General features: G+C 33.5%; 5 protein-coding genes across 6 annotated transcripts; 2 read left to right on the forward strand and 3 right to left on the reverse strand.

Moving 5' to 3' along the window:
- Positions 1–1108: 1108 nt before the first annotated feature.
- Positions 1109–61295, reverse strand: LOC132719668 (synaptojanin-1-like; the record flags this gene model as incomplete). The annotated part of the gene is given in 21 exon segments (XM_060703478.1): positions 1109–1238; positions 1999–2216; positions 2650–2742; positions 3041–3212; positions 6511–6589; positions 8747–8947; positions 16211–16295; positions 16840–16999; positions 25964–26122; positions 28442–28471; positions 43106–43298; positions 43917–44057; positions 45960–46062; positions 48040–48228; positions 53063–53219; positions 54301–54456; positions 55559–55640; positions 57716–57885; positions 58146–58388; positions 59973–60198; positions 60988–61295. Coding segments are annotated over 21 exon segments (3295 nt in total), but the record flags the coding sequence as incomplete, so codon positions are not given.
- Positions 61296–66742: 5447 nt separating this feature from the next.
- On the forward strand, positions 66743–78852 carry LOC132719669 (GPI mannosyltransferase 2-like). The gene is made up of 6 exons (XM_060703479.1): positions 66743–66892; positions 69193–70082; positions 73142–73325; positions 74616–74637; positions 75069–75148; positions 78043–78852. Exons 1-6 carry the CDS (start codon positions 66803–66805, stop codon positions 78334–78336), a joined length of 1560 nt encoding a protein of 519 aa, XP_060559462.1. The 5' UTR covers positions 66743–66802; the 3' UTR covers positions 78337–78852.
- A 22114-nt stretch (positions 78853–100966) lies between these two features.
- LOC132719672 (uncharacterized) lies at positions 100967–104384 on the reverse strand. Its single transcript, XM_060703482.1, has 2 exons — positions 104296–104384; positions 100967–103506 (listed from the first exon to the last, which is right to left on the reverse strand). The coding sequence occupies exon 2, from the start codon at positions 103503–103505 to the stop codon at positions 102918–102920; it is 588 nt and encodes a 195-aa protein (XP_060559465.1). The 5' UTR covers position 103506; positions 104296–104384; the 3' UTR covers positions 100967–102917.
- A 7024-nt stretch (positions 104385–111408) lies between these two features.
- Positions 111409–118192, reverse strand: LOC132719673 (uncharacterized). 2 transcript variants are annotated; one of them, XM_060703483.1, is made up of 4 exons: positions 118068–118192; positions 115130–116951; positions 113095–113262; positions 111409–112059 (listed from the first exon to the last, which is right to left on the reverse strand). In XM_060703483.1, the coding sequence occupies exons 1-4, from the start codon at positions 118092–118094 to the stop codon at positions 111956–111958; spliced, it is 2121 nt and encodes a 706-aa protein (XP_060559466.1). In that variant the 5' UTR covers positions 118095–118192; the 3' UTR covers positions 111409–111955. The 2 variants fall into 2 exon arrangements, with proteins under 2 accessions (XP_060559466.1, XP_060559467.1); XM_060703484.1 differs by having other exon boundaries at positions 117965–118102.
- A 7014-nt stretch (positions 118193–125206) lies between these two features.
- Positions 125207–135392, forward strand: LOC132719675 (methylthioribulose-1-phosphate dehydratase-like). The gene is made up of 8 exons (XM_060703485.1): positions 125207–125339; positions 128221–128315; positions 129010–129058; positions 131008–131128; positions 131933–132055; positions 133333–133406; positions 134119–134225; positions 135138–135392. Exons 1-8 carry the CDS (start codon positions 125307–125309, stop codon positions 135238–135240), a joined length of 705 nt encoding a protein of 234 aa, XP_060559468.1. The 5' UTR covers positions 125207–125306; the 3' UTR covers positions 135241–135392.
- The last annotated feature ends 5786 nt before the right edge of the window (positions 135393–141178 follow it).

Consider the following 141178-nt stretch of genomic DNA (forward strand, 5'->3'; position numbering starts at 1 on the left):
CAATAACTCTGTAATTCCTTTAGATAGAGTTATGGTTCTTGTGCGCTGTACTTCCTCTTATTGTGCTTGACCAATGTATGAAATTGTTTTGAAATCCAATTAGTACTTTTCAAGTTTTGATCCGGACAAGGAAAAGTAACAAAGGGCAATAACTCTGTAATTAGTTAAGATGGAGTTATGGTTCTTGTGCACTGCACTTCCTTTCAATGTGCTTGATCATTGTATGAAGTTGTATTGAATTCCAACTTGTGGTTTTCAAGTTATGCTCCGGACAAGGAAAATGTAACGGACGTCTGGACCGACCGACCGACCGCCCGACCAACCGACCGACCACCGGGTGACTCCTATATACCTCCCCAAACTTCGTTTTTGGGGGTATAATGACATCAAAGAGAAAATACAGTTACCTATTGTTCCACAAAAGTATCCAATGTAAGCTTGGATGGATGGACAGACAGACAAACAGACAGACAATAGAGAAGTGATCCCTATATGTCGCCACTGGTCCATAAAGGCCACAGAAATTGAAATCTGAAATTTCACCCCAAGTAATTGTTCCAAACCTATATCAAAGGGTATAAATATCTCAAAAAAATATTTCCAGTATGGCCATGTAAAATAACCTCAGTCAAGTGCCTTTTAAGTTTGTAACAAACATATACGATTGTGATAAGATCAGTTTTGCAGTCCAGTAAAAATGAATGACATTTTTCCATATTTTTCACTGCCTTAAAAATAAATCTTGCAATCTGGGTATAATAGAAGTGGAGGGCATCTATGTGAAATATAAGTATAATTTGGGATGTGACAGAACATCCATAGTAGTGAAAGGTAGGTAATTTTTTAACAGTTGCCATGGATACCACTGCTACAGATATCAATCATCTTTATACACAAATACAACCAGAATTGAATGACCCGGATCACTGGCAATTTCTTTTGTTATTTTCTTTGATGATAATAGAGAACCATTGACTCTTCCATTAAAATGGAATGAGGACTGTTCTGTTTACTTCTAGATGTACCCCTCCTCCTTGTTCTATTGTGCTAGCTTCCCCTAAATAGGAAGCCTGTTCATATAATATTTTTCTTCAATACTCATGCTTACTTGGTGGTTTGGATTGAGCTCCTGGTGCTCCTGCTGATGGTCTTGGAGGCCCTCCTGGGGGTCGCTGAGGGGGTGGGGGCTTAGCTGGAGGGCCTGGTCTCTGTGGAGGCCCAGGCTTATTTACAGATTGCTATAGGAAAAAAATAACAAACTAATATTTTACACAAATTTACAGTAAATATGATTTTGGAATAATAAAATTTAACAACTTTGGTTAATCTATTATACTAATTTACATAAAAGATTTCTTTAATTTGAACATACAATAAACTTTACTTTTAGACTTTTACTAAAATACTTTGGAATTTTGTAAAAATATGTGAAAATTATTCAAACCAGACAAAATTTTTTTGTTGTTTCAGAAAAAAGTAGTTTTATTAAACTCTTTCTCAAATGTTGTTTTTATGGTTTTTACATGAATACATCAAATTATTTCGCCTCCATGGTCGAGGGGTTAAAGTTGATGACTTCTAATCCAGTTACCTCTCTGGCGTGGGTTCGATCCCCGAGAGATGCTTTGGTAGTTTAGCGCGGAGGAAGGTAGTTTAGTACTAGTGTAACTCTCCAGGAACGATGGTTAGGAAACTACCTGCCTATATGACTGAAATACTGTTAGGAAAAGGCGTAAAATGAAACCAACAAACAAACATTTATATCCATAAGTGGTTATCATTCTAGTCATTCCACCAGTAATATACAGCAATATAAATAGCAACTTTCAAGCAATTACTGATAGATGAAATACTTTACATTCCCATATGTAAGAAATGTTTTAATACACATATGTCTTGGCATATGTGTTCAAAACCACAGACCATGTTTTGGCCTTTGAATTTTATAATATGAACTCAAATTTAAACATGCATTCTAAAAATAGCAAGAATAATTACCTCTGGTGCAGCTCCTCTTACTTTTGAAACTTGTTCAGGGACAATAAGCGTGTCTGCAATATTTTGTTGTTGTGGAGGAGTGGTCTCCCTTGGCCTGGCAGCAGGTGGTGGTGGCCTTGATCGACTGGCTGGTTGCGGACGTGGTGGGGGAACACCGGCCTTCTCTAAACTTGTGTTTGAGCCAGATAACATCATGGCTTCTGCAGGACTTGGTGTTCCTGTGAAGGTAACTTTAAATTTAGAACATTTCTAATATTTTCATGAAAATTGAAAAATGAATCTGGAGGCGTGCTGCTTTAAAAAGTCTTCTATCGGATGGTAATCTGATGAAGTCTGAGGTCTGTTAGTCAAATGAGTTTTAAGTTGTTGAGCAGAAAAATCTTTTTAGGTTCAATGCCACTGTGACTTTGAGTTCAAGGCTATTGTGACCTTGAGTTCAAGGCAATAATGACCTTGAGTTCATGACTATTTTGACCTAGAGTTCAAGGCTATTGTGACCGTGAGTTCAAGTCTATTGTGACTCAAAAAGCAATAGGGGGTAATTATCCAGTGAAGATTGAAGACCATGTTTCAATCGGTTGTCTATTCATTGGGTAGAAAGTTGTTTGTACAGTGTAAAATGTCTATACCTAAAAAAAGAATGATCACTACCTGAATGCGGAGAACTGCTAGCGGACCGGGATGGGTGTAGGGGTTCTGGTAATGGTTCTTGGTCTTCTTCACCATCATCGTCATCATCATCACCTGTATTTAATATTTCTATTTATATATTTGACATTCAAAACATATTGTACAATTTTTAATGAGATACTAAATATAAAAGCTCTTACACAATAACTTTTCCATATTTACTAGAAACAAACAAATTCATGGACCCTCTATATATTTTCCACAAACATTTGTGAATTAAGAGGCCGACGAAAATGGCAGGCTTTACACATTGCACTTACCAATATAGCTATGAGGAAATTCTTCATAATAAAGCTTAATATAAAACATGTCTAAATTTATGACCAGAGCTAGCACAGAAATTTGTTCATACCTTCACTATCATAACAATCGATGTCGGCAATTTCAAAATCCTCGCCAAGTAAACTATTAGTTGTGGTGTTAAAGAGAGGCTCTGTCTGCAGGGACGATGCCCTAAGTTCAAGCAGGTTTATTTCTTTCCAGTTGGCTGTCTTTAAACGTACACTGATTTTCTTTCCAGCTATCTAAAAATATCACAATGAAAAATGTAAGACTTTATTACCTTAAATCCATGCCCTCTGATCATGCTCTAAATAGGTCAATATTCAGTCAATATTGTCTTTGAAATTTTACCCCTTCAAAAAACATGAATGGTTTGATCCAAGATGAATTAAGCCCACCCCCCCCCCCCCCACCCCCATTGTCAAGCTTACTAGCATCAGCATAAGAATAGTGTGTGTAACTATTTAATGTAGAACACTTACAGCTGAAAAAGAATGAAGAATGATCACAATGTTTTTGAACCGGACTTAATATGGTAATTTTAAAAACAAGATAGCATTAGAGAAAAATGCTATGCCACCGCATTAATACAACACTAAATAGTAGTGTAGGAACAGATTTTTTTTTGTTTCTATACAATTGAAGATTGTCATAATGCATAGATCCCTGACCTATCTATTATCAGATTAGTGGTTAAATCTTTAATTTTATTCCAATAAAAGATCAGAGTAGGAATATATCAATGCACTTGAGTCTAGTGAATTTGGTTGTGAAAGTCATATTTCACACAGCCTAAATTTCATGACCACATCAAAGGACAACACAGTAAGACACTTTGTCAAAATCTAGGTCAGCTGATATCAAAGTTCACTTCACATCTTAATCTGTGCACATGGTTCAAATTTCAAAGGACAAGAAAGTAGGTCACATCATCAAAATCTAGGTCACCAGATATCAAAGTTCAATTTTACAACTAAAACTGTGCACATGGTCTAAATTTCATTGCTGTACATCAAAGGACAAGAAAGTAGGTCACTGTCCCCTTGGGCAAGGCAAAACTTTGACCCAAGGATTTAATTCAAAACAATCTTGATACAGGTCCACCAAACAACATTTCAAGTCAAATATCCAAGCTGTAGCTTTCTCCCATTCAGAAAATATTTGTTTTATTTTCTGTTTTTACTATGTGTACATAATGAGAATCACTGCCCCCGGGCAGGGCCAATTTTGACACCAGGGGAAAATTTAAACAACTTTGGTAGAGGACCTATAGATTATATTATATAGCAAACATCAAAGCTCTATGCCTTGTACCTTCAGACAAAAATATTTTATTTTTTTTACTATATGTACATAATGAAAATCAATGACCCCGGGGCGAAACCAATTTTGACCCCAGGGCTATAATTTGAACAATCTTGGTAGAGTTTCATTTCGCAATGTTTCATGCAAAATATCTTAACTCTAGCCTTTGTAAATTTAGAGAGGATGATGTTTTAAGTTTTTAATATACACATAAAGGGAAAATCTCTGGCCCCCGGGGCAGGGCTAATTTTGACACTAGAGGCAAAATTTGAACAAATTTGGTAGAGTACCTATAGATGATATCATTTAACAAATGTTAAAGCTCTTAGCCTTGTACCTTCAGACAATAAGATTTTTTTTGATTTTTTACTATATATATGTATATATTGAAAATCAATGACCCCCGGGGCGGGGGCAATTTTGACCCCAGGGCTTTAATTTGAAAAATCTTGCTAGAGGTTCACTACACAATGTTTCATGCAAAATATTTAACCTCTAGCATTTGTCAATTGCTAAACGATCTTTTTAAAAGTTCTTACTATATGTTTTTACTATAAACATATAAGGAAAACCAATGACCCCCGGGGTGGGGCCGATTTTGACCCCAGGGCTATAATTTGAACAATTTAGGCTTTTTGGGTCTTTAGAAGGTATTTTAAGTTTTTACTATATGTACATATATTGAAAATCAATGACCCCCGGGGCGGGGGCAATTTTAACCCCAGGGCTATAATTTGAACAATCTTGCTAGAGGTTCACTACACAATGTTTCATGCAAAATATCTAACCTCTAGCATTTGTCAATTGCTAAAAGATTTTTTTAAAGTTTTTACTATATGTTTTTACTATATACATATAAGGAAAACCAATGACCCCCGGGGTGGGGCCGATTTTGACCCCAGGGCTATAATTTGAACAATCTAGGCCTTTTAGGTCTTTAGAAGGTATTTTAAGTTTGTACTATATGTACATATAGTGAAAATCAATGACCCCTGTGGCGGGGCCGATTTTGGCCCCAGGGGCTATAACTTGAACAATCTTGGTAGAGGTCTACCAGACAATGCCTTGTGCAAAATATCTAAGCTCTAGGCCTTTTGGGTCTTTACAAGAAGGTATTTTAAGTTTTTACAATATGTACATATAGCGAAAATCAATGACCCCCGGGGGGCGGGGCCGATTTTGACCAAAGGGCTATAATTTGAACAATCTAGGCCTTTTAGGTCTTTAGAAGGTATTTTAAGTTTGTACTATATGTACATATAGTGAAAATCAATGACCCCTGTGGCGGGGCCGATTTTGGCCCCAGGGGCAATAACTTGAACAATCTTGGTAGAGGTCTACCAGACAATGCCTTGTGCAAAATATCTAAGCTCTAGGCCTTTTGGGTCTTTACAAGAAGGTATTTTAAGTTTTTACAATATGTACATATAGCGAAAATCAATGACCCCCGGGGGCGGGGCCGATTTTGACCAAAGGGCTATAATTTGAACAATCTTGGTAGAGGTCTACCAGACAATGCCTTATTCAAAATATCTAAGCTCAAGGCCTTTTGGGTCTTTACAAGAAGATTTTTTAAATTTATTCTTATAATTGCTTTTGGTTGCCATGGCAACCAGATTTCTGCATGAAATGATTTTCTTTGAACAACTTTGGAAGCCCTTCACCCAAGGATCAATCCTGCCAAGTTTGGTTGAAATTGGACTAGTGTTTTTTTACAAGAAGATTTTTTAAGTTCACTATATAATCTATATAACAAACACACAAACAAACACACAGGTGAATCGCTATATGCCACCGCATCGCAGATGCTGCGGTGGCATAATAAACCCTTTAAAAATATGAAAATAATTATTCTTAGATCAAATTTCTATACCTTTTTTAAAACAAGAGCTTTCCACATGACAGTGTGCTCTACTATTCTATGTGCTTAATATAATAAGTTCAAAAAGGGGTCATAATTCCGTTAAAATCCATGTCAGAGTTATGGACCTTGGTCAGTGACCTCCAATTATGCTCTCAAGTAAGCCCCATTCCCTCTGTAGTTTTTGAGATACCAACTTGCACCTAAAAACTTAACCAAAATGTGACACAGATGGCTAGGTGAGCAAAATATCTTTCTTATTCATCAAACAGTCAAGCTAAAAATAAAAAAAATATATTTCCTACACAATTGTTTGATATTTTACACATGTAATGATTTTTATGATACATCTTGACATCTTACAAATTGCTAACCTCTAATTTATCCTGTTGTACAGCTTCTAAAACCATTTGACCATTCTTAAATATTAACCACATGTCCTCATCAACAAATCTGAAGAAAAAAACAACTCAATTTTATAACAATGACAGGCAGCTAAAAAGCTTCACAATGCTAGTTGAAAATTATCAAAGAAACCCATACCACAGGTATAGTCAGGTTAGTTGGCAAATCATTTTGTAAGAAGCTTCACTCTTTTTTGTTATTTTTTTTTAATACAAATTGCTTCTGGTAAAAATAAAAGATCTCTTTCCTAAGGATAAAGTCAAGCCAATGTGCACAATATTCTGGGCAGTCTGACCAAACTGTATAAATTTTGCTGTAATTAAGATAACTTATTCATGCCTGGGAAATCTTATATTAACTTTCTAAACAAGAGGGTCATGATGGCCCTGAAATCGCTCTTCTGAATATAAAAACTCTCCATGACAAAGAACAAGTAATATTGTAAAGTATAAAACAAGAGGGTCACGATGGCCCTGAAATCGCTCACCTGAAAATAAAAACTCTCCATGACAAGGACCAAGTAATATTGTAAAAGAATAAAACTAGAAATGTGTCCATAGGACACGGATGCCCCCACACGCCACTGTTCTGTCAATCTTATGACTCTAGGTCAAATATTTTTTGGACTACATGTGCCACAAGTTGAAAACTAAAAATCAACAAAAGGCCATAATTCTGTTAAATTTGGTCGCAGCAAAAATTCCTTACTTTAAAACCATCTACACATTAAGGTTGTTCATCCCTGGAAGTTTAAGCAAAATCTGCCATTTGGTTTAAGAGGAGTTGCATTCACAAAATTTCTACATAGTATATAGTGAAAAAATCAACAAAGGGCCATAATTCTGTAAAATTTGGTCACAGCGAAAATTCCTTCCTTTACTACCATCTACACCTTAAGATTGTTCATCCCTGTAAGTTTAAGCAAAATCTGCCACCCGGTTTAAGAGGAGTTGCGTTCACAAAATTTCTACATAGTATATAGTGAAAAAATCAACAAAGGGCCATAATTCTGTAAAATTTGGTCGCATCAAAAATTCCTTCCTTTACTACCATCTACACCTTAAGGTTGTTCATCCCTGTAAGTTTAAGCAAAATTTGCCATCCTGTTTAAGAGGAGTTGCGGTCACAAAATTTCTACATAGTATATAGTGAAAAAATCAACAAAGGGCCATAATTCTGTTAAATTTGGTAGCAGCAAAAATTCCTTCCTTTACTACCATCTACACATTAAGGTTGTTCATCCCTGTAAGTTTAAGCAAAATCTGTCATCTGGTTTAAGAGTAGTTGCGTTCACAAAATTTCTATATAGTATCTAGTAAAAAAATCAACAAAGGGCCATAATTCTCTTAAATTTGGTCACAGCAAAAATTCCTTCCTTTACTACCATCTACATATTAAGGTTGTTCATCCCTGTAAGTTTAAGCAAAATCTGCCATCCGGTTAAAGAGGAGTTGCGTTCACAAGATTTCGGGACGTACGGACGGACGGACTGACGGACGGACAAGTGCAACGCTATATGCACCCACATTGTGGGGGCATAAAAATGCAGATGCAAAATTTAACTCTTAAACTGATTTCACAAAGTCTATATTTGTATCTGAAATAGTGTGTGTGTAAAAACATAACTTGTTGCTATTTCTAAGGGAAACTAACAGTTCAAAAAGATGTGTACATATAAGAAAAATCAATGACCCCCCTGGGATATGGACAATTTTGACCCCAGGGCTTTTATTTGAACAAACTTGTTAGCACACACTATAAAATATTTAATATTAAATATCTAAGCTCTAGCTCTTCGGGTTTTTTCAAAGAAGACTTTTGTTTTTACAATATACATATAAGGAAAATCAATGACCCTTTGGGCTGGCCAATTTTGTCCCCAGGGCTTTATTTGAATAAACTTAATAGACACTCATTAGAAAATGTTTCGTGCTAAATATCTTAAATTCTAGCTCTTTGGGTTTTAAGAGAAGTTTTTTGTTCTGCATGGAATTAAATTCTTTCAAAGGTGACCACCAAAGAAACATTTCTTTGAAGTTTGGATGAAATCGGCTTTGTGGTTTATAAGGAGATGTCGTTTAAAGTAAATGTTTACGGATGGACTACTTATGGATGCCGGACTGACACCGGTCGAATTGTGATCGCAAAAGCTCACCTTGTCATTTTCTGACAGGTGAGCTAAAAATGAAAAAAGTAACTATTAACCTCACTAAGATTATTTCTCCAAATTCTGAGAAAGTCCCCACTATTTCATCCACCAGGTCATCATCAAATTCACCATTTTCAGAGGATATAATAACTGTAGCATCTTGTGGTCCCTGTACAGATAAAACCTCCTCAAACACCTGGTCTCTTTCTCTCTCCTTAACAGACATCACCTGTACATCAAACAGTCCCATAACTGGCCTGAAATGATGATAATAGCTTAATAATATATCTGAAATAACTGGCCTGAAATAATGATAATAGCTTAATGGTAGATCTGAAATAACTGGCCTGAAATGATAATAATAGCTTAATGGTAGATCTGAAATAACTGGCCTGAAATGATAATAATAGCTTAATGATATATCTGAAATAACTGGCCTGAAATAATGATAATAGCTTAATGGTAGATCTGAAATAACTGGCCTGAAATGATGATAATAGCTTAATGATATATCTGAAATAACTGGCCTGAAATGATAATAATAGCTTAATGATATATCTGAAATAACTGGCCTGAAATGATAATAATAGCTTAATGATATATCTGAAATAACTGGCCTGAAATGATAATAATAGCTTAATGGTAGATCTGAAATAACTTATACATGTGTATATATGTTAGCATGAAATATCGAATATCTTATTTCATATAGCAATCCTTTTGATTTTTGATATGATGATAACAAATTCATAAATAGGCGAATGAAGAAATATACTGTTTTGACAAAATGGCAAATTTGGACAGCTTGAATTTAAAGCATTCTACAGTATAATTTAAGGTAGCTCGCTACTTTCTGACCGAAATATGACAACATCTCAGATCTTGATGATTTTAGGTATGCAAACATATAAATATGTGAGCTTTACTTCTGCAGTATTATTTTATAAATAAACAGCGTTACTCTGACGTCAAAGCGCCCTCTATCGGTGGCGGTGAAATTGCGTCTTTTTTATCAATAAACCGGTCTGTTCTTATCAATTTTCATCCGATTTCCTTCATTTTAATATCATAATGTTCAGTAAATGTATGTCTTTGTAATGATGTCTTTCTTTAACATTTACTTAATAGTCTGAGATTTTACGTCATTTTTCTCTACTTTCTGACGTCCATATTTGATGCAAATATCGCGCGATATCGCATTAAAGATTGTGTAATAAAAAAAATTCAACACGGTGAATTTTGCTATAATTTTCCGAGCGTGTAGTGAGATAGTGACGGAAAAATATTTATGCAATAAAAATATAGGGTCAACGCGTAAGATATTTTGCTATAACTGTTTTAAAATAAAATAAGGGCGAGTGAAACGTTATGATTTTGGTGATGTTAATAGTTGTTGGAGTTCAAAGAATAATACCAAATAACAATTTTCTTACGTCAAACATTACGATAGTAAGTATAAACAACACAGGGACTTGATGAAATGTATATTTTTTAAATTGTTGATTATTTTCTCATTGAAAGCATGCGCTAGATGAGCACATTTACAATGCTTTATCCGACAATTCCTTTTTAAATACTTTTCTAATTTGCACGACACAGTCTCATACATCTTTTAATTCTAATTTTATAATGTGATGTTGTTAAAGTGTTATATTATTATATGAATTAACTAGTTTTAGCGCAAAAAATAAGATTCACATATTGCTGTATGAATGTAGTAAGAATACAAGAAGCGCCGCAATGCGACGAAAACCAGGTTTTCAACGACCAAGTTTTGATGTGACAGCAAACAATAGGTCAAAGTGCACTGAAGTTATTGAGTAGATACTAAAAATTCTATTGTAAGCAAATTACCTTGACCTTGCTCCCAGATATCTAAGTAGCAATCCAAAGCTGCCACTCAGCAAGTTCGGTGTCAAAAGGTCAAAGCAAACTCAAGTTATAACATGAAAACTAAATGCATTAACCTTGATCACAGACACCTGGGTAGCAATCCCAAGCTGCCTCTTGATATAAGCTACCCATTCATCAAGTTTGGTGTCAATAGGCCAAAGCAAACTCAAGTTATTGAGCAGAAACTGAATTTCTATTTTAAGTAACAGTGACCTTGACCTTGATCACAGACACCTGGGTAGCAATCCAAGCTGCCTCTTAATATAACCTATCCATACACCAAGTTTGGTGTCATTAGGCCAAAGCAATCTCAAGTTATTGTGCGGAAAACTGAATTTCTATTTTTAGTAACAGTGACCTTGACCTAGATCACAGACACCTGGGCAGCAATCCCAAGCTGCCTCTAGATACAACCTATCCATACACCCAAGTTTGGTGTAAATAGGCCAAAGCAAACTCAAGTTATTGAGCGGAAACTGAATTTCTATTTTTAGTAACAGTGACCTTGATCACAGACACCTGGGTAGCAATCCCAAGCTGCCTCTTAATATAAGCTATCCATACACCAAGTTTGGTGTCATTAGGCCAAAGCAAACTCAAGTTACTAAGCGGAAACTGAATTTCTATTTTTAGTTACAGTGACCTTGACCTTGATCACAGACACCTGGGTAGCAATCCCAAGCTGCCTCTTGATATAAGCTACCTACACACCAAGTTTGGTGTCAATAGGCCAAAGCAAACTAAAGTTATTCAGCGGAAACCAAAAGTTGACGCCGGCCCGCCTGCCGGCCCGCCTGCCGGCCCACCCGCAGACTTCGGCATTACAATAACCCGGTGTTCGTTGAAAACCTGGTTAATAAGGTCGCTTAGCTTATACCCGTAGAATGTTTATTTTACGTTACATTCAGCATAAAATCACATAAAGGCAGACGAGCCTCGGTGTCAAAACACATCGTAAAAATACAATTCAAATAGATATGCATACAAATGTGCCGAAATAAGTGATAAATAAAATTCAGAAATAATATTCAAATATGTTAAAGGGACTGAGGTATTTTGACATGATGGAACTGAAAATATTTTTTCCAGATAAATGTACCATTTGATGTAGGTTTACACCACAAATCTTTGTGCAAAATTTCAGAGCATTCGCGCACTTCGTTTTTCCAGAATAATTATTCAAAATGACTAGAAATGTGTCATCATGCCACGGATGCCCCCGCATGCAGCCAAAATTTCAGATGGTGCATTAATAATTTTTTTCATTTTAAGTTCAAAGCCCTTAAAACTTTTCAATGTTAACACAAACCATTTCCATACAATGTTCAAGGCACTGAAATTATTCAGTCTTAACCTTTTAGAAATAGCATATTGTATATTTGTAGCCAAAAAAATGGCTAAAAGAATGAGTACTGAAACTGAAAGTTCAAAATTTTTCCAACATTCAGGAAAGATAAGTTTGTCTAAAATCATTGAACCACGACCAAATTCAAACTTAAACTGCTTATTCCTAAGATGTATCTATATTATTTTCAAAGTGAAAGGGACATAACTCTGCCAAAAAATCATCAAACCATGACCAAATTCCAACTTGACCTGCCCATTCCTTTGACATATCCATACGTCAAATTAAAGTTGAATATGTAACACTGTTGGGTAGATAATGAACAGAAACTGTAAATTTCATATTACTTTCAAAGTGAAAGGGGGCATTACTCTGCCAAAAATCATTGAACCATGACCAAATTCGAACTTGGCCTGGGCATTCCAAAAACATATCCATATGTCAAATTTGAGTTGAATGTGTTGTACCATTGGGGAGATAATAAACGGAAACTTAAAATTTCATATTACTTTCAAAGTGAAAGGGGCATAACTCTGCCAAAAATCATTGAACCATGACCAAATTTGAACTTGACCTGCGCATTCCTTTGATGCATCCATATGTCACGTTTGAGTTGAATGTGTACACGTACCTTGAGGGAGATAATGAACGGAAACTGAAAATTTCATATTATTTTCAAAGTAAAAGGGGCATAACTCTGCCAAAACTCATCGAACCATGACCAAATTCGATCTTGACCTGTATTTTCTCATGACATATCCATATGTCAAATTTGAGTTGAATGTGTCCAACCGTTCTAAAGATAATGAACGGAAACTTATAATGACAGAATGACAGAAGGACGGAAGGATGGAAGGACGGAAGGACGGAATGACGGAACAGGGTAACACTTTATGCCCCGGCCATTACATGGCGGGGGCATAAAAAGTGTTTAAACGCTTTTCATCCAAATCAGGCTAACAAAAGCATAAAAATACGATTTTCAATTTATTTCAAAGTATATTTCTTAACTATCTTTGCATATATTTCTGTTTAAAGTGCCCAGCTCATTTATGTAAGAAATTCAAATGTTATGTGTTTAGCTTTTCAATCTCAGTGGAGTCCCTTTAAGAATATTTAAAAACAAACTGTACAAGAAACAAAAACCTTTATTTTGTTTTTATTTTTGCTTACCATTTCTAAGTCTGTGCAATACATAGATTATATAATTTTATTTCATGCTTTCCAGTGTTTTATTGTAATATATCAGATGATTATATTCTGATAAACCACTAGTGAAATTTATAAAATATAATTTTCACTGTAGCCGGACTATATCTGAATGATGAAAAGAAAATCAAAACTGAATGGAATAACAGGCAAAAATAAATGCCGTCATGCGTAAATTTTGCTTCTTTCGGAAAAGAAAGTCGATGTCACCATACATTATGCTAAAAATGTAACAAAATTAGAGAAATTTAACAGAACTTTATTTCAAATTTGTTGATGTGACGTCATGATGTGATGACGTCACGAAGGAGAATGTGCGACGTTACGCGGCAAAATCAGTAAAAATTACTTAAAATTACTTAAAACGCATGAAATAAAAAGAAAATTTATTTGTTTTACATATAAGATTGAAATATATTTCATTCGTGAACACCAGCTATTATATTTTCACTCGTGGCTACGCCACTCGTGAAAATATTGCATCTGGTGTTCACTCAGTGAAATTATATTTCAATCTTACATGCAAAACAAACAAATATCCTCTATATAATCTAATTAAAATGTCATGATAATTAGAAAATGAGCACTTATGTGACAAACTATAAACTATTTTTGAAGCAAAATCATACTGAATAAAAAAATATATAAGCATATTCGCAACTGCAGACTCGAATGTGAAACACCTAATATAACCATTACTCAACTCGGATTCATTACCGCTTTTTCATTACTGTACAGTATAACATAGCGGCCCTCAAAGTATTATTTATTTCTAAAGAGTTCCACTACATTTTACCTCTGTAGAGCAACCACTCTAGGCAACAAAGGGCATTTCTATGTAAAGGTTATACTGTATATTTTAATTAAATACAAAATATTATTATTAAATAACTTGTGCAACTTTTGTTACCACTGAATACGAATAATGTATTATGTTGACGTTATCTTGTTCATTTTTTAATACAATACAGTTTGCTTTAAAACAAAAATAAAAAAACAAGAAAAAAAACAACCTCACAACACGTGATTATGATGTTAGCAATAAAATGGACTTCTCCCTTATTAACGGAGATCATAATCAGGTTTTTTTTACTTTGAATATTCTTCTGTTGATACGTTGTAATCGGTAAAGTGATCTTACGCTGAATTCGGAAGGCATGGATTCGAGACACGATTGCGTATTGTACTAATAGATTATCCTTTAGAATTGTTTACTGTGTATGAAATGTTTCAAGGTCCACCTCGGACTGCTGTCATTCATTTCCAAAGAGAAGTTGATACTGTGAGAAACACTGGTTTCGTTAAATTCCCTCCGCTTAAATTGAAATACTGTTGAAAGCGGCGTTAAACCCAATATTAAAAAAAAGAAGATATAAAACATAAAATGCATAGTTCATTATTTTCATAGGCTCTACATAGCACTGCATTATGTGCAGACAAAAAACGAGCTTCTCCCACAACCATATTCTCAAAAATTGAGGGTCCTACATGGTCCTCAATACAAGGGAATCTGTATTTGATATGCAAAATTGTCCGCTTCTGAACATACAAAATAAATCAACGGAACTTTCGCCTTTAATCGAGAAATGATCGCGGCTTCAGGTCGCCTCAAAGATGCGCTAGTAAACGCATACTGCGAGTCAGCTAGTTTAAAATAAATAAGAACATCTGTAATCATGTGAAATACGTGAGAAATTAAAGCCATAGCATGAGAGCGTGATTCCTGCTTTAAATCTGAGTCTCACGCTTACTCTTAGTGCAGGGTATTTAGCTGCGAGAGAAAATAGAATACCTGATGGCTGTTAATAAATAAATTTTTATACATGTAGATATTTTTGAATTAAATGTCTGCTAGATTTTATAATATAATTAAGACTACCTACGTACAAATCGTTGCTACTTCCAGTTGATCATATATTTTTGAAACGTAAATTTGATTTATTTCCTACCACAGACATAGATGTTATCTATGTCTCTGTTCCTACTAACTGATATATACAATTCAAAATTGTTACATATGATAACATGGAAGTTTGTGTAGTACCGAGATACACATAACATGATGACATTGCGACTGCACCAGCCTTTTCATTCTTTTTTTCTGACATTCTTTGCAAAATTTATATTTTTATAATTTCCACTTAGGTGGCCCTTTAATTATATCTTTCAATATTCTGAATTGTCTTTCAGTCCTCGAGGTATTTATATCCATTCGTTGCAGTTTTTCAGCGATTGATACCAACTTTTGCAGACAGTTATACCCTGATTTGTTGTACATGTATATAATTGAAGATATTCATCGAAATGCAGGCATCTGACAGGACTTTTAAAAGAACATTTTTACGGAACATGTCTACAAACTATTGTTGTTGATGGTTTTCACACATTTTTATTCCTGTCAGTATGTTATTTATCGAAAAAGTCGTGAAAATTTCCTTGAGAAAAATATTTGACGTCACCAAAAACATTACGTTTTACTCACCCTTTATTTTATATTCAAATAGTAATAGCAAAATATCTTTCGCGTTGACCCTATATTTTTATTGCATAAATATTTTCTTTTATGACTTCACTACATGTTAAAAAAATTAAAGCAAAATTCACTGTGTTGATTTTTTATTATTTCACAATCTTTATTGCGATATCGCGCGATATTTGCATCAAATATGGACGTCAGAACGTGAGGGAAAATAACGTAGAATCGCAGAGTATTAAGCAAATGTTCAAGAAAGACATCGTTACAAAGACATACATTTACTGAACATTATAAAATTAAAATGAAGGAAATTAGATGAAAATTGATAATAACAGACATGTTTATTGATAAAAAAGACGCAATTTCGCCGCCACCGATAGAGGGCGCTTTGACGTCATAGTAACGCTGTTTATTTATAAAATAATGCTGCAGAAGTAAAGCTTACATATCTACATGTCTGTATACCAGAAATCATCAAGAACTGAGATATTGTCAAATTTCGGTCGGAAAGTAGCGAGCTACCTTAAAGCCTTGTACACAGTATATAAGTCAACTTCAACAACGAATGTTGTCTTTTCAGTTTTGAAATATGATTACCTATGATCAGATGTTTTTAGCTCTGATCTTGTGTATAGCAATAATTTTGGCCAAGCTTCCAGGTCTTCATCCATAGCCTCTTCATCTGAAATGTAAACATACCTAATAATTCTATCAAGTCAGATCCTGTGACATACACCTTATTGTTTTAAACCCTTTCCGTACTAAATTTCTTAAAATGGACACGCCCATCTTTAAATCTGGACATATTTGTTCATTATTTTCAAGGGAAAATTTGAAAATATTTACTAACTGATTGGTGAATTTTGCAGACCATGATCAGTTGGCACGTCCTTGCTGATGAGAGAACTAACAGGGAAGTTGGTATTCAGTGTGAAAATAAAACTTGACCATGATATTTAATAAAAATAGTGACCAAACCTTGATTTTAGTATTTAATGAGAGGACAAATCTTGATTCCAGTATTTAATGAAAGAACAAACCTGGATTTTGGTACTTAATGAGAGAACAAACCTGAATTTTGGAACTTAATGACAGAACTAATCTGGATTTTGTTACTTAATGAGAGAACAAACCTGGATTTTGGTACATAATGAGAAAACAAACCTGGATTTTGGTAAATAATGAGGATACAAACATGTATGTTGGTATTTAATAATGGAACAAACCTGGATTTTGGTGTTTTATGAATGGATTATGTTTCCACAGAACCCTGTCTGTCCAAGCTGGTGTTCGACTTTTATCACTGGTATCGTAGTCGTCACAAAACTGGTCATACTTGTAAGTGGGAGCAAAATTTGTGAGAGCTTCTTTAAAACCTTGGAACGTCTACAAAATATACAAGCATTTATTAGTTGATACAGTATTTGCTTATATGTCATGTGTGATCTTTGCAAATATGTCATCTGTGGTCTCTGCAAACAAAGAAAAATTTTCATAATACTATTCCAACATCCCAAATCATGTACCCCTCTCACTTACTGTATTAAACAACAACAGTGATCACTGATCACATGTGTCACCTCATGATAGCTAAAACAGCTGTAAACACTTTCCGAACTAGCAGACGACAGGCTATTCTTAGCAGTAGTTTTTCGAGTGACGATAACCTGTTGTATAACTCACTGCATAAAATCGTATGTAAAATGGTCTTTTGTATGTTTGTATGTTTTGGGTTTTACGTCACATCGACACAGTATAGGTCATATCGCGATGTTCCAGCTTAACAGGTGGAGGAAGACCTGAGGTGCCCCTCCGTGCATTATTTCAGGCACGAACGGGCACCTGAGTAGAACCACCGACGTTCCGTAAGCTAGCTTGATAGCTTCCTCACATAAAAGAATCCAAAGTCCCTGTAGGATTTCGAACCCACAGCAGTGAGGGGCAAGTGGTTTGAAGTCAACGACCTTAACCACTCGGCCACGGACGCCCGTAAAATGGTCTGACTAATGGTTAAGATTTAACAGTAAATGTGTCAAAAGATGTGTTGAAGTATATACTGTGATGAAGCTTAGATCAAAAGCATTCCATTTCCAGCTTAATTTGTATTGTTTTAGCATAGGAGATATCAATTTTACTTGAAGATAAGAGAAACAACTCATATCTTTTCACTTGATATACCTTGGTTATTTACGTAGTTAATATTAAAAGTGTTTATGACTTAGTGGTCAAATTTTTGTAATCGTAGAAACTTGACATCAGAGTTGATGCCAACATTTATAATTATACAACACATGCTTTTCAATCAGTGCTGTGCAGTTTTTAAACAGTCCACTTGGGTGCATCAGTTGTATGTTAGCAAAAAAAAACAAAAACTGCTGCACTATAATAATAAAATTTTTCACAGCTTGATGACCGTTTTCCACATTTTAAAGATATGGGTAGAAATGACTCATTTTTACAGCCTTAACATTAAGTAAAAACTGAACTGATAAACTTGTTCTTGAACCTCTGACAAAACACTTGCTGAATCGTTAAGTACATATACCAAGAAAGAAAAACGGAAAATATTAGTTGACTAATCTAATTTCATTTCTTCAAACAACACTAGACATATTGTCCTTCCTACAGAAAACAGTTTCAGCGGTTACGTACTTTAAATAATTCAAAAACAATTACATAAATTCTTTTAGTTGGTCATTTTTTTCCAGTGTCAAGATGTTTTCCAAGTATTTCTCTTTATTGTTACATGTCGTGGCTGATATGTATGGTATATAAATTGGAATAAACACTTTTTATGTAAACATAACGAGGAAGATATCACATCACATGGGTATCATTGTTTTATACAAGAGCCACCGCCGAGCGGGGGCAACGCTCGTCTTTTCACTTTCTCTAAAAGCAAACAAAGAAATGTTTGAACAAAATCTTTAACGTTTCCTTTTTATAAAATTAATCGGTCTGTATTTTCACATTAGTTGTGTCTATATATTTTAAATAGAAACACGCAATTCTATAAATAGAAAATTCTATAAATAGAAACATGCAATTCTATAAATAAAAACAAGCAATTCTATAAATAGAAAGTTCTATAAATAGATACACGTGGTGGAGTCACGTGGTGACAGTGGTGGAGTCATGTGATGAAGTCACGTGGTGGAGTCACATGGTGGTGTCACGTGGTGGTGGTGACATGTGGTAGTCATGTGGTGGAGTCACGTGGTGGTGTCACGTGGTGGAGTCACGTGGTGGTGTCATGTGGTGGTGTCACCTGGTGGTGGTGACACGTGTTGTTGTTGTTGTTGTTGATAATGATATTATATATATACACAGACACACACCAATAAATATATATGGTTATTTAATGCACAAATCTGAGAATTCAGTAATTTAAACTTCAAGGTCAAGGTCATTAAACAGCCCAAGTGTTTGATAAACCACAACGTCTTGTCCTTAAGTATGTTCTGTTATAATATGAAGTTGATCCCTTCAATAATAGCAAAGTTACAGCCAGTTACAGACAAAACAATGAAATTTCGATAATTTGAACTTCAAAGTCAAGGTCATTAATGAGTGAAGGTCAAGGTCTGTCTGGTTATCTTTAGGGTTATCCTTGAACATTATTATGTTCAAGTTTGAAGACAATCCATTCAATAATAACAAAGTTACAGCCAATAATAGCCAAACTAGAAATGTGTCCATAGGACACTGATGCCCCCCCACGCCACTGTTCTGTCAATCTTATGACTCTAGGTCAAATATTTTTTGGACTACATGTGCCACAAGTTGAAAACTAAAAATCAACAAAGGACCATAATTCTGTTAAATTTGTTCGCAGCAAAAATTCCTTCCTTTACTACCATCTACACATTAAGGTTGTTCATCTCTGGAAGTTTAAGCAAAATCTGCCATCCGGTTTAAGAGGAGTTGCGTTCACAAAATTTCTAATAGTATATAATGAAAAAATCAAAAAAGGGCCATAATTCTGTTAAATTTGGTTGCAGCAAAATTCCTTTCTTTACTTCCATCTACACATTAAGGTTGTTCATCCCTGGAAGTTTAAGCAAAATCTACCATCCGGTTTAAGAAGAGTTGCATTCACAAAATTTCTACATAGTATATAGTGAAAAAATCAACAAAGGGCCATAATTCTGTAAAATTCGGTCGAAGCGAAAATTCCTTCCTTTACTACCATCTACACCTGAAGGTTGTTCATTCCTGTAAGTTTAAGCAAAATCTGCCATCCGGTTTAAGAGGAGTTGCGTTCACAAAATTTCTACATAGTATCTAGTGAAAAAATCAACAAATATAATTCTGTTAAATTTGGTCGCAGCAAAAATTCCTTCCTTTACTACCATCTACACATTAAGGTTGTTCATCCCTGTAAGTTTAAGCAAAATCTGCCATCCGGTTTAAGAGGAGTTGCGTTCACAAGATTTCGGGACGTACGGACTGACGGACGGACGGACGGACTGACATACGGACGGACAAGTGCAACGCTATATGCTCCCACATTGTGGGGGCATAAAAAATGAAAATTTCAATAATTTGACCTTCAAAGTCAAGGTCATTTATGAGTGAAGGTCAAGGTCTGTCTGGTTATTTTTAAGGGATATCCTTGAAGATTATTATGTTCAAGTTTGAAGACAATCCATTCAAAAATAACAAAGTTACAGCCAATAACACCATGAACAAGCAAAATTTGGACTTTTAACCTTGAAGGTCAAGGTTATTTATGGATAAGGGTCAAGGTTAGTGGGGTCTTGTCCCAAGGGTTGTTGTGGCCAAGTATGAAGACAATACACCAAGAAATAAAGAAGTTATGATCCAGGTACAAGTTTGCGGACGGCAAAGCCGCCGCGACTATAGCAATATCTCTACTTTTTTTTTTCAAAAGTCTTCAAAAGTCGAGCTAAAAATGGACACTCCAAACAAGAGTATATAATTAAGAGACAATATTTTAGAGAAGTGGATGAGTGCGTAAGTCGCTTGATTAGTTGTTGAAATCCCATCCTACTTTCTATAAAATTAAGGGAAAAATTAAGAAAATTTCCTAGAAATTACATCATGAAACATAATGTAAGCAGCATACTTCAAGATCCATACTTATTTTCATAACAATTAGGAAAATATATTTCTAAAGTAAAATATTGTGAAGTGTACAAAAGGAAGTAAATAACACACTGCATGCGGCACTTACAATCCACGTCAACTACCAAATACAGAAGTCAAACTCAGGCAAAAAAGCCCCAACTGCATAAGTAAGGCAGTAGATATATGGTGATATTTCATTATGTCAATATTTTGCGTTGTTATTTTACATGTACTCTATAAAGTCATTGTAATAGTTTATATTAATAAGTGAAAGTCTTGGTTTTTTATTAAGATATATGCTCTTACATTAGTCATTGTAATAGTTTATGATAATAAGTGAAAGTCTGGGTTTTTATTTCCTGAGATAAAACCCATATCACTTGGTGTATATCACTCATGGCATTGTGAATGAAGCTTTGTCGAACTTTTTTGTGGCCAACATATTATTTTACGATTCCTTTAAAGTCCTAAATATGCATTGTTTATTTTGTTCTTTAAATCATATTTCTTAATTCCAAGACATTAACTGCGCTAAAATAATAAACAATTTTCAACGCAATGATGAATAAATTAAATTTGTAGATGCTGGATTTGCAAATTATAAAAGACAACCCTTACAGGCTTGTTTACTATACCTATGCAACTTCCTTAGAAAAAAGTTATCGATTCAAAAAAATTAATATACCCCTGAAAAAAAAAACCAACATGTTTCACATGTAAAATTGTCTCTAAAATTCAGGTTGATTCTTATGTCTCACTATTATAATATAGTATACACAGGTATAGTAATAAATCAAAAAGTAAAATCTAAAATATTCAAGGTAGGATATAATGAAAACAAGACCGTTTAAAACAATACGGTAAACTGTCTACAAGCTTTAAAAATGGCGGTAAAGGTAGGAAGTTCACTTAAATATTTTCAATTTCTGTTTATTTTGTAGAGCTTTCTACATTTGTGGCAATTATGATTATGGATTATTCAACTGAACATGAGGCAGTGAAATATCCAGAATAAGCATGGTAAATTGACTGAAAAACATTCTTACACAATAATTACCAAGTGTTACCATGTATTTTTTCATTTTTCGTTTAATATTTTGATATACATTTTACAGTTTTGCTACTTTTCTTTATTCCATAATTGTATGAAATGAACTGAATGAGATAAATGTTCATATATAAGTCTTTTTTTCGTCAGAATGTAATATCATTATTTTGATATTCGCGTAAAAAAGGTATTGCACGTAGCTTTGTCAAACTTTTTTGTGGCCAACATATTATTTTATGATTCCTTAATAGTCCTAAAAATGCATTGTTTATTTTGTTCTTTTAATCATATTTCTTAATCATATCCATATGTCCAAAAATAAGTTGAATGTGTACAGTTTTTGGGGAAACAATGAATGGAAACTGAAAATTTCTTACTTTTTCAAAGTTCAAGAGGGATTAAATTCATCAAACCATGACCAAATTCAACAAGCAATTATCATAGTATTGCAAGCAATCCATAAGTCCCCTACCGGTAAGAGCCCAAGCAACATTCTGAAGGGCCATTGGCCATTCACTTAGGTTCCTATTTTAAGTAAATTTGTTGAAAAAGTTCTTTAAAAGTGATCACAGGAAACAGTTTTTATGTACAGACAGATGGACTGAAGGACACTCTAAAGTTATTTTTTAAACATCCCTGTTATCAAAATATAACATTTTTAAAATCCTATCATGATTGAAGAAGTTGGAGTAAAAATTACCAATTTCTCAAAAAAAAAGTCTAAGTTCAAAAGGGGCATAATTCTCCCTAATAGTCTTACTAGAGTATTGAACACTCACAAATGTTGAGTGACAATAAGAAACATTTATATGAAGTTTGAAGTAGATACATTCAGAAAAAGAAGTTATTAAAAAAAATTTTTAATGAAAATTTTAAGTTCAAGGGAGGTAATTCTGATAATTTTTGTGCTAGAGTTGTAAACCTTGTCACATATGATGTGGTTGATGACAAGCAACTTATATTTAAAGTTTGAAGAAAATACCTTAAGAAATAAAGAACTTATAGTGAAAAAACTTAAAAACTAGAATCAGAAATCTTGAAATTCAGTCTATTTGTTGCCATAGCAACCAGAATTTTCAACATAGGATGTAAAAAAAGGATGTGCATAATTTCCATACTGCCATTTACCAGTATGTCAAGTTTCATAAACATATTTTCAGTACTTTTTGTGTTATCATGTACAGACAGACGGACTGAAGGACACTCTAAAGTTATTTTTTAAACATCCCTGTTATCAAAATATAACATTTTTAAAATCCTATCATGATTGAAGAAGTTGGAGTAAAAATTACCAATTTCTCAAAAAAAAGTCTAAGTTCAAAAGGGGCATAATTCTCCCTAATAGTCTTGCTAGAGTATTGAACACTCACAAATGTTGAGTGACAATAAGAAACATTTATATGAAGTTTGAAGTAGATACATTCAGAAAAAGAAGTTATTAAAAAAAAATTTTAATGAAAATTTTAAGTTCAAGGGAGGTAATTCTGATAATTTTTGTGCTAGAGTTGTAAACCTTGTCACATATGATGTGGTTGATGACAAGCAACTTATATTTAAAGTTTGAAGAAAATACCTTAAGAAATAAAGAACTTATAGTGAAAAAACTTAAAAACTTGAATCAGAAATCTTGAAATTCAGTCTATTTGTTGCCATAGCAACCAGAATTTTCAACATAGGATGTAAAAAAAGGATGTGCATAATTTCCATACTGCCATTTACCAGTATGTCAAGTTTCATAAACATATTTTCAGTACTTTTTGTGTTATCACTGGATCCAGGTTATGTGTAAAATTTGCCGTATTTTCAGTCTATTTGTTGCCATAGCAACCAGAATTTTCAACATAGGAAGAAAAGAAAAAGACGTGCATAATCTCCATACTGTCATCTATCCATATATCAAGTTTCATAAAAATATTTTCAGTACTTTTTGCGTTATCGCGGGATCCAGATTATGTGTAAAATTTGCCATATTTTCAGTCTATTTGTTGCCATAGCAACCAGAATTTTCAACATAGGAAGAAAAGAAAAAGACGTGCATAATCTCCATACTGCCATCTATCCATATATCAAGTTTCATTAAAATATTTTCAGTACTTTTTGCATTATCGCGGGATCCAGTTTTGTGGACGGACGGACTGACGGACGGACAGACGGACTTTTTTTTTTAAGCTTAAGGGGACATATCTCCGCCAAAATTATCAAACCATGACCAAATTTGAACTTGAATCTTTGCATTCCTTTGACGTATCCATATGTCAAATTTGAGTTGAATGAGTACTACTTATGGGGAGATAATGAATGGAAACTGAAAGTTTGATCAAGGGGCACAACTCTTGTCAAAAATACTCGGACCATGACCAAATTCTTATTTGACCTTCATTTTTCTATGATATATGGATGTCAAATTTGAGTCCAATGTGTGCAATCATTACCAAGATAATGAACGGAAACTGAACATGACTGAATTACAGAACAGGGTAACACTATATGCCCCAGCCATTTTATGGCGGGGACATAAAAATCATTAAAGGGCCATAATTCTGACAAAAATTATTGAACTGGAAAATGCCTACAATAATGCTCAACTAGACTTGATACTTATCATTCCTATTAAATTTGGATGAAATTGCACCAGTAGTTTCTAAAAAGTACCCTGGACGAGTTTTAAGATGGACAGACAGACGACAGAGAAGTGATCCCTATATGTCTCCACTACTCTGTAGAGGCCACATATAAACAGGCATTAGAGTATGGTGCAACTGCATGGTAAAGGGTTCCATTGAAAGTATATGCAATCCAGAACAACAAAATATTGTTAAAAATACATGCAGACATACATGTTTAACATTACTGACATTTAACAAGATGACTTATACCCAGCTAAAATCTTCATACTAACACTGATCATCCTCAATCTAAATAATGGATTTGCCCAACTTTGAATTTGGACCAGTCTATATACTGGCTTAAGGGATATCAATATCAAAATACAAAATTTGCTACACAGACAACACAGAGGATTTTCGGTGCAGGTTGGCCTGGCTCTATAATGATGGCAAAGACTTGAAAATTTAAGTTCCAGTACTGCGTATATAAGTTCAGGGTTAAAAGCTTTCATCATACAGAATAGAGATTTTCAATTCACTTGACAACAGCTTCAAAAAGCCAATGTAATTGCTTTATAAAATTATGTATAAATAATAATAATAACCTTCAGTCATGTTAATTTGTATTCAAGTCCTTATTTCATGTTAATTTGTATTCAAGTCCTTATTTCATGTTTATTGGAATTTCAGTCCTTAAATATCATGTTAATTGGTATTCAAGTCCTTATTTCGTGATAATTGGTATTTAAGTCCTTAAATTTCATGTTAATTGGTATTCCAGTCTTAATTTCGTGATAATTGGTATTTAAGTCCTTAAATTTCATGTTAATTGGTATCTAAGCCCTAATTTAATGATAATTGGTATGTTAGTCCTAATTTCATGATAACTGGTATTTAAGTCCTTAAATTTCATGATAATTGGTATTAAAATAATAAAGTCACAGCAATAACACGTATAATATCATTTTTTATTTTTCCAACGTTTCGGCAAATGTATGCCTTTTTCAAGGTAAATAAATAATAATAATATCAACGGACGTGACGTCGTAATTTTACAATTAACGTCACGCCCACTTTAGCGGAAAAACGAACAAATACGAACAATTCCAATTCATGATAAAAGAGATAAGTGCACCAAACAAAGCATCAAAATATAAAAACGACACAATAGATATCGGATTAATAAATACGAATATTTCCTATAGGGTTTAATTATAAAAAATGATAATAGGAAAAAACGAATATCTATGTGGCGTAATTCTAGCATTTGTAGCGTGGATTGATATTTTATGAATTATTTAATTGAGTATAACAACTTTGTGTTCATTCCTTCTGGAAAATGAGTTTTTAGCTTATGAATCCAAAATGTTTCTTTGCACAATTGTAATTGAAGGCATAAAATTGTATCTTTTTTTTTTTTTTTTTTTTTTTTTTATGATAATTGGTATTTAAGTCCTAATTTCATGTTTATTGGTATTTCCGTCCTTAAAATTTCATGTTACTTGGTATTTAAGTCCTTAAATTTCATGATAATTGGTATTTAAGCCCTAATTTCATGATAATTGGTATTCAAGTCCTAATTTCACAGACTGAAAATACACTTACATTATTTTCCTGTCTCTGTATATTCAGTTGATCCATGGCTTGAAGAGCTCCCCAATTCTCATTCTTGATCAGCTCCTTAACCTCGTCATTAGGCAGGTCAATCCTATAGTTGAAATCTCCGCACCAAAATACATAGTCATGTGACTGTAAGACACGCCCCTGAAATATCAATATTCATGTTTTGAGTCATTAACAAGCATAATGATTTACAAATGATTACTTTTACAACTTATTAACATTCTATCATTCTATGTAAATGACATTAAAGCATTTAATGCCTTCAATTACCAACAAATTTACATAATTTTGAGCATAGTTTTTAAGTGATATTTTACCTGTATTATTGTCAAAATTTTTAAACTGTAAGAATATGGTACAATGAATTTACTCACATATTATAATATATACTTCTAATACTTTATCTAATTTAGTGTATAGATTATTTCTTTAATATTACACATTCAATAAACACATTATTTATTCTTTTCTTTTTTATTTTTTTTTTTTGGGGGGGGGGGGGGGGGTTTGCGATGAATTCTGGTATATATCTAATAATCATAGGTCATAAGTTAGAATAATTCTGGAACAGTGAAAAAGGTTCAATTGATAAGGATGGTGTTTGACATGGTGCACAGATGTGCAATAATAAAAGCTGAAAGAAATCATATAAAACTTGGCACAATGCTCACTTAATGGAAAATGCTGTGAAGCAAGCCTTTGGTGAACTTCATAACAAATTCAGGGACAAGTTCAATGTTACCCATTCTGAAATAACCCAATTGTAAGAGTTCTTTTATCATATAGAATTTTAAAGCACTATCAAACTCCTTCTAACTAAAATTCCTGTATAATATATAGGAATAGGATGTATACTAAAACAGTGAATAGAAGACTAAGATTGATTGACAGATAAATGTATTTTTCTGGGCTAATTATCATCATGGAATACCTGAAATTTTTGAGGCACAGACAGGTTCCATTTATATATGGAAGATTAAGAGTGGACACGGCAAAAAAAACCTATTGACAGATGCAAGACTACATAGATGGGAGAATGCATCTTTTTATAGATCAGGGAATGCTTGGAAAATTCTTCTTTTTATAAATGGGAAAATGTTGGAAGAGAAGGCACCTATCTACAGATCGGAGAATGTTGGATGAGATTGCATCTTATTATAAAGGGGATAATGATAGGAGAATGAATCTTATTAGAGATGGGAGAATGTTAGGACAATTCATCTATTTATAGAAATAAATCTATTTATAGAGACTGAACGGAAAATGCATTTATTTTTAAGATTGGACTGATAGAGGAATGCATCTATTTATAGATGGGAGAATGCATCCATTTTTAAGTAGGGGAATGATGAGGGAATGCATCTATTTACAGATTGGAGAATGTTGGGAGAGTTTGCATCTTATAACAGATTAAAGAATGGTGGGAGAAATGCATCTATTTATAGATGGGAAAATATTGAGGGACAATGTATCTTTTTAAAGAATTAGATGGGAATGCATCTATTTATAAGTGGAATAATGATGGAGGAATGATCTTTTTTATAGATGGGAAAGGGTTTGGAGAATGCATCTTTTAAAGAATTACATGGGAATATATCTTTTTATAAGTGGTTGAGTAATGGGGGAATACATCACTTTTCTAGATGGGAAAGGGTTTGGAGAATGTATCTTTTTATGGATTGTAGGATATTGGGAAGATGCATCTATTTATTGATAGAAGAAAGTTCGGAAATGCATGTTTTTATAGATGATAGGACGTAAATGCATATGTACACCTGGAAATATGTTAAGCACACCCTGCATTTTGCCTCAATTTTGACATGACCTGTGACAACTGAAATTTTAAATTTCATTTGGGCAATGGTACGAACCACCTGTAGTCAACCTGCAACGTACAACTGGAAACATTAGCTCTGACTTTCCAAGAATGGCAAAATTTACGTCAAAATCACATTAGACATCTTACTGGTAGTATGAGGAGAAGGGTTGAGGGTATCATTCGGGCACATGGCGGTTACATACCTTATTTAAAATTTGGCTGTATGATGTCATTTAAGTTTACGTAATCGACAATATTAACCAAAAATATCCGCCAGTAAATGTTTTGTAAAGGCTCCAACAAACACTTAAATTTTTGGTAAAATATTTGCTTATGCTTCAATAATTTGGTTAAGACTAAACACAACTCATAAATTTACTTGTTTATGATTGCTAAATTGGTATCGCTACTTATAAAATTACTATTTCTTAGCTCAAATTAGTCGACATCTCATTGCAGTACTTTCAATCAACACCAATTTTAAATTTCCGGGGTGTGCTTAACTTATTTCCTGGTTTTATAGATGTATGAATGATGCGGGAATGTATATTTTCATACATGGTAGGATGTTGGGGAAAATGCATCTATCTAGAGATGGGAGAATGGTTATCTGAATAGAAATAGGGGCAGAGTATTATTACTTTATCCTCTTGAGATATTTTTGGGCCAGGCTGAAAAGGCAATACAGTATCTTAACAAAAATTGACCTTTATAATAATAATCAATGATACTAAAAATTCGGAAACACAAAGCAATTATTTTACTGACATGAGTTTCATTCTACATGAAAATTAAATGTGACACCACTAAATCTTCCTCAACCCCAATCCTGAATCTGTGACTATCCATTTTTTTTATCACAATTAAATTTTCATTTTTTTTTAATATGTATTGAGCCATCAGAGGTCATCACACTGCACATTGCCTCTTGAATTTAGTCTCTCAAAAAATAAAACATAATTACACCTTTCATCATAAAATTGAACCAATCTTTTTAGTAAAATAATAAGTTTAGACATACAAAACCTTATACACCAGTAAATTGTAACGCCCAAATTGTAAAAACTCTGCTTATTGTCCCAGCACTCTCAGAGCTATATACATATCCTTGCTATTTCTCCCCACCCCCACCCCCATTTTCAAGCCTCTGCACTGTCCTCATGGTTGATGTGCACAGGTCATGGATACAATTAAATATTGCAATTTGACAACATTATATCAATTACTGATGCAAAATTTTCACAAAATATCTTTAGAAGTTCATTGCCTTTTCCTTACGAGCAGATTTTTCATTTAATGTATGGTCATGTTCCAGACAAAAATCCTTGGCTGAGAATTATCAATTATTGTAAGTCCCTAAGTTATATCCCTATGATTACGTGACCCGCAGCTCATTTTCTATTTTATCCCTATTCCTGCAAATATAATACATAATTAGGTATCTTGATGGTATATCTTAATAAATTAAATGTGTTTTCAAACATTTAGGTGTACTTTCCCAAAAAAAAGAAGAATTTAACAAAAAAATTTAAAGTATAATATCTAGTCCTGTGATTTGGTTTACAAATATATATGGGAATCCGCTGAGTTTTTCTGAAAACCCGGTCTTTTTTTAAAGACTTTTGTACCATTTGATAAATTTTTTGCAGAAAATTCTTTTTTCAAGAAAATTATTTCTATTGTGTAAAATGATCATAAAAAAGAAAAGGGTTTAATTTAAATAAGCTTTTTAATCTTACCTCACTAAGAGCAACACAAAATCACCATTTTCTATCTAATTGTGAGTATATTTCTTTATCAAATTTAACATTTCGAGTATATTTCTTTATTATATTTTACACATCTTTTTATTTTAAACATGCCCATTGATAAATTTTAGAAATTCGAATTGTGTGTTTTAGGCTTTTGGACCTAGTTTTCAGTAGTTCCTTTAAACTTGTTAACCTAAAGACATCATCTAACTTAACCATGCTGAATAAGGTAAACAACTTGTAATAAAACAGCTTAGAACAATAAAACTTAAGAACAAAAATAAACATTCAAAATACACGACAGTCAAACCTGGCAATATCAAACTACTTTTGAGATATTATACAACTGTTATTATGTACTTAGTGCAAATCAAAGCAAAATTCAATGTATGAGTTGACAAATTCGGCATGCAAAGTAACCTTGAGATCAAACTATTTTTTTGAATTTTCAGAATTATATAATTGAATTGAATAACCTATGCAAAATTAACAAAAAGCTTTGAATAAATTTAAATAATTTTAAAAGATGGCCATTTCAAAAGGTTTGACTGTAATGAACACAATCAGGACTTAAATTAAACAATAACTATCAATGAAAAACATTTATGCATATTCATGATGTCACAATAACACAAAAATCTATAATGCATATAATTATTACATATAAAAACTACACAATATTCAACATACTCGACACACTTCCTGAATGGGCAGATGTAAATATTTATATATAAGATTAGTGTACATTTTGAAAATGTCTAGAAACAACTATAAAAATATGATTTGAGTTTTTACATTAGTGTTGAACAATGACAACCTACCAAATAATATCAATTATTTAATTTTACCCATGAAATATGGTGCTATATCAGTCAAATATATTTCATATTTGTAAAAAATAAATATGAAATATAAATATGAAAGTGGGCGGAGTCAAAACTCATATTCATTGTAAGGGACTTCTTTCGCGATTTTGTTTACAAAATCTGGTAAATAAATAAATAAATCAAAGCACAGAAGGCGCTGAATTTGTTTGGGTCTCAAAATGTCAGAAAGGTGAAGGTTGTGAGATTATAAACCAATTTGTTTTTGTATAGTGCCACCAATGCTTTCCAGTGTTTTAACTGTAGTAATTTGGCTATAAGACTATTCAATGTCTATTTGACTTAAAAAATGAAAAAAAATGAGTTGCCTCAATTCGGTTTTATAACTCCAGACCTCTCGATACATAAGCGAGCGTACAAACCACTCCGCCACGGTGAAGTTATATGTTAACGGTCTGAAGAAAACCATATTTTTCTAAATTAGGGTTTGTAACTCTTATAATTTCGACGCTAAACCTGTTGTTAAACACAGATGTAAATAATCATGGAGCTTACTGTAAGCATGTATATCTATAAAGAATGAAACAATATTAGAAATCTTCGACCATTCGGGAACTACTTTGCTTGAAAATTAATGCGCCTGTCATTTGACAATCTTTACGCATTGATTTCCCCTGAATTTTTCGGCGTTAGTGTACATATAAAGGGAAGCAACCGCTTCAAAAAAGTGGACTACTTTAGGCATTTGCAATTAACAGCATTAGGCTCTGAAATTTCGCTACCATTATTTGTTTGGTCTGACGACCCAAACAAATAAAAACAACTTTTTGTTGAATTTTGTTTTGAAAACTATCTAGAATGATGATGAAAATGGTCTAACTAAGAAAATAAATCCAACACCAATATCTTTAATTCAGTCATTAACACTGTACAGACGTTTAAAGAGATGTTTACATGACGTCACAATGTAGCGCCAAACATTGCGTGCAAAAAACAAGACGCATAAGACGCATCTATAAATAATAAAATATATTGTGGGGCCCATGATGTCATCACAAAGACGAGAAATGATAAATTTTGATCAACTATCTTATACAGTCCGAATCCAGCCCTATTAGAAAATATGGCATGCAAGCTGTCAGTCACAGAAATTATATCATAATTACTTGGTTCTACATTAAAGTACAGGTTTAATTCAATCAATTACCGGTCATTGAAGATACCTGGGGTGTAATTGTACACTGTCAACATTTAGAAATTCTGTTTTATCTGTGTAATTAATATTCATGGCTCTTCGTAAGATTTGCGGGTGTCTTGGTTGAAATTGTTGGAGTTTACGACATTCCGTTGATTAAATACCCCTTCCGGGAATCGGTAAAACTTATCATGCAGGCTATAAATATTATTTCATAAATTGTCTATTGTTATTTTTGCTATATATATGTAGGAAGATTTATTTTAGAAACAGCGACATGGTCTTTGAGTAATTTAGATTTGGCTCATTATATTTTTATCGAGGAATGGCAGAACAGCGACCTTCCAGTTTCCAAGGATTCCTGCAGAGTTTTCCTGCAATTCCAGCATCGTATGATATAAAGCTCGAGCGCGCCCTTGATCGACCTCTTGCACGCTTAAAAATCGTTTAGGTTAAACCACGCTATTTGAATTAGAAATTTCAGACTTATTTTTGTTGATTCTTGACTGCCTGTGTAACCGGATACAAACGAAAGTGAAAGTAAGGATGGCGTTCGATGTTTGGATTCACCAGTTGGAAGTTCCATGGTTCAGTTAAGTTGTTTCTTGTTCATTTTTATTTTTGTTTTAGAAGATGCTGACGGACGCTAAAGTTGGCCGATGACCTTCATATTTTCTTAGAAGTTTTGATCTCAATTAGGGACTATTTTTTTGTGTGATGCGGCTGACCAATCAGAATCCAAGGCGTGAATGACGTTTGTTATTGTTTACATTTTGCACATGTTATATTTTTCTTTATGAAGATAGAGAGAAGAATGTACATGCAGAAAGGAACGAGTTGGATAAGAAGCCATTTTAGTCAAGAAATCTTTTACAGTTTGACAGTTCAGTTGATGTTCATGCTTAAAAATTTGATAAAACTTCATAAGCTGTATTAGAAGAGATATTTTTCATCTACATATATATTAGGGTTTTTGGAATGGAAATCATTCATGAGTTATGCTCATGTCTCAGTCCTTCCTGTAATTTATAAGTCAACTTGAAGAATGTTATATTTGATACTGAAATCAAGAAGAGATTTATGCTTGTGTTCCTGCTTAAAGTTGCTTTTAATGTGTGAGCAGTGGTATATAAGTGTCTCACTTATCTCACTCTCACTGTGTATGTCTCTGCATGGCTTTTAGTGTAAGAGCAGTGGTATATGAGCTTATATATCTCATCTCACTCTCTTTTGCATGTGCTTATGTTTGAGCAGTGATATATGAGTAATTTACTCATCACACTCTCATGTCTGCGCAGTTTAGATGAGTTATGCTTATCTATGTGTTTATATATATTTTATCCAGTAAACATGTAATGATGACCTAGATCTTGACCAACATATATGAAGCTGATGTCTATAAGAAGTCACAGATTACAGACATAAATGATTTATGAAATTTATATGTACACATTTTTTTTTGAAGATATTTTTCAATTATATTGTTGAAACTTAACATGATATGGCTTTTACTTCATCCCTCATGTCTCTCATTTATCATATTTAGGTTATTAGGGTATTGGGGTCTGGCTCCTTAAGCTTGATTGCTTAAGACGCCTTGCATGGACTAGGATTCGAACCATATTTGAAGTTATTTCTTAGTTCCGGCCCCACTGGACCCTGACAATATTACTGTGCCCTGTAGAATTGCAGTTGCGTAGCAAGCAAGGGGATTTGTAACCATTTCTTTGATAATGAAATTAAATAAAAAGGTTATTTTTTCGTTTTTCATGAAATATGGTGTATATTTTCACTCAACATGATAAAATGCCACTTAATAATTATTTTCACTCGCTGTCCAGGCTCGTGAATATATGTGGCATTTTATCATGTTTTGTGAAAATATATTCCATATTTTACTCAAACGAAAAAATATCCTCTTTGTATTTCCTGTTGTATATAAATAATTGAAAACCTATATTTCATTGATGAGATATAATCTGTATCATATCACTCTACAGAAAACACTGACTGACAAAGCTTATAAACATATTTCACTTTTCACAATGTGAAACTCTTTAACAGTACCCCTACCATACTGAATTTGCCATGCTTTAAATTTAAAACTGTCAGTTAAGTGTTTATAAAAAAAATCAGTATCAATGTATCAATAACAAGCACTGCAAATATGGGACATTAATATACGCTGGAATGCAAACTTCTTTGAGACATAAAAAATCATAATTCAACTAAGAGAGAGAGACATTTAATTTATCTGAAACAAGTTTTTTATTATTTATATTCCATATGATATAACAAGTGACAAGGAAATGTTTAACACAAAATTTCATTAAGATGTCAAGTTACATTTTGTTTCCGTTATCTTTAAAGCTACATGCCTCCAGATGAGTCAAAATATTTCAATAAAATCAAACTTGAGAAAAATGTACTAAGATGTAAGGAAAAGTAAAAAGTTACAAGATTCAAGTAATATTTTACATATTATGTGCGATTTAAGACTGATTTTTCAGTATTATAGTACAATTATTTTTCTACTGCGTTACTAAAAGCAGTAAAGGCTATTTATGCATATTTTGACCACTTTTTGGTAATTTACAATGTACATGGTTTGTAAGTGCCATTGATAATGTGTAAATTGCTTCCTTTTGGTTACTTAACAATATTACACATTCAAATACATTTTCAAAATTTTCATGAAAATTAGCATGAATCTGGAGGCATTGCTTGATTTAAGAGATATAATTCGGAATATATTTCTGTTACAAAGTTTTCAAAGATATTAAAGTGTTAAGTGTATAAATATATATTTCTGTTGTCTGTAGTTTTTAATGTCATTTTTTTAATTTTCAAAAAGAATATTTCGTAACATACCTGTATGAAAAAGATATGTTAATATACTTCTGAGTGAATTGTGCATGCTCAAAACCATTATATTAGGGTTCTACTTAAAAGCAGTCTATTAATACGGTATATTCCAGTATTGTTTGTTTGTTTAATTGGGTTTTACGTCATACTGACACATTATAGGTCATATGGCGACATTCCAGCTTTACTGGTGGTGGAAGACCTCAGGTGCCTTTCCGTGCATTATTTCAGGCACGAACGGGCACATGAATAGAATCACCGACATTTGTAAGCTAGCTGGATAGCTCCCTCACATGAAATAATCCAAAGTCCCTGTCGGGATTCGAACCAACAGCGGTGAGGGGCAAGTGGTTTGAAGTCAACGACCTTAACCACTCGGCCATATATTCCAGTAAAATTTAATTCAAATCACTAACAATATTCATGTGCGGTTAATAACAGAGACATTTAAGATTATGGAAACAAAACAACTATCCGATTTTTGCTCAAAGTTTATCAATTGCTTACATTTGGAGGGGGAAATATACTGCTCTTTTCCAAATAGTTTGCTGTTTATTTTATGAATCATATATTAATCTTATTTTTTTCTTGCATTTCTTGCATTTAATTATTTACAAAAAATACAGGAAATGATGTCATCGATGTCAACAATACAAATTACGCAAAAACTGATGATGACTGTTTCTGTCAAATTTGTGAATCTGCAGAATGTTTGAATTGAGTATCTATAACTCACATTGAGTGTTGTTTCCTACTTAATATAATTATGTTTTGTTTTTTTTAAATACATGTTTAAATACTTACTTTATTAATTAAATAGAAAGAATTATATACATAATTAAGCCTTAAATTATCATGTATTTTCAGAATTGACATAATATAAACAAGAGGACCATGATGGTACTGAAATCGCTCACCTACATACAGAAACTCTCCATGACAAGGAACAAATAATATTGTAAACTATAAACAAAGGCATACCGCATATGTAAAATCTAAATCTTAAACTGATATCACAAAGTTCATATTTGTATCTGAAATAGTGAATGTGTACCACTGGAGAGGAAACTCTACATGAACCTTGAGGCCCTCCGGAAGACTGCACATTTCATCGCTGTGGCTGGGGTGACGTTGTAGAACGGCTAACGACAAGAAGAAGAAGAAGTGCATGTGTAAAACATGACTGGTTGATATTATGCTAAGGGAAAACAACAGTTCCAAAATGTGTACATATAAGGAAAATAAATGGACCCCTGGATCGGGCCCAATTTTTACCCCAGGGCTTTCATTTGAACAAACTTTTATTGGTAGACACCGATCAGAAGATGTTTCATGCTTAATATCTAACCTGTAGCTCTTTATGTTTTTTAAAAGAAGAATGTTTAAGTTTTTCCTGTATACATGTAAGGAAAATCAAGACCCATGGGGTGGGGCCAATTGTGACCCCAAGGCTTTACTTTCAACAAACTTTCGTAGACACTCCCTAGAAGATGCTTCATGCCAAGTATCTAAGCTCTAGCTCTTTGGGTTTTTAATAGAAGATTTTTAAGTTTTTTTCATTCGGTTGCCATGGCAACTAGAGTTCTGCATGGAATTAATTATTTTGATCAATATTTAAAGGTGACCACAAAAGGAACATTCCTGTGAAGTTTGGATGAAATTAACTTACCTGTTTTTGAGAAGATGTTGTTTAAAGTAAAAGTTTACGGATGGACAGACGACGGAGGGACAACGGACTGACCGACGGACAAATTATGATCACAAAAGTTTACCTTGTCAATGTGTGACAGGGATGAGCTAAAAATCTAAAACGGGCATTTTTCAATTGACTCTTATAACAACTCTAAGTAAAAGGAAGCGAGTTATTTCCCTTTCATTTCATTCGAAAGCAATAGAGGAAATAAAAATAGCAAAATTTCCACCAATCTAGTCAGAAGGAAAGAAACAGTTTTTCTTGATTATTTCTATGAAGCACTTTTAACTACAACATTCAAAGTAAGTGAAAACTTTATTTTATACACACAATTTCACATTTATATAGAATGAATTATGTAGGAAAGTAGTTCAGGTGATATTTCAGACAGTGTTTTTAATTTTTGTGTCTCCTTTTTTTCAATCTAAAAATTACATATTTGTTTCATTTAATTATGAATTAGGAAATATACAAAATAAAATTTTATATTATCATGTAATTTATTGTGGTGTTATATGTAAAATTCCACATATCTGGTCAAATGAAAAGAAATATTTTTTCTTGATTATTTCTATGAAATTCTATTAAATTCAACATTCAAAGTAAGTTTAAAACTTTATTTTATATACACAATTTCAAAATTATGTTGAATGAATTTTCATGTAAGAAAATGTTACATGGAATATTTGAACATGTGTTTAATTTAAGTGTCTCTCTTAAACAAATATTCTAATTTACATAATAGAAGAAAAATACCACAACCAAATAGAAAAAAATGCAATATTCTTTGTCAATTGATAACTATCTCAACTTATTTATCTTATGTTTCATAATGTCCATATTGACTCTTCTGTTCTGATCTGTTCTAGGGCATAAGGACAAATAAAGGTATGTGACAAAATTAAATTGGTGGCTGACTTAAACAATTTTCTCTTTTACTAATATATTACAGAATGTTTCAAGAACCTGACTACAGAGAACACCTATCACTGATGTTATCAGAGGTTTTAGATGACATTGGTGTCAATGAAAGATTGGTGATGAGAAGGAGAAGAACATACATGCTGGCAGAGACTATGTGTAATATTGAGTACAGGTTAACTGATGAAAATAGAACTTGCTATTTTCTAGGGAGTCAGAGTGAAGGTACAACTACTATAGGACTTCATTCAGATATAGATGTACTATACTGTAGTCATGATGTCAATATAATACAAGACTGGTCAGAGTGGAAACATGGCAAGTTAAACTTCCTCATGATACAGGATGAGAACACTACTACACCTGGTTATTGTTTCTTACAAAGGCTCAGAAGTGATGAACCTCTTCCTCAAACTGTCATTCCTGATGGAAACTATATCATGGATAGAAGGGGAAGAATATTGCTTAAAAACACAATCATAAATGATATTCTTATTGCTGATGGCCAGCAGCATGGACCATCTATTGCTGCACAAGGACAACCTGGATTCTGTGATGTAGACAACGTGTTAGCTTTTCCATGTAAATCATGGCCTCAATCAACATCAGGTTGGCTAGATAGACAGGGTATTGGCAGATGGCCAACACAAGAAATGAAGAGATATGCAGCCAGTACTGGGTGTTTTGTTGTTGCAACTGGGAGTAGGGTCAGTGAATATCCTGAACTGGAATGGAGAATATCTACATCAATGGCAGAAAGATGCCTGATGAATAATCTAAATATAACACAAATAAGGTGCTATGTGTTGTTGAAAATGATCCTTAAATCATTCCTTAATCCTCAAGGGGAAATCAATATTTCAAGTTTTATGTGTAAAACAGTTCTATTACATTGTATAGAAAACACAGAGTCAAGAATATGGAAAGAAAACAATTTATTTACATGTTTAACATACTGCTTATTGCAATTACACAGTTTTGTACAGAATGACTGTTGTTCACATTTCATTATACCAGAAAATAATTTGATGGCTGGGCAATTTACAGCTGACACAAAGCATAAACTTTCAAAAAATATTTGTAAACTTATACAGAATGATAGACACCAGTTACTTAGTATTGATATTGATGATCTTGGTCATAGACTTCAAGTTAAACTGAACATGGCACCACATGGAGTTTACTATTTCACGTCTTCTCTTCAAATTTATGAAAGTGTTTTGACCATGCAATATTTAAATATTGCAGTAGGGATAAATTTACTGCATAAGGAATTTTTAAAACATTTACACAATAAACACATAAGAACAATAAAGCAATATGTAGGTAAACTTATGACCTTTTGTGATAATGGTAATAGATTAGAACAGACTGCAGTCAAGCTTCTAGCACCTTTACTTTTTACCACATACGGATCTATCCTAGCATCATCAAACCTTGGTGACAATAATCAAGTGTCACCTGAATCATTGGTTTGGCTATCAGCTGGTTTAAACTCAGATAACTCATCTGGCAGACTTAAATTGGCCTCAGTGTTCTACAGTACAGGTGATATGGAGAAAGCTGAACAAATACTTAGACACACTGAACAACAATATTACTCTTATCCTGTTTTACCTATCTGTTACTGCTGGAGTACGCCTCCAGCAGAATTCAAGAGGGTATGTGGTGAACAAAGTGAGGACTGTATCAAACATATTACAGCATTTTGTGTCAGATTCATACAGAAAGAGATCAACTGTGTTCCTCATGAACTACAATATGAAATGTTCAGATCTACACAAGATGACCTGATACACAGACATCAGAGAAATGCCGGTTGGATGGACTGGGCTGTAGTTGATTCTCTACCTCTCCTGTACTTCCTACAATACAAGATCTACCGTCGTCTACAAAGACATCAAGATCAACAACAAGCACTTAGTAAACTTATAAGAACCATAGATACTGATAAAAACCTCAAACATAGAGAAACAGCCCTAAACATCTTAGGACAATGTATGGAACAAGAACACAGACCACAACAAGCATTAAATTGCTACCTGATTTCTCTTCAACAAAGGGCAAGAAACAATGTAGCAAACATACATATATGTAAACTCCTTTCCAGCATATTGAATAGGCAATAAAATGGAGTCAAAACAGACAGTATGAAGTATCACTTTCAATGATCATATACTGATTGTCTCTATCAGACTGATTCAAATGTTAAATAATAAAATTGTCATCATTCTTTTTATCATATTTTATGTTAAATTAAAAGAATGAATCAGACTTCAATGACTTTCTAATTTTACATTTGAGAGATAATTGACAGATAATTGATAGATATTTATGAGATAATTGAGAGATCATTGAGAGATAATTGAGAGATAAGAGCCTCTTGTGAAGAGGACAATATTGCTCATGAAAATCAATTTCAAATTTCTGTTTATATGATGATGAATATTTTCCCCCAATCTTTATTTACACAATAGTCAAAACTGTTTTAGCTGTCATCTATAAAAATATAACTTCTATTGTTGGCAATAATTATTTATTAAATGTTTTGGATTGATAAATATATGTACCTTGTATATATAGTCTTGTTCTTACTTAATAATAATGTGCCTTGTATATATAGTCTTGTTCTTACTTAATAATATATGTGCCTTGTATATATAGTGTTGTCGTTCTTTATTATATTTACCCTGTATAATATAGTCTTGTTTTTATTAAATGTAACGTACCCTGTATAATAACATGACCCTGTCAGCAGCCACCATTGTCTCGAGTCAATAAGAATAATGTTAATGTCAACTGCAGAATGTACAAAAAAAGAGCCGCGTCACGACAAAACCAACATAATGGGTTTATGACCAGCATGGATCCAGACCAGCCTGCGCATCCGCGCAGTCAGGATCCATGCCGTTCGCTTACAGACCCTATAACAAGTAAAGAAACTGCTAGCGAACAGCATGGATCCTGATCAAATTGTGCGGATGCACAGGCTGGTCTGGATCCATGCTGGTCGCAAACCCACTATGTTGGTTTTGTCGTGACACGGCTCAAATAATGGTTCTTTATAGCCCACTGGTATCCATCTCTAGAAAAGATCACAATTCTTAAATGCAAAAGTAGTTCATTAAACTGAGATTAATTTGGATCAAAGGGACATGATTTATCTAACTTTTAAAGAGGTGCACTAAGCAATGCTACATGATAAAAATCATATGGTTTCAGACAACATTGCTATACAAGGTTTCGTTAGCAAAATATGAGCTCTCAGTAATTTAGATTTTAAGTACAAAATTTTAAAGCTCTGGGACTCGAACCGTAGGCCCATGGAATACCGTTCCGCTGCTATACCAACTGAGCTATCCAGTCGCTTACACATCTTACGTCCTATGTAAAGAACAGTTCTGAACAGTGACATACTCCCCCCTATATAGAAATATGTCCCCAAATTTCTCAGGGTTACAGAGCAAAGCTTATTAAACTGTGAGCTATACTCAGTCACGTTTCCCCAGACTGAACTATATGGTCGCTTACACATCTTCTCCCCTGAGCCGTGACATAAATCTACCATTATAGTCAAACAGTTATTGTTCAAGTTAAAGAAGTTTAAACTAGAAAAGTGTCTATAGGGTACTTAGTTCTGCACCCCCCCCCCCCCCCCAAAAATCATTTGCCTGTCACAAAGGCATATACCGAGGAACATTCTTTCATAAAGGTAAAGTGTTGTATCAATAAGTGTTATAACAAATTTTTGAAAAATAATAGAATGAGCAGAAGAGTTTTTGTCACAAAAACATGTTACCGAAAACTATGTATGGTAACTCATGTGAAGTTTCATTGAATGAATCCCACCAGTAGCTTGACCTGTGAAAGCTGGACAAGATTTTTTATTTATAGCTCTGGGGGCCATAGAGTACAGTGAAGCAGAACATGCCAGCCATATGCACATCCAGGGATGACTGTTCACTCCTAAGAAGTTTCATAGAAATCTAACCATCAGTTCTATCTGTGCAAGCTGGACAAGATTATTCTATTTATAGCTCTAGCGACCTTTTTGTGCAGTGAAGTAAAATGTGCTGGCAAAATGCACAACTTAGGATAGTACTGATCACTTCTGTGAAGTTTGGTTGAAATCCAACCAGTAGTTTGACCTGTGAAAGCTAGACAAGATTATTCTATTTTTAGCTCTGGTATGCTGGTGATGTGCAGAACAAGGGATGATACTTATCACTCCTGTAAAATTCCACCAGTAGTTAGACCTGTGAAGTTTGGTTGAAATCCAACCAGTAGTTTGACCTGTGATGGCCAGACAAGCTTAATGCTGACAGACGGACAACCAGACAAATGGATGGATGGAAGGCCAGATAGCAGAGGCAAAAAGAATATGTCTCCCAAAAATTCTTGTAAGTATAAAAGGCATACAGTACTGCAATAGTTGTTTGTGATTATGATCTCAGGGGGATAGGAAATTGTCTGCTCTGAACATTTTAGACAAAAAAAAGACTTCCATTAATTTGTACTTAATGTTCCACTTTAATTCTGACATAATGTTAAAAATTAACTTATTGGCCATTCTTAACATTTGAGCCTCGTCACGACAAAACCAACATAGTGCGTTTGCGACCAGCATGGATCCAGACAAGCCTGCGCATCCGCACAGTTTGATCAGGATCCCATGCGTTTCGCTAGCAGGTTTTTTTTACTTGTTATAGGGGGTGAAAACCCCTTGGCCAAAAATCCAACCAAAAAAATTTTAAAATGCTTTTAAAAGTAAATTTGGAGTTTTTTTTTGCAAAGGCCAAGGGGTTTAAACATTTTTGGGGTTTAAAAAAATCTGGGGGTTGGAAATTTTTTAAGAAATGTGGTGTTTCTTCAATTTTTTATTTTTGAAATAAGAATGTCAGGAACCCCAAGGGGTATCGACAAAACGCGTTATTTTAATTTAAAAAGCTTTACAAAATAATGGGGTTTTTCAAATTTACCCCGCAAAAAATTGAAATTTAAAATCCGAAAGGTTTAAGACACGTAAAAACCGTTTATCTCATTTTGGTCAGTGTTTTTAAATTTAACATCACAATTTTTATTTTTAAGCCTTTTTTTTATTGCAAATTGTAACAGACAGACGCCAATTTCTCTTCTGAAAATGCTTTGCAGAAATGCGGACATCGTCGCTATTCATAGTCAATAAGCGCTTGCTCGCTAAACAGGTTTTGTTTTATTTACACGTTGTGATAAGTACTACTAGTTTTGTACGCAAATTGGTTCATACTTTCCCAGGTTTTTCCCAATTTTTTCCAGATGGCGTAAAAAATCAAGACTTTTTCAAGACAATTTTTTTTCGATATTCCAAACTTTTTCCTATTTTCCTGGTAGAGTGGGAACCCTGTAACCACTAAAATGCTACACACTTAAAATAAGTACGGAAACTAATCAGGCGCATTTTAGCTCAATATCAGTTATGGCAGCATTTATTTGTTGATGTCGTGTTAGAATCAAAATAATACATTTGTATATACAAATCAGTAATGTTATTGCTTGATAACATCACTGTTTGTCGTCAGGATGCGCATCATTATTTCACTTAGGCTACACCCTTGTTATATAATTCCTCACATCCAAACTCCAAACAGTGATTTTATTGGACGATAAAATCATAGTTTGGGACATATTATTTCTTAAATAAATAACAAAGTTATGGCAATTTAAGCAAATTTTAATAATTTGGCCTTGATAGTCAAGATAGTTAAGATTTTATCATTCAACATATGGGTTTCATCATAAGGGTTATTTTGTTGAAGTATTAATCAAGAATGTTAATGAATAAAGTTAAAAGCTAAATTCAAAATTTGACCTTGACAGTAATTTTACACGTAAATTCTTTAGAGGGTATAATCTAATCAAGAAGCCAACAAAACCACATAGCATACTATTGTAATAAATGGATGTTTCATTTCCATTTGATGTCATTGAACTTCAGTTTATATTACTTGTGATTTTTTTATAGTAATACAATGTATTATATAATAACGAAAATACATGGTCATAATTCAGCGACTTACCATCGGAAAAGCCATTTTTCGTGTTATTTCAGCGTAATCACTGTTACGATCATTGACCTGTGACTGACCCGCGGCAAGATGAGCACAAACAAAACACATAGATGTAGAATGTAAGAGAAAACGTATTCCTACGCCACCTTTGTTCCCCGCAGCACCACCAAGACCAGTTTTCACAGTATCTATAGCAACGTCTCTAGAAAAATAAATCCATCAAATAAAATACACAAATTAGATGACAAATTTTTTTATTATAAGATAACTTACTTGGAACAACAATATTGTCTTCTTGTTCATTCTTTCATACACATTAAGACTTCTTACATTGAAAGATTTTCAAATTAAGTTAATTCTAGATATACTATTAGCTAATTTAGAAGCTGCTGAAGGGACATGCGGTAGATTATAGCCTGAATGACATAAATATGACCCAAGGCACTAACCGTTGCAAAGGCTGTACAATAAAGAAGTAATTAAAGTACGGTGAACTGAAGGCAATTATCTTTTTAAGTTAAAAAATATTGGCTATTATTTTTTTAAGCCAGTGTGAGCCCTGTATTTCCACCACTGATGTGGGTTTGAATCCCAACAGACACTTTTGATTCTTTCATATGAGGAACATCAGTGGTTCTACACAGGTGCCCGCTTGTGCCTGAAATGATGAAGAAAAGGGGCACCTGATGTCTTCTTTCACCAGTAAAGCTAGACAGCGGCCATACGAGCATTACAGTGTTGAAACCATGCCAAACCAAAACAAACAAAAAATTCTAATGTTAACCCCCCAAAAAAGTTTTTAATAACAGTTAAAACTTACCTTATAAATGGTGCTAGATGTGGGCGTATGAACACATAAAGTAGTACTCCAACCAGTTGTACTTTGGTTAAAAGAACATATTTGTGGTCTCGGGATATAGTCTTTTGAATATATTTTTCCCACTCTCTAGAATTAGTTTGACTGCAATTTGAAAAAAAATATTAAAATAAAACTTTCTTTCACTAGATCATCAAGATCATCATGCAATTAGAAGACAGTTGTAAATATGTTTATGACAACATCTGATATCAAAATTCCCAAACACTTAATTGCAGCTTAATTTGGAATATTGCTACCTTACTGATATGACAACAAGAGGGCCATGATGGACCATAATGTTGGCCATATAAGTTTTCTTTGTTCAGGTATAGATAAAATCAATAAATAAATAACAAACTTATAGCCAATTGAAGCAAATTCACTAATATGACCGTAAAATGAAATGCATAATCTCCTACTGGTCGGTGACTATTAACCAGACCCTTTTTTCCATACAGATTTCATAATTTGTATGCAAGAGATCTGAAAATTTGACACAGTATAGCCAGGTTCTTCTCCCAACTAACAAACTTGTTTATTTACTTCTGATTAAGTTGACACTTATATCTGAGGCCCATCAAGAAGGGTATCAAAATTACCTAACTTGTCCACAATACAGTACCATGTGTCCGGACAGATATGTACATGACATTGATTTAATTCAGATAAAAGCTTGGGTGTTTTAATTTTCTATTTTCAACATGATATAAAATATTTCAGCAGCAAATGCTGTAGTTTTGGATATTGTATCGTTTACACTACAAATGATTATGGCTAGTAAAAGAGGTCATGTATTGCACTCTTGATGTCTAAATTTTCAACAGCAACGTTCTTGAGACAGACATTTAAATATTATATACAGGTACTGTTTACAACAGTTGTAATAAACTTGATTACTTAATTATAGAAGATTCATGAATTTATAGTTTGTAAAAAGTGATTGATAGATCCACAACCACTGAAAAAAAAAATCGGGCTTTTCCTGGGCCGTCCGGGTTTGGAGGTTGTTGGGTTTTGGTGGACTCCAACCAGTACTGCCATCTATCCATATTCAAAGTTTCATAAAAATATTTTCAGAGCTTTTCTGAGTTATCACAGGATTCAGTTTTAAGAGGACAGACGGACGGAAGTCAAACATATTGTCCCGACTGGTAAAATCGGTAGACGATGTTTTGTGTTTGTGTTTAATATATTGTCTGGAAGGCCACATTTAAAATTAAGATATGTTATTTTTCTACAATGGTATATCTTCATGTGTTACCTTCTTTAAATAAAGATAATATTATTATTATTATAATTATTATTATTACTATTATCAATATTATTATTAATATTATTATTTTTATTATTATAACTATTATTATTATTATTATTATTATCATTATTACTTTTATTATTATTATCATTATTATTATAATTATCATTATTATTATTACTATTATTATAATTATTATTATCATTATTATAATTATTATTACTATAATTATTATTACTATTATTATTATAACTTTTAATATTATTATCATTATTATAATTATTATCATTATACTAACAAGAGCCATGTATTCTTATGCTGTATTCACAAAGGGGAATAATTTCATTCACATTTCATGTAAAGAGTTATTTTTCTTGTTCAGTGACCAAAATCAATGACAACAGAGACAAGTAAAGCTTCACGAGACTAAAGTTGATTGTGAATTACATATGAGCCGTGTCACGACAAAACCAACATAGTTTGTTTGCAACCAGCATCCGCGCAGTCTGATCAGGATCCATTCTGTTCGCTGTCAGTTTCTCTACTTCTAATAGTGTTTGTAGGCTAACAGGCATGGATCCTGATCAGACTGCACAGATGTGCAGGCTTGTCTGGATCCATGCTGGTGGCAAGCGCACTATGTTGGTTTTGTCATGGCACAGCTCAGATTAAGTTGCATACATGGAATAGTAGGATACCTCCCTGAAATTTTCAAATTATCAATGCAAAAGAGAATTTAAAGCTCAAACCTAGCACTCATTATATTGCTGGCATTCAAATCTACCATTTCTTCAAATCCTATAGCAAATATATCTACTGGTACATCATAATCAGCAGAGGGGTCCAACAAATCTGAAAATAGATAATAATATAATAAAAATGCGAAAATTATCACATCTTAAGCGCAAAATTTAGTATAAATTTTGCATGTATTAAAATTCCCTAGTCTCTCATGCGATAATTACATGTAGCTCCCTTCAACGTGATTATTATCGCATGAAGAACACACAACATACAAAAACTAAGACGTTAATCATCGAAGCAAAATTGTTCCTGGTCTATAGAAAAGGCGACAATTATCACTTGAGAGACCAGCGAAAATTAAGACATTTAAAAATTACTACAAAATTTCACCCTTTAGAGGCAGTAATTATCGCGAGTTTACTTTTGAAATTTTGTGGACGAAATAGGACACAGAAGAAGAGGGATCCAACAAATCTGAAAATAAACCAATCAGTTGAGTTCTTGCCTGTCAATTAATCTAACTTTAAATCCTTTTTAATAATAGATTGTCTCCTAAATAAGATATATATAGATTTTTTTTTTTCTCCTTAACAATATATACGAGGGTTGTTCAAAAAGTAATAGGACTGGGAGTCTTGTGTGTTCAAATTTCATTCAATTTAGAATATTTTCATATGTACAGCAATCGTAAAATGTTTTCTACAAATCAAACATACGTTTATTAATCTATTGTGCTAAACGCGCTTTTCCTTTGCTATTGAATAACCATGGTAACACGCACCCGGCGCAGCACATAAATATAGTTATTAGAACTAAGTTCTACTTCTAATTAATTCATAAATAACTATTTGTTTTCCCCTGTATTCCACCAATACGTTGAAATATATTAATGTGACATTATGTCCAAATTTGACGCCATTCGGACATGAAATGGCCTATTTATTAAGTTTTGAACAGCAGCGGTCATAGCGTTAGATGTAAAAATATGACATTTGTTAACAAACAGAAAATGTGTGCCATCGTTAAATTTTGCCAACATATTAACTATAATCATTCAGATACACACAAAATGATTAAATAAACTAAGGACAATTATCCTGCCATTAGGACACTTGTTTTCAGCTGGCACAAGCAATTCAAAAACTGCAAATACAAGATCACTAACGAGAAAGTGCGAGGATGAAAGTTGAAAATTGACGGGACGTTAGTGACGTCAATTGCAAAAGCGCTACAAAAGAATCCACGGTAAACGTTACGCGAACTGTTTAATCGTTGTTTGTATCTGCTTCGGGTCTATTTATTCAGTTTAAACCAAAGGCTTGTAAATAAGAAATTTGTTATAAACACTATTTTATTGTATTTAACTAGATATACGTGTAATCAATAAATTAATGTAATAAATGTAATAGTTAACGGTAATTATTAGTAGTGTTTCCCGAAAACTTGTTTAAATAAACGATAGACTGTGCTAAGTAGAAAAGGATACTTTTCAATTGAGAAATATCTTTATTGTTCTGTATATCATCATATTGTTTTAAAAACATACAATGACATGAGTAAATTAATAAAATAAATTGCCTTTGCTTTAACATTTTCAGTCCTATTGAGTTCCAAGGTTACTCAAAAAAACACGAGAAAACCCGGAGAATGGCCTGCTATCGGGCATTTATTTTATTTTGTTTTTTTAAACAGTGGAACGAGAATGTGATCGCTTTTTTCTTGCTTCATCTCCACATATGAGGCAAAGTAAAAATTACATGACTCATACACCTAGAGACTAGGGAGACTACTTTCAGAAAGAATGACGCTTATTACAATTTCGATTTATTTTACGACGTCATGAACGTCAATTATTGTATTGTTAGCGTGCGCCGCGTTTCGTACCCCTTGTCATTTGAAAATTTCACAGAAATTTCATTTGTTTACATTTTGTTTTGATTTTTTTCACTGTTTAAAGAGAACATGTTCCGAGATTTGTCTCATGTAAAATTTTGTACGTAAATTTAAAAATGTGAACAGTAGAGCTGCAGTCCTATTACTTTTTGAACAACCCTCGTATTACCGTTAAAGTTTAAAGCCACTTACCAGAACCAGATTCTGATAGGATTCTGGGAGCATCTAACAGCCAATCATTCATAGATTGATGTTTAAATGCTATACTCCTAAAATGCTTGCCACCATTTACGTTCCACGTCCCTATGCAAACACGAACTGTCGATGTTTCCACATATTCCTTGTACCTGTTTACAACATTGTTTAAAATCATTGGAGATGCTGGAATAAAGCATAAAACAAATTATTGCAACATTACAAATATTTTTTCACAGTAAATATTTTAAGGTTCATGCATTTTTTAAGGGTATAAAATTATTAAATATATCCCATGAAATTTTTTAACACTAAAATTATGTTGTTTCCATACATTCTTATTGTTGGTCCTCGAAAACATTCTAGCATCTCTGTTATTTAATATACATGATTATTATATGATCTAAATATAGCTGCAATCTCATTGGTCCAAACAGAAGTCAACAGAACTTTTTTTAAAATCATATTCACTGGGTGTAGTATCATATTCACTGGCTGAATTGGATTTTCCCAGTCTAAAAATAGATTGAGACTCATTAAAAATAATTGTTGCTTTTTGTTCTTTATGGCATATTTCTCGATTAAAATATCATTACTTTACTATTATACTTAAAGGCTACACCGCAAAGATGAGTATAAACTTGCATTATTTTTGTATGCGCAGCGTTCGCGTAGTCGTTACACGCCTAACACGTGCGTCTTTTTTCTCGCGCTTTGAACACGAGGCAAAATTTGTACATGTATATAAGGTTGTACGTTTTGTGATTTTTTTATTTCTTATAGCCTATTCATATAATAAAACAATTATTGACTAGTGAGCCAATGAACATGATGTGATATTCACCGGCAGAAAGTCATATTGACCTCGGCTATCGCCTCAGTCAATATGTCATCTGCCGGTGAATATCACATCATATTCAATGGCTCACTAGTCAATAATTGTATAATAATGTATGTTAAAAGAATACAAGCATTTGATAGTATTGCGGGCAATACAGTAGTCCCCTACCGGTCCCTCAAAAAGTTCTTTAATTGTCATACACTCCTGTGTATTGCCATTTATAATGAATTTGAGGATGAAGTCTGTATTTGAAAATATCGACCGAAAAACATAATAAAATAAGTTTGTCTATATCACAGTAATGTGTTAAGTTTCCATGCTTAGTAAGGAAATTATGTTTATACAACCTTGTCATATTATTACGATGTGGGATTTTAAAGTAAATCCTATAAGGAATGAAGAAGTTGGAGTGAAAATACCAGTTTCTCGAAGAAAATCTAAGTTCAAGGGGGACATAATTCTGGAAATAGTCTTGCTAGAGTATTTAACCTTCTCAAAAATGTCGAGTGATAATAAGAAACATATATATGAAGTTTGAAGTAGATACATTAGGAAATAAAGAAGTTATTTAAAAAAGACAACATTTTTTCCCCTAAAAAATCTAAGTTCAAGGGAGGTAATATTGATATTTTTTGTGCTAGAGTTATAAACCTTGTCACATATGATGTGGTTGATGACCAGGAACTTATATTTAAAGTTTGAAGTAAACACCTTAAGAAATAAAGAACATATAGTGAAAAAGCTGAAAAATTTAAATCAGAAATCTTGAAATTCAGGATATGTGTTGCCATAGCAACCAGAATTTTCAACATAGGAAGAAAAGAAAAAGATGTGCATAATCTCCAGACTGCCATCTACCCATATTTCAAGTTTCATAAAAATATTTTCAGTACTTTTTGAGTTATCACTGGATCCAGTTTATGTGTTAAATTTGCCATATTTTCAGACTATTTGTTGCCATAGCAACCAGAATTTTCAACATAGGAAGAAAAAAAAAAGACGTGCATAATCTCCATACTGCCATCTATCCATATATCAAGTTTCATAAAAATATTTTCAGTACTTTTTGCGTTATCGCGGGATCCAGTTTTGTGGACGGACGGACTGACGGACTGACAGACTGACAGACAGACAGACAGACAGACGGACAGACGGACGGAGGGTAAACCTAAAGTCCCCTCTGGTTAAACCGGTAGGGGACTAATAATTGTATAATAATGTATGTTAAAAGAATACAAGCATTTGATAGTATTGCGGGCAATACAGTAGTCCCCTACCGGTCCCTCAAAAAGTTCTTTAATTGTCATACACTCCTGTGTATTGCCATTTATAATGAATTTGAGGATGAAGTCTGTATTTGAAAATATCGACCACAAAACATAATAAAATAAGTTTGTCTATATCACAGTAATGTGTTAAGTTTCCATGCTTAGTAAGGAAATTATGTTTATACAACCTTGTCATATTATTACGATGTGGGATTTTAAAGTAAATCCTATAAGGAATGAAGAAGTTGGAGTGAAAATACCAGTTTCTCGAAGAAAATCTAAGTTCAAGGGGGACATAATTCTGGAAATAGTCTTGCTAGAGTATTTAACCTTCTCAAAAATGTCGAGTGATAATAAGAAACATATATATGAAGTTTGAAGTAGATACATTAGGAAATAAAGAAGTTATTTAAAAAAGACAACATTTTTTCCCCTAAAAAATCTAAGTTCAAGGGAGGTAATATTGATATTTTTTGTGCTAGAGTTATAAACCTTGTCACATATGATGTGGTTGATGACCAGGAACTTATATTTAAAGTTTGAAGTAAACACCTTAAGAAATAAAGAACATATAGTGAAAAAGCTGAAAAATTTAAATCAGAAATCTTGAAATTCAGGATATGTGTTGCCATAGCAACCAGAATTTTCAACATAGGAAGAAAAGAAATAGATGTGCATAATCTCCAGACTGCCATCTACCCATATTTCAAGTTTCATAAAAATATTTTCAGTACTTTTTGAGTTATCACTGGATCCAGTTTATGTGTTAAATTTGCCATATTTTCAGACTATTTGTTGCCATAGCAACCAGAATTTTCAACATAGGAAGAAAAAAAAAAAGACGTGCATAATCTCCATACTGCCATCTATCCATATATCAAGTTTCATAAAAATATTTTCAGTACTTTTTGCGTTATCGCGGGATCCAGTTTTGTGGACGGACGGACTGACGGACTGACAGACTGACAGACAGACAGACGGACAGACGGACGGAGGGTAAACCTAAAGTCCCCTCTGGTTAAACCGGTAGGGGACTAATAATTGTATAATAATGTATGTTAAAAGAATACAAGCATTTGATAGTATTGCGGGCAATACAGTAGTCCCCTACCGGTCCCTCAAAAAGTTCTTTAATTGTCATACACTCCTGTGTATTGCCATTTATAATGAATTTGAGGATGAAGTCTGTATTTGAAAATATCGACCGAAAAACATAATAAAATAAGTTTGTCTATATCACAGTAATGTGTTAAGTTTCCATGCTTAGTAAGGAAATTATGTTTATACAACCTTGTCATATTATTACGATGTGGGATTTTAAAGTAAATCCTATAAGGAATGAAGAAGTTGGAGTGAAAATACCAGTTTCTCGAAGAAAATCTAAGTTCAAGGGGGACATAATTCTGGAAATAGTCTTGCTAGAGTATTTAACCTTCTCAAAAATGTCGAGTGATAATAAGAAACATATATATGAAGTTTGAAGTAGATACATTAGGAAATAAAGAAGTTATTTAAAAAAGACAACATTTTTTCCCCTAAAAAATCTAAGTTCAAGGGAGGTAATATTGATATTTTTTGTGCTAGAGTTATAAACCTTGTCACATATGATGTGGTTGATGACCAGGAACTTATATTTAAAGTTTGAAGTAAACACCTTAAGAAATAAAGAACATATAGTGAAAAAGCTGAAAAATTTAAATCAGAAATCTTGAAATTCAGGATATGTGTTGCCATAGCAACCAGAATTTTCAACATAGGAAGAAAAGAAATAGATGTGCATAATCTCCAGACTGCCATCTACCCATATTTCAAGTTTCATAAAAATATTTTCAGTACTTTTTGAGTTATCACTGGATCCAGTTTATGTGTTAAATTTGCCATATTTTCAGACTATTTGTTGCCATAGCAACCAGAATTTTCAACATAGGAAGAAAAAAAAAAGACGTGCATAATCTCCATACTGCCATCTATCCATATATCAAGTTTCATAAAAATATTTTCAGTACTTTTTGCGTTATCGCGGGATCCAGTTTTGTGGACGGACGGACTGACGGACTGACAGACAGACAGACGGACAGACAGACAGACGGACAGACGGACGGAGGGTAAACCTAAAGTCCCCTCTGGTTAAACCGGTAGGGGACTAAAAATATTCTTGAACAATTTGCTGCTATTTTATAATCTGTTGAACAATGATTTTGTGAAATGCATGTCAAATAGTAACAAGAATGATCCATAATCACATGTGTTGCCTGATGATAGGCCATTGCATGTTGCAGCTACTGTGTAGGAGAAACAAAAATTATAAAAGGTCATAACTCAGCCAAATCATTTAACCAGAAAACTTATTTAATATGCGCAAGTATTGAGGTACCAATCAAACCTATTAAGTTTCATTTAATTTGCATTTTTAGTACATTTGTAGCAGTCTAATTGGTATATCATTCATTATCATAAAATAATTTTGGTATAATATTCATTATCATAAAATAATTATTTTATTGCTTGATAAAATCACTGTTTGTCAGTCGGATGCGCATCATTATATCACTCCGGCTACACCCTCATGATATAATTCCCCACATCCAAACTAACAGTGATGTTATTGAGCAATAAAATCACAGTTTTGGATATATTATTTCTTAAATAATTTTGGTCTAACATTCATTTTTATAAAAAAAATAATTTTGCTAAATCTTTCATCATCATAAGGTAATTTTGGTATATCATTCATTATTGTAAGTAATTTTGGTATATCATTCATAATCATAAATAATGTTTGAATTTCATTTATTCTCATAAAATAATTTTGGTATAATATTAATTTTTAAAAAGTAATTTTGGTTTAACATTCATTATTATAAAGTAATTTTGGTATACCATTCATTATTATAAAGTAATTTTGGTATACCATTCATTCTCTTGGTTGTAAGTAATGCCCGAGCCTTGTCTGCCAGCTCGCCTCTCAATGTGCTGCCTAGCAACAGAATATCAATGGCTTCCTGTTTAGTGTTGTCAAGGAAGTTGTTCTGTATTGTACGTGAGGCTGATCTTGCGGCATCTGATGTCTGGCAAAAAAATATACAAATTTTACATAATTATCATAAAAACTTTCAATGTTTATCTTCCAATAAGGACAAACTGAAAGTGATGTATAGTATGTTTAATGTTAAAAAATCAGTCAAGTGTTGCAGTTCAGATACAAATATCTGTTTCTAGGGTATCTGCCGCTGTCTGTGATCCACAAACACTTGTCAGAGCATTTTTTCTTGCATATTTTACCATATTTGAAATAGTCAACCTTTACAATATTTTGAATAGTTCACTTTAATGAAATATTTTTTTTTAAAAGACAGCTAAAGGACATCATCCTGGGTACAAAGTATCATTCATAAAGATGCTAAAATGAGGTGTTTCAAAGCATGTGTGGTATCACTCCGCTATGGATGCTGCTAAAATAAGGTGATTTCAAAGATTGAATGATACCACTCTGCTATTGATGCTGCTAAAATGAGGTGATTTCAAAGCATTTGTGGTACCACTCCGCTATGGATGCTGCTAAAATGAGGTGATTTCAAAGCATGTGGTACCACTCCACTACAGATACTGCTAAAATGAGGTGATTTCAAAGCATGTGGGGTACCACTCCACTATGGATGCTTCTTAAATGAGGTGATTTCAAAGCATTTGTGGTACCACTCCGCTATGGATGCTGCTAAAATGAGGTGATTTCAAAGCATGTGTGGTGTCACTCCACTACAGATACTGCTAAAATGAGGTGATTTCAAAGCATGTGTGGTACCACTCTGCTATGGATGCTGCTAAAATGAGGTGATTTCAAAGCATGTGTGGTGTCACTCCACCATGGATGCTGCTAAAATGAGGTGATTTCAAAGCATTTGCGGTTCCGAACCTACAGGGCTAAGAGGCAAGTGGTTTAAAGTCAACAACCTTAACCACTCCGCTATAAATGCTGCGAACATAATGCTGGTATATCATGGTTGAAAATATACTGAAGTTGAAATTTGAGAGAGATTTTAACATCATTTCAGATTTTTGATTGGATGTTAAAAATTTAAACTGATTTTCCTATACTGGTAAACAGTGTTACCATGCCATCATGGTCAAGGATATACATGTGCAACTCACCTTTGACCTTCCACCACCTAGGGCCCCTGTTCCTGCATAGATCATACTAATGTGGTCACCATTGAGCACCCAGATCTGTTTATATATCTCAGTGAATCGGGACACCATCTGTGGTTTGTTGGAAATATCCAGACTCTCTAATTGTTTCAGTAATATCTGACAAATAAAACAAAACATTACCTAATGTCTTCTATAAATACTAATTTCTAATTTACAACTGTTTAATTGAACCGCTGAAACCCTGTGCATGCGCAATGATGAAATGAACTGTTGACCGGTCAACATTTTAAACTGTTACGCCTCTGTCAATGTCATCAGGTATTTTCATTAACGTCACTTGACACTAATCAGTTATCAAACGTCGATAAGCTCAATGTACGGCAGTGATTCTTCTGTAGGGTTCAGTTGTACAGCAAGATAAAAGTGCAAATATTTTACTATAAATATGGCTTTTCGTCGAGCAAGACATTACTTAATTATTTAGTTCAATATAAATGTATTCATGAGCCAGTCAGTAGTGAAATTTTATGTTTTGATAACATTTTATTTCAGAAACATTCAAACAACCATTTGAGTCATAGAATATGTAGCTTTAACTTTAAACAAGAATATCTGTTGAAAGAGAATCTAACTACTTATAGGATTCAAATCTAAAACCCCAAATACCAATCGCAGCTTTTCGACCCTTTACGGCAGTCTTCAGAGAAGGACCTCGAACACAATAGTATGAATACACAAAACGGATACGGTATTTCGGTCTAACTTACGCTAAGAAACTAAAAATGTAAACAAATAGTAATTTAATGCTTGGAGTTTTTGACAAGTTTATTTCCAATATATCAAGGAAATGCCCATCTTTATAATAAGTGAATTCATAAATACAAAAGCAAACAATACATTATTTGTATATTTATTATTCTGGTTGTAGAAACCGAATGTACAAAGTACCAACTTCTTGACATTTAGATGCATTTGTTTAAAATTGTATGTAAGTGGGCATATTTAAATTAAAAATAGTTGTCAGACATATTTTCAATCATAATTGTACCGAAACAGACTAATTTTTTTTAAAAATTCTTTGGATGTCAATTATATGTACATTCTTTTTACATTTTCTCTCTCATTATGATTTCATCTGACACCATGTGGTAGAATTACTTTCACTCCGTATTATTTCCGAAGTTATTATAGATAATAGCCGAGGACGTTCTGATTGCCCAAATGTTTAACCCCCTACACCACACTTTATCTAACATACCTGTAGACCTATCATGCATTGTGTTGCGTTAGTTCTGTCCAAACAATCTAGACAATTTGTCCGCACTGTACCGGTTTGATACCTGTGATGAAAAAAAGACTTACTTACATTCTTTTATGATTTATAAACAGTAGTATGTAGTAGTTGTAGCTAAGATTTGGTCGTACAACCAATCTTAGGCTTACATCACCTTTCATCAACATGTCAGCAGGAAAGACGTCGTAAATTCACAGATACATGTTACTGATTTTACCGCGTAATGTCGCACATTCTCTTTTGTGATGTCATCACATTAATTGTCAATTTTGAAATATAGGTCTGTTAAATTTTTCTAATTTTGTTACGTTTTTAACATAATGTATGATGACATAGACTTTCTTTTCCTAAAGAAGCAAAATTTATGCATGACAGCATATATTTCTGCCTGTAATTCCATTTATTTATGATTTTCTTTTCATCTGCATTCAGATATAGTCCGGCTACGGAGAAAATTGTATTTTATAAATTTCACTAGTGGTTTATCAGAATATAATCATCTGATATATTACAATAAAACACTGGAAATAAAATGTTGTTACACACCTTTTAACTCAAAACATAGCTTTTTGTTGATGATTTTTTAATTATTAAATGCGGCATTGCGAAAATATGTGACAAATGAAAAATTGTCTGTTTTCTGCAGGAACTTTCACAATTGTTTCACATAGGTGTTGATTTCAATAACATTAGATTTAATATCTTTTTTTTTAATACATGTATTTAAAGACTGTTTTTCATCGGCTAACAGATATCGTAAAACAAAGATTTCAAATTTATGATTTACAGCAAAAATCAGATATAAATTTTTGAAGACAACATTTACTGGTATTTATTTGACTTCTCCAAAATAATGTTGGTAAATATCTTTTAAGTTCTTTTCACAAACTTCTTCGAGAATAACAAGAGCTGTCGGTAGGACAGCAACGCTCGACTATTCTAGTGCTTGATAGTAAAAAATAATGCTTGATACAGTTACCTACTCCTGTTTACAGGTTGGGGTAATGATGGTGAACAAGTGTGCAAAGTTTCAAAGCCATATGTCAATGGACTTTGAAAATATTTGAACTATTACAAAAACTTTAACGTAAATTCTAAGTCGAAAAAGGGGCATAATTCTGTCAAAATGCTTAATACAGTTATCTACTCCTGTCTACAGGTTGGGGTCATGATGGTGAACAAGTGTGCAAAGTTTCAAAGCCATATGTCAATGGACTTTGAAAATATTTGAACTATTACAAAAACTTTAACGTAAATTCTAAGTCGAAAAAGGGGCATAATTCTGTCAAAATGCTTGATACAGTTACCTCCTCCTGTTTACAGGTTGGGGTAATGATGGTGAACAAGTGTGCAAAGTTTCAAAGCCATATGTCAATGGACTTTGAAAATATTTGAACTATTACAAAAACTTTAACGTAAATTCTAAGTCGAAAAAGGGGCATAATTCTGTCAAAATGCTTGATACAGTTACCTCCTCCTGTTTACAGGTTGGGGTAATGATGGTGAACAAGTGTGCAAAGTTTCAAAGCCATATGTCAATGGACTTTGAAAATATTTGAACTATTACAAAAACTTTAACGTAAATTCTAAGTCGAAAAAGGGCATAATTCTGTCAAAATGCTTGATACAGTTACCTACTCCTGTCTACAGGTTGGGGTCATGATGGTGAACAAGTGTGCAAAGTTTCAAAGCCATATGTCAATGGACTTTGAAAATATTTGAACTATTACAAAAACTTTAACGTAAATTCTAAGTCGAAAAAGGGGCATAATTCTGTCAAAATGCTTGATACAGTTACCTCCTCCTGTCTATAGGTTGGGGTCATGATGGTGAACAAGTGTGCAAAGTTTCAAAGCCATATGTCAATGGACTTTGAAAATATTTGAACTATTACAAAAACTTTAACATAAGTGGTTACGCCGACGCCGACGCCGACGCTCGGGTGACTACAATAGCTCTACTTATTCTTATCGAATAGTCGAGCTAAAAAGCATAAAAAGTGCAAGTCAGGGACATAATGACAATGTGCGTCCTGAAAGAAGCATGGCTTTAAATATAACGGGTCCAGATGCTGATTTTATGTGTATGGATGCAGGAATCTTGCGTAACCCTGAATAATACCTCTTTACTTCACCATTGTCACTGTAGAAGTACTCAAACTTGTCAATGTATTTGGCTAGTTGCTGTCTCAGTTTCTCAAGATTTTTCAAGTTTCCACCACGGCACTCTGTATGGTAGTCAAACATAATCAGGGGAATGTCTAGAGCAAATCTTGATGCTTTATGGTGAGCCTACAATATATATATATAAAACCCATTCTCTTATTTTACTTTGCCTTTTTACAATTATATCTCTTCTTAGCAAGCTAACTAAGTTGGGAGAATCTTGCTACCTAAGTTCACAGAAATTAAACTAATAAGTTCACTGAAGATATCTATAAAATTTAATTTCAATTTACTCCACAGAATCAAGCCTCAACCAAATTTCAAAGACCTAAAGCTCTGTCAATTGAGCTTAATGTCAAATAATTAACAAGGGAAGTAACCCTTACCAGAAACGCCTGACTGAGCATATGTTCGCCTTCTTTACTACCAAGTAGGTTCACGATCACTTGTTCTCCATACTGTTGTTTTATAGCAGCTAGGTGCCGTTCAAATGCTGGAGCGCTTGTTTCGTACCCTCGGGACATCTTTACCTTATGAGAACCCACTTGGATACCAGGCTGTTCCCAGAACAAAGGTACAGATCCTCTGGTTTGAAGAAATGATGCTATCTGATTCTCTAGAAATATAACCTGAAAAAAAATTACTATGCCACTGCATTAATATAACAGAATTAGATTTTTTGTTACTATACAATTGAACTTTGCCATAATAAAGAAGTGTCTTGGAAATTTGAGAGTCAATGTCATATTTCAGCATGTCAAATGAAAGTCAATGTGCAGATGTGTCTAATGTAATTCCCCTTCCCAATAAATTCATATTTCTTCCCTGTTTTTCATTTAAAGCCTCACCCCCTCCCATCAATTAAATCTATAATACTTATGAGTATTGTCCCATTTTCTTCACAACAACACAAATATCCCATACCTGAGGGCCCCAGCCCAAGTCCCCTAAAAGGTAATAAGGGTCCTGAGCTATCTCTAAATTAAAAATCTGTGCTTTAAAGGGAGATAATCTTTCACTATCTTTCTCTACACAGAGCCAACCCATTTAGTAAACAAAAAGTTCTGTTGATTTAGAAAGGTTAACTAGAGGATATTTGCTGCGCCACTCATGAAATAAACCTTTTGGTGCTCACTCGGTGAAATATATTCCAATCTTACACTAAACTTAAGAAATTTTCTTTTATTATATGCAAATAAAAGTTTAAAAAGACACTTTAACCTAATACTAATTGGAAAATGTGCCAAATAATAAATAAAACATGAAGTCATTTACAACGTCACGTCATTAAGTTGGTTTCCAGTACTGTGCACGCTGGTCAGTACTGTGCACGCTGGTATTTTACAGAAACAACGTAACAAGCTTAAATTCAAAACAGTTAAATATATCAAATTGATAATTTCACTGTTTCAAACAGTGAATTATCAGTTTTTTATTTCACTGATATATTTCTATAAACCACCGAAAAGCATGTAATAAATTTCTTTTTTCAAGAAATATTTGTTTGTTTGTTTGATTGGGTTTTATGTCACATCGACAAAGTATAGGTCATATCGAGACGTTCCAGCTTTACTTGTGGAGGAAGACCTCAGTTGCCCCTCCCTGCTTTATTTCAGGCACAAAAGGGCACAAAAACCACCCATGTTTTCCGCTGGATATTCCTCACATGAAATCCAAGTCACTATGGGGGGGGGGGGGGGGGGGGGGGGGGGGGGGGGGGGGGAAAAAAAAAAAAAAAAAAAAAAAAAAAAAAAAAAAAAAAAAAAAAAAAAAAAAAAAAAAAAAAAAAAAAAAGTTTTAAAATTTATGCAAAAGGGAAAAATGGTATTAATAACAGAAAATTTAGTTTTTCTATAAATACCATGATTATTTTCATCTGTGGCATGGAAAATTCCATATTATCGGGTACCACTAGGAAATTTTATTTTAATACCCCTCGATGAAAAATAAATCATGTATTTATAGAAAAAACTTGAATATCCTCTATTTATTATTGTCCAACACATATTGGTTGGGCAATCAAACCTGTTAGTAAAAAGTAAGACATTGGAAATGGTTGAGATAGCCTTTATTGTACAGTGGTACCTGAAGAAAGGTGATCATATAGGTTTCATCATTCAAATAATCCGAGGTGATCTTTAACTAAGGTTTGGCTATGTGGAAAATTTAACATATAAAAGATCAGGATTAATATGCCTGATATTAAGACTCACTTGCTCAGTTTCACAGAAATTAGCTACATGCCCATCATCATTGGTTCCTCTAACGTTGAAGCGGGTACCAGCCCTCTCACAACTTAGACGTGATATAAGACAGGCCTTGGCCTGCCGATGAGCAGCATAAACTGTTCGAATCTCCACCCCTCCACATATAGCCTTGAAGAGCCATGTTGAGCAATCAATGCCAAACCTTTGGAAGTGTACATGCAGCGATCTGTTCCTGAAATGGGAATGTCATATAAAAAAGTTAAACAAATTTACTGGAGGAACTTGTAAATTTATTTAAACTTTTTTCATTCTTTCCCAAATACTGGCAGTGTATTTTGTTATAATCTGGCAGAGTATTTTGTTATAATCTGGCAGAGTATTTTGTTATAATCTGGCAGAGTATTTTGCAAGTTTGAAGTTCCTTCGCCTAAGCATTCTTTAGTTATTGATCGGAAACCGTTTTTATCTACAAGGTCAATGTGACCTTGACCTTTGACCACTTGACCCCAAAACCAGTAGGGGTCATCTACTGGTCATGACCAATCACCATACCAAGTTTGAAGTTCCTAGGCCTAAGTGTTCTTTAGTTATTGATCGGAAACTGTTTTCACCTACAAGGTCAATGTGACCTTGACCTTTGACCCATTGACCCCAAAATCAAAAGGGGTCATCTACTGGTCATGACCAAACACAATACCAAGTTTGAAGTTCCTAGGCCTAAGTGTTCTTTAGTTATTGATCGGAAACCGTTTTTACCTACAAGGTCAATGTGACCTTGACCTTTGACCCCATAATCAATAGGGGTCATCTACTGGTCATGACCAATCACCATACCAAGTTTGAAGTTCCTAGGCCTAAGGGTTCTTAGATTATCACTTGGAAACCATTTGGTCTACGGACGGACAGACAGCCAAATGCAAAGCAATATACCCCCTCTTCTTAAAGTGGGGGCATATCAATTCATCGCTGAATAGGTTCATTATTACACAACTGTATCAGAACAAACTATTTCTATTCTTACCAAAAGAATCTGTTATCCGTCTCATGCTCTTGCAGTTTTCTCTGAGCACACAATGTGAGATCCCACTGATTTCCCGTTGACGACCACGAGAAATAAAAAGTTCGAGAATTAAACAGGTTTCGAACACCAATGATCCTTTCCTCATCATTTGGTCGGTTTTGTAACGAGACAAACTGCGTTGCTGTGATGCAAAATATCTCAGAGTCACTTATTTTACCTACTGAAACACAGCCAGTTACTAGAACTAGGTACAACACATTTTCTTCACCTAAAAAGACAGTAATTAGGAATATAATATATTGTGACATGTCATAAACCGAAATTCTGTAACTTTAAGAATTACAATATCAAAAAAAACTAGAAATGTGTCCATAGGACACGGATGCCCCCTACACGCCACTGTTCTGTCAATCTTATGACTCTAGGTCAAATATTTTTTGGACTACATTGCCACAAGTTGAAAACTAAAAATCAACAAAGTTCCATAATTCTGTTAAATTTGGTCGCAGCAAAAATTCCTTCCTTTACTACCATCTATACATTAAGGTTGTTCATCCCTAGAAGTTTAAGCAAAATCTGCCATCCGGTTTAAGAGGAGTTGCGTTCACAAAATTTCTACATCATAAGTATATAGTGAATAAATCAACAAAGGGCCATAATTCTGTTAAATTTGATCGCAGCAAAAATTCCTTCCTTTACTACCATCTACACATTAAGGTTGTTCATCCCTGGAAGTTTAAGCAAAATCTGCCATCCGGTTTGAGAGGAGTTGCGTTCACAAGATTTCGGAACGTACGGACAGACGGACGACAGACGGACGGACAAGTGCGACGCTATATGCTCCCACTTTGTGGGGGCATAAAAAAAGAACCTGTAAGTTACACAGGCATTATAAACACACAATCAATATACATTGTTAATATGCTTATATGCTACAAACAGAATATTCTGTATATAGTTTATAAGTGAATATTAAGGTTTATTGATAGTTTATCTAACCACTGCCACCAAGCGTGTCACATGACAGTTTGATAATTTTAAAAATAATTTCTAAATATTCATATTATTTTAACTAATTATTTATTCATAAACATTGTTTTATCAATGAGAAAAAACTTAACTGATAGATATAAGCTGCAGATATAAAAACAAATTAAAAAAAAATATAATATATCAGAAATTCTGATATTTGGGGCCCTGTGGGTGGGCAGAGATTTTAAAAAGCTTTAATTAAGGGGGGATCAAATGCGTGGAGATTTACTAAAAAATATTAAAAATATATTTACCTCAAAAGTTCAAAATGAGCACCCCAAGAAGCCATACGCATCAAGAATCTTTGTATATTGCTTCTTTATTGTGTCAGTTTCAAGAGAAGCTGTAAAATAATTGTATGATTTTAAATATCATTAACATCTTATTCTATGTTAATTTAAAATAATCTTGTATCCCTGCCTGTATATGGGATCAGATCCAGTGGGTTTCTGTTTCAACTTCCATAATCTGCATAATACTTCACCAAGGTAACAGTTATTGGTACAACATTTTTGCCCAAGAAACAAAACTAAGAACCATAATTATTTATGCTTTAAAGTTTATACTACACATATTTAGGTTGATCTGTATTCATGAATTGACAGGCAATTGTTGACCAGGGTTATCAGTGTTTTTTCCCTCCGGAAAACAGCACCATTCCCAATAGAAAATAGACAGCAAATTTCCCAATTCATCATTGTCATGACTGATAAATTTCCAGAATAACACTGAAAATTTCCTAAACTAGAAATGTGTCATCATGCCACGGATGCCCCCGCATGCAGCCAAAATTTCAGATGGTGCATTAATTATTTTTTTCATTTTAAGTTCAAAGCCCTTAAAACTTTTCAATGTTAACACAAACCATTTTCATACAATGTTCAAGGCACTGAAATTATTCAGTCTTAACCTTTTAAAAATAGCATATTGCATATTTGTAGCCAAAATAATGGCTAAAAGTATGAGTGCTGAAACTGAAAGTTCAAATTTTTCCAACATTCAGGAAAGATAAGTTTGTCTAAAATCATTGAACCACAACCAAATTCAAACTTAAACTGCTTATTCCTAAGATGTATATATATTATTTTCAAAGTGAAAGGGACATAACTCAGCCAAAAAATCATCAAACCATGACCAAATTCCAACTTGACCTGCCCCATTCCTTTGACATATCCATATGTCAAATTTAAGTTGAATATGTAACACTGTTGGGTAGATAATGAAATAGAAACTGTAAATTTCAATATTATTTCAATGTGAAAAGGGCATTACTCTGCCAAAAATCATTTAACCATGACAAAATTCGAACTTGGCCTGGGCATTCCAAAACATATCCATAATGTCAAATTTGAGTTGAATGTGTTGTACTATTGGGGAGATAAATAAACGGAAACTGAAATTTCATATTACTTTCAAAGTGAAAGGGGCATAACTCTGCCAAAAATCATTGAACCAAGACCAAATTGAACTTGACCTGCGCATTCCTTTGACACATCCATATGTCAAGTTTGAGTTGAATGTGTTGTACCTTTGGGGAGATAAGGTGAACGGAAACTGAAAATTTCATATTATTTTCAAAGTAAAAGGGCATAACTCTGCCCCAAAAATCATTGAAACCATGACCAAATTCGAACTTGACCTGTATTTTTTATGACATATCCGTATGTCAAGTTTGAGTATAATGTGTTGTACCAGTTGGGAAAGATAATGAACGGAAACTGAAATTTCATATTATTTTCAAAGTAAAAGGGGCATAACTCTGCCAAAAATCATCGAACCATGACCAAATTCGAACTTGACCTGTATTTTCTCATGACATATCCATATGTCAAATTTGAAGTTGAATGCGTGCAACCGTTCTTAAGATAATGAACGGAAACTGATGATGACGGAATGACAGAATGACGGAAGGACAGAAGGATGGAAGGACGGAAGGACGGAATGACAGAACAGGGTAACACTTATGCTATGCCCTGGCCATTACATGGCGGGGGCATAAAAATCGGCAACTTTAAAGGTAAACAAAACGGCAATGCCATTGATAAGTGATATACGATAAAAACCAAGTATAACCGCATAAGTGATATTCGTACCCAGTTCATTTCGTACTTTTAGTGTTTACACCTAAACATTATTTATGCACAATTGTAATGATTTGAGTCAAACCAATGGATTTTTTCCCAATCTGTCTGGTACCGGCACCATTCCCAAAGCAGAGGGGAAAAATCACTGGTTATTAGAATTGATTAATGTAATGTTTGTGATTATTTTGTGACAATTTTGTGATTGCGTGTGTAATTGAACAAATTTATGACACTTTATTTATTAAAGCTGTAACGCCATCAAGGCAAAATGTAAGAACAGGGTGCCGCCTTTTTGAAATCCTTGCCGCCATTTTGAAATCCATTTGAGCTAAATATTGGGGCGATTTTGAGCGTCTACATAATTCAGACCTTTGCTAGAAGACGTGCTTATCTTCTATGTCAAATAACACTTCCAGTAGAAGAATGATGTACAAAATCAGAAAATCAATAAACTTATCAATGTTAAGAACTACGGTAATGATGAAAAATATAAAAAATGTTAATTTTGGCAGCACACCACACTTATTGAAGTGCCAGTGAGAATTTTTTGGATATAGTGACTATTGTGGATTTAAATGACTGGTTGTCTTTAAACTGCCTGACTGTTGCACATGGGATGATTTCATTATAGATTTGCAATGTTATGACATATATGTTCTTAACAAAATGTGTTTTCTTTTTCCAGGTTGTGTAGTTTGGGATCAGATTTATCAGGCATATTGCTTGTAGGACATTGATGGCAGAAACTTGAAATTTAGTGTGGAGTGCTACCTTTTACATATCCATTTAGATAAAACAGCACATTAAAGATATTGTTAAAACAACAACTATGATTAGAGATTAATTAAAATGGAGGAAGGTATTTTCCAAACTCCGAAAGCAGTGGTCCCGCTTTGCTTCGCTTTACAGAGCCTAGCCAATCAAATCACTGTGAGGAGTTTGGAGCTTTCCGGAAATATTTGGAGCACTCCGATGAAAGGTTGAACACCATCAATTAATTGGTACAAAATACCTGCATTTTCTTATTTACAAGAGGAAGGAAAGATCTGGTTTACATGTATACTGAACATGTTATGCTAGATATTAAATCAGAAGAGCTTTCCACACCATAGGTAGCACCTAACTTCATAATTGAGCCGCAACAAAATTGACAAATTGTCAAAACCAACATAATGCGTTTGCAACCAGCATGGATCCAGACCAGCCTGCACATCCGTTGCTGTTCGCTTACAAACCCTATAACAAGTAGAGAAACTGATAGCAAACAGCATGGATCCTGATCAGACTGCGAGACTGCGCAGATGCGCAGACTGGTCTGGATCCATGCTGGTAGCAAAACTATGTTGGTTTTGTCGTGATGCGGCTCATATTATATATCTTTACCTTATTATACCTAATTTTTTTAATATATGTAAAAATTGTTTGAAAAACAGTTTAATCATTATAACAAATGTCCCATTCGTCACAGATATATATACAACAGATAGGAAGCTTCAAAAATAGACAATAGTCAGATTCAGACCAACAATCCTTTGAGCGCTTTGGTGTTAATCAGGTTTTCCTGCTAGTCTCCAATTTATACTCTCGTTAAACTTTCGTGATATCTGTAAATTATTATTTACATTGCCAACATGGATTTTCATCGGAGAAATATTTAGGTGGAAAAGTGTGTATTGTAAAATTGTTTTACGATAAATAACTATTACTTATTGTATAAACAGAAAATGCTGGTTAATTTTGTCTGTGTAGCTCCAAGAATTCAATATGGCGGTATTTTGGCTACTTTTACCCAGGATGCATCAAATCTCGGAAAATTCCGCAACATATGAATTATGATAACTTATGTGAACATAATTCTGCCGATATTGAATTTAACTGTGTGACGTCACAGTTTCTTATCCATCTATATTTAGCTCATTGCAATCGTGTTTAAATATAAAAATATTTTTGGTAAGAGTGTTTACAGGGGCGTATCATGTTGGATGGGTGGGGGGGGCAGAATCTGACCCCAAGCGTCTGTGGAAGCTAAAACTCATGACCTCTAGATTAGGAAATCTAATGCCAAAACACATATATACTAAACAGAATAACATGATCCTATAACCTGTTGTGGGTCCGTACTCTCGGTGCCTGAAAGGACATATGAACCCTCATAAATTTAAGCATAGACTACCTAGTACCAACCTACAGTACCTTTAAACAGTTAAAAGATTTATGATAATTATCAAATCAATAAACTAATAAATAATGTTACTGAATGATATCAAATTAACATGGAATTACATAGAATGGTGACTGCATTGCTCTCAAACATCAACGTATCAGCCAAGTTCTTGTTTTCAAGCATAACACTGTAAGGTGGCTCTAATTTGTGATATACCCGAAAACTTCTACTGATCGCAGCCATTTTCGCTTCTTCCTTGTTTGAACGAAATTTTTATCAATATTCTTTAAGAATTGATAGAAATAGAGATTGTTATTCCTTGGATAGCGTGAATGTAGATAACAAATACTCAAACCATGTCTTAGATGCAATAAAATAATCATTTATTGAAATTAAATATATATTACTATTGAAATATCTCGTTCACATTAATTTTATTAAAATGTTTATAGATAGAGAAAATCTATTGGTCAATATTTCTTTATTTATCCAATGAGTGAAACCCTTACATTTTATATTTGGCTCAGTAACAAATATGGCGGCGCCCGTAGTGTCAAATGAAATTTTGTTACAGAAAATCAAATGTTTCGCCATTATATCAAGACTGTCAGTTATTATCTTGCAGGTGTGTAATTGCATTAGGTTATATACTGTAAGAATATATTTCTCATAAATGATGACACGACTGGAACACGATTCAGGACTGAACTGTTCTGGGGTAGGGATTAGGGCTACTGCAGGGGGTAGGTGGTTCCAGTGGTATAAGGTCCTAGGAAAGAATGAGAATTTATTATAGTCTGAGGTTGCTGTAAAAAACCTATAACATAAGGGATCGCCATGGTGTTATGTTCAGGAGGTAGCAAGACACTTCACCCCCCTCAAATTTTGAAGACACTTCACCCCTCAAGACACTTCACACCCCCCCCCCCCAATCAGTAAGACACTTCACCCCTCATCCATTTTTTTTCTTTAAAGAAAATAAGCCAACAACATAATGCTTTTTATATCATATGCTTATTTTAATTATGAGCTGGGACACTTTAAACAAAAATATATGAAAAGATTAGCTAAGAAATATACTTGAAATAATTGAAAATCATATGATTTGAAAATCGTGAGTGTTTAAACACTCTTCATTTTGGGTCATTTATTTACAATTTGAATGATTATTCAGGAAAAACGAAGTGCGGGAATGATCTGAAATTTTGCACAAAGATAAGTGGTCTAAACCTACATGAAATGGTACACTTATCTGGAAAAAATATTTTCAGTCCCATCATGTCAAAAAACCTTAGTGGAGTCCCTTTAATTCATGATCATGGTATTGCCCACTGTTATACAAAGCACTTCCATCCATTAAGTGTTTATTGCATGTCACCTTGTTTATTCAACATGTTGATTGGTTGTTTATTCAACAGTTATCTCATAATTGATTAGATAATTGGATTAAAAAGGTATTATTGTATGAAAATGAAATAAGTGGATAAATAAATAAATAATATAATATTGTATGTAAAATAAATAAATAAACAATATTTTATTAAATTATATTGTTTGAAAAAAAAATGAATATAAAATGAATATGAAAGAATATAAATTAACAAATGAATGAATTATTTATACACTTTTTGTAATAAATAAAAATGAACAATTTGTATTTTCCTTACTTAAAAATGTTGCTAACAAATTAAGTAAACTTACCGGTATCACATTCTATGTGTTGCCAGTTCAATAAATAAATAAATAAATTCATGTTTAGCTTTCAATTCATTAAACAAGATACTGTCAATTAAAGACACAAAGGAAGTGTGAAAGAGATTACATGTAAAATACTGTCTTAATATATATCAAAGTAAAATTCACACATAAGTTCACACACTTCAATAGAAAGATTATTCTACAATTAGTCATATCACTTTCACTTTAATTAAAATATATTAAAAATAAAATTAAAAATAAAGAATTTACTTATTAATAACTGTGATATGAGCCTTATTTTAGGGCAAATTCAACAATTTAAATCCATTGTCTTTGGTCAATTACATGATAAAATAATAATAAAATATGTTAAAACAATAAACATAGGGCCTACTCAATCACTATTGAATACATTTAACATTTTCTACATAAATAGTTGTTACACAAAATAAAAAAATTGGGGGGTGAAGTGTCTCAATCAAATTTCTTAAAATGAGGGGTGAACTGTCTGAGGGGTGAAGTGTCTACAAAAAAGGGCCTAGGGTTAAGTGTCTGGGGGGGTGAAGAGTCTGTAAACCGTTCAGGAGAGGTGTCAAATATTCTTCTATGGGTATAGCAACCAGACCATGTTCAGAATCTTATTGAAAAGGAATAACCTAGCATATATACGTCTGAGTTCCAGTTTTCTAAGCTTAAGGGAGTATAGCCAAAAGTTCTAGTCGTACGGGAGTCAAGCGTGTCTTGCCTATTGTGTTGCGGATAGCCGTACGCTATTTTTTCAATATGAAATAAAAGCAAGTCAGTAACTTGCACATCTAAAGTTACATTTTCACAAAGAATGATAATACATATTTTTTCTAAACTTCTAAATAATTTTACAAATGATATTCGATCATTTATATTATGTCACTGAAAATTTCACTGATAAGTAAAAAAAAATTACATAATTTTTAAACTAGCTTTGAAAAAGAAAATGTTTGGCTTGTTTCTTTAATTTATCTTTACTTGAACCATAATCTTTTGAAATAATTTGCTAGCTGATGCAAAACATCAGTAATATGCTGTGTCATGTATACCTAAAATAAAGGCATCCAGGGAAGGGGGCTTTCAAGAAATATGACACAGCAGTAACCCCAACTACATGCATGTGGAAGAAAAGTTATGTTGGCTTATTTTGGGGCTTTAAATAATGAGATTGTTTTTATTCTATAATGATTCTATTTTCAGATTTTGTTTAACACAGTTTTACCAGATCATGATGCAGCCGTATTTAATCCTGGGAGACATGTTCAAACAGCAAATTCTCAAACAAGTTTGGATCATATTGTTACATTTCTCCTTGGAGGTTTGAAAAGATGGGACGGGGTGTATTTCACTCATGTTGCAGAGCATGGTTACACTTATGAAAACACACTTGCATTTTTTCCACTTTTTCCGCTATTTGTCAGAACCTTTGCAAATTCAGTGTTGTTTCCATTACAGTTCTTAATGAGTTTTGAAAGTGTAATACTTATTTCATCAACACTAGTTAATACATTAATATTCATGAAAACGGCAGAAATCTTATTCAAACTAGGCAAGCTTGTAACTTGTAATGACACCGTAGCATACACAGCTTCCTTACTATTCTGTATAAATCCAGCCTCTATTTTTATGTCAGCTGTTTATTCAGAGTGCATTTTCTCATATCTAACTGTCACAGCATTATTGAAACTAGAAGAAGGCAGAAAATTCTCAGCTGCGATATACTTTGCTTTTACTTGTTTAACACGTTCAAATGGCTTGATCAATCTCGGCTATTTAGCGTACATTCTAGTCAAGAATGCTTTGCAGACTTTAGGAAGATTGTATAAGGCAGTTATGGTGAATGCGAGTATGCTAATGACAATTCCGTGGATATACTTCAGTACAACGATTGTACCTTACAGCTTGCTGATAATGATAAGTGTTCTTCCTTTCATCATTTACCAGTATTATTGTTACCAGCTATACTGTATGAAGGAGTATACTTTAGAAATACCAGACCATATTATGCAGTATGCAAGAACAGAAGGATTGAAGTTACCAAGTGACAAGTCATCTGAGTGGTGTAATGCTTCTCTCCCTTTAGCTTACAGGTAAGCCATCTGAGTGGTGTAATGCCTCTCTGCCTTTAGAACACTTATTCTTCTCAGTTTGAGAAATAGACTTTCTCCTGCTTTGTATTTGGAATAAGAGAGGGAAAGGTTTTGTTTTGGAAGTACTAAAATATGTATGGAAGTGTTTATTTGCCTGGCATAAGGTGATTTAGAAAAGTTCCTGAGACATTCAGCAAACGGTTATAAAATTGTTAAACATAAATTTTGTCATGGAGAAAAAAATAGATTTAAATTTTAAAATATTTTAACTAATTTATTTTTGTATGTATCATAATGATAATGTTCACTTTACAGAATAATCTTTATTTTTTAGGTTGTCTTTTTCAAAGAAAAAGTTAATTAAGATATTATGATCACTGCATGGTCATTGTCTTCTTTGTGCAATTTTAAAGGTATCAAACCAAAACTTGGAGTACTTGTCAGTTGATAATCATGATAAGATTTGGCTGTAAGACCAGGGGTATATTTTGAAAGCAACATTTTAAAGTTATATCCTTTCTTAACTTAGAATTTTTTCATAATTGTCTTTTAAATATAATGATGTCAGCACTATGAATGATATAAACATCATCCTGAATAGGTACATTTGTAAGATAATAGATGATATTCTAAAAGAAGTAGTTTTGAGTTATGCTCCCTTTTATAACTCACCTGTCACAAATTGACATGATGAGCTTTTGTGACTGCTTTATTGTCTAGAGTGTGTCTGTCCGTCCGTCCGTAAACTTTTACATTAAACATCATCTTTTCATTAACCGCTTAGCAAATTCCATCAAAACTTCACAGGAATTTTCCTTTAGCGGTCACCTTTAAAAATTGTTCAAACAATTTTATTCCAACTCTGGTTGCCATGGTAACCAAAAGAAAAAACTTAAAATATCTTCTTTTAAAAACTTAAAGAGCTAGAGCTTAGATGTTTGGCATGAAACATCTCCTAGTTAGTGTCTACCAAGTTTGATCAAATAAAAGCCCTTGGTTCAAAATTGGCCTCATCCTGGGGTGTCATTAATTTTTAACCAGGTTTTCCGCAGGAAAAAACTGGTTATTAGATTGAGGTATGTCGGCAAACGGGCGGGCGGGGCGGGCGGGCGTAAACAATTTCTTCTGTGCGCAACTCCTCCTACATTTCTCAACGGATTTTGACCAAACTTTCACAGAAGCTTTGTCATCAAGTGCCCTGGCGCATATTGTCGGGGTTTTGCGATTAGATAATATTTGACCTAATTATGGTCCTTTGTTTTTTTTTCCTTATATAAAATATATAGTGAACAATTTCTTCTGTGCGCAACTCCTCCTACATTTCTCAACGGATTTTGACCAAACTTTCTCAGAAGCTTTGTCATCAAGTGCCCTGACACATATTGCCAGGGTTTTGCAATTGGTATATATTTGACCTAATTATGGCCCTTTGTTTTTTTCCTTATATAGAATATATAGTGAACAATTTCTTCTGTGCGCAACTCCTCCTACATTTCTCAACGGATTTTGACCAAACTTTCTTAGAAGCTTTGTTATCAAGTGCCTGGCACATATTGTTGGGGTTTTGTGATTGGATAATATTTGACCACATTATGGCCCTTTTGTATATTTTTTCCTTATACAGAATATATAGAGAACAATTTCTTCTGTGCTCTACTCCTCCTACATTTCTCAACGGATTTTGACCAAACTTTCTTAGAAGCTTTGTTATCAAGTGCCTGGCACATATTGTCGGGTTTTGTGATTGGATAATATTTGACCGAATTATGGCCCTTTGTATATTTTTCCTTATACAGAATATATAGTGAACAATTTCTACAGTGCGCAACTTCTCCTACATTTCTCAATGGATTTTGACCAAACTTTCACAGAAGCTTTGTCATCAAGTGCCTGGCGCTCACTAAAGTCCCATGTTTCTTCCAAGACATCATTCAAGTATTTTTTAAAATTGTGAACATACTTTTCTTGATATCGCACAAAACACCACACGCCAATATTTGTTGACAAAAGAAAATGACAAGAGACGCAAAAATGCAAAAATTAAGCAAAAATAAAGTACTGTTTACCTTTCTAAAACATTTGGGGAAAAAAAGAGCGAATAGACAACATAAAATTTCTCAATCATTTTTTGTTTGAGGAATATTAAAAAAGCCATAATTCCTCCTAAAAGTTCAATTAAAAACAAATGCCCCTTCATGACAAAGCTTCTGTGAAATATTTTGCTGAAAACCTGGTTGCATCGCATTGCGATGTTCCTTGTCCTTATATGCAACTATGCATATAGTGAAAACTTAAAAACTCTTCTTTTAAAAAAAAACCACAAAGAGCTAGAGCTTAGATATTAAGCATGGAACATCTTTTAATGGTTGTCTATCAAGTTTGATCAAATAAGAGTCGAAATTGGTGCCTCCTCAGGGGGGTCATTGACTTTCCTAATATGTACACATCTTTTGGAACTGTTGTTTTCCCATAGAGCAATCAGAAATGTTTTTACAAATGTACTTTTTTAGATACAAATATGAACTTTGTGATATCTGTTTTAGATTTAGATTTTATATCTGCTTTTGTTTATAGTTCACAATATTACTTGTTTCTTTTATATTCAGGTGAGCGATGTCAGGGCCATCATGACCCTCTTGTTGAAACTATATTTTTATGAAATTGCCTGTTTAAAGTAGGTTGGTTCCAAAACTGTCAAAGCTATCAACATGAAACCTAAAACATGACATGGAACAAAGAACATTTGTTCCACAAGGTGCATTAAATGTTTCCTGAAAGCAATATTTTGTAAGAGTTATGCTCCTTTTAAGCTTAGATTGTTTATGAAAATGTGCTATTAACAGATGAGCCTTAACTCTGCGCACAGTTCTCAATGTTCTGTAAAAGTATGCTTTATTCAACAGTTACTGAAAAAAAATGAATGATAAACTATTTTCACATATAAACATGTATATAATATACATGTACATGTATATATATTTCTCTTTTATTTTAGGAAATTGGATACTGTATCTTATAAACTATAATAATAATGATTTGATTTTTCTTACATATTTTAGTTATGTACAATCGCATTACTGGGAACAGGGTTTTTTGAGATACTGGGGGCTGAAGCAGATACCAAATTTTATTCTCGCTGCGCCAGTGACCATTCTTGTCTTTTTACTGACTGTCCACTATTACAAGAACAACAGGTTTGTACTTCACAAATTTCAGATGAATGAATTTATTATGGAAATACATGTATATTCAATATATACAGTAATCTAACTGATACAACGATAACAAAGTATTAATGAAACATCATGGTGTATCCATGAGAAGAGAATGTCATTATGGTAGCCAGGTAAAATCCCAGACAACATGTTCAGGGCCATCCACATCCTTCTTTTTGTGTCGCCTTGAAAAGGCGTCACATATAGGGGTTACATTTGTCATTGGCAACATTGTTGTTGTCGGATTGACTCCAAACTTGGTATGCATAATTCTTTCAATAACTCGAATTGCTGTGTACAAGAACCGGTACTCTGCACTACATAAGTTTTGAGTTATTGCCCTTTGTTAATTTTCATACTTTATTTTTGTCCGGGCCATTTCTAATAAATTATAAAAGCCTCTAGTTCATATTTAACCTCCTATCCTAAAGTATCCTCGGTATTTACCATATACATGTATTAAATGTAGTATATACAGAATGTGTACCGTGGGTTCCGACGATGTTTTAAAGCTGCATTAATACACATGAGAAAAAAAAAATAGTTTTAAAAATTCAAAAATATGCAATGTTTTCAGATTGTAAGAAAAGTGAAAAGATTCAAGGAATAATTTATATGTTATATCCTATTGATGACTGATTTTGCTGTATTTATCACCACATTTCTACTGCTTGAGTTGACCTGTGCAGAAAGTGCTGTTTCTGCATATTTAGACCTTTCTTTGGTAGTTTACATGGATTGTAAGGCCTGTTTGCTGTGCATAGATAATTCATTTACTTTCTTTGTTCACTTCACAATATTTTACTCTAAAATGCATTTTCAAATTTTTCATGAAAGTCAGCATGCATTTGTAGACTTTCAGATTTAAGATACAGTCCAGCTTACCTTTCAAACAAATGATTTCTTACATTTAAGAGAAGGAAAGCTCAAAACTTTTTATGTCACAAATTCTCTTTTGGAGACATTTCAGGATTTTTTTTTTTTTTTTTTTTTTTTTTATTTATTTATTATGCAAGAAGATATGGATTAAAATATTATAACTGATCTATATATATTTAATACAGGTTACTGTTTTGTTTTATTCATGCTGTGTTTTTGAATAATTCTGCCAGAAACTTCAAGGCTAATTTTAGCGGTGTGAAATTTGTTTATGAAAGTGTGAAAAACATTATTTTTTGAGGTCCAGCCAAGGTTTCTGTAGTGTCTGTGAGAAATAAAAAAAATCCAGTAAATGCCCTCTCAGATTTTGTTTTGTGAAAGATATTGTACTTTATATTTGTTATAAAAAAGGACAATATTCTTTACCTCATTTTCACAGGTGTCTGAAAGGATACACAAAGGTACACTATAGGTCTTCCTCCACCAGTAAACTGGAAAGAACAGTTGTAGCCATATGACCTTTGCCTTGTTTGTGTGACATTAAACCAAAGCCAAAAATAATTGTACCCAGATATGAAAAGCAATAGACTGGGAAATGTTCTTCAACCCGTCTATGAAAGAAACACAGGTCTTTAAAGGGGAGATCATTTAGTGAGGGGAAATCCCTTTAAAATTTCTTTTCAGGGCTGACATTATTGACAGAATTAAAAAAATTTTTTTAAGGGTTTACATAGTTAAAAAGTTTAAAAAATTTTTTCTTTAAATTTTAATTTCCATTTTAATAATTTTTTAAACTTTATCAGGTCATATGTTTTGACCCCCTTGGGCTAGATGAGGGGGTTTCTGCCCAAAAAAGGAGAAAAAAAAAATGGGCCCCTATTTTAAAAAATAGAAGGGGGAAACTACTGCCATATTTTTATCATTGGGCCCCAAATCCTTTCTGTGTTTGGATTGTTTTTTATCCATGTCCAGGTAAGAATTTCTAAAAAGTGCTAAAGTAATGTAATGATTTTTGTGCCCCCTTGAAAAAGGGTTACTTTTGTTGGTGGCGACGTTGTTGGCGTCCCCTTAGGTTTAGGTTTGTCTGGAGCATAACTCAGTCACTTTATGTGGGATTGACTCCAAACTTGGTATGCATGCTTCTTTCGATAACCCAAAGTGCAGTGCATAAGAATCCTTACTCTGCACTTCTTAAATTTTGAGTTATTGCCCTTCGTTAATTTTCATACTTTATCTTTGTCAGGGCCATTTCTTATTAACTATAAAAGCTATGAACTTGAAACTTCACAGAATGATAGATCTCGTTAAGAATCAGTGCAGTGAACAAGAAAAGTTACTCTGCCCTTCTTATTAGCTCAACAGAGCCGAAGGCTCAGGGTGAGCTATTAGTATCAAAAGGGGGATGCTCCGGCGTCCATCATTCGTCGACATGCGTCAATAATCGTCTTCTTCTCTGAAACTACTAAGCAGATTTACTTCAAATTTAGTCTGTAGCATCCTTGTGACAGTCACACTTAAATTTGCTCATGTCATTCTAATTGGCCCCTTTTAGGGGTCAGCAGAGCTAAAAATAGAAAAACCTTTAAACATCTTCTTCTACAAAACTAATGGATGGATGATCACCCAACTTTGTCTGTAGCAATTTTGTGTAGTCTTTTATCAAGTTTGCTCATATTAATTTGATTGGCCCCTTTTAGGGGCCACTAAAGCTAAAAATAGAAAAAAACCTTCAAACATCTTTTCCTATTGAAATAAATGATAGATGATTACCAAACTTTGTCTGTAGCATTCTTGGGTAGTCTTTTATCAAGTTTGCTAATATTATTTTGATTGCTCCCATTTAGGGGTGGCTAAAGCTAAAAATAGAAAAACCTTTAAACATCTTCTACTTCAGAACCAATTGATGGATAATCACCAAATTTTGTCTGTAGCATTCTTTGTAACTCTTTTATCAAGTTTGCTTATATTAATTTGATTAGCCCCTTTTAGGGGCCACTAAAGCTTAAAATAGAGAAAAAACCTTCAAACATCTTTACCTATTGAAATAATTGATAGATGATTACCAAACTTTGTCTGTAGCATTCTTGGGTAGTCTTTTATCAAGTTTGCTCATATTAATTTGATTAGCCCGTTTAAGTTAAAGCTTAAATGCCCCAGGTCATGGCATTTCTTCAAATTATTGTTTAAACATGTTCTATGCCCAAATTTAATATTAGAATATATTGACATTCCAACCATGAAAAGCAGTTGTTTCTGGTGAGTGACTCAGGGCCATCATGGCCCTCTTGTTGTCCCCCATTTTTTCGAAGAAAAAAAGGGGATATAGAAATAGGCTCCGTCCGTCTTTCCGTCCGTCTGTCCGTCCGCACTACCGAATAAGGATAGGGGGCCATCTAACTGTAAACAGAACAAAAGAGAAGAATAGAGTTCATTCGGTAACAATAGAGTAAGGGGCCATCGGCCCTCTATTAAACAATAGAAAATAACAAAAGAAATGGCCCCTTATTCCATTTCGGCCGGACGTCCGTCTGTCTCTCCGTCACACTTTCGTGTCCGGTCCATAACTTTGTCATTTATGGAAGGAATCTGAAATAACTTGGCACAAATGTTTGTTATAATAAGACGATGTGTCATGCGCAATAACCAGACCCCTACCTCCAGGGTTAAGGTCGCACTTGCTCATTCAAGGTCAACATTGTCTATTTGAGGGTATATCTCGTGTCCGGTCTATAACTTTCTTATCTTTGAAGGGATTTTGTAAATACTTGCCACAATTGTTCACAATATTGAGATGATGTGTCATGCGCAACAATCGGTCACCAACCTCCAAGGTCAAGGTCACACTTGGAGTTCAAAGATTACCATAGTCTGTTATAGGGTATGTTTTGTGTGCGGTCCATAACTTTTTCTTATATCAAAGTATATTGAAAATACTTGGCACAAATAGTCACTATAATAAGACGATGTGTCATGCGCAACACCAGCATCCCTACCTCCAAGGTCAAGGTCACATTTTGAGGTCAAAAGTTAAAATAGTCTTTTAATTTGGGGTATATATTGTGTCCAATGTAGAACTTCTTCATAGTTCAAGGGATTTTGAAATAGCTTGGCACAAATAATCACAATAATAAGATGATATGTCAAGTACAACACCTGCACCCCTACCTCCAAGGTCAAGGTGACACTTAGAGGTCAAAATAAGAGAGTCTATTATATGGTTTATTTTGTGTCCCGTCCATAACTTCTTCATAGATCAAGGGATTTTGAAAATACTTGGCACAAATAGTCACAATGATAAGATGATATGTCATGCGTAACACCAGTGTTCCTACCTCCAAGGTCAAGGTCACACTTAGAGGTCAAAGCTTAACATGATAGATTTTTAAATTCAGTGTTTCATTTTATTTTTCTAATAAATTTATTGTTGCATTTGCAGATCTAGCATTGATTTTATGCTTCATATAAAACTTCCCTGAGGCGGGGGACGTTGGTAACTCTGTTACAAATTCTTGTTTTTTTTTAGTTATTGCCCTTTGTTAATTTTCATTCTTTGTTTTTGTTGTGGGCCATTTCTCATAAACTAGAAAAGCTATGGACTTGAAACTTCATGGGATGATAGATCTCATTCAGATAAACTGCAGTGTTCAAAAACCGGTACTCTGTTTCTTAGCTCCAGCAGGTGAGGTGGTCTTGACCATGTTGCTGCCATAATTTTTTAACACAGGTGGTTAGCCGAAATCATCTTTCCTGATTCAGTGCCATATGACCTAAATTATGTTGGTGTGCCATAAAACCAAACAATCTAACACTATAAACAAACAAATATCCTTGTAAGATACCGGTATAATAAACTTGTTTATTTTCAGGTTTTAACAAGACTCCTCTTCTCATCCACTCCTGTGCTATACTGGTATGCTGCGTACCTTGTCCTCGGAAATATACCAAGACAAAAACAGTACAATAAATACGACATCACACATTGGTCCATAGTGCCAGTAGAGAAACCAGATTACCTCAGTAGAAACTGGAAAAATCTAGTGACAAATTGCATTGAAAATTTTACTTGCCAACAATTTGGCGCCAAATGTGTGATTGTGTATTTCTTAAGTTATTTTGTAATAGGGATAGCATTGTTTTCAAACTTTTTACCATGGACATGATCGTATTAGAACTGTTTATACAAGCTGGTTATCTATCTCATTTTTTTACAATGTTTTTTTTTTTGACCATTTAGCTGTGAGGTTGAATTAATGTTGTCTGGAATTCGTCGTCAAATTAGGGGTATAAAACTTTTTCTGTTGGTCGAAGCTTTAAGGTGCACTACCTGTATTTCATGGTTTAATACATGTACCATAAATCAGTGCAACACTAACTAGTTGTAGCTTTATCCCCGAATTAACTGGGAATTTTCCGATATGTCATCTAATAACAAATCAATCTACTGCTTTTTATTGGCTTGATGATATCATATGATAAAAATAATCTAACATTTTATATTCCCTGTTATTTTATATTTTCACTTTTATTTTGTCATTCATTTTTTTTCTATAAATACAGGATTTATTGTCAAGGAAGGGTACGAAAATATTTGTTTTACAAGTACATGTAGCTATACTGTAGCTGCAAGTGAAGTATTATCATTTCATATCAAAATAAGGAAATAAATACTATATTTTAGAAAAATGAATCAGTTTATTATATTGTTTTCCCTTTTAGACCATACAATCCTGAAATTTTGTGTATTATCTGAATTTAAAAGTAAGAAGTCCAGCAAAACACCAGTGAAAATATGGAATGTTTCACTGGTGAAAAATAAATTTTTACAGTCAAATTACCTGAAGTGAAAAAAATGCATTTTATTTCAATATTTCTCAATATTTCATAATTTAGAAAAACTCTTTATGTGAGTTAGATTATAATGTGAAGTTTTCCTAGCTATGAATAATCATGTTGTCATGTGAAATGAGTTGCAATGTGAAGAAGGTTATCATGTGAAGTAGGTTTCAATGTGAACAAGGTTATCATGTGAAGTAGGTTGCAAATTTGCAATGTGAAGAAGGTAATCATGCGAAGTACTGGTTGCAATGGTAACAAGGTTATTATGTGAAGTAGGTTGCAATGTGAACAAGGAAAACATGTGAAGTAGGAAGTAGGTTGTAATGTGAATAAAGTTATCATGTAAAGTGGGTTGCAATCTTGGTAATTTGAATAAGGTCATCATGTGTAGGAGGTGTCATGTGAATAAAGAATCATGTGAAGTAGGTCGCAAGGTTATCATGTGTAGTTGGTTGCAATGTGAGCAAGGTAATCATCTAAAGTTGGTCGCAAAGATTGTGAATTTAATTGTAATTTGAATTAGGTAATCAAATGAAGTGAGCCGTAATTTGAATAAAGTTGTCTTGTGAAGTGGATGTAACTAAAGATGACCAGATGCCAATCCATGTATAAATGGATAGTATACAGGTAAAATAACTTAAAATTTTGCCATAACTTAGTTCAATTTCATATTTTACTATGTAAAAGGGATCATTAATCCATGTGACCCATGGTATAATGAATATTTCTGTTAATATCATCCAGAATGTTTCCTTAGCATAGAAGTTGCTGCCATTGACGTCTGAATCTTAAAGAATGGTCATATTTTTTTATTTCTCAATGGATTTACATTGTATATGTACGTAGATACAATAGCCCTTTGCACCAGACCTTCAAATTGACCAGCTGAAGTTGACCTTCTCTCAAGGTCAAGTATTTGAATTTGCTTGATTTTTGCTATGTGATTGGGAGGGGGATATTGTTATGGCATTGTCTGTTCAGGTCAGAATTTCGTTTCCTCTCTAGTTCTCTGTAACTACTCGCTAGAATTCAATGAAACTTTATGGAAACCATCAAGTCCAAGATGAAATGCACTAAATGTTGCCTTGTTCTGGGCAGAAACTTCAAGAAGGAGATATGTCCCTAATTAATAAGTTATGCAGTATGCATATAGAGCAATAATCGTTTCAGATTACTTGAGACTCTGCAACTACTGGCTAGAATTCAACGTAACTTTATAGGAACCTTTAATACATATATACATGTAGATAAATTTCATTTGGAGATAGAATAATGTCGGTTTTACAGAACTAATAATTACTTATCTAAAGTGTATACTTTAATCTTTAAGGTCAAATGTTTGAATTTTGATTTGGTTGTTGGCTATAATTGTCTATAACTTTGTTATTTGTCAAGGCCAAAGGTCAAGGTCACTATTACCTTAAAACTGAAAACAGTTTCCGTAGCATAACTTAAGGTCCATTTGGCCCACAGTGTTTAAACTTCATAGAACGATTGTCCATATTGAGTAGAAGACCCTTATTGATTTTTGGGTCACAAGGTCAAAGGTCAAGGTCACTATTACTTTAAAACTGAAAACAGTTTCTGGAGCATACTTAAGTTTCATTTGGCCCACAATATTCAAACTTCAAAGGATGATTGTCCAAATTGGGAAGAAGACCCCTATTGATTTTGGGATCACAATGTCAAAGGTCAAGGTCACTATTACTTTAAAACTGAAAACAATTCCCGGAGCATAACTTAAGTTCCATTTGGCCCACAATATTCAAACTTCATAGGATTTTTGTCTATATTAGGTAGAAGACCCCTATTGATTTTGGGGTCAAAGGTCAAGGCCACTATACCTTAAAACTGAAAACAGTTTCCACTCAATGTATTAATCAACCTTCGGCTGTAAAATTTTATAGGATGAACAGCCAAGTCCAATACTTGACCCCTATTAATTTTAGGGTCATAAGGTTTAAGGTCAGGGTCACAATGATCTTTACACTGAAAATTGTGGTTTCTGGAGACTAATTCAAGTTCCATTTGGCTAACAGTGTCCAAAATTCATAGGATGAATAAAAGATCCATATCTATATTGGGGTCACGAGGTCAAAATCAAATGATCTTAATAGTGTTAACAGTTTTACAACTGTCAAGCTTCATAGGATGATCACTTATATTGAGTTCATTAACTGAATGCCTTAAAAAATTTGCTTATATTATGTTTTACCCCTTTCGTCTTTCCGTCCATCCGTTGTAGCATTTTTACTTTCAAGGTGGTGCTTTGGAAACAGCAACTGTTTATATATGAAGGTTCTTCAACTATAAAGGAGGATTGCTTTTTGAAGGAGGTATTACTTTATTTAATTCCTATGTCTTACAAATGCTTCATCCTTACTAAAAAAAACACTTTTGGGCATATGTGCTCTTGTTGGTAATTTTCTTGCATTGTAATTTCCGATTGCAATTTGTAAATTACTTTATTTGTTCACCTCACAATATTTTACTTTCAAGTTTATTTCCAAAATTTTCATTAAAATGGATCTGAGGGCGTACTGCTTTAAGTAGATCAAAATTATTTGGACCTTCACTTTAAGCTAATATTTGCTATATATAAATTTGTAAATAATGACTGAGGTTTCTTCATAGTTATCATCACAACAAACCTTGGGACAAGACATACATTTGTAAAAGAATTATTTTTTGAACTTGTCTTTATATTTAGCCATGACATTTTATGGCCAATTAGTTAAATTTTGTCAATTGTGATTGGCCATATCTTTCTTATTGATAAATTGATTTAGACAAAATGATTTTGACTGTCAAATGAGTTTAGCTCAGATTGTCCAACTTTCTTTACTTACAGATTTTATTAATTTTATACTTGGACCACAGAACCCTTATGAAAAAAAACCTAAATACAAAATAGTTCAAATTTGACCTTGACCTGATCTGACATGAACTGACCTTGGCAATCAATGTCAAATAGTTTTAATGTTTGTCATAACTTTGTTGTTTATTTACAGATTTACTTTATATTTTGACAAAAGAACGCATGATATGACAAATCGAACATGTCAAATTATTCTTATATTTCCCTAGACTTGACATGTTATTGACTTTGACTGTCAATGTCAGATTTGCTTAAATTATTTAAGCTTTTTATTAAATGACAGATTTTATCAATACTTGGCCTAAAAAATTTCAAATTTCAGTCAAATTAATTCAAGAGAGTGGGAAAAATATATTCAAAAGACTATATCCCGAGACCACAAATATGTTCTTTTAACCAAAGTACAACTGGTTGGAGTACTACTTTATGTGTTCATACGCCCACATCTAGCACTATTTATAAGGTAAGTTATAACTGTTATTAGATTTTCTGGAGTGTTATATGGCTCTAATACTGGATTTTGAACTAACTTGGCACAACTGTCTACCACATCAAAAAGGTGTGTGACATGTGTCACATCCAAGACCCATGTTCCTCAGGTGGTAAGTTTGCTATAAATAGCACTTCATTTCACAAGAATAATATAAAGCAACAAGTTACTTTAATTCTCTCTCTTTTTCATAATACCTTTCTGCAATGTTTAAGAACCCTTTTTGGGGGCATTGGTCACTTTTGCGTGACAGCTCTTGTTTTTGAAAAATTGGCTGATACGTTTTTAGTAAAAAATAGATTGTCTTCATACTAATATGGGCACAACAATCCTTAGGACAAAACTTGAAAGTAGATAATAATATTATAATAATGATAATAATAGTAAACACTTTATTTAATGAAGGTAACATATTAAGATATACATATCTTATATGTACAATATGGCCTTCAAAAACCATTTAGAATAACTTGACCTTGACCTTAATTTGACCTTAACACTAAAGGTCAAATTAGTGAATTTTTCTTCAATGTGCCGTATCTTTTTTTTTTTCATTATACTTGGGCAAAAGAACATTTTTGATCAATGTGACTTAATTGTTAAGTAATTCATATATCACCTTGGCCTTTATATAACATTGACTGTCAAGGTAAAAGTTTGAATTAAAATATAATTTTATCTATTCAACATGATGGTCCTCTTGTATTTTTTTTGCACATTCAACAGTTGACCATTCCATAATTGGACTGGAGCCCAGTCTTTTAGAATTTTAGATCATGATTTACTGCAGAATGACACGACTTTGTTATAGTAATAGTAAACACTTTATTTCATGAAGGTAACATGTTAAGATATACATATCTTATATGTACAATATGGCCTTCAAAAACTAAACAATGTGACTTAATTGTTAACTTTGCGAGTCGTCAATATTTACATTCACATTCATCAGCTTTACACTTCAGGACTTATTTAAGATTTTCTTGCTTTGTTGCAAAACATTTTTATTTACATTCTCCTACAAATGGAGTGACAATGTTTTCTTATCGCCGTATACAAACAGAGACATAGATAACAGAGATAAGCAGCCAGTGATTTTCCTGCTTATAGAACAGACTCCGATAAAAGGCCTCTTCCAAACTGACATTTTCTTTAAAATCATGCAGTTTTCCCAAAAATCTGAACTTAAACCTGCTTTTTTACTTCCCAAATTAGCAATTTTAGCGATTATTTTTCCCAAAATCAAGTGGCTAAGGCCTCTTTCCAATTAATTGAGAAAAAATCACTGGCAGCTTCCTAACCAGTTAAAGTATCACGCGTTCCTGATAAACTTAAAAAGTGTAGCAAGTAAAACTTTACTTAACCAGATATCAAAATCAGGAAAATAATACATTTTCTGAAAGCTTATGCATTTGTGTATGGCTGCAGATAAAAAAAATACAGTTCCCATTTAAATAAATGATACATCAGTTTTTAAAGAGAACTACCTATTATTTTTTGTTACAAAACTATTCATTTGACGAAAAAACTGGCTCAGTGGGTATGTTCTGCTATGTTTTTCTTGGTGAAAGGCATGGAAAGTTACCAATATTTTAACATGCAGCAATAGATAAAAGATTTACCTTTCAAATGGTATATAATATTAAAGGATCAAATGTACCACCATTAAGTTTTATTTGCTACAAAATGCCTAATTTTTCAGGCATGAGTGATATTTCAATGGAGTATATAGGAGCTGCTTATCTCTGTTATATCTATGTCTCTGATACAAATAATTGACTGCAACTGTCTGTTAAGTTCACCGAGATTTGATATTGTGGAACCAGGCTCAAATTAAACCATGCATAAACACGTTTTATTAATAAGTAGCAAAGGTTAACCTAAAGCATGGAACAAAGCTCATTGGTGTTGTGTGGATTGTAATAAAACAATCTATTCGTTTGTTTACTTAAGAAACTAGGAAATTATTTTGTTTTGAAGAAATTGAAACGTATGTATTTTAAAGTTTTGTACTGTGTATATATAAATGAGATACATGGGGTCAAATTCCTGGCACAATGCGACATTAACAAGGGGACCCGCCATGTCACAGTATAAAACGAGTACTACTAATATGAGGTAATGAAATTTTCGTGTAGTTATGCTTCCCCTTTTATTTCAACGGCTGTGCAGATCTAAACAGACATCATCTACGTAGCAAGTTTTTTTGCAGTGCACAGCCAACTATACCATTGCAGCCATTTTAAGCATGCGGAAAACCTCAGTTATTCTTATTAACCTGAGACAATGGTGGCTGCTGACTGCATTGACAGGGTCATGTTATATAAAGGGTACATTAAATTTACAAAAACAAGACTATATTATACAGGGGTCATACATTTTAATAAGGAAAAGATTATTCATCTATATACATAATACATATATAAAAAACAAGACTTTTAATCAATTACTATTTTCAACAATAGAAGACTATATGTGACAGCTCTACAACTGTTTTGAATACTGTCTAGAAAGCTTGGAAAAGCTTCATGTTATAAACCAATATTTATATTCATGAGCAATTCTGGTCCTCTCCACTCAGATTTAAAGTCAGATATTGGTTGAAGCTGGAGGTATTCTTTTAATTTAACATGTTCAATTGTATTTCATAAATAAAATGTGATAAAAAAGAATGATGTCAGGCTTATATTTTGACATTTGTATCACTTTGATACATACATATGATCATTGAACCCTAAAGTCTTTATACTTTCTCCTTTTTTTGATCTCATTTTATTGGCTTGCCAATAAGCCAGAAAGGAGCTTACATATATGTATAATTGCTACATTGTTTCTTGCCTTTTGTTGAAGAGAAAGCAGGTAGCAATTTAATGCTTGTTGAGGTCTGTTTTCTTGTTCCATACATTGTCCTAAAATGTTGAGAGCTGTTTCTCTATGTCCAAGATTTCTATCTGTAACTATGGTTCTTATAAGTTTACTAAGTGCTTGTTGTTGATCTTGATGCTTTTGTAGATGACTGTAGATCTTATATTGTAGGAAGTACAGGAAAGGTAGAGAATCAACTACAGCCCAGTCCATCCAACAGTCCTTTCTCTGATGTCTGTGTATCATGTCATCTTGTGTAGATCTGAACATTTCATATTGTAGTTCATGAGGAGTGCAGTTCATCTCTTTCGGTATAAATCTGACACAGAAAGCTGTAATATGTTTGATACAGTCCTCACTTTGCTCACTACATACCCTCTTGAATTCTGCTGTTACTGCTGGATCAGGCGTCTTCAAGCATCTACAAATAGGTAATGTAGAATAAGAGTCAAATTGTTGTTCAGTGTGTCTCAGAATTAGTTCAGCTTTCTCCATATCTCCTGTACTGTAGAACACTGAAGCGAATTTAAGTCTGCTAGATGAGATATCTGAGTTTAAACCAGCTGATAGCCAAACCAATGATTCAGGTGACACTTGATTATTTTCTACAATGCTTGATGACGCTAGGATAGATCCATATGTGGTAAAAAGAAAAGGTGCTAGAAACTTGACTGCAACCTGTTCTAGTTTATTACCATTATCACTGAAGTTCTTCAATTTAATTATCTGTTGCTTCATTGATCTTATGTTTTCATTGTGTAAATGTTGTAAAACTTGCTTATGGTCTACACTTATGTCGTTTGCAATGTTTATACATTCCTCGGTCAGAACATGTTCATATATTTTAAGAGAAGACGGAAAATAGTAAACGCCATGTGGTACCCTGTTCAGTTTAACTTGAAGTCTATGGCCAAGACGATCGATATCAATACTAAGTAACTGATGACTAACATTCTGTATAAGTTCAAAAATATTTTTTGAAAGTTCATGTTTTGTCTCAGCTGTAAATTGCCCTGCCATCAAATTGTTTTCCGGTATAATGAAATGTGAACAACAGTCATTCTGTACACAACTGTATAATTTCAATAAGCAGTAAGTTAAACATGTAAATAAATTGTTATCTTTCCATTTACTTGATTCTGTGTTTCCTATACAATGTAATAGAACTGTTTTACACATGAAACTTGATACATGTATGTTCATTTTATCTTCAACTTTCGGATTAAGGAAGGACTTAAGAATCATTTTCAACAAAACATAGCATCTTATTTGTGTTATATTTAGGTTAATCATTAGGCATCTTTCTGCCAATGATGTTGATATTCTCCATTCCAGCTCAGGATGTACACTGACCCTACTCCCAGTTGCAACAACAAAACACCCAGAACCAGCTGCATATGTTCTCATCTCTTGTGTTGGCCATCTGCCAATATCCTGTCTGTCTAACCAACCTGATGCTGCTTGAGGCCATGATTTATATGGATATGCATATACAAAGTCTGTATCACAGAATCCAGGTTGTCCTTGTTCGGCAATAGATGGTCCATGCTGCTGACCAGCAACCTCAAGCAAATCATTTATAATTGTGTTTTTAAGCAATATTCTTCCACTTCTATCAGTTATATGGTGTTCATCAGGAATGACAGTAAGAGGAAGAGGTTCATTATCTCTGAACTTTTGTAAGAAACAATAACCAGGTGTAGTGTTCTCATCCTGTATCATGAGGTAGTTTAACTTGCCATGTTCCCACTCTGACCAGTCTTGTATTATATTGTAATCATGATCACAGTATAGTTCATCAAAGTCTGAATGAAGTCCTATAGTAGTTGTACCTTCACTCTGACTCCCTAAATGATATATAGAGGATATTTGTTTGTTTGTGTGTAAGATGAAATTTTATTTCATCGAGTGGGCTTTAAAAACAGTATTCTCACGAGTGGCGAAGCCACGAGTGAGAATACTGTTTTTAAAGTTCACGAGATGAAATAAAATTACATCTTACACAACAAACAGACAAATTTTCTTTTTATTTTATGCTTAAAAACAAGTTAAAACGAAATTTCCATAATTTTAACGTTAATATTAAAACTGTTTCCCCCATTGAGAGCCCCATTTATTCGGAATTTCTCATTAAAAAAAAAGAAGTCTTGAGCTGAAAAATAAGTCCGCCAATCAACATTAAATGACGGTGATATTTATTAATTTTATTTAAAAAATATGAATGATCGCTTGTTTTGATAATAAAAACAAACAATTCTTGTAGGAGAAAAAGTCCAACCATCCATCCATATTTCTGTTACTTAGTGCGAATTTATATTAGACCTGGCTTTGTAAATTGTAAGCGGCAGCCATTTTTTAAAGTTGTGTATTTCATGGATGGAAAATAATTGTGTAAGATTCAGAGGGATATAATTTGGATTTGTTAGTCATACACATTTTTAAAAGAAAGAAAACTTATTTGAGGATTGTAACAGACAAAAAATAAGTGTTGACAGATGTGAAAACATTCAGAAAAGGAGCTAGGAAAATGGAAAACTTGGAAACCTGCTCAAGAACGCTGGGTTGATTTAACTTATTCTTCGAGTTATGGCTGTCAATGCTTTCAATTTTTCATAAAGCATACGGCAGTTATTGCTCGTAGGATACTTTAATATGCCCAAATGTCATCAAGAGCAGTTTTGCATGGGGAAGGAATGTATTTTTGAGACTGTCAAAATGAAACAAAAAAACAAAATTTGGTGATTGGAATTTCATGAATTTGAATGAATAGAAGTAAGTTTTCTTCTTTTTATTACTTTTGACATTTAAGTTATTTATCAATTTCAGTTTTGCTTTTTCTTTAAACAGCCTGACATTGTCAGAATTGTCAGCAAAAATAAAATTGAGGTACCACATGGGGAAAATCTTAAAAAAGTAGTTTCGTCATTGAAAAGAGTGAAATTATATTTTGATAATTTTCACTGTGAAATTACCAAATATAATTTACACGGATAAATCAGTAATCCACTGAAAAGCATAAAATAAATAGTTATATTTGTATCAGTTAACCTGTTCCTGATATTACTCATAGTCTCTGACAGCATGCATTTTCTTCTCCTCCTCATCACTATTCTTTCGTTGACACCAATTTCATGTAAAACCTCTGATAACTTCAATGATAGGTTTTCTCTGTATTCAGGTTCTTGAAACATTCTGTAAAATATTAGTGAAAGAAAAATTTGTTTCAGTCATTTACTAAATTAATTTTATCACATACTTCTACTTGATTCTTATTTGTCCTTAAAGTCCTAGAACAGAATAGAACAGGAGAGCCAATCTGCTGGAAATTATGAAACATAAGATAAATAAGCTTGGATAGTTATCACATGATCAAGAATATTGCATATTTGTAATATGTTTCTTCTTTGTTATGTATATTTGAATAATTGTTTTTAGAATTTTGATGTCAGATAAACATTAAAATTAAACACTCATTCAAATATTCAATGTAACACTTTCTTACATTATTCATTCAATATAGATGTAAAATTGTGTACATAATACCAAGTTTTAAACTTTGAATGTTGATTTAATAGTATTTCTGTAAAATTCAAAAGAAAATAGTTCTTTTCTTTTGTCAGATAGGTGGAAATTTTGCAACTTTTACTTCCTCTTTTTGTTTTGAATGTTAATGTAAAGGGAAATAACTCACTTTTTATTATAATGTCCCTTTTAGATTTATATAACACCATGTTGTATCATAGTTTGGAAACCTTTCTGTTGAAAATGTGTCACGGTTAAATCGTATACAATGTACATATACATGCACAGTGCGTTAACTGGAGTGCTGGTATTAGTTACCCGCACTCCAGAGCATGCCCAACGATTGGATCATTTTTGCTGGGATTTACATATATTATTACGGCAGAGAAAGGGAAAGCGACAGAAATATCATATTCAGATGTTCGTTCATTAGTTCATTTTTGCCGGGGTTTCATATTTTGACAACAGGGAACGTGTTTTTATGTTTGACTATGATACAAAAGAGAAAGAACACCAAAACACTCGGCAATCTGATTAATACTCGGGGGCTACGCCCCCTCGTACAAATCAGATAGCCTCGTGTTTCGGTGCTCTTTCTATTACTTATATAATACTAAGACATGATAAAAAAAACTTAATTATGTATATTTCTTTTAAAGTGAATTACAGAATTCATTCAAACAATTATGTTACTTTTTAGATTGATAAAAGGAAGAATTATTACAATTGAAAGACACATAAATATTCTATGAAACACTTTTTTTAAATCACTCATTCTATATAAATGAGAACTTATGTATTCAGAATAAAGTTTTAAACTTACTTTTAATGTTAGAATAAACAATATTTCATAAAAGTAATCAAGATAAAATATTTCTTTTCGTTTGACCAGGTAGGTGGAAATTTTGCCAATTTAACTTCCTCTTTTGGTTTTGAATAAATGTGAAGGGAAGTAACTCACTTCCTCTTCCTAACAATTGATATGAGAGTAAATTGAAGAACCCCCCTTATAACAATTTGCAGATCTACAAATATTACAGATAAAAATCATCACTTTTTGAACCCCTCAAAACGTGCGAAAAATAAACTTTGTGCAAGATGTAGTTATTTTGTTTCCATAATTTCGCCATCAATTCATAAAGAAAATGTAACAATTTATAATATCTCTGATGAATATTTTAAGTGATTATTAGAATTAGATTTTACCAGAATGAATTATTATACTGCTATTTTAAGTAGAGTCTTAAATGATCTTGGCATGCGTGATTCACTCTGAAGTATTTGAACATACCTCTATCATACAGGTTTGTTTGAATTATTCTTTTCCAAAAACAATTCAAACAATAATGTTGAAAACAATTATTAATAGACATTAGGCTTTATATACTTTAACATCTTTAAAAACTTCATGAAACAGAAATATATTCTGGATTCAAATAATATCTCTTAAAGAGATCTCTTAACTTGACAGCTTATCACATTTCCTTGCTATCATATGATAAGTTAATATTTCAGATAAATTTCTAAAAGAGTCCCTCCCCTAGTTGAAAAATCTTTTTTTTTTTATTTCTGAATTAGACTCAAACAAGTTTGCATTTGAGTGTAATATTGTTAATGCCCTGCATTACAGCACTTGTTACTGATACATTGATACTGATTTTTAGCTCACCTCAGCTTGCTCAGGGTGAGCTTTTAGGATCGTTGAATGTCCGCCTTCCGTCGTCCGTCGTCCGTCCACACTTGTTCGTTAACACTCTAGCGGTCACATTTTTAGCTCGACTATACGAAGTATATGCACGGTGTCAAGGGTATACGCATCATTTTTCCGCGTACCGCCGATAATTTATCATCCTGCGCGCAACACCGTATCATTCTTACGTAATCTTCTGAAAAGTGCAAGAGGTAAATTCAAAAATGCGAAGATTTCTTACTAAAATTGATTTTATTTAAAGAGTTTGCATACATCACGGAAGTTTTGAATGATTCATCTATGTGTGCAAAACATTTTGCAACAACATTTGTCAATTATAACCTGAAACTAATGAAAACACTTTTATACATGTGAAACAATTGTGTTCTTGATGCGAACATTTTTCATCCCTTTCCGAAAGTAAAGCTGTCGGAAGAAGTATCATATATCAAATGATCATAAAAAGCATTGGCTCGAGCTGATAACATACCACTTTTACACAAATAATGCAAAATAATGTTGTAAAATCAAGGAAACTTTGATAAACATGGTACCGCATCATGCAGAAACATGGCACCGCTTCTTTTTGCGCGGTAACACTGCATACATGTACTTTAAAATGTGTCTAACCGTTTTGTTTTTTGTTGTTTTTTTTTGGTGGGGGGGGGGTTGTTGTTGTTTGGTTTTTTTTGTTTGTTTTTTTTTTGGGGGGGGGGGGGCTTTTGTTATTTTTTATTGTAGGATTGACAAGAAGAGGTAGATGTTGGTTATCGGTTAGGGTAAGCGGGGCAGTGGATTACCTGGGCCTGGAAGCAATCTGGACATCTATACTTCTATAGTTTTTTCAAAGATAATTTCTTGTTAAAATTCTATGCTTTCGTAGCAGTTGCATTTTATGTCTGTTGTGAAGTTGAACTTTTCTTTGGACTAGGGAATTGCATAATATTTGCAGATATCATTGAAATTTAACTCTCAAATTTTTGTTAATACAACACACAAGCAAGTCAAAGCTCATATTTCTAAAATAGTATTTCTTTTTTACATTTGAATTTTAGTTATTTAAACTAATTGACTGGGCACGTAACTTACGCATGTTACTGAATTTAAGAAAGGTGGCAACTAAATATGGTACATTGCGCGTTGCGTTGTCGATAGCGACGACGCAACCTATATCGTTATCGCCTTTTTGTCTTGTCGCTAGCGACAATACGACAAAGCACCAAGCGGTGCGTTGTCGTGCTGTCGTCTTGCCGTCCTGTCTCTAGCGCGGCACGCCAAACGGCGCATTGTCGTGCGGCGTGTTGTCGCGATGTCACATTGTCGCTCGGTTCAAATTGAACTTGGCTTATAGGGCAGTGACAGGGCGACATCGCGCCACACGACAACGCACAGTTTGGCGTGCCTAGCTAGAGACAGGACCTTTTGCTCTTGTCTTGTCGTCCTGTCTCTAGCGAAGCGCTAGCCAAACGGCGCGTTGTCGGATGTTCGTCTTGTCCTGTCGCTAACGATGTACGCCAAACGGCGCGTTGTCATGCAGCGTGTCATGCGGCGTGTTGTCGCGATGTCACCCTGTCCCTTGGCTTATATTAAGCCAATCCTTCGATTTGAACCGAGCGACAATATGACATCGCGACAACACGCCGCACGACAACGCGCCGTTTGGCGTATATCGTTAGCGACAAGACAAGAAGAAAATCCGACAACGCGCCGTTTGGCTAGCACCAACACGACGCACAAAAGTGTTCCAAATCAGCCACAATAGTAAGAAGACACTTTTAATTTTTTTTTACTTTCCACCTGGATTTAGTGCAGTTCAAATATACGGTGTCCTTCTGGAGACAATTAAAGGATTGCTATTGGCATGTCCGCCTTTCTGTATTTTTATAGATGAAAGTAGCAAGATTTTATATTCTCACAAAATACTTTTCGCGCCATTTACATGATAATTGACAAATATCAAATTGCACGGATAGAGTAGGAAGCTTGATTAAAAATAAAAAAAAAAACTCTCTCCGTAAGCACCATCTCAAAGAGTATGTATAAAATGGTAACAATGATATATGCATATTTGTGTTAAATATACATAACATTTTCACTATAAACTTGCTTCTTTACATACATAATAAAGTCAGCAATTTGCACTCAGGTTAATAATAAATTAAAGACTCAGATTCTTTCGAATGTGACCGTGGTCGCCAGACACACAAAGAACCAGGTTTGCTTCTATAACTGACTAGTATTTATGTGTTTTCCTCCGGTTTGTAAATAATTAATATACATCTACATGCTTCGCCCAGATGGGCAACAATAAATAAATACAAATAAGATTATTCATCATTAGGTTAATCATCATTATGCGGTGCAAGTCTAGCACAAATGTATACGGTGCCACAATTTTCGGTGCGGACCCATGATACGGTACCAAGAACTCGGTCAGTTGTCACGCTTTTATGACTTTTTTAAGAAATTAAACAGCTTAAATTTGTGTGCAATATTTTTTGTATACATATCTTTGATGCTTACAGTTATATCAAATAGATATTTTGATTGACAACATAATTTTCTCCTTTTAAAAGTTTTCAAAATGATCATTCCCCCAAGCCAGCTCTAGCTGTTTTCATTAAAACAAAGAAATCATACAAGTCTTTGATAAAAACTAGGTAAAGACATAAGCTTCAATGATCATAACATTCCATAGACACACTTTTATGAATACACTTACTTCAAAGGTGTGTCTTTCAGGTCGTTTTCCATCATGCATGTTGTGTTTAAGTGTTTGTTTTGTCTAAAATGTTACGGTGCTGCGCACAGGATGATAAATTATCGACGGTACGCGGAAAAATGATGCGTATACCCTTGACACCGTGATATGGAGAGCTGTCCTACTACTCGCCCCGGCGTCGGCGTCCGCGTCCATATTTCAGATGCAGTAAAATATTTTTCACTATAACTTTGTCATTTCTTAAGGTATCAACTTCAAACTTCAAATATATGTTCCTTATCATCAACCACATCTTATGTGACAAGGTTCATAACTATAGCACCAATATATTCAGATTTATCTCCCCTTGAACTTGAACTAATTTTCCTTAAAAAATACTATTTTTACTGTAACTTATTTATTTCTTAAGGGATCACCCTCATACTTCAAATATATGTACCTTATCATCATCCCCATCTTATGTGACAAGGTTCATAATTCTAGCACCAATATTGCAAGAATTATCTCCCCATCAACTTAGATTTTTTTACTAGAAAAATATTATTTTTTACTATAACTTTTTTAGTTTTAAAGGTATCTACCTCAAACTTCAAATACTTATTTCTTTTCATCAATTACATTTTATGTGACAATGTTGATAACTCTTGAATCAATATTTACAGATTTATCTCTCTTTGAACTTAGGATTTCCTTTAAGAAATATTATAACTTATTTACTTTTTAAGGTATCTACTTCAAACTTCAAATATATATTTCTTATCATAACACACATGTTGTGTGACAAGGTTCATAACTCTAGCGTGCCTATTTCTAGAATAATTTCCCCTTGATCTTGGAATTTAAGTTAACAAATGTTATTTTTTTACTATAACTTAATACATTATTATACATAATTGATTTTTCTTTCATAGTTTGTCGTCCTTACTGCGTCCAGTATTTTATTAGTCGAGCTTGGCTGTCTCCTGTGACAGCTCTTGTTGCCTCAATCATTATCAAACTTAGTCAGGATGCTTGTCAAGGTAATAGCTTGGATGAGTTCGAACATGGCTCCTCTCGGATGAAAAACTAGGTCAACGGGACTAAAAATAGAAAAACCTCGTTAACACTCTAGCGGTCACATTTTTGCCTCAATCATCATCAAACTTGGCCAGGATGCTTGTCTAGATGATAGCTCAGATGAGTTCGAACATGGGTCATCACGGATGACAAACTAGGTCACCGGAGCAAAAAATAGAAAAACCTTGTTAATACTCTAGCGGTCACATTTTTGCCTCAATCATCATCAAACTTGGTCAGGATGCTTGTCTAGGTGATAGCTCGAAGGATTTCGAACATGGGTCATCTCGGATGAAAGCTAGGTCACAGGAGCTAAAAATAGAAAAATCTTGTTAACACTCTAGTGGTCACATTTTTGACTCAATTGTCATCAAACTTGGTCAGGATGCTTGTGTAGGTAATTGCTCGGATGAGTTCGAAATCGCATAAAAACTAGGTCACCGGAGCTAAAAATAGAAAAATCTTGTTAACACTCTAGTTGCTACTGTTATGATCCAAGTATCCTGGAAATTGGTCTGAAAGTTTGTTTTGATGATTTCTAGGTCAAGTTTAAATATGGGTCACCTGGGTAAAAAACTAGGTCACACTGCTCAAATATGGATAATCCTTGTTAACACTGTAGTGGTCACATTTTTTGACTCGCCTGTCATGAAACTTGGTCAGAATGCTTGTCTAGGAAAATTTTTGGATGAGTTTGATGGATCAGGTGAGCGATCTAGGGCCGTCATGACCCTCTTGTTTAAATACCCAACTGACAGTTCCAAATTCCAATCATGGCAAAATCAGCATGGTATGGGTAGTGTTAAAGATATTTTCACATTAATACATATCATATTAATCATAAAACTGTATAAAAAACAATTAATTTTTAGAAGATGTGAGATATATATTATATTACACAGATGCAATACAGTTTTTCATTCATCATTAAATAAAAAGAAAAGGGATATTAAATTTTGTTTGTTCAGACTGATATTTGCAAATGTATTTTATCGTGAAGCTTAAGAGTGAAATATGAAATGACAAGTAAGCTTTGTCGGTCAGTGCTTTCTGTGGAGTGATATAATACAGATTATATTGATATAGAATAGGAAATTATTGGCATATTTTGGTAGATTGTCATGGTTCAACACTCATCGAAACTCATCGATTTAATTTAACAAAAATTATACCTTTTAAGATGTTTCTAGACATTCTGAAAATGTACGCTAATATTTATATATGCCCATTTAATGTTTCAGACCAATTATGGTCATGTTGTTATCATTCCAGACCAGTTATGGCCATGTTGTTATTAATGTTTCAGGATAATTATGGTCATGCTGTTTTCATTATTTCAGATAAGCTTTGGCCATGCTGTGAGACCAGTTATGGCCATGCTAGTATTAATGTTTTAGATCAATTATGGCCATGCTGTGATTAACATTGGTCATGCTTCTAGACTAGTTATGGCTATGTTGTTATCATTATTTCAGATTAGCTTTGGCCATGCTGTTAGGTAAAAAGTTATTGTCAATATTTAGGTCATTTAGCGTTATCAAAACTTAAGTTAAGACCAGTTAAGGGCAAGGTTAGAATATTGTTTCAGGCCTCTCATTGCCATAAACCCAGTTTATGACAAGGTTTTACCATTGTTTCAGATTTGTTATGGCCATATTTTTAAATATATTTCATACCAGTTATTTCAGATCTACCATTAAGCTATTATCATTATATAAGACCAGTTAAGGGCAAGGCTTTACCATCGTTTCAGGTTTTTTATGGCCATAATTTTAACATTACTTCATATAAGTTATTTCAGATCTACCATTATGCTATAATCATTATTTCAGACCAGTGATGTCTGTTAAGGAGAGAGAAAGGGACCAGGTGTTTGAGGAGGTTTTATCTGTACAGGGACCACAAGATGCCACAGTTATTATATCCTCTGAAAAAGGTGAATTTCATGATGACCTGGTGGATAAAAATAGTGGGGACTTTCTCAGAATTTGGAGATATAATCATAGTGAGGTTAATAGTTATAGTTACTTTTTTTACATTTTTATATGAATCTTAAATGCAGCAAAACAGAATAAAATTTGGTCAGACTGCCCAGAATATTGCGCAGACTGGCTTTACCTTTATTCTTATGACAGACATGTTTATCTTTAGCACAAGTATTTTGAACTTAAAGGATAATAAAAGTGTTAAGCACCCTTACAAAATGATATGCCGACAGATCTTGCCATACCTTTGGCATGGATAATTTTCCTAACTTGCAAGGCTTCAGCTGTTTGCCATTCAATGTAACCAAATTGAATTGTTGTGTTTTTTTCCAGATTCTTGATGAGGACATGTGGTTAATATTTAAAATGGTCAAATCTTTTTGGGAAACTGTACACAGGGGCAAATTTTGGGTAAGGGGAATTTTAAGAGATTTCATTTGTAAAATCAAATTACATTATAAAATTTTAATTAAAAATTTTGTAGGGGAAATATTTTTGCATGTTTAGCTTGACTATTTGAAGAATAGGAGAGGTATTGTGCTCAACAAGGTATCTGCTTCATACTGTGGTTACGTTTTTGGGTGCAATTTAATGGTATCTCAAAAACTACAGAGGGAATGGGGCTTACTTGAAAGCATAATAGGAGGTCATTGACCGAGGCCCATAACTCTAACTCTAAGATGGATCAAGTGGGAGATTTTCCTTCAAAAAGAGGTAGTTTTTAGAATTTGCAATAAACAAAGAAGGAAGGTCTGACATAAAAAATAGAACAATTTCTTTAATTTGTGACAATATCCCTTATTTCAAGAAAAATCTTTGAAAATATGGCTGCAGAGACTGGGAATCTCCCGCTAAAAGTGGGAGAGTTCATATGTATGCATATTGTTCTATGTGATCGGAACAAGGCAATAATTTGCGCAATTCCTCTTGGTATCGATGGTTCCCATTGTTTCATTGAATTTCTGCCAGTGGTTGCAGAAAGATAGTGTGGAAATGATAACTGCTCTATTTGCATACTGCATAACTAATTAAGGGCCATTACTCTGTGATGAAGGGTCTGACTTGAGCATAGCAACATCATGCACATTTCCTCTTGGTATTGATGGTCACCATAAAATTTCTTTGAATTCCTGCCAGTTTTAGCAGAGAAATTGCACGAAAACAATTATTGCCATATATACATACTGCATAACTAACCAAGGGCCATAATTCTATGTTGAAGGGTCTGACCGGAACAAGTTAACGATATTGCGCATTTAATCTTGGTACTTATGGTTCCCATAACGTAATGTTGAATTCCTGCTTGTAGCTGCAGAGAAGAAGCACAAAATTGATTATTGCTCTATATACATACTGCATAACTTATCAAGGGCCATAACTCTGTGTTGAAGGGTCTGACTGAAACAAGGCGAAGATCTGGCATCTCCTTTTGGTATTGATGGTTCCAATAAGGTTTCATTGAATTCCAGCCAGTAGTTGCAGAGAAGTAGTGCTGAAACCATTATTTCTATATATGCATACTGCATAACTAATTAAGGGCCATACCTCTGTGATGAAGGGTCGGACTGGAGTAAGGCAGCAATACATTATGCTCATCTCCTCTTGGTAATGATGGTTCCCATGAAGTTTCATTGAATTCCTGCCAGTAGTTGCAGAGAAATAGCTTGGAAACGATTTGTGCTCTATATGCATACTGCATAACTTATTAAGGGCCATAACTCTGTGTTGAAGTGTCAGACTAGAACAAGGCGACAATATGTGCACATCTTCTTGGTATTGATGGTTCCAATAAGGGTTCATTCAAGTCCGTAGTTTCACAGAAGTAGCAGAGAAATGATCATTACTCTATATGTATACAGTAAATTAATTAAGGGCCATAACTCTGTGTTAAAAGATCGAACCGGAACAATACAACTCTATGCGCATCTCATCTTGATATTGATGTTTTCCATAAAGTTTCATTTAATTCAAGCGAGTAGTTGCAGAGAAGTAGTGCAGAAACTATTATTGCTCTATATGCATACTGCACAACTAATCAAGGGCCATAACACTGAGCTGAACGGCTGGACTGGAACAATGCGTAGATATGCCCATCTCCTTTTGGTATTTAAGGTTCCCATCAAGTTTCCTTGAATTCCTGCAAGTAGTTGCATAGAAATAGCGAGGAAACGATTATTGCTTAATATGCATAATCAATGGTCATAACTCTGTGTTCAAGGGTCGGACAGCAACAAGGCAACAATATGCGGTACAAAAACATTGCGACTGATCTTCATTCTTTTTTCAGCTGTAAGTATTCAAAATTTAATAATTACACACATTTTTTTTTTTTGCTGAATCAGACTCATTCTAATAATTAAGCTTGTCAATGGGGGAGGCTATTTAACAGAAACATTTAAATGTTTTACAACTGAACCCTCACCACCCTACACATCTTAAATAGACAAATCCATCTTTCATGTTGGATAAAACCATTAATCTTTTTGAAGGGGTAAAATTTCAAAAACAATTTTTACTGAATATTGAACATTGCAATGAAATTGAAATTTGTGAACCAGAGTGACAACATTTACCTTGATGTCGCTGCCTTTGAGTATTCGCTTCAACTTTTTTTTTATTCTTTTTTTTTTGAGATTAAAATATGTTGGACTTTAATTGACGGGACCAGAAATCTCCTCTCGACTAAACAGGAGTCTCAGTAAGTCAAAATTTGACCTAAGCGAAGTTAAAATACAAAGATAAAGAAGGAAATTTGACGGGACTTTAGCAATTTTTCGACTGACACGGAATTTTAAGTAAGGAGATTTCAATTTATTGAAAGTAAACTGTTTCCAAATCTGCCGTTTACATTTGATCTAATTATATAAAAATTCAATATCTAATTATATAAAAATTCAATACAGTATTATAACTATTATGATAATGCAAAGTAAAGATTTCTTGAATTTGAATGGATTCAGTACTTTGTATACTATGATGTATATACTATACCGGTAACTATGTGTGAGCATGATCTTTATCTTTGTGTTTTGATCCTTTTGATATATTTCTTAATTCAAATGACAGTAACTTATAAGAAAAAGTTAAAAGTTACTTTGTTATGATGACTTTTAATTGCAAAGTTTTCCCATCAGCTATGGGACATATCATTCAGGCTATATTCTCCTGTATATTCCGTCAGCAACTTGTTTTGTAGAAATTTAATATAATCTTTCAATGTAAGAATTCTCAATGTGTATCGATGAATAAACAAGAAAACAATGTTGTTGCTCCAGTTTAGTGATCTAATTATGAAAGATATGTTGTCCAATTTGTGGAATTAATTTGATGGATTACTTTTTATCTAGAGACGTTGCTATAGATACTGTGAAAACTGGTCTTGATGGTGCTGCGGGGGAACAAATGTGGCGTAGGAATACGTTTTCTCTTACATTCTTCATCTATGTGCTTTGTGCTCATTTACTGAGGGTCAGTCACAGGTCAACGATCGTAACAGTGACTTCTCTGAGATAACAAGAAAAATGGCTTTTTCCATGGTAAGTTGCTGAAGTATGTATTTTCATAATTATATAATACATTGTATTATATTAAAAAAATGTATTCTATTAAAAATTCGAAAGTTCACAATGAAATATAAACTGAATATCACTGACATCAAATGGAAATGATACATCCATTCATAACAGTAGTGTGGTATATGGTTCTTTGGCTGCTCAATGAGATTTTTACCCTCCAAAAGGATTTATGTGTATAATGTTATGCATCTGGGTTTCCTTTTGTTACTAATGTTGTATCTTTTGAATAGATGGAATGAAATTGAAATGACCTTGCAGAAATAGGAAGCAGAATGAGATTATGAACAGTCAGGTAACAAACTTAATGACAGTCTTCATACTTTGAAACAACAACCCCTTGCATGGACAAGATGTTCACGTAAACTAGACTGAACATGACTTTGACTCATATATGATCTTGACCTTCAAGGTCAAATGTTTGAATTTTGCTTGATTTTGGCTATAATTGGCTGCAACTTTGTCATTTATGTTTGGATTGTCTTTATTCTATGCCATAACAATCCTTTGGATAAGAGCATTAAGAAGACTAAATTGTTTAACACCTTCACTCATCAATGACTTTGGTGGTAAAGTCAAACTATTGAATTTTGCTTGACATTGCTATAATTGGCTTAAACTTTGTTACAAATAAACAGAATGTCTTAATACTTCAGTAAAACTACATTCCGAGAAATATTGAATTTGATCTTGACTCATAAATGACCTTTACTTTAAAGGTCAAATTATTGTTATTTCACAGGGTTTTTTTCTGCCATAATTCCCTGTTACGTTTATAATAAAAATGGATTGTCTCCATACTTCGGTTAACAATCCTTGGGACAATTCCTTAAAGAAGATTTAATTAAAATTGACCTTGACCTTAATTTGACCTTAACACTTAATGCTAAATAAGTGAATTTTTTAAATGGGCCATATCTTTCTCATTCATTTATGAATTTGATTTATACTTGGACAAAAGAGCATTTATGACCAATCTGACTTTTAAGTAATTTAATTATGACCTTGCCCTTTCAATGACCTTGACCATCAAGGTCAAATTTTGAATTAATATAATTGTATTTTTTCAACATGATGTTCTTCTTGTTTTTTTTTGCACATTAAGCAGTTGACCATTCCATTATTCTTATTGATATATTGAATAAGAACAAGACTATATATACAGGGGACATACAATAAATAAGAACAAGAGTATTCATGTATATACATGGTACATATATAAAAACAACATGGTACATATATAAAAACAAGACTTTTAATTACAAATTATTTTCAACAATAGAAGACTATAGGTGACAGCTCTTAAACTGTTTTGACTACTGTATGAAAAAGCTTGGTAAAAACTTCACCTTATAAACCAAAATTTAAAATTTATTTTCATGAGCAATACTGGTTCTTTCCACAATAGGCTCTTTTTATTCAAATGTAAAATCAGATATTCATTGAACCTGGATTTATTCTTTCAATTTAACATGTTCAATGGTATTTCATAATTAATATGTAATAAAAAGAATGATTTCACGCTTATGTTTTGGCATTTGAATCACTTTCATACATACATGCAGAATATGATAATTGAACACTAAAGTCTTTATACTTTCTTATCTTCTGATCCTATTTTATTGGCTTACCATTAAGCCAGAAAGGAGCTTACTTATGTGGAAGTTTGCTGCATTGTTTCTTGTCCTTTGTTGTAGAGAAAGCAGGTAGCATCTTAATGCCTGCTGAGGTCTGTTTTCTTGTTCCATACATTGTCCTAAGATGTTTAGAGCTGTTTCTCTATGTCCAAGGTTTTTATCAGTTACTATGGTTCTTATAAGTTTATTAAGTGCTTGTTGTTGATCTTGATGTCTTTGTAAACGACTGTAGATCTTATATTGTAGGAAGTACAGAAGAGGTAGAGAATCAACTACAGCCCAGTCCATCCAACAGTCTTCATCGTTATCTCTGTGTATCATGAACATTTCATATTTTAGTTCATGAGGAATACAATTCATCTCTTTCAGTATAAATTTGACACAAAATGCTGTAATATGTTTGATACAGTCCTCACTTTGCTCACCACATACCCTCTTGAATTATGCTGTTACTGCTGATGTAGGATTCTCCCAGCAGCTACAGATAGGTAAAACAGGATGAGAGAAATATTGTTTTTCAATGTGTCTCAGAACTAGTTCAGCTTTCTCCATATCTCCTGTATTGTAGAACACTGAGGCCAATTTAAGTCTGCTAGATGAGATATCTGAGTTTAAACCAGCTGATAGCCAAACCAATGATTCAGGTGAGATTTGATTATCACCAATGTCTGATGATGATGCTAGGATAGATCCATATGTGGTAAAAAGAAAAGGTGCTAGAAGCTTGACTGCAACCTGTTCTAATCTGTTACCATTATCACTGAAGTTCTTCAATTTAACTATATGTTTTTTCATTGTTCTAATGTTTTCATTGTGTAAATCTTTTAAAACAAGCTGATGGAAGAAACTAATGTCTTCTGCAATGTTTATGTAGTGTCAGGTCAGAACTTCTTCATATATTTCAAGAGGAGATGGAAAAAAGTAAAGGCCATGTGGTATCCTGTTCAGTTTAACTTGAAGTCTATGGCCAATATGATCAATATCAATACTTAGTAACTGATGACTATCATTCTGTATAAGTTGACAAATATTTTTTGAAAGTTCATGTTTTGTCTCAGCTGTAAATTGCCCTGCCATCAAATTATTTTCTGGTATAATGAAATGTGAACAATAGTCATTCTGTACACAACCGTGTAATTCCAATAAGCAGTATGTTAAACATGTAAATAAATTGTTATCTTTCCATATACTTGATTCTGTGTTTTCGATACAATCCAATAGAACTGTTTTACACATGAAACTTGATATATTGAATTTATCTTCCACTTCAAGATTAAGGAAGGACTTAAGAATCATTTTCAATAACACATAACACCTTAATTGTGTTATATTTAAACTGAAAATAAGACATCTTTCTGCCAATGATGTAGATATTCTCCATTCCAGTTCAGGATATTCACTGACCTTACTTCCAGTTGCAACAACAAAACACCCAGTACTGGCTGCATATCTTCTCATTTCTTGTGTTGGCCATCTGCCAATACCTTGTCAATCTAACCAACCTGATGCTGACTGAGGCCATGATTTAAATGGATAAGCAATAACTTTGTCTTGATCACAGAATCCAAGTTGTCCTTGTTGAGCAATAGATGGTCCATGCTGCTGACCAGCACCTTCAAGCAAATCATTTATAATTGTGTTTTTAAGCAATATTCTTCCTCTTCTATCAGTAATATGGTCTTCATCAGGAATGACAGTAAGAGGAAGAGGTTCATCATCTCTGAGACTTTGTAAGAAACAATAACCAGATGTAGTGTTCTCATCCTGTATCATGAGGTAGTTTTCCTTACCATGTTTCCACTCTGACCAGTCTTGTATTATATTGTAATCATGAACACAAGCTAGACGATCAAGGTCTGATTTAAGTCCTATAGTAGTGGTACCTTCACTCTGACTCATTAGATAATAGGTAGTTATATGTGTATCAGTTAACCTGTTACTGATATTATCAATAGTCTCTCTCAGCATGTATGTTCTTCTCCTTCTCATCACCAATCTTTCATTGACACCAATGTCATCTAAAACCTCTGATAACATCAATGATATATATTCTCTGTATTCAGGTTCTTGAAACATTCTGTAATATATTAGTAAAAAGGAAAATTGCTTCAGTCACCAATTTAATTTTATTTTTTCTACTTGTCATTTATGTCCTACAACAGAACAGAACAGGAGAGCCAGTCTGGACATAAGAGAACATAAGATAAATTTGGGATACATATCAATTTATCAGAAATACTTTTTTCTCTATTTGGGTAAAAAATGTGGTATTTTTCTTGTATTATGTAAATTTGAATAATTGTTTTCAAAATTTTGATGTAAGAAATTTAACTGAAATTTAACACTCATTCAAATATTCATGTAACCCTTTCTTACATAATTCAGTCAATATAAATGTTAAATTGTGTACATGAAACCAAGTTTTAAACCTACTTGGAATGTTGATCTTAACAATATTTTTGAAAATAATCAAGAGAAAATAATTTTCTATTCATTTGACCGGATAGGTGGACATTTTGCATTTTTACTGCCTCTTCGGGCTTTGAATATACATAAAGGGAAATTATGAACTCACTTCCTCTTTCTGATGTTATTTAAATTATGTCCCTTTTATGTATATGTAACACCTCAAAATATTTTCAATAATACATGATAATAATTATAATATTTTATTATGTACATTTTTATATAATTGAAATACAGAATTCATTTATGTACATATGTTTTTTCATTGACAAATATAAGAGCCTAAAATTAAAAACACTCTCTGAAATATTGCAAGAAAAAATAAATTTGTTATTATAATAAAAATATTCATCCAACATAAATGAGAAATTATGTATACAAAATTAAGTTTCAAACTTACTTTTGATGTTAGATTTAATAAGATTTCGTAAAAATAATCAAGATAAAATATTTCTTAAGTAGGTGGAAATTTTGCAATTTTACTTCCTCTTTTGGTTTTAAAATAAGATATGAAGGGATGTAGCTCACTTCCTTCTTTTACTGTTGTTTAAAAAGTTTATTGAATAATGTCCCTTTAAGATAAGTATACCTTTTAAGTTTTTATTTTATGTTCAACATTCTTAAAATAAGATTTGGCAAAAACTTAAGAGTTATTATAAACGCTTTTGAGGTCATTCTATTTCATTTTGTGCATTTAGCCAAGTTGTTGTTTTTTTTTTCTTTGAACAAATACATATTAAATTTACATATTAATTATTCTTTATGTTAATACATATTGAAACATTCACCTGCATTTATGATTTTCATTAGATCTTTTTGAAATGTTTGCTGACTAGAGGCTCAAATGATTATTGAAAGTTTTTTTTTACAATGCTATACAAACTGTGACAATCATTTTCTTGATTTTCGTATATAAATTTATGAGCTTAGACTCTAGTATAGTCTCAGACTCTCAGTAAATACATTGCATACCCAGCTACCCCACCACTGGTGTATATACATGTATGCTATATTCTGGGGATGGTAGCGCCAAGGTTTCGATGGACTAGTGCATGATGTGACATAAGGTTAATTATCATTTAAAATACAGAAATAATGATTTTGAAAATTTTAAACTTTTTTTTTCATTGGATTTACTGTTAGAATAGCTAAGATTCTACATACCATTTGAATAGCTAAGATTCTATTTAGTAATTGATAAAACATGTATGTAAAATGAAGTTTGTTACATTTGTTACTTTTTGCTAAAAATAATAGAAAGATCAGTTTTTGAGACTGATGTTTTAGTAAGATAACTGATTGAAACATGGCAACAAAAATGACCTGCTAATGTCAGGTATTTAAAACTAAGTTAGACTTTATTTCTGTGTACTGTAGTTTGTCCAGATATAGATTTGGCTCCTTACATGAAGAGTACATGTATGTTTATATGATAATTCTTCACATTTACAATAATTAACAGTTCCCTTACCTGTCAAATTCTAATAATCAGGTAGTGGACACAATAAGAATTTCACCTTAACATTTTGTTAACAAAAGAGCACATGTCCATGTTTGTGGTTAAATCTGCTGTTATTTAAATAAAAGGTCAGAATAGGGATCTATCAATAATATCTGTCATATCTTGCGGTTTGGATCGTACAGATCCCAAGGCGACTCGTCATTGAGTGGTAACAAGGCTTGCTGAGTTGCTGTAAATGGACGAGTTCTTGCATTTTCATTCTTAAATACGCCGAAATTATGTCATTTTACTGCAATTTATTCATTAAAAGCGCTTAAATGACACCAATATACAGCATGCCACTCGTCTGGCAACCCTCTCCCAAATTTTTCGGCATGGGTTGAACTAACAAAAACACCAGTCTGATATGCAAGAAGAGACGGTTCCAATAATCTATTATACAAATTTAGCATGGCAAATATTTAGATAATTGAGTTACATTGTTGTTCCTTTGTAGTTTGACTGTTTTGAAATTGTTCTTGATGTGTTTTTTCAGCATAATAATTTTATTTGCCTATGTGATAGTAAGGTATGTGTAAATTACCACATAACAGTTGCTGTAAGAAAAATGCCATGACGTATAGAGAAAAACCAGTGTATATAAAAAGATATCTGGTCATATGTAGACAATCAAAGTTTGTTATCAGTATGACTTTTTATCATAGTGGTACATTTGTTGGATTATTCATTTACTTTTTTGTTTTAAATACTGAAGTCTGTATGCAAAAGTTCCCATACTTCTTTCACTTGGATGGGAACGTAATTTCTTAAGCAAGACCAATAATTTTTGTTTTCATTTTAACAATTTAAAGTCTTCTCGCATTTTGAGCAGATTCAGCTGGATCCATTGTATTGTTTTACACTTCCCTTTAACTCAGACTGGACAGTTCCAAGCTAAAAATAGGACAAATCCAGTGGGCAAACTTGGTAGAGGTTTTTTTTTTTTACTAATCTTGTTTTTTTTAATGTTATACCAATTTTCAAGGGAGACAATTTTGATATTTTGATGAAAACAGTACAAGTAAATTATTTTGATAAATTTTTACAGTCATTTATGAAGAGTAACGGATGTTATCAAAATATTTTGACCTAATTTTAGGACACTTCTCTATTTTTAGATTTGCACTGACTGATTGTCTAAGGTCACGAATAAGGATTGACACAGTTCAGAAATCTAGGATGGTGAATTGGTATGAAAATAAGGTTATCTTTCTGGAATTTTATCATAGGTCAGTTTTAGAGTAGGAAGCTTCTTTTAAAAACTTGTTAATATTTGACAGTGTGTCACATTTTTAACCCTTAATCTTGTGAATTTATAATTGTTACAGGCTTGCCTTGCCTGTTTTAAATGAGGAACAGTCCACGTTTTAATTAAAAGGAATTTTAGTAATTGAGTAGCTAAGAGTATTGAGCCCAGTTGGACCCTCTGTAGGGATCGAACGTCTTGTCACTTGCCCCTCACTGCCGTGTTTCCCCTCATTGCCGTGTTCTCGCATTTGGGGTGCTTCCTTGTGCCAGATAATGTAAAGATATATACACCAAAGAGCACCTGTGGTCTTCCACCACTAAATCTTTATAGTAGCTATTTGATATTAACAAAGTTTATGTTATCTAAAACCCAACAAAACATAGAAACAGTCTTGGCCGACCTATCCCTATACTAGTAACATAAATCTATTATTATCACCAGTTAGCTTCCCAGGGTTAAAGGTCAGTCCAAATGTGACAAAACTCTTAAACTTTGAGAGGTATCACCATGAAACTTTGTATGTAGATATATCTCATTGAGTAACTGTGCAGTGCACAAGAACCATAACTCTGCCTTGCCTAATGTTTGAATTATTGCCCTTTATTTTTACACTTTGAACTTTGTCCGGGACATAACTCTAAAACTGTAAGAGTTATCAACATGAAACTTTGCAGATAGATAGATCTCATTCAGTAGTTTGCAGTGCACAATAACCGTAACTCTGCAGTACCTATTTTTTTAATTATTGCCCTTTGATTATTTTTACACTTTGAACTTTGTCCAGGACATAACTCTAAAAGTATAAGAGATATCAACATGAAACGTTGTAGGTAGATAGATCTTATTGAGTAGATGTGCATTGTTAAAGAACCATTACTCTGTCTTGCCTAATTTTAGAGTTCTTGCCCTTTATTCATTTTGACAGCTTGAACTTGCGACATTACCTAAAATTATAAGAGATATCAACATGAAACTTTGTAGGTAGAAAGGTCTCATTGGGTAGAAGTGCAATGCCTTGCCTTATTTTGAAGTTATTGCCCTTTGTTTATTTTTACTTTTTGACTTTTGTCCGGGACATAAATCTAAAACTAGTAGACATCAACATGAAACTTTGTTGGTAGATAGATATCATTGGATAGAACTGCAATGCTAAAGAACCTAAACACAGCCTTATCTAATTTTTGAGATATTGCACTTTGTTCATTTTTACACTTTGAATTTTACCAGGGACATAACTCTGACAATAAGAGATATCATCATGAAACTTTATAGATAAATAGATCTCATTGAGTAAAAGTGCAGTGTAAAAAACATAACTCCGATTAGCATAAACTTTATATCCAGCTTCAAGTCTTATCAAATCTTCAGGGGGCGGGGCTTATTCACATGTCTTGGGGATCATGTATGTAGGTCATTTCTCCATCCTTATAACTCTTAAAACTGATTTTGACTGAATTACAGTCTTTATGAACATAAAATATTCGAAGGTATTCACTTAAAACTTCTCACATGTATGTGGGATCATGATTTACATATTACTCTTTCAACATTTGGTGTTATAGATAGTGCACATCTGAATCAGCGGAAATTCACATATATTTTTTAATGATGCTCAATTTTAAGATCCATTTGCCCCCCCCCCCCCCTTCTCCTGTGATCCAGCTAGCTTACGGAACGCCGGGGATTCTACTCAGATGCCCGATTGTGACTGAAATAATGTACGGGGGCCCACATTAGGTCTTCATCAACCAGTAAAGCTTTAAGTGGCCATATGACCTTTAGGCGATGTGAAATTTAAAAAAAAGAAGCTATTACAAACTAGGTATACGAAAAGACATTAGTTTGTGCGACGTTCAGTCAGTGTCCATGCAATGCCCATAAAAGTAACATGCCCATCCCCGTGTAAATGGTGAGTGCACAGGTAAATCTCAAAATAAATTTACACTTTATCATATTTTCGCAAAAATTTCATAATTTACTGTGCAAAAAAAAAATCAATAATCCACACGGCCCATCGAAATTTCTATAAGTATCGTTCGGAATGTATCGGAAACATTAAATTGTCAGTCTTTTTATAATTTAGGTAGTTATTTGTATTTTATTCTAAACAATTTTCATTATCAAATATTAGTCAATCAACATTATAATAGTCAATCTTTTGAAATGTACTAGTATTTCTATTAATAATTCAGCTGAATTTGACAGCGAAGTAACAACAACAATGAGCATAATGCCTGAAAAATGCTAATATTTCTTTTGCTATTGTCTTGCAATTTTTCGATTTTTTTTATTTATTGATTTTTTTTGTTTGTTTTTTTTTTTCTCTCAACGGAATGCAAAGAGGGTACCGACATGGATATACACCGTGATATTGTCTGATTTATTTATCTAGACAGAATGCGGGAATAAGCTATGCAAAACACGTGACCCGAAAATGTGTACCGCTACCTCTTCCAAATATAATATGGTTATACACATTTAGGCTATCGTGTGACGTCACGCAGTGTGTTGGGCGGAAAAAAATGGGCGGAGCACTAAGCCGGTTAGAGTGCATATTGGATGTTCTTCGTAAATAAGAAAGCTACAGTCGCTTCGCAAGCTCCGCTCCTTTTTAGCTTTCTTATTTACGAAGAACACCCAATATGCACTCTAACCTATACATAGATCTCATTGAGTAAAAGTGCAGTGTAAAAAACATAACTCCGATTAGCATAAACTTTATATCCAGCTTCAAGTCTTATCAAATCTTCAGGGGGCGGGGCTTATTCACATGTCTTGGGGATCATGTATGTAGGTCATTTCTCCATCCTTATAACTCTTAAAACTGATTTTGACTGAATTACAGTCTTTATGAACATAAAATATTCGAAGGTATTCACTTAAAACTTCTCACATGTATGTGGGATCATGATTTACATATTTACTCTTTCACATTTGGTGTTATAGATAGTGCACATCTGAATCAGCGGAAATTCACATATATTTTTTAATGATGCTCAATTTTAAGATCCATTTGCCCCCCCCCCCCCTTCTCCCTGTGATCCAGCTAGCTTACGGAACGCCGGGGATTCTACTCAGATGCCCGATTGTGACTGAAATAATGTACGGGGGCCCACATTAGGTCTTCATCAACCAGTAAAGCTTTAAAGTGGCCATATGACCTTTAGGCGATGTGAAATTTAAAAAAAAGAAGCTATTACAAACTAGGTATACGAAAAGACATTAGTTTGTGCGACGTTCAGTCAGTGTCCATGCAATGCCCATAAAAGTAACATGCCCATCCCCGTGTAAATGGTGAGTGCACAGGTAAATCTCAAAATAAATTTACACTTTATCATATTTTCGCAAAATTTCATAATTTACTGTGCAAAAAAAATCAATAATCCACACGGCCCATCGAAATTTCTATAAGTATCGTTCGGAATGTATCGGAAACATTAAATTGTCAGTCTTTTTATAATTTAGGTAGTTATTTGTATTTTATTCTAAACAATTTTCATTATCAAATATTAGTCAATCAACATTATAATAGTCAATCTTTTGAAATGTACTAGTATTTCTATTAATAATTCAGCTGAATTTGACAGCGAAGTAACAACAACAATGAGCATAATGCCTGAAAAATGCTAATATTTCTTTTGCTATTGTCTTGCAATTTTTTCGATTTTTTTTTATTTATTGATTTTTTTGTTTGTTTGTTTTTTCTCTCAACGGAATGAAGCGAGCTCATTAAAAATTATCACGAATTCATCATTTCATTCGCCGACTATTCGGTCAATATCTTTACAGTCGGGCGTAGTCTATGCCCCGTGTTCAGCTCATGATTATTAAGTAGATTTGTTTATATTAAAACAAAAATCGTAAAATATGGCAGAATTATACCCCATATAACATAAAAGAATAGTCGAGCGTACTCCTCCGCGTACAGCTATATTATATTGTTCGCTTAACACATTATGTCCCATAAATGCTGTTAATTTTATTTCTCAAAAGCTTTTTAATTTGGTGTCCTATTCGTTATGTACAGTCTAAAAAAAAAAGAGAAACAAGTTTAATGGATATTACCTGAACCATCGTTTGCTTCTGTTGCATTTCGGCAATTTAAAGTACAGTTATAGTTTTGTATTGAAATCAAAATACTACTTTGTTTACTGTTTGCTGCCTTCCTGACATATAATTTCATATTCAGCGCTACTTTATTTCAGTAAAAAGCATCTGACATGCTCTTAACCTTTGGTAAAAAATGAAATTTTATAGGTGCTCATGTCCATATATTAGAACCTAGAAAGGATAACATCCTGAAGTTATCGATTTAAACACTTGATATATACATGTATGCAGTTAGTTATATGGTAAAGTCTAATGGAAGGTTAAGAGGGACAGTGTTACTGTAAGAGATATGCATTACACAACCCAATCTTTATTATATGATAATTATAGACTATTTGAGATTTTTTTTTACTTTCATACTATATATTACAGTTTTTTTCTACAAGATTATGAATTCCATCCAAGTACCAATGTTAATAGGATGTTATATATATTTTTAATGGAAACTGGGAATTATTAATGTTATGTGCATACATGTATATCTTAGTATATGGATATAAATGTATTATAATTTCTGTATTTAAAGACTTGCAGTTATGATGGATGAGACCATTGTTAATGTTAATGTTAGGATTTCATATTTATTTAATAGAAACTGGGAATTATTTACGTTATGTGCATACATGTATATCTTAGTATATTGATATTGTAACTTTTCCTTTAAATTTTACAATTTATTAAGCACAGCAGAATAATGGTGAGAACAATCTCAGGGATGTGGTGAACTAAATATATGAGACATATAAAAGTACATAGAGACAAGATTTGAAGTAATGTCCGATTGTTAATATCAACAAATCGTATTTTAAAAAGCTAGTAAGGCTTAGAGGGGTATTAATTTACTTTAAAATAGTGCACAGTATAAAATGTTTAGCGATGAAAAAGGTGTCAACGTAAATCTGACAATAGTGGCTTTCTGCCATGCGTAACAACCTCTGATCATTTGCATTAACTGTAAGAGCCTAGACAATGTTTCTATGAATTTTACAATTTCTATGTTAATCGAACGAAAATATTTTTGTTTTACACCGGCGATGAGTTATATACAATGAAAATGTTGTTCAAATATTGCCCGAGGGAAGAAATCATCTTGTATCGCATGTCGTATTAATAAAAAAACTAATGTTAGGATATTGGTACAGTATTTATGGTTGCGATGATAATCTCAACAACTCACCGCCCCCAGCCCCCCTTTAAAATCTAATTAATTATTTTTATTGTTAGAAAAAGCACAAAAAACACTATAATCGGAAATCCGCCGTGTATCGTGGCACTGTTGACACCCGGGTCATCTGGAGGTTTACCTGAAATTATACAAGAATTCCTCTTTTTTGTATAAATAACAAAGTTTTCTTTTTAACTTCAGTGGTTGTTGTCAGAAAGGTATCAGCATGCATGACTACATCGTATAATAATGTTAACAACTGAATTGTGTACAGCAACTTGAAACTTCACGATGTATGGCTATAAATCATGAACATGCTAAAAATAACCATTTTATGTTCGGTTTAGACGCAGACAATTGGGAAACGATCTGTAAGTAGTTTAACATCACTAAGAAGGTATTGCATAATGATATTATACTTGAGCAACGACATAAACATATACAAATCCTACCTATTTTAAAACAGAAACAATAAAAAACAACAAACAAAAACTGTGTCCATAAGACACGGATGCCCCTGACATTTTTGCATCTTAATACCACCTTGACCTGGGTATTGCTTGAGATACACCCAGACATCTGCCAAATATTTTGATAATACAGCACGGTATTAAAAGTTATAAACCAAAAGTATAGTAGACAAACAGGCTTTGATCTTTGACCTCAAAGTCCAACACTGACCTTGAAGATCATGTCATGCATCGTCTGTCAGTGGCAAAAACAGTTATGCGGAATATTTCCCACAATTCATCAAGAAACGGCAAAGTGTTCCACTTTAAATAATCTTGATAACAATGATGCGCCAGGATACGACACTTTAGACATTATGTCAAATATACTTAGTCCACCCCTTGCCGTATAAGAAATTACAAGTACCAAAGCTCTTACAGCACTTCAGATTATATGCTCAAAACTCAGTTTTAACCTTGACCTTCAAGCATGTGATCTTAGTGCGCATGCAAATTGTCAACTAATGGTGGTCAGGTGAGCCCATTTCCTAATTACATCATGCATGCAGTAATCATGGCCCACACACGAAGAATATACTTTTTCGAACACTCACACGCACACAAGGACAAGCTAGGATCACACTATATGTCCCATAACAGGAGGCATAAAGAACACATACGCACACGCACGCACGCGCGCGCACACATACACACTGATACCTTACCATTATATAGAAAACTTCTGCATGTTGGAAATCCTGCAGGAGGGCTTGGTTTTGACTCCCCTTCATCAATAACCATTGCCATACCATTTGTATTGTGCAGGTCAATATGACAATGCAGAAACCACATTCCGGGATTATCCGATCTAAATCGAATAACAACGTAGCCACCTGCCGAAGAAGAACAAATGAAGCTTACGATACAGAGGTATATGTACTGTATAAATATGCTGACATGGCAAGAGAGTGCTATATGCCATCTAGATTTGCACGACATTTATGAGCCCTTTCACGACAAAACCAACATAATGGGTTTGCGACCAGCATGGATCCAGACCAGCCTGCGCATCCGCGCAGTTTGATCAGGATCCATGCTGTTCGATCACTATCAGTTTCGCTACTTCTTATAGGGTTTGTAAGCGAACAGCATGGATCCTGATCAGACTGCGCGGATGCGCAGTGGTCTGGTTGAGATATGCGTATTTTCCTTACGGTTTTTCTGCTAGTGGGATTGGTTTTTTAGACGCCGCTTGCATCTAGATACCTTTTTTATGAAAAAAATATGCAACTTTATTATTAAACAACGAGCACATACCAAGAACATTTAGAAAAAAATGATTTGTGCTTCGGATTTTCAACTGTAACAGAGAACGATGACTGTTCACATCATTTGGCGGCGTCTTTGATATGCAGCATCAACATTTAAAACTTGTTTAAACTTTGTAATGTTGTTAACAGATCTTGAAATTTCATAATCCGTCCTAATGTTGTATTGTATGTCTGCTCAAGAGCAAACTGTTATCTTAAGGCCTCAACAGACGGTAGGATTTTGAAGTACAACACCAATTAAAACCTTACAAGATGTACAAGCAAATCTTAATGTGTGAAGGCTACTATTTCTTAAATTCGTAAACCTCAAGTCTAGATGTAAGGGATAGGACATGTTCTACTTTGAAAATCTTGTCGTACAGATTTCTACAGACCTCCCACAATGACAAGTAACAGATTACCAAATTATCTTCTGATAATGGGTGTAATGAATGAAATTCCAGAACAATTAGGGCTAAAAGGTAAACATAGTAGTAAGAAGGGGTAAAAATGATGTTGAAACACTCTTCAGGAGACCCAAAGTTGTGGTATGTTTGAATCCCAAATTGTTCCGAAAATGATTATGTCACGGTATTGAACTGTTCTCTAATCAGTGACCTAGAGGTAGTTTGTAGGTGGCCGGATAGCTCAGTCAGTAGAACTGCAGTACGGTATTCCGAGGGTCCCAGGTTGAGTCTCGGTCAGGCTGCACATTAAAAAAATAAAATTTAACAATTTTTTTAAAAAAAAAAAATAGATGTATTTCAATCATTCATGGAGAAAAAAATTTAGTGAGTAAAGTATGTAAGGGCTCAATCAGGAGGGAACTTTTTTTAGGGAAACCTGAGATGATTCCTACAATGCAGAATTACCGTCTGAATGAAAATGTTGTATTGCTCTGAAAATAAAATTGTACATCTTATCGCTAACTAGTGTTGTACAACTAAATCCTACCGTCTGTTGAGGCCTTTAGGACTCTGGTTTGGGGATAACTGATGTTAGCATATCTTGGCATAAATAGAGAATATTGTGTGAGTGTAAGTTCAGTACTGAATATTAAGTTGATTAGAATAGTAACAAGCGAAACATTGGCGAGCATAGTATTAATTTATTGGGTGAGTTCGAGAAATTCAATAATGAATATGATGTTTTGGATTTTGAACTATGGGCTAAGTATTTTCGCGCCATTGTTATTTAAACGAAAATAATTCATTCATCTCCAGCTTTCCTGATTTAAGCAAATGAACAGTAAAATCTGTCTGTTATTAAAGATAGTATCAGTTAATCTAACAATTGAGTTTAAACATGCACACTATGTTTAATTAAATGAGTTATTCATTTGAGTCAACATTGACTCAAATCAAAATAAATCTGATAGTTTTTTTTGCGAACAGGCTAATGCTTACAAAAAGTAGGATTGCTATGTGCATAAAAAAAACCTGCACTCTACCTGTTGGAACGACAATTGTGTCTTTTTCCGGTGGTTTACTGCTCATATATGGAACTCTTCCACCTGCCCAACTACGGTTTGTCCATTCAGCAGAACTACAATAGTCGAATTCATCCGTGCAGTTTATGTCTTTAGAATTAGACATTAGATTTCCTGTACTGTGGTCGTATGTGCCAAAACCCATTTTCATTACATAAAATGAGTGTCCATGCAAGTGTACAGGGTGTGACCATCCAGATCCATTACCTAGGTTGAGTAACACAAACTGGACCAGCTTGTTGGACTTTAATTTCTGAATATATGTACATTGACAGATGCCATTGTCAATACAATCATCCGTACATGGAGAGGTCAACTCGTTTTCTTGTGTGAGGAGAGAAACGGTTGGCGGAACGAACTCTCGGCCATTAACCGAGCCTGGGGTGTTCTCTGGGGTCCCCGGAAAAGCAAAGTTAAAGAAGTACTCTTCATCGACGTTATCACCTAGCACTTCTTTGTAATTTTGGTTTGGATCAGTGTTGTTTACTTCGGCAAATGTGATGCAAACTCTATTATCATTTGGTGGGTAAAATTCATATGGACAGTTGAATGTACGGCATTTAGATGAAGATGTACATGTTTCTCTTCTACCATTTGGAGGGTTTGCAGGTGGTGTAGGTCCCGAGAAATCTTCAATTTCTAAAATCGCCTCAGCCGCGTGGTATTTTGAGTAACCGAGACTTTGATCGGTTTCTATTGTCTCGGCAATAAAAAGTATCTCTTTAGAAGTGACTTCACTCGCTGATGGAGCTTGCCAGAAAAAGTCGTACCGCTCGCCCGGTTGTACTATGATTGACTGTACTGCTATCCTGTCCACGTTGTATGCATCCGAGGTACGTAATGTTAGCCGATGACCATAAATATATACTCTCATTGGATAAAGGGTCATAGCTCCAATGATCCTAAACCTATACAAAGTTCCAGAACGTACTTTAAATCGTTCAAGTGGTGAACCGTTGTTAGTATTTGTTGTATTCCAAAATCTTCCTTTCCCATTAGCAAGGCCCGACTGAAACTCAAAACGGCTAAATTTACCTTTGTCAACTGAATATGTCGTATTGATTTTTTCGTTGGTTTTGAAATCAAACTGCTCTGTTATCATTCTTTGATACGCTACCTCAGGGTCCATCAGATGATTCCAGTCCTGTAAAGATATGATTATTTCGTTATCTTCAATGATAGGATTTTTTGTTGGGCGAACTATAACTGGTCCGTACAACCCCATACTCCTTTGATCCCCTATATGTGCATGGTACATTGCCGTTCCGGGGGGATATGCCTTGAATCTCTGAACAAAAGACTGCCCTGGCAATATTGGGCATTGTGTAACGAATGCGACACCATCCATCCAAGGTGAGTCTCGCTGGTGTAACCCATGAAAATGCATCGTGACGCTGTCAGTGTGAAGTTTGTTTATAAAGGTTATTTCTAAAGTTTGACTTTCCCATACTTCTATCCTAGGACCTGGAAACGATCCATTGATAGCTATTACAAGACGCGAAGTCTCCCCGTCAGCTGTGATAACTCGAGAAACTTGCTCGGGAGTTAATTGGGCATTTCCGTTTGCTTTTCCTCGCAGTCGCAAGACCCCGTTGTCCGGATATACTAGTTGTTTTTCTTTCTCAAGAATCATGGTGAGTTTATGTTCAATGACAAATGTACATGCACAAACTTTGTCTTCGAGTTTGCAAATGCAGTCGTTAGGATTTGCTATTGGTTGAACGGTGACCTCCCCTCGAATAATTGCTATCATCGCGGCAAACATTATCACAATCTTCGCCATCTGAAATAGAAAATGTGCAAAACAAAGATTTTCCTGTTATCAAAGAAAAGATAGCAGCGAAATTACTTTATCGTGTTTTTATACTTTGAAATATTATATCACCCATTTTTCATATTTTTGATAATGAAAAGGTAAACAGTCATACTTCACTCAAGGCCACAGTGTTATCCTTAGATTGAATAACATGTATTATCTTTGGATTGCATATTGAGGCAAAATAAATTCATGGTGATTTACCGCAGTGATATAAATAAAAGATCATTTTTCGACCAGAAGGTGTGCACAACCCGCTTCCTCCGAAAGCACCGAAAACTAAATCGAAAAGATAAATATTCAAAACTCGATTTAATTGAGTCTGTGTGTACGCGATAATGATATTAGCAAGATATCTCTTGCTTCCTGACACCAGCAGTATTCAACAACAAACATTGGAATCAATTTTGACCAGAAATATAACACATCTGCGATAACTAACAGAAACTTTTACAGCTGTAACGTAGCATTTAACAGCTGCTGTTTGAAAAAGAGAGAAACCATACAACAACAACAACTACAACGACAAAAGTAACATTTTTATTTGGTAAATGTTTGTCTTTTTCCAGCCTTTATTCGCTAAGACTGTATCCAGGTAATTATTAGCTGTAACTTCCTTGCCTTTCCATATCTAATATGACGTCTCACAGATTTTATCTTGTTTAACATCTCACAGATGTAATCTTTAATACAATATCTCAGATGTAATGAGCAACTTCTTACATCTGACATCATTTCTGTTGCTATGAACAGGATAGTGTCGTATCATATTGACATACTCTTGAAATTCTTATCTTTTGCTATTACGCTTTGTGAATTGCGTATTTTTTTTAATTTTCACCATTTTATGCTTCAAAATTTAATAATTCGAGAGGGATGATGCTGACAGGTTCTTGGCCTGTTATCTGAAGCACATTCCATGAAATACTATCTGAGCTGATAAATCCTCATTGAACTTTTGAGTATATATGCATACATACCTTAGTATTCAGCTTCTTCTTTCAGATTGTTACCTTATCAGCTATACTGTTACATCATTTTAACCACACACTATTTCATAATAAGAAAAGAAAACCAACTTACCTTATATTCTAATTTCAATGTTTTCATACTTTAATCCTGCGTATGACTTTATTATCGGGATAACCTTGTTGGACCCGGATGTTCAATTTTTTATCTTGACGTGTTTCAATTTACAGATATTTATGGTTGTAATCTAACTTGAAGCAAAACTGAAACTAGTATTTAATAAAATGGCGCGAATTTTTATAATGTTTAAACAATATTTATTTTCAATAAATTGATTACATAATGTATCATACAAAGAACAAATGAATAATTACAGAGAGATTTAACATTATACTACAATGTATACAGAAATTTATAAGTGTACTAAACATGTAATCTATCATAATTGAGGAGAAAGCTAAAAGTTTATGCTAAGCCTCGTTTCTGACCATCGTCCTGAGCTGCCATGATGGTGTAATAATCAATATGTAATAATATTTTTGAGAAAACTACAGAGAAAAAAGATATATAGATAAAAAATAAATTGTGAGTTGGTAAAGTGTAATTGAAATTTAAAAGTGTCAGGGGAGTATACAGTTTGGAAATTAATATTTAACAAAGTTATAAAAGGGTCTATGGTCAAGTCCATGTCCGAGTGGTGATTTTTGGCGTCCGCGCCGACGCGCGACGCCCCTTATGGAATGAAATCAGATTTTGTGAAAGGGCGACAGCAACTTCCCGAGCCTTTTAGTCGGTTATTATAAAAGCCGATCATTCCGATCGGTATGAGGGTGCTTGATTATTATTAATTGAAAATGAAATGTCGCGATAAGGACAATGAATAGCGAACTGGAGAATTTCGCAATGCAAACATTTTCAAATGAAGTAATCTTTTCCGTCTCTTCGGTTTTTTTTATTTGTTTGGGTCGTCAGACCAAACAAATAATGGTAGCGAAATTTCATATCCTAATGCTGTTAATTGCAAATGCGTAAAGTAGTCCACTTTTTTGAAGTGGTTACTTCCCTTTATATGCACACTAACGCCGAAAAATTCAGGGGAGATCAATGCGTAAAGATTGTAAAAATGACAGGCGCATTAATTTTCAAGCAAAGTAGTTCCCGAATGGTCGAAGATTTGTAATATTGTTTCATTCTTTATAGATATACATGCTTACAGTAAGCTCCATGATTATTTACATCTGTGTTTATCGTCGAAATAATAAGTTACAAACCCTAATTTAGAATAATATGGTTTTCTTCAGGCTTTTAACATATAACTTCACCGTGGCCGAGGGGTTTACATGCTCGCTTATGAATCGAGAGGTCTCGAGTTTAAATCCCAGTTGAGGCAACTCATTTTTTTAAAAAAAGAATTCAAGTCAAATAAACATTGAATTGACTATCAGTGTTGCAATAAGTCTTATAGCCAATTTACTACAGTTAAAAGACTGGAAAGCATTGGTGGCACTATACAAAAACAAATTGGTTTATGATCTCACAACCTTCACCTTTCTGATATTCTGAGACCCAAACAAATTCAGCGCCTTCTGTGCTTTGATTTTATTCTTTTCATTGGGTTATTGGCGACGCCGGTGAGCGACGTCGTCTCTTATGGAATGCTTTTTATTTTGGCATATGATAGGAGCTGTTATTATTAGCAGTTAATGTCATTTTGTGTTAATTAGTTTTATTTTGATTCGTAAAAATCAAGTAAACAAATCGTCGCTTGAAAAACGTTTTGTTCTAAGTGCCAATTTGTTGTTTTTGAGAAAAAAGCATTTAAAGATTTAGTATTGCATAACTTTTTTATTTATTGTCGGATTTTGAAAATTTAAAAACTACTTAACGTGGTGTCAGGAGAACAACTCAATATTGTGACAGATATGTGGATTTTAATATTTCCTTGCTTAAAAACTTAAAAAAACATTTGGAGATAGAACAGTCCTTGTAACTCTTTTTCAAAAATTGTTAAAATCAGAGTGTTCAATGTGACTTAGAACATTATGTCTTTTAAGTTGAATTGATTTATATCATATAAAACAGTATGTTTTATCTTTAAAAGGCTGCCAAAAACGCTCTCGGCTAATTAACCCTTGATTAGTTGACTTTGACACTACACTATTTTCTTAGACCATAATGTATCTAACTACATGAACTATGACATTCGAATCTTATGACATTTAAAAAAACAAATAATTTAAATAAATAAAGATAAAATACCCACATAAATTTTTGTAGACATTTTATCTTTTTAATATAACTTTGGCCAATTCAAAAGTGGTTTCAATATCTGGAAAAAGAAAGTTATAGCCGCAAACGGGAAAAGAAAAAACTTTCAAATTTTCTAGAATGCTGGGAAAAATCTTTTCAAGATTGTTTTTTTTATGAAAATTCGAAGATGGTCAAATTCAAATTCCTTCCAAAAGTATGAAAATAGTAGTTAATTATTTTTGTTATGCACTTTAACTTTCTGTGTGTTGGTAAGAAGTTTTATGATTGAAGGTATGTAAACAAATGTTTCTATAACTTAAATAGGCAATGAAAACATATCTGCTAGAAAGACCTTAAAGGTGGAGCAGGCATGACTTATATTTGAAAAATGTCATATTTAAAGATTGTTCGTGTACAAAAACATTACAAACATAATGCTATATAAATATTTATTTAGAAATTCAAAGTCAAATTACAAAATAAGCAAAATATACGTATAAGAATATTTTTCTTCCTGCTGTCTTTGGTATAAAATTTGTTTACTTTAAAGAAATCTATTAGTTATATAACATTAACGCATTCGAAAACATATATTATATGTAAACGTATAATATCTATAAATTTTCTTAAAGGCCTTTTTTTGCCCCAGAAATGCTTTTATCTTAATCTCTCAAAGCCTGATATTTGGAGTTATTTTATAGTTTCCAAAATATTCCACATTGGTCAGTAACCTAAACCATCTTATGCTTTTGTTTCATATTGGCAATGAGTACAGTCAATTTTTTAAACTCATATGTATCTGTTATAAAGATAAATAATTGGTTTCTGAGACAGAATGTACCTTACGTTAAAGAAACTTTATAACATATAACAAATTTTCTTTTTTACGAATTTGTTTGATGAAATTGTATGATCACAGTTGTTTCTATCCGAAAATACACATCTGAAATAACTTTCAAATCATGATCAGTTTTGCTTGTTGTTTAATCACATGCAGTAAATTTACAGGACCTAATACTAAAATGTCAATGATTGGGGGGAATAAATGAATACATAATATCGTTAAATACTTATATTTAGTATTAATACATGTATATTAAATAAACAACAAACCATCTAACTCAAAATGTTTCGTACAACATGGCGGGTGTCCTGCTATCACGTGATTTGATGCTATGTTTTGATACGATAATTTTGGATTTAGAACAGTATGTTGCATATATCCCACAGGTCACGTGACATTTATTGATGATATGATTAGTCCAGTAAGTTAGAACAGTCTATTTATCAAGACATAGTAAATTTGTGGAGATAGAACAGGATGGTTTCGTTGTAATTTATTTATGAAGCTCTGAAGCACTGATATAAAATGCCAAGGAGATAAAACAGTTCATTACGGACAAAATTGTGAATCTAACTTGTTTTTGGAAAATTTGGAGATAGAACATTACAGTTTTCAAGCGACGAAATATGTTGTTATATTTGTGTTTAATAACTTTATGTAAAAAGCATGTGCATTGTGATATCATTTTCACGAAATTGCAGGCTCAGTTTAACAGCTTGTCCCTTAGTTTTATTGACAATACTAAAGGTAGCACTCCACAGTTAATTTCAAGTTCCTGCCGTCAATGTCCTACAAGCAATACGTCTAATAATTCTGATACCAAACTACACAACCTGGAAAAAGAAAACACATTTTGTTGAGAACATATATGACATAAGATTGCAAATCTACAAAGAAATTATCCCATGTGCAATAGGCAGGCAGTAATAAAATTTGCAATTCATTCCGTTGAAGCCCAAAATCTACAGTGGCCCGAGACCCAAAACAACACATTTCGACCCTCTGGCAAAAAAAATCTGCAAATATACAGGCTAAAGGAACACCGTCTCTGCTTTAGCAACTCCCTATACATGCAAAATATCACAAAGAAACTAGTCCTCAACCTTGTAGATTTTTTGCTACTGCTAAAAGTTTGTACCCCCCTGTAAAATGACTTCTTTTTACCGTGCATGCTGTATAAAAGCAATGTTTACAAAAAATGGCGGCCTTGACATTCATAATCAACAGCATGTGATTTCTGGCCATGTTTTCCAATTTGCCAGTGATCATATTAGATGTCACAAAAACAAATTTTATGCTGAAAATGCATTTTAAAGACAACCAGTCATTTAAATCCAGAATATTCACTATATCCAAGAAATCCTCCTGGCCATTCGAAGCTGTGGCTTACATTACTGTGGTGTGCTACCTAAAACTTGGATTTCGAATATCGTTGTAGTCTACATTCATTCATTCATTTATACATTTTCAAAATTTTCCTACAAGAAGAAAGTTCACCTGCAAATGAGTATTAGGATATGTAATGAACTGTTGTAAACGATTATCCTATTGCTTTTATCCATATTGTGTTTATCTGTTGCACAGAATGGTTGTTTTTACAAAGTGCACCAGTATCCGGATGTTAAAAGCTATCCGATTTTCTGCAATTACTGCTGTAACATGGTCATCTATTTTTTATGAATCCTTTACCATTAATTTGCATGGCTTAATAAAACTGAGCCTGCAACATTTCATAATTTTGCTGTTTAGGGTGTTCTTTTGGGTTTCAGGTTTTCTATATTTTAAGGGGAAGTAACTCATGTTTACTAAATTATTTGTTCTTTTCTGTCTATCTTAGGTATTACATACTATGTTTGTTGTATAAAATTTACCAGTTGTAAGGTCATCAAAAGCATGTTAATGTTAGGATTTCATATTTATTTAGTAGAAACTGGGAATTATTAATGTTATGTGCATACATGTATATCTTAATTAGTATATTGATATGATGAGACTTCTGAAAATTTAATATTTCTGAATTTAAAGAGTTACAGTTATGTCATTATTATTAAAGGGATGAGACTTTCATTTAAAGTTATAAATGATAATACATGTATTGATTGAAAATGTCCTTAAACTTTGATCAAGCAATATAATAAAGTCTCAAAATATTCTGAATAGTTATTCTGTTTTTTTTTCTAACATGTGCATTGTTTGAAAAAGACAGCTTCTGTCTTATCTATTTGTAATAAAGGGACACCGGTCTCAACCTCCAGGTCTCCTGAGTCAACCCGACAACAGACTTTTCATAGAGTAGTAGTAGTTACTTGCCCTTGAATAAATTTGTGCACTCAATTTTATAGTGGGTGATTTGTGCCACACGAAAACCAACATAGTACAAAAAGTAACCGGGCGCCAGATGAAAACATGAAAATACAATCTACCACAAAGTGGTTCATTTGTTGCATATTCATGTTTTTGCCTGGTGCCATTGATGCAAAATACAAATCAGCCTTCATAAAATTACTTATCATACATAAAAGGTTATTTTTTATCTGTACAAAAAATAGATATTGTACATGTATTAGCACAGTTATGTTCACTTTCAAATTGACCTGTTATAAATAATGGCACAATCAATACCTGTCTTTTTAGTAAAAATAATTATACAATAATATAAATTGTTATTTTAATTAAGACTATGAGTATGTAAGTTTTTTTTTTCTTATTTATTAATTAAGAATTAATTGTCTGTTAATTTAAAAATCTAAAAGTATCTGTCACGGTTTAGAACTGTTCACTATTTAGGAGAGAAAATGTTTAAGCGGCCAGATAGCTCAATCGCTACAGCCGCGGTACATATCATTCTGTGGGTCACAGGTTCGAGTTCTGGTCAAGCTGAAAGTTTTTCTCATCCTCTGACTGCATATAACCATGAATTTAATTCACTTTGCTCTGTAAACATAAGAAATTCAAGGACACAAATCAATATAGTGGGGAAATATGTTGTGGTTTAGAACTGTTTCATTATTATCTGGTAAAATAAATCTGAAGAAATTCTTTTTTATACCATGAGTCTTATAAGATTGGTTAATTGGCTATAAATTGTCTTTGCATCTTGGCAAGACAGAGCCTATTGTTTTTGGTTTATTTTGGTATGTTATTGTTTTACATGTATCCGACAGCAGTAAATAGAATGATGAGTTGATGACCTAAACATTCCGAAAATCTATTTATAGAGGGATGTACTCCTATCGGTAATTCCCATTCTCTCCCGGTCTATTTTGGCGACCGGCGAGTAGGATCACACGTTTATTGTCCGGTCTCTACCTGTTTTGGAGGAGATGTTTGATATCGTTACAGAACAGAACAAATAGTTTACAGATAAATAAGCTTTTTTCCAAAATGAATGTTTGTCACTTAAATTGGTTACAATGATTAATACACACAGATCAACTCTCAAAATTATTGATTATTATTATACATAAACATACAATTCGAAAAAATAAACCAACAACAACAACAAAAGCATGTTTCATTTTATCTATACGAGATAAAAACAATAAATATGTACAATAATTGAGAAAAAGGGTACATTTTTATGGTATTAATATGACACTATCAACTTTGAAACATTTTATTTAATTTGTTATTCGTGTTAAGTAAAAATGTAGAGGAATTATTCAAAGTTACAAATTAGATTTTATGAATTATTCAATTGATTGATAATTTAAAAAATGATAAAGAAAAATACAAATGTACATGTACATGGTTTAAGAATTATAAACAATATTATATATTGAAAGATTAACCATAATTTACTGACTTTTTCCAGTTAAATTTTGACTTATAATCGTCGGTCAATATGACATTTGAATTCTTAAAATTTATTTTACAATTTTAATAAAAAAAAAGAGTAGTAAACGTAAAAACTCAGTTTTAAAATAGTACATAAAACCAGAGACATAGACAATAGAGATAAGCAGCTCCTATATACTCACAAAGATAATACAAGTCGTGACTTTGCAAATAACTAGATATCCTATTTATCAGTCTAACTGAATTATTTTAAACCTTGACCGAAAATTCTAAATAATGAACCAATGAAATAGCTGCGTTGTGCGATTATCAATTGATATTGTTTTTAATGACTGTCCTGATTTTTGAGTCCTAGTTGTCTCCCTTGTATTACGAATACTTTAGGCGTCCTTGACTTACCATAGTTTCGTTGTAAATATTTATGAGAATACTTGAGCTTTATCAGTGTTTATATACGTTGTATGCACTGGAAAATGGAAAATAAATACCCAGAGGTAAGAAAATATATATTCTAATGCATACATGTTAGTTTCATTTAATTCACTGTTCCAAACTTTGCAGTAGGCCTCTTCATATTACAGTACTTAGACTTACAAAATATTAATATGGCTGCAATATATATATTATAATTATTATAAATGCAGCATGCAGTCGCTTTCTTTAGGGGTTAAATTTAAGTTATATGATGTCGAAATATTACCCAGATTCCAATTTTCTCTTAACATTTTCGATTGAATACAAAAATACACAAATCGATTGTTATTGTTGTAGATCTATAAATGTTATTGTTGTAGATCTATAAATAGAATATTTTCAACACGGGGTTTTCCCAGTTAGCTGTACTGAATGTTTTGTCCTGATTTTTATACCGACCTGGAATGTTTAACTCAGTCTTGTGCTATCTTATTTGTTGTTAAAGTATAATTGATCAATACACGGCCTTCAAAATATAACCTTGATTGTTCATTCACTCTAAGTCTAGTACGGAAGCCAATAAGGACCATTAATTTTTATCAACGCGTAACCTTTGAATCACGTAATGTTAATTACAATTTGATAAAAAAAAACAAATTTTAATGGATACTGTATGTTTTATTATTATAACTAAATTACAAGTTATGAAAGACTGGCTACTGTGTTCAAAGAATAATCGTGATCATTTTTGTTTACAAATTTATAAATTTTTACGCAGGCCTTGTCCATGTGATTTTGATTTGGAGTCAAAAGGAAAACTGGTAGATGATCGATATACTAGCTGTACTGTACTTATGTTGGCCCTAATTAAGGAATCACGTGTATGCACATTATGCACTTTTTCTTGCTGTCTAGTTCACAGATACTGCGTGCGGAGCTCTAAATAAATTGTATATTTGTCAATCTCAGCACATATAATTATCGATCATATACCATGTGTATATGCGCACACACATGTATATATTTTGTATCAATAAAACAATAGACATTGTTTGCAATAAAAAATAAATGATATTTTTAAACATCTACGATATCATATACACAAGATTAAAACGTTCGCTAGAAAGCATAAAACACCTACCCTAAAAAAATGCTGTTTTACAAAAATATTCATCTACCACATTTTCACATAAATCCTTTGTCCATCGACGCAGTACTTCTAGATCAATTTTATGCTTCATTTTAAGAGTTCTTGTTGTGAGTAGTGTTCTTGTTGTGAGCAGTCTTCATGCTGTGAGTAGTGTGAATGTTGTGAGTAGTGTTCATGCTGTGAGAAATGTTCATGTTGTGAGAAGTGTTCATGCTGTGAGTAGTGTTCATTTTGTAGGTAGTGATCATGCTGTGAGTAGTATGCTTGATGTGAACAGTGTTCATACTGTGAGTAGTGATCATGTTGTGAGTAGTGTTCATGTTGTGAGAAGTGTTCATGATGTGAATAGTGTTCGTGTTGTGAGTAGTGTTCATGATGTGAGTAGTGTACTAGCATGATGTGAATAGTGTTCATGTTTTGAGTAGTGTTCATGATGTGAGAAGAGTTCATGCTGTGAGTAGTGTTCATGTTTTGAGTAGCGTTCATGTTGTGAATAGTGTTCATGTTGTGAGTAGTTTCATGTTGTGAGTAGTGTTCATGTTGTGAGTAGTGTTCATGTTGTGAGTAGTGATCATGCTGTGAGTAGTGTTCATGTTGTCAGTAGTGTTCATGTTGTGAGTAGTGTTCACGCTGTGAGAAGTGTTCATGATGTGAATAGTGTTCATGTTTTGAGTAGTGTTCATGTTGTGAGTAGTATTCATGTTGTGAGAATTGTTCATGGTGTGAGTAGTTTTCATGTTGTCAGAAATGTTCATATTGTGAGAGGTGTTCATGTTGTGAGTAATGTTCATGTTGTGAGAAGTGCTCATGATATGAGAAGTGTTCATGCTGTGAGTAGTTTTCATGTTGTGCGTAGTGTTCATGCTGTTAGCTGAGTTCATGATGTGAGAAGTGTTCATGTTGTGAGTAGTGTTCATGCTGTGAGTAGTTTTCATGTTGTGCGTAGTGTTCATGCTGTGAGCTGAGTTCATGATGTGAGAAGTGTTCATGTTGTGAGTAGTGTTCATGCTGTGAGTAGTTTTCATGTTGTGCGTAGTGTTCATGCTGTGAGCTGAGTTCATGCTGTGAGAAGTGTTCATGTTGTGAGTAGTGTTCATGCTGTGAGTAGTGTTTATGTTGTGCGTAGTGTTCATGCTGTGAGTAGTATGCATGTCGCGAGAAGAGTTCATGTTGTAAGTAGCGTTCATGTTATGAGTAGTTTCATGTTGTGAGAAATGTTCATGCTGTGAGAACTGTTCATTTAATCATGTTCATGATGCGAGTAGTGTTAAGATATTTTGATGTTTTGAGAAGTGTTCATAATGTTATGTTCATGTTTTGAGATGTGTTCACTGAGTTACATTCATGTTGAGAAGTGTTCAGTGGGTAATGTTCATGTTGTGAATGAAATTATGTAATGTTCATGTTGAAACTAGAGTTTAGTGAGTTCTTCTTGTATTGTGACTTGTGATCAGCATTTGTATTTTTAGTGCTCAGTGAATATTGTTATTTATGTGTTCATACAGAAATTGATATTATGTTGACTGTGAACAATGCTTTCTGAGGTTTGTTACTAGAGTGAAAAGTTATATTTATGGTGATAGTAAAAAATCAGTGATTGAAGTTCACGATGTGAGAAGTGTTCAGTGCATGAGCCATGAGAAGTGCAAAGTTAGTCCTGCCCTATTGAATATACGTTTTCTACATTGTCCCTCTCCAAATGTTTAGAAAGCGAATTCGATTCAATAAACATAAAGGCAATAAACGAAAAACTTTGGGAAAAATCAGGTCGAGAAACGCAGGTAATATTGATTTTTTTTTCTACATTTTAGGACCATCCCCGCACGATATTGCCTGACCTGTGCAGGAAATTCTATAGTCTTGGATGGATGTACGGAACTGGTGGCGCCTTAAGTGTTCGAACTGGGTGAGTCAGTAGTTGGGTAATTAGTTGTAAAGAAGTAAACAAAAATAACCTGACTTTGAATATACTTAAATATTGCATGGTCATTGAAGTCACGTGGTAGTTATCATTTACAGTAAGCACACTTTCGTATTGTTTTAAAGCAGCAAGCCTTCAGATAATTTTCATAAACATTTTGGAAATGTATTTAAAAGTAAAATATTGTGAGGTAGACAAATAAAGTAATTTACATATTGCAATCGGCACTTACAATCCAAGAAAATTACCAAAATGTGGTCAACATATGCAAAAACAGTCCTTACTGCGTTAGTAACGCAGTAGACATAATTGTGGTGATCATTTAAATAATGAAAGAAAACCGTGATAGTCCAAATAGTTTACTTTGATGAGTAAAATATGAAAAAATACAATAGACCGAACAAGATATATGTGTATATATTATGTCTTTTCTAGCACAGTATAATTATGCAAACGATAATAAAAATTCAAATTCCATATTGAAAGACAATTAGCGACCTGTATTTCCCAATCCCATCGTTTTATTTCCGAATTTCACCAGTATTTGAACTTCTATATAATGGAAAAGGGAGTGCAGGAATATGTATCCATATTAGTAAACAGGAAAAAGCTTTATTTAATATAAACTGGTGGTTTTTCGTTGCCGTGGTAACAGGCTTCTTTTTATCATATATTTCAGTGATAAAATCTACATAACGCCATCTGGTATTCAGAAAGAGCTAGTTCAGGTACGTACGTGTATGTAATAATCCGATTCTGCTAAGTTAACGCGATAACTCACTCACATTTTTAGCTCACCTGAGCAGTGTTCGCAATCTGCCTTTATCCGCCATTAATCGTGCGTTTTGCTTATTTTGTTGTGTGGATAAGCGGCAATGAACTATAAGTAGCAAATAATATACCACTCTTGCATCATGCTAAGGTTTGCGCCCTCCATTTTAATTTTTGGCACTTGCACATGGTCATTTTCACCTAGACGTTTGAGACTTGTCACCCACACACCACAGCTCTAACACATGTTGTGAATAAATCTTTACTGTTCATAAACGCTGAAAGCATTGGGCATGATTTATTACTTTGGAAATATTACTTTGGAAAAAAAACTATCAACATTAAAAAAACAAGATATGTTTGTAAAACATGTATGCCCCCTATCGGCAGCCAATTAGTCATATGATCAGGTTATTATGCATGACTTCTGACCCAGTGAACAAACAATTAATAAGGGTTATCTAGTATCTACAGGTCATGACTAGTCACAAGGTAATAATTATTGTGACCCCATAGGTTGTGTGCAGCAATTTAAGTTATTACAAATCTTACAAATAATATATGCATAAATTTTATGAATCATGTAGGCCTCATTAATGACAGCCAAGTTGTTATATTACATAAGACCTTCAAATGTGTATACCAAAAGCTTTTTTAGTTTAATATAAAAATATCAACCAAGGCAACTTAACTTGTTGAGTTATTGGTCACAAACCGTCATTAAGTACAAGGTCAATATGACATTGACCCCTTGACCCCAAAATTAATAGGGGTCACCTACTGGTCATGACCAATCATCATACCAAGTTTAAAGTTCCTAGGCCTAAGCATTCTTTAGTTATTGATCAGAAACCGTTTTTACCTACAAGGTCAACGTGACCATGACCTTTGACCCTTGATCCAAAAATCAATAGGTGTCATCTGCTGGTCATGACCAATCATCATACCAAGTTTGAAGTTCCTTGGCCTAAGCGTTCTTTAGTAATTGATTGGAAACCCTTTTTACCTACAAGGTCAATGTGACCTTGACCCTTTGACCCCTTGACGCCAAAATCAATAGGGGTCATCTGCTGGTCATGACCAATCACCATACCAAGTTTGAGGTTCCTAGGCCTAAGTGTTCTTAAGTTATTGATCGGAAACCATTTTTTCCTACAAGGTCAATGTGACCTTGACCTTTGACCCCTTGACCCCAAAATCAATAGGTGTCATCTGCTGGTCATGACCAATCACCATACCAAGTTTGAAGTTCCTAGGCCTAAGCGTTCTTTAGTTATTGATCGGAAACCATTTTTACCTACAAGGTCAATGTGACCTTGACCTTTGACCCCTTGACCCCAAAATCAATAGGGGTCATCTGCTGGTCATGACCAATCACCATATCAAGTTTGAAGTTCCTAGGCCTAAGCGTTGTTTAGTTATTGAGCGGAAATCGTTTTTACCTACAAGGTCTATGTGACCTTGACCTTTGACCCCTTGACCCCAAAATCAATAGGGGTCATCTGCTGGTCATGACAAATCACCATACCAAGTTTGAAGTTCCTAGGCCTAAGCGTTCTTTAGTTATCACTCGGAAACCATTTGGTCTACGGACCGACGGACCAACGGACCGACAAGTGCAAAGCAATATACCCCCTCTTCTTTGAAGTGGGGGCATAATTATGATATTAATCAAGAAAATTCGCGCAGGTTGAACTTGAGAGTGGCAAATGGTCGGTCCGAAAGCAGTTAAGTATTAATCCAATCGCATTGAGAAAATATTTACTGACATAAATATAGAAAAGTTCGTTAACTATGAGATCTTATTATGACGAAATTCAATGTCCGGTTTTCACAGGGAGTTTGTTAGGAGAGGCAGTTGGTGTTTTTCTGTGATATCTGGACTTACAGTGTTTTTTTACGACAGGGTGAAGATTTATTTGTTCAATCCAGTGATGGCACTGATATAGATCGTCCACCAACTGAAAAGAAGTTGAAAAAGAGTACATGTACACCGCTAATATCTGTGGTATATAGATTAAATGAAGGTGAATATTTAAAATATTATTATAATTTTGTGTGTAAAAAGTTTATTATATCAATGCCCATAACACGACATTTGCAAAGCAACACATGTTGAATGGCAAACAATGGTTGTTGCCAAGGGGAGTTGCTCTAGAGAGGTTAAATTTAGTTGTTGAAAAGAGGGGACCGCTTTACAGAGGTTGCACTGTATTCGGATCATTTTAATGGAGATAGTTTGTTGCCGGGAACCATCTTTTTATGAAATAGGTAAATATGCTAATGCCTGCTACCCTTTAACTAATAATTACTCAGAGGAGGAACATGACCGTGTCTCGAGTGGGGGTTCGGACCCATGATCTCTGGGTTGAATGGCACATACCTTAACTTCTAAGCCATGTTCATTTTTTGGCTTGTGTACTTGTAGCAACGAGCAAGTTGCTAAACTGTATAAAATATTTTACTGTAATACAGACTCATTGAAATAATGTCCAACACAAACTCTTGTACAGGCATTACATCAAAAAACGTTAACCAAATGCACTTGTAATCAAGTTCCTCACCCGGGGAAGAGCCGTGGACTGCACTTAAGACTCCATCAAACTGCGATGTTTTGTTATGGTGCCAAAATACAATCACCGTAAACGGCTGCCCCGACCGTGTAACGAAAGATGGCTTCCACTATATTTTGTAATACTCAACTGGGGTTTAAACCTTCGATCTCCTAAATATGCAGTACTGTAGTGCGTGCCCTGTTGAGTAAATTAATGTTTGTCTCTTTAAACGTAAAAGTATCATTGATATAAATTTGGTGGTGTTAAACCTTTCAGGATGTCATGCAGTGTACCATTTACATAATACGGCCGCTGTGATGGTGTCAATGTTATGGTCAGGGACAGAGTTCCGGATTACGCATCAGAAAATGATACAGTGCATTAAGAAAGGAAACTCCGGTATTCATACATTCATTCATTCAATTCATTCATTCATTCATTCATTTATTCATACCCTTGTTTTACTTTGCGATTAGCCTTACCTTGTTATATTAATGGAGAATCGGTGTATATAGGCTCATGCCAGAAAAAAAGTCAAATTTTCTCTCCCATTTTTAATATGACAACTAGAGATTTTTTTAAATACTCGAAGATGAAATTTATATTGATTGTAAGTAAGTGCACAGAAAAACGGTTACATTAAAAAAAATCAAGATAGCGAAACCGATCCAAGAAACTCCATCAGTAACTTTGTTCTTACTTATAATGTTTAGCTTTCACCCCGTGTTTGACACTACTTCCATTTACTCACTTGTAGGTCAATGTAACAATGCAAAAACTCTAGTTTCTGAGTCAAATTTCAGAAAACAAGTTTTATTTTTGAAAATTTATTAAAGGAACGTATATCAGGTTGTTTCTATGGACTCGTATATGGGTTTTTTTTACCGTTTTTACATATTTGAAACATCCGAACGCATCTAACAGTCTGAAGCCAATGTTCACAGGAAAATATATTATGGAGTGTCCTTACTGATCTGCGATCAGGTTGTTAATAAGACAAGGAAAACCAAACCTTTAAATTAACAGAATAGAAGATACATGTATATTTTGAAGATGGTGATTGAGATTCTCAAAATATAAAGTTATATTTGGCATATTTAACTGAATAACTAGGCGTTTTTATTCTTCTGTAGTAGCAAGTAGTTAACATATCTTGCATCTAGGTTCATATATTTGTATGTTTTTTGTTGTTGTTGTTGTTGTTGTTGTATTTTTTATAAAAAAAATATTATTATTATTATTATTATTTTGTTGTTTGTAAGAAACTTATATACAAAACTTGTTTTGAGAGATGTAGCTTTAAAGTGTTATAATTATACAAGCTACAGCATAAAAACATGAAATGGTATTCATCCTCAATTTTAAAAGTGTTGCAACACTAGCGATTTACGGCCGAGTGTTTTATAATGGCGTTACCTGTCCGTTCTTTATTGAACAAAATGTAATGAAGACTTGTGTTCGTGCATGTGTGCGTCTCATGACTGTGCGAGTGATCGATGACTAGCAGTATTATGTTGTTTTATAATGTAAGAAAAGATTTTGGAAAATAAAGCATGAATAGCACAACATTTCCCATTAGATCATCATGGGTCAGTTTCAATCTAAACATAACTAGTTGGTTTATTTAAGCTAAAGGCAAGCTATATTTTTCACAATTATATCTACTTGTATTTCAGACAAGCATTTTGACTACCACGAAACCTTAATAGTGCCAATTATTGAAAACAAATCGACGGAGGACGAAATAGCCGTACGTATTTAGGAAGAAGAAAAAACACTCGTGAATTCTTGGTTGATTTAAAATATTAATGTATCCATCATATTTCGAGGCATTCAGACTCTTATGAATAGCAAGGAGCCAAAAAAGAATGTTTCGGAAGACGTCGTTGAATTTACCCATGTGTGATGGAAAAGGCTGAAAAGTAGCAAAATATTGTCACCGCTTTTCCCAAACTTTTTAGATGCAGAAAGTGGCCCTGCAAGTCGACCTTACGCTTTTACTTGCGTCAGTTCAAATTCAATGCTGTAAAATTAAGCCTTCGATTTATGTCATAACTATATTGATGTCATTTGAACTTGATTGAAAGTAAAAATAAAAAAGAGAATTATTTTAACTATCTTCTCAACATTCGGACCACCTCGCAAACATTGCATTTGCAATGCTTACGGAAAGTATGAAGAAAAGAGTCGGAAAGCCAAACTTTGCCAGCTTACATACACCTCTATGTATTACAATTTTTGCGTTTTAAGTTATGTTAGTATTAAAATGTTTGTCTTGTTTTAAGTACTCTTTTTTCTTAATTGGTAAGAAGTCCCTTTTACTGATCCGGAGATCTGCGAAGTCATTTTACATACATGTATACCTAGGCTAGTATAGGAAAAACACAATAAGAAAATTTTAACTTTTAACATAATATTTTATATGGTTAACAAAGAATATTCCTTTTTTCGTTTTTATTCAGGAGTCAATGACGGCGGCCATGTTGGATTATCCGGAAACGAGTGCAATATTGATCAGACGACACGGGATGTATGTTTGGGGGCCATCTTGGCAAAAAGCCAAATGCATGTAGGTTACTTGTTAAAATAAGCCGCGCCATGACAAAACCAACATAATGGGTTTGTGACCAGCATGGATCCAGACCAGCCTGCGCATCCGCGTAGTCTGATCAGGATCCATGCTGTTCGCTTACCAACTCGAAACTGATAGCAAACAGCATTGATCCTGATCAGACTGCGTGGATGCGCAGGCTGGTCTGGATCCATGCTGGTTGCAAATGCATTACGTTGGTTTTGTCGTGACGCGGCTGAAATATGAAGACATAATGTTTACTGTCACTGAACTGGCAATGTATGTCAAATAAGAAATCGAAATAAATTAGTTATGTAAAGATGAATAAAATATAAGTATAAAATTATCAGTAAATGTATAGGAAATTGCTGCCGAAAAAAGTTTTTTTTAATCGACTACCCGTTATGAACGATTATCAGCCGTGATTTTTTTTACTTTTATTTATAACATCAAATCAACAAAAAAATCTACCGACAAAACGTCTTTAAAAAAAATAGATATAAAAAGGAGTACCGACAAAACGTTTTATTTAAAAAATAGATATATCTACTCTAGTTTAAGTATCTATTTTTGAGGACGTTTTCATTGATTTGATAAGTGTGTATGTTAAAAAAAAAATTTTTAAATCACGGCGGGTAGTCGGTTACACAACGGGTAGTGGATCGCTATCAATGCCTATGAGTAAATCATCATTCGTTGCTCATTTTTGTTATTGAAAGTAATAGTTTATTTGGAGTTGACCTGTGCCCGGTATTTTACCTCTGACATTTGAAGATAACACGTAACACATATTGGAAGTGACGCTAATTGTTTTTTTACAATAAAGCAAATTACTTGCAAAAAGCTTTTTAGCACATATTTTTTCCATATATCTTCATGGTTATTGGATTTTTGTTAATGAATTTCCAGGGCAGAAAGTTTTGACTACCTGTTTAACGTTGCTATGCAGATGAAGCAATTCGGCCTTGACCCCGAGAAGATTCCAGTGGCCCCGGAAGGGGCATACACATAGCTTTGACAGTTATTTGGAGGGAAAAAATGTCTGTAATCAAGGAACATTGCTTTGTTTTTGAGAAATATTATTATTTTGTCTTTCATTGTTCTTGTTATTACAGGCATGTCTAGTTCATCTTTTATGTTACCACAATAAATACAGTTATTTTTCGTTTTTCTTCTTGTTTCTTTAACATATATGTTCCGTTTTACTTTGTTACATTTGAATTTGTGTACATACACATTCGTGTATTTTGAATGTGTATTTCATAACTAAAAGATAAGAGAAGGTTTAAGGTTTGAATATGTTCTTTCCTTTAAGTGTTTTTGAAAAGGTTTTGAAGAACTACAGAAACTGTTATGAATTACTAGACATTGCCAATGACATAAGAAGCGATTACTAACAGTTGAACAGTTGAAGGTGGTCGATCAGACCAACCAAGATAGTTACCTGTTAAAATGCAATTTTAATATTTCAAGCTTTTTAAATGTGGAGTATGACCCCAAGTGCCCCTCCGCGCATTTTTTGGAGCAAAAACGGTCACTTTAGTATAACCACTGACCTTCGGTAAGCTAGCAAGACTATTTCATGACATGCAAGATCACAAAGACGCTGGCGGGACTCGAATCCGTCACCTCGAGTGGCAAGTAGTACAGAATTAGCGATATAACGACCTTTGCCACTAGCTCATGCAAGACCCTATTTCAGAATTTCACTTAACAATCAATATTGTCTGTCCGTTTAGGCTTTAAGTAACCCAATGGTATTGAAAATTATTATTTAAGGTCAATTCCCAGTTAAGATAATGTTTACATGTAAGGTTGTGCAGAGTCAACAGTTCACGAAGAAGATGAGACTTTCTTACGCAAAATGTAACGTTGCATGCTCAAACAATGCAAATTAAAACTGGACAAGGGCAACATTATCGCAATATACGCCCCTCACAGAAGCCTTTGACAGAGATGTGGGCATTATAGATAAGCATATAGGAGATATGCTCTGGGCAATATCCGGAAAATATCTGGATATATCATCTCTAGTGATTTTTATCTAAACTTTGACCCCTATGTGTGACCTTGACATTGGCAGCAGGGACCTAAATTTTGCACGCGACACATCGCCTCACAAAAGTGAACAATTGTGCCAAGTTATATTGAAATACCTCTATGCATGTATAAGTTTTGCTCCGGACAAGCGTTTTTCTATGACCTCTTAGTGTGACCTTGACCTTTGACCTAGAGGCCTGATTCATGCGCGCGACACGGCTTCTCATAGTGGTGAACATTTGTATGAAGTTTCATTAGAATCCCTCCATATGTGTAGGAGATATGCTCTGGACAAAATCTCTATATTTTATCATCTTTAGTGACCTTGACAATATATAAATAACACATGGGTTTGTGGGTAACAGTAAAAATATCAGCCCGAGGAAAATACTGTTACCCGAGGCGTAGCCGAGGGTAACAGTATTTTTACGAAGGATGATATTTTTACTGTTACTCACAAACCCATGTGTTATTTATTTTATTACCCCGAACAAAAATACTGTGATAATCTGAAATTGTCAACTGAAACAGTTTCCAGAATATTCTTAGCATAGTTTTTGGCAAAATAACGATGATATCCTATGTCTGTCCACCGTATCTGTAACGTTTCAATAATTAAAATTGTTAAATAATCCTTTGTTGCATGCTTAAATCGTCTGCATGTTCCAGTTTGACACATAATTATTTACATTGCACTTACTTCCGTTGAAAACGGATGTTCACTTTTTAACTATTCAACAAAAAGATATTTTATACGCGAAAAGCACACCAGGGTGCGAACAACTAAATTTTATGAGTGTCATAGTTACTCCAGAGAAGAAATTGATGTCCTATCGGGGTTTAACGTCGAAAATAAGAATGAATCGAGAGAAAAAAATGGCGGCCATTTTATTTCATTTTATACTGTTAAAAAATACTGTTAAAAAAAGTATGTAACAGTACAAAATTCTTAGTCACGTGGTACACTTGCATTAACAGTAAAAATAACTCCAAGAGGCCTGTGGGAAATTAGCATTACGAAAAAAGTGAGGGGTAATAATCATCTTTAGTGACCTCTAAGTGTGACTTTGATCCAGAGGCCTGGTTCATGCACGGGATCCGGCTTCTCACAGTGGTTAACATTTCTCTGAAGTTTCATTAAAAATTCTCCATGGATGTAGGATGGGTAATGTTAACATTTTTAATTTTGCCATTTTGCGCGTTCTTTACGGTTTTCAAGTCCATCATTTTTGTAGCATCAGCGTTGTATGTGCCGTGTGAAGACCGGAAAAGGTCGCCCTGTACTTTCCATTTGATATGTTTTATTCTCAATCCTTGAAGATCTGACCAGGACTCGGACCCAGGTCCCCAGAAAACCGTTCCGCGGCTATACCGATGTGAGTTATCCGGTCGCTTACACATCTCCACTGAACAGTGAACAGTTCTGACTCATGACATGGGGATAGTGCGGGATGAGAAATTAACAGAAGTTAGACTGAACGGGTGAGAAAATAACGAAAAAGGGATTTGTTCGGGATATAAAGATATAGATTTTAAAAGTTCACTTTATATGAGAATTGTCGGGAAAAGGAATCGTAAGTGATTTCAATACAAAATGTGCCAAAAGTCGAAAATCACTGTGATCTCTCATCAGCAAAATAAACTCATATCAATTAGCAACTTTTAGTTGCATTGGATTTTAAATCTTGAATTTTAATGCATAATGTTCCTTACTGTATATTAAAATATCAAACTGCCCCTTTTTAATTTATTAAAAACAAAATCAGAAAACAAAACAAAGAAAGTTGAGCCACGCCATGACAAAACCAACATAATGCGTTTGCGACCAGCATGGATCCAGACCAACCTGCGCATCCGCGCAGTCAGATCAGGATCTATGCTGTTCGCTATCAGTTTCTCTACTTCTAATAGGGTTTGTAAGCGAACAACAGCAGGGATCCTGATCAGACTGCGCGGTTGCGCAGGCTGGTCTGGATCCATTCTGGTCGCAAACGCATTATGTTGGTTTTGTCATGGCGCGGCTCAATTGTTCACCATATCAGAATCTGTTTTATTTTGTTCTCGAATAATACCACAAAATACGTCATCAATCTTTAACAAATAGCACAGTTTGGTATTTTACAACTAAGAACATTCATAAAACCCATCCCGTTTTTCAGCGCATGCGTCATACCTTAACTTGATTACGCATGTCTTTTACTTTAAAGTTGAAAAGACTTTGCAAAAGTTGACATTTTAAAGAAAAAACATATACATATTTTCGAAACTGTAAATTGAAAGAATATTGAAAAACACTACAAATGCAAACACGCACGCACACGCACACATAAGTACGGATTACCCAAAGACGAAATTCTCACTAGTCCCGTGGATCTTGAAATAACTCTTAACAGAATTTCTAATTAGAAAGACATGATGCATTCTTTCTTTTTTTTTTAATTTCCCCTTTTGCAAGTCCTTCCGACCCCTTCCCCTACACCCTTATCCTGTTGTAGGCTTTTTAATTGATTTCATCTGTGATTACCTTGTAGGTTTCTATGATAAAAAAAATCATTTCCTGTTTTGTATAATTTAATAATTTATAATGACTTCCCGTCCGGGGTTCGCCAATGTGCCCTGTCCTTTTTGGTGTCCTGCTGGGGGTCCTTTGCTGAGGTATTCTTTGTTCATTAAATGTCGCCTTTTCTTGTTGATCTTGTGCTTCATATTTTAAAGTAAATTAAGCTATATTTGCGCTATATTGGAACATAACTGAAAACCTAGTGGACGATGCACTAGCCGTGTTTTCTTAGAACGAGCCCAATAGAACTAATAAATTGAAATGTATAATGATCTCTTTTTTCACATCGCCCATCATTTTGTGTCTTGACAGAACTTTGTTTCTTCGAGTACAATACGGATTTGATATGGATTTTTTTATTCGAAAAATTGGAAACGAGTCTAGGTGTGGTGCAGTATGGGTTTAATATGAAACTGTTTGCTCTCGGAAAATGAAAACGAAGCCAGATGAAGTACAATAGTGATTTGATATGAATATTTGTACTCGGAAACTAGGCCACCTTAAATACAATAGAGATCTGATATAGATTGTTTGGACTGGGACATTGAAAACGAGGCTTAATTGATAAGAGGAGAGTTAAAAATAGGAGATCACATAGTACTAACGCTGAAAGTTCGCTGGTTAAATTTTATTAGGACTGGTGTGGTCTAGTTATTGATATGTTCTGCCTAAGATCCAGAAAGAGTGAGTCTTAAATGTTTATGAAATTCTACTTCAGATATTTTAAAGGCCCATTATGCCTTAGAAATACTTTTACAAACGTTTTATTTTTTTGTGTTCTTTTATGGTATTCAAAATCCAGTAATTCACTAAATGCGACTAAATATATGTTGTTGTTTGTGTACGAAATCTGCTGTGGTCATAGTATTATTTTTACAATAGGTTTATCTCTTAGATTTGGTTTGCTATTCCTAATCATGGTCATGCAACTACATAGTATGAGGTGAAGAAGCAGACGCTTGTTTTGGTTGAGTTTATTATGTTTTGTTTAGGGGGTGAGTTGTCATACACAAATTTAAAATTTATATGCATTTATTTTTTCAAATGAATGTTATTATCTTAAATGCTTCTGGGAATGTTGTTTTATCAATTCATTTGTAAATAAGATTGTTATATGTCTATTAACGGAATAATTTAAATAAACACGAAATTAGTTCACACCTACATGTGTATTGGTAACGTGATGGTTTAAGCCAATGAAAACACGTCAATATTATTATACTCAGGCAGAGAAAAAGTGTGCAAAGAGTAAATCGATAATCTTTATGTAGCAAGCAAACTTTGAATTGCAAGTATTTTTTCATATCTTTTCGGCAGGATAAACTGTCCGAGGGCCAGGCATTTTCGTATCGTAAAATGGCTGCCATTTACAGTATCAAGTGATTATCCCAAGCACCACCGCGACTTAGCGCGGGAATTTTAATTATAGCTAAGCTCGGCGCGTCGCATAGAATGGAAAATACCTTTTTTCATATTTTATTGTAATAAATATTTACAAACTGTGTCTTTCGGGTTTTTTTTTTATCAATATATAACCAATAATGATGTTAATATGAATAAATAATCATATCTCAAATCTGTGACTTTGATTTACAATGAAATTCTACCTTAAGTGTATTAAAAAGGTTTTTAATTTCCTGTAATTTTATTTTGTGATTATGCTTCAAAGCAGTCAATTGACCGTGAATTTTCTTTTCATATTTTGATTTCCTTGAAATCATTTTTCTCATCAAGGCATGCAACTTTAATATGATGATACATTAATTACATTCCATGAAAATGTTTAAAGATATAAAATATCTCATGACACGTTTGTCCATTTTACATTACACCTTTAATTCAGCAAATTTAAAGTCTTCATAAAAAGTAGTATGCAATCGTACCAATATTACATACGAATGTATGTTATATTTTTCTTGTTTATTATTATTTGATATACAGTATACATGACTAACTGACGATGAGCTTATCCAGAATAATCCAAAAATTGGCATATACATGTACTAACAAAGGGGCGTAATTTGCAACATTACAAAATAAAAAAATTCTATCTGCACGAGTTAACGTCCATATAAAGCCACTAACAGCTAGTATATGACCTAGGATTAATTCGCATTTTAGCTAAAGCATAAAAATATTCATAAAAAATACATTTATCTATGGAAATTATTTGGACTTACAGAGACTCGTCTGCGGTGATGTCACAAGAAATTATGATGTCTTTGCTTGGCCTTTAAAAAGCTTTACATGTACTTCCTTTTTCATTAATTACCGTATATATTCTAAAAACGGCATCTCGTGGACAATAAAATTAAAATAACACAAACACGAGCGAAATTAATACAAACAG

The sequence above is a fragment of the Ruditapes philippinarum genome, unplaced genomic scaffold (genome assembly GCF_026571515.1).
Source record: "Ruditapes philippinarum isolate M1 unplaced genomic scaffold, ASM2657151v2 ctg1987_1_1_1_1, whole genome shotgun sequence".
Lineage (NCBI taxonomy): Eukaryota > Metazoa > Mollusca > Bivalvia > Venerida > Veneridae > Ruditapes > Ruditapes philippinarum.

What these genes read in the sequence shown, in the direction of transcription:
- LOC132719669 (XM_060703479.1), top strand. Translation starts at nt 66,803, where the DNA reads ATGGCGGCGCCCGTAGTGTCAAATGAAATTTTGTTACAGAAAATCAAA. An exon ending in TCTCTCCCTTTAGCTTACAG is followed by an intron (nt 70,083 to 73,141) that starts GTAAGCCATCTG and finishes TACATATTTTAG; the next exon opens with TTATGTACAATCGCATTACT. An exon ending in TGTTTTTTATCCATGTCCAG is followed by an intron (nt 75,149 to 78,042) that starts GTAAGAATTTCT and finishes GTTTATTTTCAG; the next exon opens with GTTTTAACAAGACTCCTCTT.
- LOC132719672 (XM_060703482.1), bottom strand. Translation starts at nt 103,505, where the DNA reads ATGTTTCAAGAACCTGAATACAGAGAATATATATCATTGATGTTATCA.
- LOC132719673 (XM_060703483.1), bottom strand. Translation starts at nt 118,094, where the DNA reads ATGAAAACATTGAAATTAGAATATAAG. An exon ending in CACAATTGTCGTTCCAACAG is followed by an intron (nt 113,263 to 115,129) that starts GTAGAGTGCAGG and finishes CTTCTTCGGCAG; the next exon opens with GTGGCTACGTTGTTATTCGA. An exon ending in CAGAAGTTTTCTATATAATG is followed by an intron (nt 112,060 to 113,094) that starts GTAAGGTATCAG and finishes GTATAATTTCAG; the next exon opens with GTAAACCTCCAGATGACCCG.
- LOC132719675 (XM_060703485.1), top strand. Translation starts at nt 125,307, where the DNA reads ATGCACTGGAAAATGGAAAATAAATACCCAGAG. An exon ending in GCCTTAAGTGTTCGAACTGG is followed by an intron (nt 128,316 to 129,009) that starts GTGAGTCAGTAG and finishes CATATATTTCAG; the next exon opens with TGATAAAATCTACATAACGC. An exon ending in GGTATATAGATTAAATGAAG is followed by an intron (nt 131,129 to 131,932) that starts GTGAATATTTAA and finishes TAAACCTTTCAG; the next exon opens with GATGTCATGCAGTGTACCAT.